Source organism: Myotis myotis, unplaced genomic scaffold (assembly GCF_014108235.1).
Source record: "Myotis myotis isolate mMyoMyo1 unplaced genomic scaffold, mMyoMyo1.p scaffold_m19_p_8, whole genome shotgun sequence".
In the NCBI taxonomy this organism is placed as follows: domain Eukaryota; kingdom Metazoa; phylum Chordata; class Mammalia; order Chiroptera; family Vespertilionidae; genus Myotis; species Myotis myotis.
The window spans coordinates 19575798-19719976 of NW_023416390.1; the positions used below are offsets into that span (position 1 = coordinate 19575798).

Below are 144179 nucleotides of genomic sequence, written 5' to 3' on the forward strand. Positions count from 1 at the left end.
GACCTTGTGCTCTCTTGAGAGTTAATAACTTAGAGGGGTATTATTTCTGGTGTTTCAAAGGTGTGTTAACCTAGATGCACAAAAACAATGGGCAGGATTTGTTTAAGGCAAAGATAAATCTTTTATTTGACTGGGCATGACTACCCACTAAGACCTGCCCAGTTAGGAATTTATGATCAGATCGCCCTGTGAGGTTATTTTCCATAGAGCTTTTTTCCTTCAAGGTAATGAGAAAATAGACTCCTTTTTGCAGCTGTGAGCCCCAGATGAAGAATAAAAGACAGGCAGTAGTGTTCTTTTTGTAATATAATTCTAATAAAGAGTAATTTAAAAGGTTTCTGTAGACAGTAGTATATACGTATATATGTATATATATGCAATTTGTTATTTTCAAAGAGAAATGAATATATTCAGTTTTCCTATTTTTTTAAATATATTTTTATTGATTTCAGAGAGGAAGGGAGAGGGGGAGAGGGAAAAACAATGATGAGAAAGAATCATTGATAGGCTGCCTTCTGCATGCCCTCTACTAGGGGTTGAGCCCACAAGCCCAGCATGTGCCCTGACCAGGAATCCAACAGTGATCTCTTGGCTCATAGGTCGATGCTCAACCATTGAGCCACAGCTGGACAGTTTTCCTATTTTTTAATGAATTAAAAATAAATCATTATTATTCCTCTCTGGTTTGACTCAAATACTATTTTCTGATTTGCAAGGAGATGCAGATTTCAAGCTATTTTATAACGTGGAATCAAAAGCTCAAATGGACGTCCACTTTGTTCTGCCTCTACTATGGGAACTGTGGAGTCAATCACTTAATCTTTAATCGTTAGGTCTACCGTTTCTTTTATTTTTTTGACTTACTGAAACGGGAGGATGGTAGGTGATTGCCGAGATGCTGTCTACCTTTGCCACCGCATGGACTTTCCCCAGGATTGCCCTTACGTTCTGCACCAGTGCTTTCGATGCTTTCATCGACCTTCCAGCCTCTGGGGACAGGATGCCAGGGGCAACGGGCGGTGGCTCCCGAGGGCGGGGACAAGCCAGGCCCGCGGGGTGAGGTTGGTTCCGGAATCTTTCAAGTGTAAATTTGGGGTCTAGGAAAGTCCGATGGAGCCCCAGCCCGCCTTCCCTCCCAGCCCGCAGGCTCCGATTTCAGGTCCTGCAATGAGCAGGGCGGGGCGCGGCGCGGGGCGGGGCGGGGCGGCGGGTCAGGTGACCCATCTGGTGCCCGCGGGTCCCGCCTCCCTCTCTTCCGGATCGAGAGCCTCCAGCCGCTCCACCTCCCTTTGCACGTGGTGTCTGCCCCGCCGCCCCGCTCGCCCCGGACCCCCGAGCGTGCACCATGGCGCCCGGCCAGCTCGGTGAGCCCCTCGCGCGTCCTCGGTGACGGGCGCAGCGCAGCCCGCGCCCCGATGCGCCCTCGCCCCGCGGTGGCGGGCGCTGGGGGGCCGGCTGCGCTGCAGGCCTGGAGGCCCCGGCCCGCTGCTGTGCGGCTGCCTGGGATCAGAATGGGGCCCCGAGTCCGGGCCGGGGGTGGCGTGGGCGGAGGTGATGGTGGCTTGAGATCCGTGACTGCCCTTCCCCAAACGCACCCCATCCCACGGCCCTGAAGAACATGCTGTCCTGTACAGCGACTGGGGAGGAAAACACGTCTTCTCTTTCAGCCTTATTCAGTGTCTCTGACAAAACCGGCCTCGTGGAATTTGCCAGGAACCTCACTTCTGTGGGTTTGAGCCTGGTCGCTTCTGGAGGGACCGCAAAAGCTCTCAGGGATGCGGGTCTGGCCGTCAGGTAAGGCACAACTTAGTGTGTAGGTTAAGTCCCATCAGAAAGTAATGCCTGCCGGGCACTGTGGGTACAGCCCGCTCTTCACCCGCGCCTCCAGTGCTGTGAGGCTGGTGCGCTGCTGGCCCCTTCATAGAAGAGGAAGGTGCTGCTCCAGGTTACAGAGTTAAGTAAGGGGCGGAGCTAGGGGTTAGAACCCCGGATGTCCTCATTTCAGGGCCCCCCTTCCAAACCACTTCTTATAAGAAATTAACTGGGGCGGGCTGTTTTGCACCACAGAGTTTATAATTTGCATAGTCTGTTTTGACTGGCTCTTTAGTAAACTGTTGACATCAAGATTCAAGCCTGCCTCCCTTCCCTGGCAGTGGTCCTCAACCTTCTGGCCCTTTATTATTATTTTTTTAAAAATATATTTCTTTATTGATTTCAGAGAGGAAGGGAGAAGGAGAGAGAGATAGAAACATCAATGATGAGAGAGAATCATTGATCGGCTGCCTCCTGCACAACCCCCTCTGGGGATTGAGCCTGTAACCCAGACATGTGCCCTTGACCCGAATGGAACCTGGGAACCTTCAGTCCGAAGGCTGATGCTCTATCCACTGAGCCAAGCTGGCTAGGGCCTTCTGGCCCTTTAAATACAGTTCCGCATGTTGTGACCCAACCATAAAAGTATTTTTGTTGCTACTTCATAACTGTAATGTTGCTACTGTTATGAGTCGTAATGTAAATATCTGATATGCAGGATGGTCTTAGGCGACCCCTGTGAAAGGGTCGTTCTGCCGCCAAAGGGGTCGCGACCCACAGGTTGCGAACCGCTGCTAGCATCTTTGGTAACCATATGAAGTCATAAAATCTACCATTCATTCATTCCTTCATCCACATCTATTCAGTAACCCACCCAAGTGATGGGGAGAAGGAATAATCAGCAAAAGAAAGATCAGGCTGCAGTTCTTGACATCAAGGAGCTGGCATTCTAGCGGGAGAGGGAGTAACCGCTGAAAATGTAGAAAATGAAAAAGGCTTTCATAAACTGATGTGAGAATTCGGAGGAAGGCCATCCCCATCCTGAAATATTTTAGCAAAGGAGTGAGAGGCCTGTCTGCTTTTGTTGTCATGTTGGAGATGTTGCTGCTTGACCTCTAGATCCATGGAGAGGTCAGGGATTACCTTTTTCATCTTGTAATCCTGCCCTGAGTGGCCAGTACACCGCTTCCCTAAATCCACTAAGTTCATGTGGCAAACATGCCTTACTGTACATGCTCCAAAGTCTTTTTGCAGCACCACTCTGATGTTTGCACCACAACCCCTAAGAATCATGGGAGGTGGGGCGGAGAGAATCCAAAGTCTGAACTGTTCTTTCCATTGTCCCCATGTTGGGTTGTTTGTAGTTGGACCCTTCAGGTTAAGCAAGGTCCTCTCTGTATCCCCTTTCCCTCTCCATCCAACTTCGTATTATGGAGACATTTCAGACATAAAAAGAGACAAGTATGAGCCCTCGTGTTGCATACCTATCCTCCAGTTTAAATATTTATCAACTCTTTAGTCTTGTTTTTTACCTCTACCTATTCCTGGTTTAGCCCCATTGTGATGATGTCTTTTTTTTAAATTTGGGAATGTCAATATGTTTCCTATTAAGGTGAGGCTGACTGTTAACACTTTTAAATATATATTAACTCACGTAATCCCTACACCAACTCAGTATAGAACTGCCTTTTCTTTTTTTAACTATTATCCTCAGTTGGAGAAGCTGGATTTTATTTTTTAAAGTCTTGGAAAGAGAATTTTTTGAAAGCATTTTTATTGATTTTTAGAGGGAAAGTGAAAAATCAATCAGCTGCCCCCTGCCTACAGGGGATCAAGCCTGCAACCCAGGCATGTGTCTTGACCAGGAATAGAATGGTCAGCCTTTCGGTTCACTGGATGACAACCAACAGAACAGGAAATAAAGGGAATTTTTAAAAAAATGATTTTCTATTTAATTTTTTAATTTATTGATTTGAAAGAGAGAGAGGAAAGGGGGGAGGGAGAGGGAGAGAAACATTGATTTGTTCTTCCACTTACTTATTCATTGGTTGCTTCTTGTATGTGCCCTGACCAGGGATTGAACCCACAACCTCGGCATATTTGGCGGATGCTCTCACCAACTGAGCTACTGGGCCAGGGCTCTGGGAAAGTGAATTTAAATTGGAAATCATAATGTCACCAACCCTCTTTATATTGGAACTGGGAGTCCTTGGGAAAATTCAGTCATTTGCAAATGGCCCTCCTTAATCTACTCAGAATTTTGAAAATTCAGGTGCTGAAAAATTTCTCATAATGAAAACAGTAGGCTTAATGTTAGAAGAAGCTGTGGAATAGTGTGAAATGTGAGTGACAGTTAAGTAGAAAGAGGAGAAATGTTCTGTTTATCTATTTTCAGAGATGTCTCTGAGCTGACGGGGTTTCCCGAAATGTTAGGGGGCCGTGTGAAAACCTTGCACCCTGCAGTCCATGCTGGTATGTAGTGGGTATTTTCAATTTAAAATAATTAGTGGCTTTCAGGATAGTTTAGTTGATTACTTTATAGAATAAACAAAGAAAAGGGAAAAAATCTGTAGGTTATAGTGATTGCGTCAACATTTGCTGCTAAAGTTCATAATACATTAGAACTTGTTTAAAATCTAGTTTGCTTTTTATGTGATGAATTCAGATTGTTTTCTTTTGCTTGCTGTTAGTGCTAACCTGAGAATTAACTTAGTGATAGTTCCTGCTGGAGTTAATGAAAATATTTTGATCTTATGAGTGAAAAGATTTTATCATTATTCAAACTTAGCATACAGCATGATCATATAACTGACTTTCAAAAGAATTCTTCAAAGTACTTGACTTTGTTCGTTCATTTGAGACAACAAATTGAATATCATTCAAAAATAGTGAAAAACAAGTATATTGTCAACTTACCAGTTACAGTAAAATATGGCAGAATAAAAGGCTGTAAGGCTAAGAATTAAGACAAGCCATTTACTTATTGGAGCACATAGATGAAACTGGCAACAGATATGGGAAAATTCCTTTTACATTTTGTTAAGAAAAGAGGAAAGAAGTGCGCATAAATGCTGATGGAAGGAGACTTGACTTGGGGTGACAAAACACAATACAATAAGTAATTGATGTACTGTAGAACTGTACACCTGAAACCTATATAATTTTATTAACCAATGTCACCCCAATAAATTCAATAAAAATTTTTAAAACAGAAAAGAGGGATCAGGAACTGATAAAAAATACTTTTTTAAAATATATTTTTATTGATTTCAGGGGGGAAGGGAGAGGAAGAAAGAGAAACAAATGATGAGAGAGAATCATTGATCGACTGCCTCCTGCCCCTTACTGGGAAATCAAGTTCAAAACCCTGGCACGTGCCCTGACGGAATCAAATCATGACCTTCTGGTTTATAGGTCGGTGCTTAGCAACACTGGCTGGGCAAAAAGAGATTTTTAAATATACCCACTAATCTTATTTTAACTATGTGTTTGGTATTCTTAACTAGGCTATATTAGAAATTTCAACTTGATTGAGGGACTATATTAGAAAGAAGTGCCTTATTCTGGCTTGTTTTTTGAACTAATATTTTAACTTTGTTAAATTAGGAATCTTGGCTCGTAATATCCCAGAAGATAATGCTGACATGGCCAGACTTGATTTCAATCTTATAAGGTAAATTCAAAGGTGAATTTTTAATACAGGAACAAAGACGAAGAGTATGCCAAACCTGATGCCCCTTTTTATCGAGGGGAACACTTAAAGCTTAAGATTGTCTAATAACTAAGCTGTACACCCAAAACCAATACAAAATAAAATAGAAAAGATACCATTAGGTTTAGTTTTATAATTGTTGACTATAAACATTTATTGAGTACCTTCTGTGTCATGTTGTACGTGCTAGCATTTTGGTTTTGCCAAGTATATATCACCAAAATGGGTACTTAAACTAAAAACAACCTTTGCTTTTTTTAGGAAGTTATGATGTAAATTTTCATACATATAAGCAACTTAATTATTTGTATAAAGTTATTCACTGTTTTTTTTTTAAAATATATAAACAGCTTTATTTGGATACAATTCACATACCATACAATTTCCCAATTTAAAATATGCAACTCAGTAGTTTTTTTATATTCAGAGTTGTGCAGCCATCACCACAGTTAATATTAGAACATACTTACCGCTTCCCTCAAAAACCCCCCAAAAATAGCCACTAGCATTCATTCTTCATTTCCCCAAACATCCTCTAGCCCTAAGCAACCACCAGTATATTTTTGTCTGTATGGATTTACCTGCACCGAACATGTCAGATCAGTGGAATCCTACAAGATGTGGTCCTATGGGATTACCTTCTTTGCATGTTATGACATCAGTACTTCGGAGTTTTTTTTGTTGTTTTTTAAGAGGCAACAAGCACTTATTAGAGATTTTTTTTTTTTTAAAGCTATTCCTGAAAGCACTGATTCAGGCAGAAACCTAAAATGTATTTTGATTAGGAGACAAAGGCAAAAGGCATTTATGAGAAAGGGAAGGAGAAATTATATCAGTAGAAGGAAGGCATTTCTGTTGGTGGAGATAAGCTGACTTAGTGACACTAAGTCTAAACAATGTTTTTAATTTTCAGCCGGAAGTCATCCGTTCAGTAGTCACAATATAGAGTGTCCCCCAAAAGGGCAGTTCCTATGGGATGGCAGCTCCAACTCAAATGTAAAGCTACATGGTTTATACTATTTTTTTTTATTTTCCTTCTTTTGATCAAGATATTTCCTTGAAAGCATCACTGATCAATTTTATTAGAAAGCACTATCAGTAATTAGTTTTTGCTGTAAAGTAATTCATTGTATGAATATGCCTCATTTATCAGTTCATTAGTTGATGGGCATTTGGATTGTTTCTATTTTTTGCATGTTAAGAATAATGCAGTTATGAACGTTCATGTACAAGCTTTTCTTTAATAGGCTATTTTCATTTCTCTTGGGTATATACCCACAAGTAGAATTCCTTGGTTTTATGGTAACTCTGTTTAAACTTTTAAGGAACTGCCATATTGTTTTCAAAGTGCTAGATCATCCTATATAATAAAAACCCTAATATGCAAATTGACCAAATGGCAGAATGACCGTTCGCTATGACGTGCACTGACCACCAGGGGGCAGACACTCAATGCAGGAGCTGCCCCTTGGTGGTCAGTGCATTTCCATAGGGGAAGTGCCGCTCAGCCAGAAGCCAGGCTCACAGCTCTCGGCTCACAGCTGGCGGTGGCAGGAGCCTCTGCTGCAGGTAGGCCATAAGGAGCGAGGGGTCCTAGACTGTGAGAGGGCACAGCCAGGCTGAGGGACCACCCCCCCCCCTCAGTGCACGAATGTTATGTACCAGGCCTCTAGTTGTACATAATATCCTACAGCATTGTACAAGGACCCTAATTCTCCACAGCCTCACGTAAAATATTTGTTATGTATTATTTTGATCTGTCCATCCTAGTGGATGTGATGTTGTATCTCATTGTCATTATGCTTTGCATTTCCTAATGATGTTGAGTATCTTTTCATGTGCTTATTGGCTATGTATATATCTTTGGAGAAATGTCTGTTCAGATCCTTTGCCCATTTTTTAATTGATTTATTTCTCTTTTTATTATTAAGTTATCCCATTCCATGGGCTGTTTTCACTTTGTGGTGTCCTTTGTAGAGTTTTTTTGGGGGTATTATACTTTTGTCTTTGATTCTCTGAAAGTTAGTTTTTATGTAGAGGTGTGAGGTAGGGGTGCAACTGTATTCTTTTGTATGTGGCTACCCAGTTGTCCCAGCATCACTTGTTGAAAAGACTATTCTTTTCTTATTGAATGATCTTGGCACACTTGGTCTATATCTCTGTTGTTATGCCAGCACTATACCATTACTGTAGCTCTGTGATAAATTTTGAAATTGAGAAGTGTGAATCCTCCAACTTTGTTCTTTGTTTTCCTTTTCAAGTTTGTTTTGGCTATTCATGGTCCCTTGCATTTCCATATGAATCTCAACTTGTCCATTTCTTCAAAAGAAGGAAGTTGAAGTGGGATTGTGTTGAATCTGTAGATTAATTTGGATAATATTGCCATCTTGGCAATATTAAATCTTTCAGTCCATAAACATGGGATGTCTTTTCATTTATTTAGATTTCCAGTAATGTTTTGTACGGCTTCATACACAAATCTTACTTTTGTTAAATGTATTCTTAATTTTTTTTGTTTTATAAGTAGATAATATTATAAGTAGAATTGTTTTCTTGATTTCACTTTCAGATTGTTCAAATATCCTGCAACTTTGCTGAACTCATTAATGCTAATGGGGGTTTTTTGTGTGTGGATTTCTTAGTATTTTCTATTTATAAGGTCATGTCACTTGCTAAGATAGCTTCACTTCTTCCCTTAGTCTTGATGCCTTTTATTCCGTTTTCTCTGCGATTTGACCTGGCTAGAATCTCCAGTACACTGTTAAATGGAAGTGGTAAGGGTGGACATTCTTGTCTTGTTCCTGAGCTTAGAGGAAAGCATTCAGTCATTCACCTTTAAGTATAAAGTTAGCAATGGGTGTTTCTTAAATACCATTTATCATGTTAAGCAAGTTCTCTTCTTAATTTGTTGAGTGTTATCATGAATGAGTGTTCAGTTTTGACAAATGCTATTAGTGCATCTGTTTAAATGATCAGGTGGTTTTTGTCCTTTATGTTATATTAGCTGATTTTTAGATGTTAAACAAACCATACTTGGCTATGGTATATACCTCTTTTAATATTTTGCTGGATTCAGTTTGCTGATATTTTGTTGAAGACTTTTGTGTAAGTATTTGTAAGAGATACTGGTCTTTTTCTTGTGACATTTTGTCTGGGAAATGTTCCCCTCCTCTTCTCTTTTTTTAACAGTTTTTCTAGTTGAACTTATTTCACTGGGGTACCTGCAACAGAACGCCTCACATTGCAGCCATAGGAGTGGAACTGCTTCACTAGTTGTTCATTTTAGATCAGTTCTGTATTTTAAATTGTTCTTTTGGCCTTCCATTGTTTTTCCTTTTTAATTTAAATTTAATACAAAATTACTCATTTCAGCTGTACACTCCAGTGAGTAGACATTATATAACTTAGTGATCATTCCAATAAATCTTATACCCATCTGACACCATACGGAGTTATTAAAATATTAATGATGTATTCCCTTTTATATCCCCATGACTATTTTGTGACGACCAATCTGTACTTAATCCTTTCACCTTTTGTATATGACCTCTCTGAAGACAAAACAAATATTTTACCCTTAGACTTTCCATCATTTCTCATCATTGTACATAATCCATTGGAAATAGAATCTAAACTTGAATGATTACATCCCAATATGAGGATAGTCTCTGTAGCCTTGTATTTTCCATTTCTGTTAAGATTTTTAAAGTTTTTTTATGGTTTGATAGTGTAATGGGCAGCTAGGTTTATCCAGGCAGCAACAATGTATATTGAGAGCATCTGCTCTTAAGCTACTTCTATTAACCTATGCTCAGCCACATGGGAGATTTGACTTTTCAACATAACTTTAGACTTCTAACCTGTCAGGCTCACAGTTTACGCTTTAGATCTTTTTGGGTTTTGGTTGTGTATTAATAGCGACTGACCTATTTTTCCTACATAGCTGCCATGTAAGTTGAATTTTAATGACAGGTATGTTCTTCTTTTAGAGTTGTGGTTTGTAATCTGTATCCCTTTGTGAAGACAGTGGCTTCTCCGGATGTAACAGTTGAAAAGGCTGTTGAGCAAATTGATATTGGTAAGTTGGGAAAACCATTATTTGAAGACTGACAGAGGAGAGGTTTATTTAAATTTTAACTAAAATTTAATTAAGCAAGATTTTGTTTTGAAATTCACTACTGAGGGAGTAGGAAATAGTTACTGCTCCCAGATTGTACTCTGGGAGGACTCTAATTTATCTATATTTTCACAGCTATTTCTTTTTTTAAATATACTTTTATTGATTTTAGAGAGGAAGGGAGTGGGAGAGAGAGCTAGAAACATTAATGTTAAGAGAAAATCATTGATCAGCTGCCTCCTGCACACTTCATACTGGGCATCAAGCCCACAACCTGGGCATGTGCCCTTGACTGCAAATCGAACCATGACCCGGTTCATAGGTTGACACTCAGCCACCGAGCCATGCTGGCTGGGGTGAAGCTATTTCTCTGTGTAGGGATTCACTTGGGTTGTCTTCTTCCCTATTGTTTAAGTCAAGAATTAAGTAGTGGTATGTGTACAGTAACCGTATTGCAAAGAGGTTAACCGATGTGAAAATACAAATCCTGTTTTGTTTTTGAAAGGTGGGGTAACCCTGTTGAGAGCAGCAGCCAAAAACCACGCTCGAGTGACCGTAGTGTGCGAGCCGCAGGACTACGCCGCCGTGTCCACAGAGATGCAGAACTCCGACAGCAAAGACACCTCCTTGGAGACCAGGCGCCAGTTGGCCTTGAAGGTGAGAGTGCACTTTTACATGGTGCCTTGTTTGCAAAACCAAACGGTACTCAGTTCTTACTAGTTTGTATTATCCACCAGGACCTGCTTGGAGGGAGCTGCTTCCTTTTTGTTATAAATACAGACACCAAATATTAGAGAGAGAGTCCCTTAAAAAGATCAACAGAGCATTGGAAAGGGAATAATTCACAGTGCTGTTTAGTATTATTTGGGGTGTAGTTGACTGTATGCTAAAATAAAACCATTTTGTTCCCACTGGGAAATGCTGCATGTGGATTCACCAAAGTTCCACTTTTTGTAGGCTTTCACTCACACGGCACAATATGATGCAGCAATTTCAGATTACTTCAGGAGACAGTATAGTAAAGGAATATCTCAGATGCCCTTGCGGTACGGAATGAACCCTCATCAAACGCCAGCCCAGTTGTACACATTGCAGCCCAAGCTTCCCATCACAGGTAAAGGCTGAATGTTCGGGTGCATGGTTTGCTGTGTCCATAATTTTCATTATTAGGGTTTACTCTTTGTTCTATATTCCGTGGATTTTGGTAAACGCATGTCATGTAGTCACCTCAATAATATCACCCAGAATAGTTTCACCACCTAAAAATTCCCTACATTCCACTCCTCTCATGCCTGCAACCACAGATGTTTTTACAGTCTCCATAGTTTTATTGTTTCCAGAATGTTACAATGTTGGAATCACACACTATCCTGCCTTTCCGCACTGGCTTCTTTCACTCGGCAGTATGCATTAAGGTTTCTCCATGTCCTTTGGTGACTAGAGAGCTCATTTCTTATCACTAAATATATTCCATTGTATATGGATGTACCATAGTTGGTTTTTCCATTCACTTACTGAAGGACATAAAAAATGAAAGGACAATTTTTGACAGTTATAAATATAAACTGCTAAAAACATTCAAGTATAGGTTTTTGTGTGCCCATGTTTTCAACTCATTTGTATAAATACCTAATATTTTTGCCCGACCAGCATGGCTTAGGGGTTGAGCATCGACTTAATGAACCTGCAGTCACAGTTCAATTCCTGGTCAGGGCACATGCTGGGGTTACAGTCTTGATATCCGCAGTGGGGGACATGCAGGAGGCAGCCGATCAATGATTCTCTCTCATGATTGATTTTTACATCTCTCCCTCCCTTCCTCTCTGAAATCGATAAAAATGTTTTTTAAGAAGTTTAAAAAGAAATAAAAAATAAATACCTAATATTTTCTCTTATTATTTACTATTTATTGCCTATTTTGTTTCTCCTATACCTCTCCTAGAAGCTCCATGAAGACAGTCAATTTGGGGAGAGATGGGGCCTATTTCATTCATAGCTAATATCTCAAGTACCTAGGACAATGCCTAATATTGCAGTAGGTACTCAGTAAATATATGTGTGGGGTGTGTGTGTGTGTATTTATTTATTTCAGAGAGAGAGGGATAGCAGCACCAGTGATGAGAATCATTGATTAGCTGCCTTCTACATGCCCCACACTGGGAATCAAACCCATAATGAGTATGTGCCCTGATTGGGAATCGAACCGTGACCTCCTAGTTCATAGGTCGATGCTCAACCACTGAGCCATGCTGGCCAGGCGTCAGTAAATATCTGGCAAAGTTTTACATTTAATAGTATTTAGTACCTAAGATAACACAAAGGAAATGCAATTATTAATAAAATCGATTTTAATTAATGGCCCACAATTTTTTAAAGTGTGTGAACTTAAAAATATTTATTCATAAGAGGTATTAACTTCTAAGAAATCCTGCCTTTGTTAAGAAAATGCAGAGCTCTGAATGGCAGTCTTCTTTTTAACTGTGTTTCCAGTTTAAGCAGAACCTACTGAGTTGGATGTAAATGAAGAAAAAAGTACACTTTTCCCTCCTTTCACAGCTCTTGGCACTTTGGTTTGTGATATTATGTCTTAAATCAACAAAGCTTGTAACTTAAATTTTATACTGTCTCTGCAATTGCCATACTTGATTAATCTTAGTTCTATACTGAAATGGATCCCTAGTTATCACTAGTGTTGTCATTCTATCTCCCTTCCTGGATTGCTGTTTTAAAAAAATTTATTTTTGATCTCAGAGGGGGAGGGGGAAGGGGGGAGGGGGGAGAGAGAGAGAGAGAGAGAGAGAGAGAGAGACATATCAATAATGAGAGAGAATCGTTGGCCGGCTGCCTCCTGCATGCCCCACCCTGGGGATCGAGCCTATAACCTAGGTGCCTACAACCCAGGTATGTTGACAGGGAATCGAACCATGACCTGGTTCATAGGTCGACACTCACCCACTGAGCCACGCCAGCTGGGCTCTGGATCGCTCTTGGTTTATTTCTACATTGGCTGGATTTGGTCATATGTGTGCACATGTGCATGTGTGTTTTAACTTTTCTCATCAAGTTCTTATATATGTTTGTGTAGATCTGTTTGCCTCTTCCCTTAAAACGAATCTGTGCAGTTTTGATACATGCTTTAAGAAATGTACACATGTCTGACCTATTGACCCAGGTGGTAATGTTGGTACATTTTTTATGTAGTTCTAAATGGAGCCCCTGGATTTATAAACTTGTGTGATGCTTTGAATGCCTGGCAGCTGGTGAAGGAACTCAAAGAAGCCTTAAGCATTCCAGCTGCTGCCTCTTTCAAGCATGTCAGCCCAGCAGGTAAAGCATTGCATGCGGGAGCTGTTCCAAATGCACTTCTTTCTCATTGTAATAAGAACTGGTGAGTTCCTATGGGAATGTAGACATTCTTTGAAGTCTGAAGCCATTTTTTTTCTCAAGCCCGTTAACACTTTCAATATAGTAACATCATAAAATCTGATAATAAAATAGCATACAAAAATATATACAAACATACATCATTGTGAGATGGGAAGGTTAGGAACTAGTTGTTTTGGTAGTGGAAACGTGAAGTTTTAAAAAAGAAAACCGTAAAATGACTTAATGCAGTGTGACTAAATAGTTTCCCACCTGTTGGAAGATGGAACTGAGTGGCCTAAAGAAGTTATTCTTAGGACACTTTATCTGTAACGTTATAGCCATTGTGTGAGATACTTTTCTGCTTTTTTACACTTAAGTCAACATCACCAGATCTCTTGACAGCCCGACACATAAATTCATCCTCCGATGGTGATTCAATGTTAGAGTGACATGAGCCGGAAAGAAGCGAACGTCATATGGTATGAAGCAGGATGGAGAGAGTCAGCACTGAAGTAAACCAGCTTCATACACATGCCTGGTGCTGGCCAACTTCAGACACGTGGCTCTGTTGTCAGAGGCTAGAGAGGGGAGATTCTCTCCTCACCTCCCCGACGACTCTATTCTTTATGTTTGATTATCTGGCCAAACAGATTTTTGTTTAATTTGGCACAGGTGCTAGAAATTACGCTGCGTAGACAATGTTAAGGAAAACTGTTGTCTTCATTTACATGTTGACAAGTAATAACTTGAAGGTTTGGGCTTATTTTCCGGTTTTCTCTCTCAGGCGCTGCTGTTGGAGTTCCCCTTAGTGAAGATGAGGCCAAAGTGTGCATGGTCTATGACATGTATAAAACCCTCACACCCATAGCCACTGCCTATGCACGAGCAAGAGGTCAGAAGAATAACGGGGGTTTTGTGGTGTTTTGGTTTGTTTTGTTGTTTTTTTAACAGAAAAAGCAATATTTTATCCGAAATAGAATAAAATAGTAATAACTCTTTTTCATTATAAGATTTTAAAGTATCTTTGTTTTTTATTTATACTTCTGAATGATTGTATGAGTGTCTCGGAATAAATTTGTTTATAAAAGTGTGTTAGCATTTTAATGTAATAAATGGAAACATAATTGGAATCTGATGCATGTAATTTCAGATTAGGCTGTTGAATGCATTTGAATTGCTTAATATATGACTAAAATCGCATGGTTATTTCAGCTATACTGAATTTGGTTAGAATTATGTTTCATACATATTTAATTTGTGAGTTTAATAACCTGTGAATGTTATTATAACATTTATGGGAGATTACCAAGAAACCTGATGTTATCGTTTACCTTCTATGACAGGGGTTAGCCAACTATGGCTCACGGACAGGATCTAGCCCGCCACCTGTTTTTTGTAAATGGTTTGATTGGAACAGGGTCACGTCCCTTTGTCGATGTTGTGTCAATGGCTGGTTAGAACTACATAGTTCAGTGGTCACATGAGAAACCATGTGGCCACAAAGCTTTAAAAAACACTATCATAATTTTTATTTTCAGGGGCCGATAGGATGTCTTCATTTGGTGACTTTGTTGCCTTATCTGATATATGTGATGTCCCTACTGCCAAAATTATCTCCAGAGAGGTTAGTGGGCATTCGTGTATCCTGATCCATGCATGACTGAGTCAAGCTTTTATTTGTTCAGGGTTTACTGAAACCTTAACCTTTAATAGTTATATTTATAACTATAAATTAATTTATCATTTAAAATGTTCATATTTTATGTAGAACACAAATCTTGACTGAATTATAATTTCTAAATTTAGTGAATTAATGTTTCAAATACATATTTGGCAGTTAAGTTTTAATTATTCAGTTTTTTAAAATTTTCTAATAATTGTTATCTTAATTCCAAAGTTATTTTTTCTGAAGAGCAGAGGATGCCATCTTGGGTGGTGATGCAATAATGAACTTTACTGTAAAGCTCCATGAGTCTATAACAAAAGAGATTGTATAATGGGAAAGATTATAAACTACTCTGAAAAGCTAATCTGAGTGCCAAACAAGTATTCCAGAAAAGTGAGGGTGGCACTGGGAATGAGGAGACAGACGGAAAAAAAAAAAAGATAGCTCAAATAGCTTAAAGAGGGGGGAAAAAAGGCAGAAGTGAAGGCTAAAGGGACATGTGGCTTGACAATATTCATGGGATTCTTTCCATGACCACTGTCATCTCCAACCAGAACATGCTCTTCTAATGCAAAACACCACCCCATAAGCAGAATAGTAAGAAATCGTTTATCTTCCTAAGGGTATTAGAACAAATCATTCACATATTAGTTAAAATGGAAATAACAACCAAAAACTTTGAAAGGACAGCAGATGAGATGAGTTCAGCGATAGAACATTACTTTCTAACATAGGCTTATCTTTCCCAATCTAGTACAGTAAGTGTGTCCTCACTTAAGGTTGTAGATAGGTTCTGTGACTTTAAGCAAAAAGAGGAAACCAATTAATGATTAAATGCAATTAAGTTCCTCTGGCAACTCATCCACAGAATGACATTATTTGAGGGCCTGCTGGATTAGCATTATCTGTTGGAGGTAGGAATGAGAATATGCGGCAGCATTATTTGATTAGGTGTTTAAAACAGAAAATATTTATTTATAGGTATCTGATGGTATTATTGCCCCAGGATATGAAGAAGAAGCTTTGACAATACTTTCTAAAAAGAAAAATGGGAACTACTGTGTTCTTCAGGTTAGTGAATTTCATGTCTAAAACAATAATTTGCTCTTTCATTTTGTGTCTCTTTCACCCCACATTTAATTGTCCTTTATGCTGACACTCCTGAATCCTGGCACTCCCCCCCCCTTTTTTTTTTAACTATTACTGGGTTTAAGATGAGGGTACCTTCCTTACTCCTAATAATAAATTTCTAAGCGGTTCAAATAGTGCATTTACATGGTTTTCTATTCAAAAGTTATTATAGGCCATTTGAAGAAAAGTCTCCCAACCTTCCTTTTGCCATGGTTACCTTTTTTAGGAGCATCTAACATTTAAAATTTCTTGCTGATTTTTCCTGAATTACATGTTTAGCAAAACACAATGCTTCGCCATCTTGGAATTTTGTCCTAGGTCTGTGTGTCTTATCTACACAGTTAGCATTCTTTAGCTGCTACACAATCCCTGCAATGAATAACAACCCAGGGAAAGAGAGAAATTACATAAGTGCTGTAAGTTTGATGCTTCTCCTCCTAGATATTGTAGGAGGAGAATTTTGCCTTAATGAGGATGTGTAAGGTTCCCTATTTCTCAATGCATTGCCACCACTGTGTTCTTAAACTTTTTCTTCTCAGCAGTAAGATGAAAACGGCATCTCACTGCAGTTTTAATTTCTCATTCTGCATGGGGTAAACATCTTTTCACATTTAAGAGTATTTTTATTTTCTTCTCATGAACTGTCTGCCATACTCTGCTTATTTTTCTAAGAGGTTGTTGAGATTTCTTTGCTTAACTGATTTTTGCAAGCTCTTAAGTATTAGGGAAACTAGCCCATAGTTTTATTTTACAATGGTAAGGCAAAGAGTTAGTTGAATTCAAAGTAAAAATTCATGCCAAAACCGGTTTGGCTCAGTGGATAGAGCATCTGCCTGCAGACTGAAAGGTCCCAGGTTCGATTCCGGTCAAGGGCATGTACCTGGGTTGTGGGCACATCCCCAGTAGGAGATGTGTAGGAGGCAGCTGATTGATGTTTCTCTCTCATCGATGTTTCTAACTCTCTATCTCTCTCCCTTCCTCTCTGTAAAAAAAATCAATAAAATATATATAGGAAAAAAAAATTCATGATGCTGTTTTTCAGGAAGTATTGATGTCAGAAAGTCTGTAGAATCTCAACTCCATATATGGAAATTGTTAAGTACTTATCCTTCATTGTAAAATGCCAATAATTGTGTCATTCACCATAGATTCCACATCAGCTTTTTAAGGAAAGATACCACTTTAAATATACATACTTTTTTGTCCAAGCACCTTGATAACAAATTCAACCATTCATTTAGCTGCCATTGTGTTCTCCAATTTCTGAATCGTGTCCTGCGTTGTTAGTTAAGAGTATTAAGTACACATGGCTATTAGCAGTTATGTGTAGTAACAGGGAGAATGTTCTCCAAGCCCCGAGCTCATCCGCATGACCTCTACAGCACCTGATAGTTTCATATTCAAAGGGGTGAAAAGGCTTCTGGAGCTTCCGCAGTACTTTGAGAATTTGCCTGTTTGCATATGGACACATAATGACAGCCATGGAACAATGTAATTCCTCTACCTGACTAATGACAGGTTTCTTTTGACATCTGCCAATAAGAGGGCACATCCCAATATTAGAAATTGTATAGTTCAAAGAAAAAAGGATCATTTTAGAATCCAGGAAAATGCAAATTAAGCATAATTAACAAGAGGATTTGCTTGTAAGTATACATATTAGTGCTTTTTTTTTATATATCCTCACCCGAGGATATTCTTTCATTGATTTTTAGAGAGAGGGAAAGACAGAGAGACATATCAATGTGAGATAAACACATGGATTGGCTGCCTCCTACAGGCACCCCAACCAGGCCCCGGGTCGGGGCGGAGCCTGCAACAGAGGTACCTGCCCTTGACTGGAATCAAACCTGCGACTCTTCAGTCCCCAGGCCGACGCTCTATCCACTGAGCCAAACCGACTAGGGCTACATATTAGTGCTTTTTAAGTAAAAGATCATCCAAAGGATAAGTGAAGAAATACTGTCAAGTTTAGAAAAATATCTATGGACAGACTGGTCTTACACAGATTATTCCTACATTTTATTATCTTTTGTTCAAGATTTAGGAAAGAGCAATAAATGACATAGCACCTTTCAATTAGCAAAGACAGCCGACTATCAGTCCTGTTTTTCCCCTTTCAACTTCTTTTTAACTTACAATTCAAGTGTTGGGTATTTTATAATAGATTTTCAGAAAATTAGAATTTTTTGTGCCATTGCCTGTTAGCAAATTTTGTTTTATCTGCTAATCTTTCCAAAGGGTTGTATAAATAGTGCTTTTAGCTAATGCAATAAAAAATGCACTCACTGGAATTATTGGTTCTGTTATATAAAAATGCAAACCCCCAATACCGTACAGAGTTGTAAAACCTATAAAATTTTTGGCACAAATGCTTAATGCCTGGCCTTTCTTTCATACCTGAAATGATGCTATGTATGCTAAAATAGGAAAAAAAAACACACACATAACCTTGTTTACAAAGAAATCCTTTAGATATAAATGAAATGAAGATTTTTGAGGGATGTAGGTATATTACTTTTAACTCTTCATATTTGTATTCAGATGGACCAATCTTACAATCCAGATGAAAATGAAGTTCGGACTCTCTTTGGTCTTTGTTTAAGCCAGAAGAGAAATAATGGGGTCATCGACAGGTCATTATTTAGCAATGTTGTTACCAAGAATAAAGATGTAAGTATGAAAATATCTGAACTGAATGTTAGTAATTCTGTAGCTCGTGTTTTAATATTTATAAGCTTATGCATTTATTAAGGCCCATATTTAAAATTGGTTGGTATGCAAATGCTAGTGTATCTTTGAGTCATCAGGTAATCTTGAGAGCTTAAAAAATGAATAAAAGACCATATTAGAAGCTTCCATGAATATGTACATAGAGATTTGACTTCATTTATACATAAATGGAGTCATGTCTTCTATAATTCTGTTCTGTAACTTGCCTTTTTAAATGCACTAAGCTACAAATGTGTTTCTGTGTCAGTAAACATATCCACATCTCCATCTGAAAGGCCACAGAGCAATTCATTTATAGACGTACTATGTGGATATTTAGGTGGTTTTCATTTTTAGTGCTGTGATCAGTGTTTTTGTGTAGACAAGTTTTTGTTCTTACGCTCTTAGTCATCTTTTAGGAGGACATATTCCTGGGATGATAATGATGTGTTTTGTTTTGTTTTGTAACTACGTATTATATCATTGAGTACAATAGCACTCCATGGAGGTGGGAAGAGAGCTACTATCATCTCTATTATAAAGGTCAAAAACTGTGACATAGAAGACAGTTAAGAAGTTTGCCCAAGGTTACACAATGAGCGAATAGATGAGCTTTAAATCTCTTAATTGGGCCTCCAGTTTTGAAGGATTTTTTTGCTGGGTCTAATGTTGGCTGTACTTTTTTTTCAGTACTTCAGATGTGTCACTCTTATTTTCTGGTCTTGTCTGCCTCTGTGCCTGGCATTTTTGATTGACTGCTGGTTATTGCTTATAATCAGACTATAGAGATATTTTGAGGTTTTGGATGGCATTATTTTTTCTTAAGAGGGTAGACTTATGCTTCTGGAAGGCAGATCAAATGGAAGTAGATCATCTTTATTCTGGCAGTAATGGAGCTAATTTGAATTTGGGCTTTAGTTTTTGTAAGGACTGGTCTGTTGATGGTTCACCCCTGTTCTGTGTCTGCTAGTACCACTTTTCTCTGATATACACTGAACTCCATTTTTGCCTTTTAGTCCTGTAAGACTCCAAAGCTTGCTCGACTTATTCACCTCTGAGTTTGTTGCCTGCATCTTGGAAAGTGCCTTGAGGGAAATAGCAAAGATGGTCACACTCCTTTCTCCCTCTGTCTCTGAGATTTTTGCCTGTCTTTGCTTGCTATTTTACTAGCTCTGTGTTTAGCTTTTCTGTTTGTTCTTTGAAGAGGATTAGTCTCCCACTCACTGTAATAGAAATATGGGGCTATAATCTATTCCCAGGTCTGATTCTTGAGACTAAGGAGAATTGCTGAAAATTAGCTTTAAACTCTATTGGGGAAGTTCTGTGAGTAACTATATGGTGATTAAGACATGATCTTTGTTGATTTATTGAGTATTCTTTTTTTTTTAATATATATTTATTGATTTCAGAGAGGAATGGAGAGGGGGGAGAAATAGAAACATAAAGGATGAGAAAGAATCATCCATCAGCTGCCTCATGCTCGCTTCCTACAGGGAATCAAGCCTGGAACCCAGGCACGTGCCCTTGACCAGAATATAACCCTAGACCCTTCAGTCCACAGGCCAACGCTCTATCCACTATACCAAACCAGCTATTCTTTCATTTTTAACTTTGAAAACTAATGGTGCTTTGAAGTAAAGTAACTTGTAGGCATTTTGCATACAAATATCTTTCAGCCCTTCCAATTTTTTTCTTGGCCAAGGCTGTGAGGAATTGGAATTTCCACATGGAAACAGTATTTTGCAGCAGTGTAACTTTAAACAGCTTACAATAAAGTGGCACCCTTTTATTACTTTATTAACCTGTTTGGCTAATGTATCTTTAGAAATACAGAAAGGGTATTGACCTAGATTCCATGGTATCCATGTTGACATTTGTGCCAATCTACTAAAACTCTGACTTTGTAAAGTTTTTCTTGTAGTTTTATTGGTTTAATTAATTTAGCAGTACTTGATAGGTTTTGTGCCTCTGGTTGTGCTAGCTTGGATGTGTGTGTTTATTTACAAAGATGGAGGGTATGATTTTAATTACTCATTTATCTAAATTCTTCTCTAATTATTTCATCTCCATTTTTAATAGAAATTTGGGAACTTAAGGGTGAGAATGGTGGTTTTATCCTCCTTTATGTTTCCCTCCCTCTCTTAAAGCAGGTTTTTGTAAACGAAATGGAGGCAAGCAATATGACAGAGAAAGAATTCAGAGTAATGTTTTTAAAGATGTTCAACCACCTGGATGAGAAACTCACTGTCCTATGTAAGAATGAAGAGGAAATAAAGAATGGTATCGCTGCAATAAAGAACACATTGAAAGGTTCCAACAGTAGACCAGTAAAAGCAAAGGACCGAATCAGCAAATTAGAAGACAGGGTAGAAAAAAACACCCAAGCTGAACAGCAATTGGAAAAAAACATTAAAAAGCAGGAGGAGAGTTTAAGGGAGCTTTGGGACAACATGAAACGAAACAACATACGCATAATCGGGGTGCCAGAAGAGCAAGGAATAGAAAACCTATTTGAAGAAATAATGACAGAAAACTTCCCTCACTTGGGGAAGAAAAAAGTCACACAAGCACAGAGAGTTCCAAACAACATGAAACCAAAAAGACCCACACCAAGACATATCATAATCACAATGACAAACATTAACGACAAAGAAAGAATCTTAAGAGCTGCAAGAGAGAGTCAGAAAGTTACCTACAAGGGATCTCCCATTAGACTATCAAATGATTTCTCAACAGAAACATATCTGGCCAGAAGGGAATGGAATGAAGTATACAAAGTGATGCAAAGCAATGGACTGAATCCAAGAATACTCTATCCAGCAAGGCTATCATTCATAATTGAAGGTGAAATCAGGAGCTTCGCAGACAAAAATAGGCTCAGGGAATTTATTGCCACTAAGCCAGCAATGCAAGAAATGCTAAAGGGACTGTTGTAAGAAGAAGAAATAGAAAGGGAAGAAGGGACACAGACACAAAGAATAAAGATGACAACAAAACTAGTACCTATCAATAATAACCTAAAACGTAAATGGAGTAAATGCTCCAATCAAAAGACAGGGTGGCTGAATGGATATGAAAACATGACCCATATGTATGCTGTCTATAAGAGACCCACCTCACAAACAAAGGATTCACACAGACTGAAAGTTGAACAATGGAAAAAAATTTTTTCAGGCAAATGGAAATGAAAAAAAAAGCTGGAGTAACAATACTAATAACTGACAAAATAGACTTCAAAGTGAAGTCTCTAACAAGAGATAAGGAAGGCCACTTCATAATACTAAAGGGATTGATACAACAAGAGGATATAACTCTGGTAAACATATATGTACCCAATATGTACCAGAATACATAAAACAACTCCTGGAAGATCTCAAGGGAGAGATTGACAACAATATAATCATAGTAGGGTACTTTAATTGTTGACATCACTGGATAAATCTAGAAGAAAAATCAAACAGCAATCCTAAATGACTCACTAAATCAGATGGAATTGACATATTCAGAACATTTCACCCCAAAGCATTGGAATATACATTCTTCTTAAGTGCACATGGGACATTTTCAAGGAGGTAGAAGACCTATATTTGGAAAATACAGGACATTGATAAAAGGGATAGAGGAAGATATAAACAAATGGAAGGATATACCGTGTTCGTGGATTTGTAGAATCAACATCATTAAAATGTCCACACTACACAAAGCAATCTATAGATTCATCACAATTCCCATTAAAATACCAATGGCATATTTCACAGACCTAGAACAAACTCCAAAAATTCATCTGGAAGAAAAAAAGACCCCCAAATAGCCACAGCAATCCTAAGAAAGAAGAACAAAGTTGGAGGGATCACAATACCAGATATCAAGCTACATTACAAAGCCACTGTTCTCAAAACTGCCTGGTACTGGCGCAAGAACAGACATAGACCAATGGAACAAAACAGAGAACCCAGAAATCAACCCAAACCATTATGCTCAATATTTGAGAAAGGATGTGAGCACATATAATGGAGTTAACTCAGTCTCTTTAATAAATGGTGTTGGAAAAATTGGACAGATACATGCAAATAACTGAAAATAAACCATCAACTTACACCATAAACAAAAATAAACTCAAAATGGATAAAGGACTTAAATGTAAGACAGGAAATCATAAAAATCTTAGAAGAATCCATAGGCAGCAAAATATCAGATATAGCTCATAACAATATGTTCACTGACACACCTAGGACAATGGAAACTAAAGAGAAAATAAAAGGGAATACATCAAAATAAAAAATTTCAGCGCAGCAAAAAAAACCAATTAAATAATGAGAGTCAGTGCATGGGAGAACATGTTTGCCAATGTGATGTCTGATAAGGGTTGAATCTCCGAAATTTATAGGGAACTCATACAACTTAAAGGAAGATAATCTAATCAAAAAATGAGCAAAGTACCTAAAGTAGACACCTCTAATGTGGACATACAGTAGGCCAAGAGGTGTATGAAAAAATGCTCAATGGCACTAATTATCCGAGAAATGCAAATAAAAACGACAATGAGGTATCACCTTACATGAGTCAGAATGGCTATCAACAAATCAACTAAGGACAAGTGCTGGCAAGGATGTGGAGAAAAGGGAACCCTTGTACACTGCTGGTGGGAATGCAGACTGGTGCAATCACTGTAAAACAGTATGGAGTTTCCTCAGAAAAATAAAAATGGAACTCCCATTTAACCCAGTAATCCCACTTCTGGGAATATATCCCAAGATTTCAGAAACACCAATCAGAAAGAATATATGCACTCCTATGTTCATAGCACAGTTAACCATAGCTAAGATTTGGAAACAACGTAAGTGCCCATCAGCAGATGAGTGTATCAAGAACTGGTACATCTACATAATGGAATACTATGCTGTTGTAAAAAAGAAAGAAGTTACCATTTACTGGTAAACATATATGTACCCAATACACATATGTACTGGATGGACCATCATGGATGGACCTCAAGAGCATTATGCTAAGCAAAATAACCGAGTGAGAGAAATAATGAACAACATAAACTGATCTAGAGACAGAATCTAACAGACCATCAAATCTCAGAGGGGAGGCCTGCGGGTGGGAGGGGAGTTGTGGGTAAGAGATCAACAAAAGAACTTGTATGTATATAAGCATAACCAATGGACACAGGGAGGTGGGCAATGAAGGCTGGGCCTGGGGGGGAGGGGGTAGGGGTAGGCTGAGAGAGGACAATGGGGGGAAAAGGGGTCATATGTAATACTTTCAACAATAAAGAATTTAAAAAAAAAAAACACCGTTAACCAATTAAACAGGTTTTTGTTAACATTCCAGCCTCTAAATCATCAGATTGCACGATTAGGTCTAGAGTGGTTTTGGTCCTGAGAGCCACAGAAGTAAAAGAAGTGGGAGATTATATATATATATATATATACTAGATGCCCAGTGCACAAAAATTTGTGCACTCGTGGGGGAGGGGGGTCCCTCAGCCCAGCCTGCACCCATTTGCAGTACAGGACCCCTTGGGGGAATGTCCACTGGTTGACTTAGGCCCACTGCCTGGGGGGATCAGGCCTAAGCTTGCAGTCAGACATCCTGGCAGCCAGGGAGCCCTCAGGGGATGTCCAACTAAATGCTGAGGCCCCCAAGGGATGGGGCCTAAACCATTAGTTGGACATTCTTAGTGCTGCCACAGAGGTGGGAGAGGCTCCTGCCACTACCTCTGTGCTGGCCAGCCATGAGCCAGCTTCTGGCTGAGTGGCACTCCCCTAGATGGCGGCTTGTGCTGTCCCGCCATGCCTGCAGTATGCAAATTAGCTGCCATCTTTGTTGGCAGTTAACTTGCATATCTCGCTGATTAGCCAATGGGAGGCATAGTGAAGGTATGGTCAATTACCATGTTTGTCTATTATTAGATAGGATTCTAAAGACCCGGTGCACGGATTTGTGCACATTGAAAGTAAACTAATTAGAAGGTGGTTGGTGGGGCAGGACTGGGCGAGGCAGGCCAGACACACCCTGGAGCCAACCTCCCACGGTCCATCCTCTGCCAGCTGCACCTGGGGCAGTGCTGGGGCTCGAAGGGTGTCTGCAGAATGAGCAGGGTCCCTCTGGCAGTTGGGGTCCCTTGGCCTGGCCTGCGGGGATTGGGCCGAAACCGGCAGTCCAACATCCCCTGAGGGGTCCCAGAGTATGAGAAGGCACTCTACAAAGCTGCTGTTGCTCGGCAGGTCCTGCATGAGTGTCTGCCCCCAGGTGGTCATTGCGCATCATAGCTACCAGCTCAGGCTTTTAGATTGATAGATGGATGGGAGAGGGAGAGAGAAATAGAAACATCAATGATGAGAAAATCATTGATTGGCTGCCTCCTGCACACTTGGGATTGAGCCCGCAACCCAGGCATATTCCCTTGACCAGAATCAAACCTGGGGCCCTTCTGTCCACAAGGCAACGCTCTATCCACTGCCAAACTAGCTAGCACAGGTGTTAAATATTAATGAACATCCCTGAATTACTTCCTCTTCCATGTTTTAAAATACTGCTTTAACTTTTTTGACATCTTTGGGGCCCCTCACCTGCATCCCTTCCTTGACATTTCCTATTCCTTCATCCTAACCCAGAACACCAGGTTATACTTGAAGGTGGACATCTAGGAGGCCAGCACTGACTATTTCTTAGAAACAGGAATGGATGTATAGCCAGTGACTCAGACAGCAGACACAGATAGGAGAGGATATATTACATTATTAGCACCTTAGAATTACACATTCTTAAAAAATGCTAAAAATGATTTTTAATTAAGTTTTTAATTTTGAGAGTAAAAAATTATAGATTCTCATGCAGTTTTACAGGTTCCCAAGTACCTTGTTCCCCATTTCCCTAATGGTAGAGTCTTGCAAAACTATAGGAGAGTATCCCAGCTGTGGTATTGACTTCGATGCAGTCAAGACAGTGCATTTCCATCACCAAGGATCCCTCTTGTTGCTCTTTGCAGCCACACTCCTCACTCCACCCCTTCTGAACCGTGGGCAACGGCTAATCTGTTCTCCCTTTTCTGTCACTTTTGTTCATTGTACATTCATGAACAGGTTTTTGTGTTAACATATGTTTTTATTTCTGTTATTGTAATTTCTGGGTGCTGGATAGTATCGTAGCTGCATGTTTAGTTTTTTCAATGTGTTTTTTATTGATTTTTAGAGAGAGACGAAGGAAGAGGGAGATAGAAACAAGAAACACCATTGATTGGCTGCCTCCAGCACGCCCCCTCCTAGAGATTGACCCCAGGTTTCTGGGTTGGCATTCAACCACTGAACCACACCAGCCAGGCTGCATGTTTAGTTTTTTAAGAAACTGCCAAACTTTTCCTGGGAGTTTTGGGAGTTTTACATTTTACACCTGCAGTGTATGAGTGGTCCCGTTTCTCTGCATTCTTACCAGCTTTTTTTTTCAGATAGGTGTGTGGCATTGTCTCATTTTAATTAGCATTTTCTAATAACGAATGTTGGACTTTTTTTTCATGGGTTTATTTCCCATCTATATATCCTTTGTGCTGAAATGTCTCTGTGTCTTTTGTCAACATTTTCTAATTAGATTCTTATTGTGGGTGAGTTTTGACAGGTGTTTATATATTTTAGACACTAGTTCTTTGTTAGTATGTGGTTTGCAATTATTTCCTAGTCTGTAGCTTGCCTTTTTATCCTCTCTAGGCTGCGTCTTTTGCAGAGCAGAAGTTCTGAATTTTGATGAAGTCTGATTCATCAGTTTTTCAGTTAGCTAATTTATCCGTTAGCCGCTGCTTAGGTCCTTTACCCACTTAGCATACCAACATAGATCATCATCCTTTTCAGTTTGTATTTCCCCGCTATGGTAAAGATAGTGACTTTGAGGCTATAATATTTGTTTTATATTGGAACTGGTAGTTCACAATGCATTTTTTAATATTTCTACTGAGGCTATGCTAGATAAAGCAGACCATGATCCTAATTTGACTTTCCCCAAACAGCCTTGGCTGTGTGTGGGCATCCCAGTTGTTTGTAATATCTGAAAATTATTCTCAGTGTTTTTTTCTGAATATAAATGTTGTGCCTCCAGGTATTTGCTGGTACTATGGTAGAGAATAGTATTTGTTAGTGTTGGAGTGGATATGGTATTTCTTAATCTTGTGTGTGACAATGTAAACAGGCTTAAGCCAAAGCTGTTGCAAAGCGGTGTCAGTTTGAATCTGTGATGCATGAGGCGTTGCGCTAAGTTCCATGACAAATATGTTCAATATTGATTTTTTCAGGCTAGTGCTTAGCCCGAATAGTTTAACCACATTGTAAGTCTATCACAATAAATGCCAAATAAGATGCTCAAAGTTAAATGAAGTTTAACGAAGCCTGGTGCCACTTACCATCCTGTGTCTGTTCAGTTGCCGGAATCTGCGCTCCGAGACCTCATCGTGGCCACCATTGCTGTGAAGTACACTCAGTCCAACTCCGTGTGCTACGCCAAGAACGGGCAGGTAACAGAGCTGTGACACCCACCCGAGGGGCTGTGGTTTTACAAAATGATACTCAAAAGTCCGCCTGCCTGTGGTGCTAGACCAACTTGAAGGGGAAAGTTTGCCAAATTTTTCTCTCCTGGGTTTGTCAGAATTTCTTGAGTAAGTTGGTGGATGGTTCAAGCCTAGCATGGGTTGGCACATTTCGGATTAGTGGGACTAGAACAGCTGCTTCAAAACTGGCTTACTCACCCTCCCCACCATTAGTAGAAGAGGAGTAAAAAATGATGCCACCCACCAGCCCTTATTTTTTCTTCTGTCTTCAGCTCTTCTCTTGGCATTCGTTTGGCCCATAAGGGGAGGGGGAGGGTGGATATTCATTAGCGTGTGCCCAGGAAGACCCTCTCAAAGTCAGACTTTTAAAAGATTGCTAGTCTCCGATGACAGAAACCTGGGAGTTGTGGCTACTGATCTCCTCTGGCTCTAATAAGTTCTAGTAAGACCATGCTTCACTACATATGTCCAGGAGTTGTAGGAACTTACAGAATATGAAGAGGTAAACTGTATAAATAGTAGTCATAAACCTCTTACCCTCACGTATTTGCATGTCTCTTATTTTGGTCTGCTTTTTTCTTCACGAAATTAATAGCTGGGTTTGGGGGAATCTGCACAGAAGATGCTTTGAGACAGATGTGTGGTTGGAAGAGGCATTCATGGCGATGTCCATGTTCTCCAGGTGATCGGCATTGGAGCAGGACAGCAGTCTCGGATCCACTGCACACGCCTGGCAGGAGATAAGGCGAACTTCTGGTGGCTCCGGCATCACCCACGAGTGCTCTCAATGAAGTTCAAAACCGGAGTGAAGAGAGCAGAAATCTCCAACGCCATCGATCAATATGTTACTGGGACCATCGGCGAGGTACAAGGCTTCTCGTTGGGCTATGAGTGGGGTGTGTTAGTATGTTCACTCTTTTCTGTGTGACTTTTATCTTCATTGCTACAAAGAGAAAATGCTATTATTTTGAAATTCTGTATTACTTAAAATTGTTACTCTAAACTGGTTACCAATTCCTCATTGTCCTCTTTCTCATTTAACTTTCTTCATCCCTTTCTGACACCACAAATATTCTCTGTCTTTTCAAATTATAACCATTGGTTTAGTTTTGTGTGTTTGTATTTCCCCTGTTGATGATAAGTTTTTGACAGGATGGACTGATTTTCATGCATCTTAAGGTGTCAGTCACAATGCCATGCATGACACTACATGTTAGGTGTATGTTCAACATTACATACAAATTGCCTGGTAGCAGATAACCAGTATGTTTCTTCTCCACCCATATTTCCTCCAAGCACCGTTAACAACTCATGCTTTTGTTATATTTCATGCTCTTTAATATTTTTTGTTCTGAAGAAGGTGTATGGGAACATTAAAAGTTGCAAGAATCAGGTAGCCTGCCAAAAGAATAGGGGTTAGTCCAGGTTCTGGATATTGGCAAGTGCTTAAGACATATTGGATGGAAAACAAGAGAAAGAGAGAAAGGTCCTGTAATCAAAATCTCAGTGGTTTTCTGAAGGGTGAGTGCTACACGGAGGTGTTCATTCAGGGTCAGGAATCCGGCATAGTGAGTGTCCTTGAAAAGCGAGGCTGCAGAGTGTGCCTTGTGACTGAAGTACTTGAAACAACTTTCCCTTTTTATTTTAATTGTGTACTTTTCTGTTTGATATTACCAAGCAAAACCCTTCTAATTTTCCTAGAAAGGTCTTTATATGTGAACAGGAATAAAAGTATGTACTTTAAGCCGCCGCCCCCCCCCCCCCCAAAAAAAGAAAACTCAAATTGGAAGCACCTTCTTAAAATATGAATATTATGAATTGTGTTTTGATTTGTCAAGACTATATACTGAGGCTAATTGTGTAAATGTAGTGTTAGTCTTGCTTTGATACAGGGATATAAAGTTGTAGATTTAACTTGAGCAGAGATTAAAGGACAAAATATATTTGGAATAAACTGATGTAGAATGTAGATGGGATAGTCTTTATTTGCTACACTTAGAATCAGTTTTCTTCCTTAATGAAATGTTAAAGCATTAAAAAAAAAGAGAGAGAGAGAGAGAGATTCTAGAAATATGAGCCTGGAGGTAAATGCCACTATTTATAATGAAGAAGTCCTGGGAGAAATGCCCAAGTGCTCCCCAGCATCGTGGCGTCAGATAGCCCGAAAGAGGATGTCAGAACTCTCCTCTCTCTTCCCCCCACGCACAGGACGAAGATCTGGTAAAGTGGAAGGCTCTGTTTGAGGAAGTCCCTGAATTACTGACCGAGGCCGAGAAGAAGGAATGGGTGGACAAGCTGAGTGAAGTGTCCATCAGCTCGGATGCCTTCTTTCCTTTCAGGGACAATGTGGACAGAGCTAAAAGGGTAAGTGTGGCGTGCGTGTGCGGTGCAGAGAATTGATCACTCTGTAGAAAGTCGCAGAAAGCCTGCTTCTGACTGTAAGTTCTGTGAGTTGTGTATTCTATGTGCTATGTCAGGATAGTTAGTTAGAGAACTGTTTGACTTCTCCATGTGATGTATGAATAACTCTGGTCCTGTTATTTCTGTCTTTTGTCTGAGTGAATCCGTCTGCAGTGTGAATCATTCTTAGCTTATGCTTTGGTCATTTGGATTTTGATTTTTGTGCATTTTAACATAAAATTGTGTTCAGAAAGTCAGTATCTATTCCTCCTCCTCCTCCTCCTCCTCCCCCCTAGAGTGGCGTGGCGTATATTGCTGCTCCGTCCGGTTCTGCTGCTGACAAGGTTGTGATTGACGCCTGCGATGAACTGGGAATAGTCCTCGCTCACACGAATCTTCGGCTCTTTCACCACTAATTTCATCACACGCGCTTTAAGTTTGTTTATGTGGGTGAAAAATCATGTGGGCAATTTTGAAAATACTTTGGAAAAAATAAGAATAAATCTGAATAATAACCTTGGATTCATGGTGTCCAGTAGTTGTATGTAATTTTTTCTAAAGATGTAGGTTCTTGCCCTGACCGGTTTGGCCCAGTGGATAGAGCGTCAGCCTGTGGACTGAAGGGTCCTGGGTTTGATTCCAGTCAAGGGCATGTACCTTGGTTGCGGGCACATCCCCAGTAGGGGGTGTGCGGGAGGTAGATGATCGATGTTTCTCATTGATGTTTCTAACTCTATCCCTCTCCCTTCTTCTCCGTAAAAAATCAATGAAATATATTTTTTTTAAAACGATACAGGTTCTTGAGGTGTGCTCTCCCTCTCAGGGACACAGCTGTGCCTTTCCCGTCTCCCTCCTCCTCCCCCAAGTGTGTTACCTTTTTCTTTCTCCTAAGCTCCAAGGGCCCTTCTGCCTCTGTAACTAGTTTTCTGAGCCTACGCAGCCCAGCTGGCTTGCTTCTATTATCTCTAAACAAACTTTCTCTGATAATTTGGGGGAGGAAAATGATCTAGGGTCTTGCACACAAACATTACACACAAACATTTGTGTGTAAGAAACACGGGAGTATCCCGACCTCCTGGAGCTCAGCACATCTCAACACATTATTTGTGAGGAACTTCTGAGAACCATCATGTGAGCCAGAGAAATCGAGCAGCGCCGGCTAGATGCCACCATCCCACTCCGTTTCTGTCCATCACAGTTATGAAAAGCATGGCTTTCTGCCTGCTAAGCACAGCAGATTGTCCCTGGGGACCAACACCTAGGAAGAGATTAATGTCTTCTGTTGACCCCATACGGATGGATAATGCTGGTACTTACCTTTCCCTCTGTGAGAAGTGAAATGTTTCCCGTCACTTCAGCAGTGTCCCCTCTGCAGCTGCATAAAAAATATAACGACTGCTTAGTGCCCAGACGCAGACCACACTCCACTTCGGGATTCCCACGGAGAAGTCCAGCGCCGGGGAGGGCAGCGCCTCCCTGCGTCATGATGTCATCGTGCATTTACGTCCTGCACGTGTGGTCCTGACTATAACCTCTTACACCTGAGACCAGCTAAAAGCTTTTGTCATCTTTCCCCTTAAACCAGTGGTTCTCAACCTTGGATGCACATTAGAATCACTTGGGAATCTTTTTAAAATCCTGATTTCTGGACTTCATCCTCCGGAAATTTTGTTTCTTTGTTACTAATGTTGTGGCCCCACCCCATAACAAAGAAACAGAATTTCCGGAGGATGAAGCCCAGAAATCAGGATTTTAAAAAGATTCCCAAGTGATTCTAATGTGCAGCCAACGTTGAGAACCACTGCCTTAAACGGATGAGTCCCACCTTCTGCCATGTCTTTAACCTAGCTCCTCCCCAATTAAAATTTCTGCAGCTCTTTTTTTTAAGGTCATTCTTCTAGTCATGAATATATTGACTAATGTAGTCTGTGTATAGAACCCTCCCACATTGAGCCAAGGCTGGCTTGTGTGATGTGACCAATAAAATAATGTATAAGAAAGTGTGACCTCTGAGGGTAGGTCATAAAGACATTCAGTTCATATTCTTGTCAATCAATTATTGATACATTTGGATTTGAAATTTGAATTGATAGCTCTATTTTTTCTCCTAATAAGTTAAGAACTTGTGCCCACTTTCACAACTTTGTCCCTCCCCACTCCTCCACCCCCCTCAAAACTCCCATAATGAATCCTAAGCTTTCAATTCTGGGTTAGGGAGATAAATTGTTCCTTAGCTATTTTTTTAAAGATAACGTTTCTGTTCACTATTACTTCACATATCTCTTGCAGTATCCCCTGAGTATCTCTCTTGTAGAAAGTATGCAGTGTGGTCTGTTAGGCACAGTAGATTGTAATAAATCATGCCTATGGAAAGAGCATAAAACAGCTACAGTTCAAGGAATATTTTTTTTAAAAATATGTTTTTATTGATTTTTAGAGAGAGAGGAAGGGAGATGGCTAGAGAGAAAAAGTGATGAGGGAAACATCATCGATTGGCTGCCTCCTGCACACCCCCTCCTGGAGCTCGAGCCTGCAACCCAGGCATGTGCCCTGATCGGGAATCAAACCAGTGACTTAGTTGATGGGTTGATGCTCAACCACTGAGCCACACCGTCCAGGCAAGGAATAATTTTTAAACACCTGTGTCACCAACAACCAGGTCAAGAAAAATACTTTCTCCAATAGCACCCCCCCCCCCCCAATGCCCGTTCTAGATTGTGGCCCCATCTAACCCACCACAAAACTGTCAAAGCTCTTTGAGATAATCACTACTTTGTTTTGCCACTCACTGCTGGGTGAGCTTGGGTTTATGGTTTAACCTAGGGGTGGGCAAACTTTTTGACTCGAGGGCCACAATGGGTTCTTAAACTGGACCGGAGGGCCGGAACAAAAGCATGGATGGAGTGTTTGTGTGAACTAATATAAATTCAAAGTAAACATCATTACATAAAAGGGTACAGTCTTTTTTTTTTTTTTAGTCTTATTCATTTCAAACGGGCCGTAGTTTGCCCACGGCTGGTTTAACCTCTTGAAATTTGTTTTTCATCTATAACCTGGGGGCAGATTTGTTCCTGGAAAAGAGAGTAGCTCCCTTTTCAAAATAAATGTCCTGGGTATTTGTCAGGGTCAAGTCCCAGCTCTGCTACTGACCTGGCTAATTCCTCAGCCTTTCCTTCATTATTGTGGAGTAATGGTGCTGACAGTACCCACCTCTTAACGGTTGCTCTGAGGGGTAAATAGATAATAAGAGCACTTGGAACACCACCTGGAACTTAAGAAATGCTGTCTAGCCCTAGCTGCTTTGGCTCAGTGGATAGAGCATCAGCCTGCAGACTGAAGGGTCTCAGGTTCCATTTCAGTCAAGGGCACATGCCTGGGTTGTGTGCTCAATTCCCAGTAGGGGGCGTGCAGGGAGCAGCAGATCAAAGATTCTCTTTCATCATTGATGTTTCTATCTTTCCCCTCTCCCTTCCTCTCTGAAATCAATAAAAAAATATATTTAAAAAAAGGAAATGCTGTTTATAAAAAATGCTGATTATTTTCATAATGCTTTTGTGTATATGATGGCATGGAAAGTACTGGAGGATATTAATGTATGGAAATTTCCATAAAAAGTAGTAAGTGTATATTTATGGAAGAGTTTATTTCAGTTTCCGAATAAGTAGCCAAAATGTTTCAGAATTCCTACACCCTAACACCTACTCTTTTTCCCACACTCCACTTTTTACAAATAAACAGACTTTTCTGGAACTAACATGGCATTTTTTTTTTTACTTTTTTTATTAAAATAAAATTTATGAAACATAACTTTTACCATTTTAACCATTTTACAGTGTACAAGCCAGTGATTGTAAGTATATTCACATTATCTAGTCCTGCCATCACACTATCTAGTTCAGCCGTGGGCCGGATGCGGCCCGTTTGAAATGAATAAAACTAAAAAAAAAAAAAAAAAAAAGACCGTACCCTTTTATGTAATGATGTTTACTTTGAATTTATATTAGTTCACACAAACACTCCATCCATGCTTTTGTTCCGGCCCTCCGGTCCAGTTTAAGAACCCATTGTGGCCCTCGAGTCAAAAAGTTTGCCCACCCCTGCCTTAGCCTTTGATGTATTGTTTGCAAGGGGAGCCTGCTGTGGTAGGTAGCCTGGAGGAAAGGCGATGCCAGCCCCAGCAGGAGCAGGATGCTGACCACCACCCCACACTAGGCACCTTCTCAGCCTCCAAATAATACTAATTGCAAGTCTTTGGAAGCTCCACTCAGTGCTATGTTAGAGATGAAGTTGCCTCCTGAGATTGTTAAAAAACCTATCTGTCTCTAAACACTACATAGGAATTCAAGGAAATGTAAAACATGTTTTAATATCTTACCTGAATTCTACTGAGGATTGTTATTAAAAAAGTTTCCCATTTTGGGCTTTCAACTGAAGCATTGATTCTCTGGCACTTTTATTACTTAAAATATTCTCTTTGTAATTTATATAGATTTTTGTTTGCAATCCCAATGGGATCTTTTAACGAGGACATGGAATGGGACCGTGCGGCAGTGATAATAGCATGAGCATCACATACGCTCTAAAAAGAACTTTTTCAAAAAAAGAACTTTTTCAGTCTGAAAACCCTATGGCAGTGCCAGGTGTCTTTGTGCTGCTTCTGCTTTATTAGCCTTTATGATAATGTTTAAATGTTCCCAAATTGAGACATCCCAAGAGTGGGTGTTTTCTTTTGTTTTGTTTTTTTTTAATGGTTGGAACGTATCCCCTGAAAATGATTTTTCAGTTGTAGCCTGCCACTTTCTCTACCACAGTAAGAGGAATTTACTAAATGGGAAGCGATTTTGGCACTTAAATGTGTGGATATGTTTCTTAATCACTTTAAGAGTTATGTACAACTAGAAATGGTATAGAATTTCCAATGGAAGTATCTACACTAATAAAAGAGAAACATGCAAATTAGCGTCACTCTACTACGTCCACCAGCCCATCAGAGCGACTATGCAAATTAACCCAACAAAGATGGTGGTTAATTTGCATATGTAGGTGAGGAGCGAAGAGTGAAGGCTGTGGCAGGAGTGAAGACTGAAGACTGAAGAGGCTTGGCTTCTCTGCTGCGGCTGTAGTGGAGAAGCCAAGCCTCTCTGCAGCCGGAGAGGAGAAGCCTAGCCTCGAGGCTTGGCTTCTCTGCTGCAGCCGGACCAAAGGCCTGGGTCCCAGGTGCCAGAGGAAAACCGGTGCCAGCAGCCAGGGGAAGGAAGGCCTATTGCACGAATCTTCGTGCAACGGGCTTCTAGTCTATATAATAAAAGCCCAGAGACCGCTATGGCAGAACAACCAGAACGACTGGTCGCCATGATGAGCACTGACCATCAGGGGAAAGACGTTCCACACAGGAGCTTCCCCTGGTGGTCAGTGTGCTCCCACATGAGGACTGCCATTCAGTCAGAAGCCGGGCTCATGGCTGGTGAGCACAGTGGGAGCCTCTCCCACCTCTGCAGCAGCGCTAAGCAGCAGCGAGCTGAATGGTAAGGAGCGTGCTTCTAAGGAGCAGTTAACTGAGTGGTAAGGAGTGAGCAGGCGGGCAGTAAGGAGCAAAGGGTCCCAGACTGCAAGGACTGCAAGGAGAAAATTAATACCTGGGTGCATTAGAGGGAAACCACAAAAAAAACAAAGGCAGAGAACATCTTAAAAATAGAAGAAAACCAGCAGACAGACATCCCCTTAGAGATCCCAGACGGCAAGAGTGTGCAAGCTGGGCTGAGGGACACCCCCTCCCCAGTGCACAAATTTCGTGCACCGGGCCTCTAGTCTATCTATATATATAAAAGGCTAAGTGTTCATCCATCTGACCAACTAGTAGCTATGACGCACACTGACCACTATGGGGCAGACGCTCAATGCAGGAGCTGCCATGATGCGCACTGGCCATTTAAAAATCAACGGCACCATGGACCTGGCGCCAACAAACCAGGCCCCACCACCACCCCAGAGTGATACCCCACCAAATCACAGCCGACGCTGCCAAGACCCCATGGCGCAAAATGCGGCCCACAGCCCAGCTCAGCCTGGAAACGGTTGCTGTGGCACTGGGTAATGACGTCACGTAGCAACACCTGGCTTCCTCTCCCTAGCGACTAGCCACCTTAGAGTTTCTTCAACCCAGGAACCCTATTAACCCTATTTGCTTTATAGCCAGGTGCAGACATTTTACATTTTAACCAAATGTTTGTGAAGTGTTTTCACATGCCTCATCTCATTTGATCCTCACAGAGGTCCATCCTGGAGTAGGTAAATAGGAGACTCCGTTCAGTAGAATCCTATTTTCTTTTCATTAACTGGAAAATGGAGATTTAGAAAGTTTGGAAACTTGACCTGACTGTAAAGAAGTAAGAAATGGTGGAACTTGAAAATGACTTCAGGTTTTCTCACTGTGCAGAATGTAGTCAAACACTGCTGCAGTTAAATATTTTACCCTTTGTTCTCCCTGTGTGATCTACAATAACAATCTGCTTCGTGTTGATATTTACTGCTGTGTTGTTGACAATTAACCTGAAAGAGAAGTTGGGTTGCTTCACTGGGCTGGAAAAAGTTAAATCAGAAAGCAGGTCTAATTAAGCAAGTTTATCTATATATATAAAAGGCTAAGTTGACTCAGACATGTGCGATACATATAAAGCTCTCGCTGGTACCAATCACATGTGTTTGTTTCAACCTGTCATTGTTGGTTGTGAATTTGGTTGATACCCTATTATAAAGGGTGAATAGCAATATGAAAATATTTCTTCTAATTAGTTTCCTTTCAATGTGCACAAATCTGTGCACCGGGACACTAGTAGTCTTTATAAAATAAGACCATAAAACCTACCCCCAATGAGATGCTAACCGTCAAAGCATTTATAAACAAAACTCAAATGTAAATTTGCTTTTTAAAACAAAGAAACCTGAGGAAATCTCTTTCTATAGAGTCGTAATATTCATTGCCAGGTTATTCATTAAAATATTTTCCTACATGCCGAAACCGGTTTGGCTCAGTGGATAGAGCGTCGGCCTGCGGACTGAAGGGTCCCAGGTTCGATTCCGGTCAAGGGCATGTACCTGGGTTGCGGGCACATCCCCAGTAGGAGATGTGCATGAGGCAGCTGATCGATGTTTCTCTCTCATCGATGTTTCCAACTCTCTATCTCTCTCCCTTCCTCTCTGTAAAAAATCAATAAAATATATTTTAAAAAAAAATATTTTCCTACATTACATAGTAGCATGTAAAATGTATTTTCATGTCTTTTATTTTATGTGTTAATATTTTACTAATTAATAATCAACTATTCCCAGTGCCACTATTAGTCTGAGTGCCAGGTTTAATCTCAGAGTTTTGTTGTTTCCACAAAGTTAAACTGAAAAGGAAATGGCTTTTGCAGACCACAACTAAGCAAACTTTGTTCAGCTGGGGGACCCTAAAACTGTGGCTGACACAAATGCAGACAAGTTGGATTGAGGTAATTACACCACGGGGTTTCCTTAGGACAAAACTCCTTCATGCTGTACTATTCAAGTAGCTTCTGTATCTGTCACCTTTGCACTCCCCTTGCAGGTAATCTCTGGGGAGGGAAGAATTATAATTAGAAAAGAGCAACTAGAGGTTGTTTCGACTTTACTTCTGAAGAACTAGCTAGCAAGTTGGATGAATATTTACATCCACTTAAATGTGGTAAAGTGGAAAATACAAAAGTTTCTCCACTGCTGCGGAGATGAAATGACAAGAATGAATCTGTGCTTTTGTAGCGATTTAGAAACTCTTGCACTGAAATCACCAAGAATCAGAGAACTGAACACAAAGGTTTTTAAATGTTGCTGAACTGAAAAGAAAAAGAACATCCATAAGAATTATGTTCCCCAAAACGTCTTTATATAAAAGAGAAGCCATGACGTTCAAGTTGTGGAATGTAAATCTTTTATTAAACAGTTGTCTTTCCACAGTAGTAAAGCTTTGGCATGTACAGTATAAAAAATAATCACCAACCATTATTAAACCAAATTCCTCTTATCGACTGCATACTAAGTGTCTTCAATGCAATTTTTTTTCCATATAAAAATACTGGGGAAAAATTGATAAATAACAGGTAAGAGAAAAATATTTCTAGGTAATTACTAGAATCATTTGGAAAAAGTGAGCACTGTGGATATTTTAAATGTCACAGTAACAGGGACATGCCGTTCCTACAATATTGCGGGCCAGACGGTTAAGTGGAAGCAGAAGTGTTTGGGTAACTTTCCCACTTAAAGTTTTGGTAATATCATTTCAGTACATTCTGCATCTGGGTTGGTGCATGCGCTTCCCTGCGGATCCCAAACCAAGTCACAAGTTAGAATCATCTCATTAAAAATACTGAGCGGTGTTGAACACTTTGGAGCAGTACAAGCAAGGAACTGCCCCCTTTTACTAGAAAAGTTTCAAAACACTCCCAGGGTGATGCTTGGAGAAGCTGTGGGCTGAGCTGAAGCTGGAGAAGTTACTCTCCAGAGCAAAGGGCTTAAGAAAGAAACGAACACTCTAGGATGGGGTCTGCTAATGTCGCTCCAGTTGGGATGGGCCGTGGCAGAGATCCACGCGTGGTTTTCTGGGCTGGAAATATTACTCCCGGGAATCTTCTCTGTCAGCCTGTACATCTAAAGGCATGAAGCACTCAATTGGGCAGTTGACATTCTGTTAAAATGGAAGACAAAGAAAAATTAGCAGCAAATACTGCAAAGTGTACAGAAAAAAGAGGGGGGCCTTCTATGGCAATTACTTCCAGATAGAATATTTCTAGCGTTAAGAACCTAGCAATAGCCCGACTGGTGTGGCACAGTGGTTGAGTGTCAACCTATGAACCAGGAGGTCATGGTTCGATTCCCCGTCAGGGCACATGCTCGGGTTGTGATCTTGATCCCCAGTGGGGTATGTGCAGGAGGAAGCTGATCAATGATTCTCTCTCATCATTGATATTTCTATCTCTCTCTCCCTCTCCCTTCCTCTCTGAAATCATTAAAAATATATTTTAAAAAAGAGAACCTAGCAACAAACTCAATAAACCGAGTAAAAGGTAATGTTCAAGAGGTTATCCATTAGAACCAAAATTATGTTATAGGATACAGTACTCAAGTTATTTAAAGGTTATTTTTTTAAAAATATATTTTATTGATTTTTTACAGAGAGGAAGGGAGAGGGATAGAGAGTTAGAAACATCGATGACAGCGAAACATCGATCAGCTGCCTCCTGCATGCCTCCTACTGGGGATGTGCCCGCAACCAAGGTAAATGCCCTTGACCTGGAACCTGGAACCTGGAACCTGGAACCCTTCAGTCCCCAGGCTGATGTTCTATCCACTGAGCCAAACTGGTCAGGGCTATTTTGTTTTGTTTTTAAAATAGGTTCATTCAAAAGAAAAGTACCCATGGAAAGAGAATCCCTACTATGTGACCAATTGCACTTAGGGGAGAAATGCTCGTGCAAGTGTACTCACAGTGTTTGAGTTCTGATGGTATCTCGGAGGATACTGGTTGTAGGAGTGACCAGTAGCGCCTTCGTGACCAGGTTCAGCGCCGGGTCTGCGGCAGTTGTCACAGCGCCAGCCCTGAGAGCAAAGGCGTGCAGTCAGATGGGGTTACAAGAAGAGCAGCACATCACAGGTTTAGTGCGTGGGTTTACAAAAGAATGTCAGTTCTTCATTGGCAAAATATAAACAGTTTAGTCACAAAGGACACTTTGATGATGATTTCATGAATTTATAACCTTTGTAGAATATACTTAGGCTGATTACTCAAGAGAAAAGGTGAAGGAAGGGGCACTGTCTTAGATCTGGGGTGTTATTCAACATACTTAGCAACAATGCCAAAGGGGCACCCGTACTTTAGATTGGAGCTGGAGGCTGAGTGCTACCCAACCTTAATAGGTTAGGTGCCAAAGAAGAGAGAACAGCCTGAGAACACTGGGTGTGGGAGGGGCTGAGGCTGCCACAAAAGGGGAGGACTGGAAAGTGTATCACTCAGGCAGCTATGTGCCAACAGGAAATGAGGTGCTTCAACATTTCATAGGGGGTACTGCCACACTCGTACGTACAGCATGCACGCAAGCAGCTCCATCCCGAATCATCTTCTCCTGATCTTATCTAAGTTGCAGAGAGCCTTACCCGCTGGCCCCCAAAGCATGTGCAGGAGCAAATAGCACCGAGATACTCCTTCTGCCACTGTTCTCCGACGTGGTACGTCTTCCCATCATCGTAGCACGTTGTCTCATCTACATGAAGACCCGAGTCAGAAGTGCGTGTAAGACTAAGAGCAATCAGACAGACGGGGCCCCGGTGTGGGGGTGGCTTCTGTTCCCACCTAAATTTGCATCATCACAACCAAAATACCACATTTATGGGAATTATTCGTAATAGAGAAACTGCTGTACGGACCATAGGGCAGCATTTCCAAAAACTTGATCTAATAAACTGAGAAGATGAGATTGTATTTTAAAAGTTGAGCCTAAAGATCCGTAAAGCTTTCTGCTAACTTTTCACTGCAGTTTATGGTCAAAATGCTCAGGATGGAAAAGTGCTAAAGTGCCTGTAGTAACATTAAATCATGGCTCATTTTTGAAGCTTGTCTCTGCTTTCCCAAATCACAAGATTAATAAACCCACTGTCCATTCCTCAGGGAGACTGAACAACTCCACTCGTGCCCATGAATGAGAGCGGCAGCTCAGTAATGAGTGTGGGAGTGCTTGACAAGACCCTAAAAATGATCTGTGGCAACGTACGAGGATCACACTTGAATTCTCCTTTTCCGTTTCCAAGACACGTGCAGCTCATCATCTGGCCGTTTTCTCCCTGCCGATCCCACTTCTCTCCAATCTTGTAGTTTACACCATTGTCGTGGCACCACTCTGTGGGGCGGGGGTCAGGCAAAGAGTTAGTGGTGGGTTCTGACTCACAAGACAGTGACTGCACTGGGACATGTCACACACGCATCTGGAAGGAATGGTAAGGAAGGTTAAAGGTCATCATGCCTAAGACAAACCATTTTTTTGGGGGGGGGACACGACTAGATTTTAAAATATTATCTTTACCATTTAATATTTTCTAGGCTCTTTTAAGATTCAATGTATTCCACCATAATCATATCACAAGAACAGTCAGTGACCTTCATTTGAATTCTCATTATTAAGGTAAAACTAAAGTAGGATTTGAGTATTTTAGGAGTAGAAAATCACTTTGGATTTGCAAAGATCCTGGATACAAAGTAGCTCCATTAACCAAAAAACCCCCACAAAGATCAGCAGGTTTCTCTATGCCACAATGTGTGTCTTGTAAATGAGAAGAGAAAAAGAATAAATCTGTGTATCAAAAAAAAACAAACAAACAAAATGATAAACATTGGTTACTATCCCTAATAATAAGACTGGTTTTAAGGAGAGCTAACAGTTATATAAAGACTACTACACATAAAAGCTAACTTTTTCATCCCCACAGTTCATACTGAAACAAAACACATTTCAGAAGTTTGTAAAACAGTATATTACTTCCATTCTATCAATGTCATTCCTTACACTTTAAGTTAATCAACAGTTAAGACATCTAAGCAAAGAATATGTCATTTGAGGCAAAAAATATGTCATTTGAGCCACATAAATCAAATTATAGCTCTGCTCCCAAAACTGTACCTAACGTTTATATAGGCAATAAATATATAAGCTTAAAAATAGTTCAGTTGCATAAATGAAAAACTGCCTAATTGATGCCAAATGTTAAAAATGCCAACTCTGCCCTGGCTGGTTTGGCTCAATGGATAGAGCATCAGCCTCTGGACTGAAGGGTCCCAGGTTTGGTTCTAGCCAAGGGCACATGCCTGGGTTGCGGGCTCGGTTCCCAGTGGAGGGCGTGCGGGAGGCAGCCAATCAATGATTCCCTCTCATCATTGATGTTTCTATCTCTCTCTTCCTCTCTAAAAATCAATGAAATATACTTTAAAAACTGTGCCAACTCCTAAACATGACACCTCTGTTGCTCTTTCCATTTTCAGATGGTCAAGCATAGTCGTCTGCAGTGAAAAAATTGGTCGTTTTATGCTTCAGTCTGAATTAAACCATTTCATGTACACAAATTAAGTAAAATACTTTGGGAAAAAATCTATTATGTTTTATTTCTCCAAATATGATTTCTGGATATATGTCTATACAAGGTTTGTTTATAAGGCATAATGATGAACACCAACAAAAATGAACCAGTTATCAATAATGCATCCCCTAAAATCAAAGCATAAATAAAAGGTTAATAAATTCTACTACTGAGTCTCAAAATATAATAATTCCTCAGATCATTTTAACTAAAACAATTCATATATATTACCATCTCTTTATAAGTTGAAAATTAAATAAATTTTAATTGAAGATTCTTAATTATCTACACGTTATCTGTACTCGTTGCATTACCTAGAAAGATTCAAACTACTTGGTATGCATCTGTGTTTGTGTGATATGAGAGAGTGTGTGTGTATATACTCTGACAGAAGTGTTTGGTTTGTGTTGAGATAGTGTTGCCCTAGTCAGTGGTAGGCAAACTGCGGCTCGCAAGCCACATGCGGCTCTTCGGCCCCTTGAGTGTGGCTCTTCCACAAAATACCACATGCGGGTGTGCATGTACAGTGCGATTGAAACTTCGTGGCCCATGCGCAGAAGTCAGTATTTTGTGGAAAAGCCACACTCAAGGGGCCAAAGAGCCGCATGTGGTTCGCGAGCCGCAGTTTGCCGACCACTGCCCTAGATGGTTTGGCTCAGTGGATAGAGCATTGGCCTGTGGACTGAAGGGTCCCAGGTTCGATTCTGGTCAAGGGCACATGCCCGGGTTGCCGGCTCCATCCCCAGAGGGGGCGTGGAGGAGTCAGCCAATCAATGATTCTCTCTCATCATTGATGTTTCCATCTCTCCCTCTCTGAAATAAATAAAAATATTTTTTTAAAAAAAAGAAAGAGTATTTGCGAACATAGGTATTTACCTCTGAGCTCACTCAACACTAAAGGTTAAAAGAACCTTGAGGTTGCCCTAACCGGTTTGGCTCAGTGGATAGAGCATCGGCCTGTGGACTGAAAGGTCCCAGGTTCGATTCTGGTCAGGGGCATGTACCTTGGTTGCAGGCACATCCCCAGTAGGAGGTGTGCAGGAGGCAGCTGATCGATGTGTCTCTGTCATTGATGTTTCTAACTCTCTACCCCTCTCCCTTCCTCTCTGTAAAAAACCAATTTTATATATATATATATATATATATATATATATATATATATATATATATATAAAACCTTGGGGTTTCTTTTATCTCTCATTTGACCTGGCTCCAAAGAATTTGACTTAGCTCATGTATCTTAACAGAGGAGTTTAATCATACTACCACCACAAATTTTATTTTAATTGTCGTATTGGCATACTACCCTTGAAATAAGCAATATTCCACAAGTAAAATTTCCCATCATTTTTCTATGATGCAAAATGTTACTTCGAGTCAAGCAGTCTCCCCCTGTTTGCTTCATGTTTGGAAGCGCCTGGGTCTGCCAAACATGATTCCCTGGCACACTGTGCGGATGCGTGGGGCTGGAAGAGACAGGGCGACAAGTGGATGGACAAGCAAGCTACTCACTAGACGAGTCACATCTGAAATGACCACTGCCAAAGCCTAAGCACTGGCAGGAGAGTTTAAAGCCAGATTCAGAAAACCGCTCCCACTCCTCTCCAACGGCATAATGGGAAACCGTGTACGGGTCGAAGCACGAGTCATCCGTAGGTGGGTCAACTACATGAAGAAAAGGAGGAAAAGCAATAAAAAAGACATCTTATTGGCAGTTTTGGAGGATAAGAAGAAAACTGATTATTCCACATAATGATTGAATCTGAAACAAAAGCCCCAGTAGCACTAAGAAGCATTCACCTGTCTATCAGGGCAACAGCTGCTCTAATAAACAACGCTCAAATGTTGCCAGTGGACACTTGAAAAGGCATCTTAAAGTAAACCCATCTTTCACTTTTGTCATCAGTTCTAAAAATTCATTTCTGGTAAATCTAGTCTATAGAACGTGAAACAGATCTGGACTCAATTTAAGCGAGTTAAGTTGCAAAGACTGGAAACACCTCTCCATCAGTACCTGATGCCCTTAAGCTAGTTATTATATTATAGTCATCTGTAATATGGGGATAATACTCAGAACATCTCTACCTGCTCTGGATCTTGTGATGGTCACGTGAGATCATGAAGTCAAAGTACTGGTCCATTACCAACACTTAGGACGTGCTCACCAAATAAATAATCTCTAGAGAGCATCTTTTGTTTTTACTGCAATACTCCATTATAATGTGACCTTCACCTTTATTTTTGCAAGTTTTGGAAAATAGTGCTAAACTTTGACATTTTGCACATTATCACAATTAACTGTAGGACTGCTTTACTTTATCAATAAACTCAATTGTTCCAGATAAGAGGAAGCAATGGGATATGAATGACTTAGGAATTGGTAATGGGGTGTCTTCATGTTGCCTAAGATCTAGATCTTTGTGTTTGGGGAAACCTTATTGTAAAGTAATTTATGCAAACAAAGCATGTTTCAAATTATTTTAAAAATTAGCTAAGTTAACTTCCATGTCTTTGCATCTCACTATGTATGCAATCTCACTGTTTACAATGCAAAAATCAAAAGCCATAGATATTTGAAGTGCCTAATAGTTTAAAAGGCAACACCTTGGAAAAAAATAGTTTGGCGAGGCTAAGAAGTCTGTTTCAAAGCCAGGAGAACCTGGCTAGAATGCAGAATACCACTGCTGGGAATACGGAGGCGGAAAGAAAAATAGAAGGAACTTATAACTATGAGGGGTTTCACTCAGCCTCCTAAAAATAACCAGGCGTTAAAATTCCACCCGACTAAAGTTAGGGAGATGGAATCTTAAAAAAAAAAATGTGGAAAAGCACAAAGGTCTTTCATGTGGCGTTCTACTAGTAAAACCACACGAGGCAAAGGGTATGTGTTACCATGGATATATACTACAACTAGCACAAAATAACACCCTGTCCCCCCTCCTCTGCCAGATATGCAACTGCTTCATTCACATGCGTTCATACATGTAAACAGCACCGTCAGATGAGGAAGGAGGCTGAAACTAGGTCAACTGACCCTAGAAATAAAGCCAGTCCTGAGCAGGGGAAGGATTTAGTCTCCCTGCTGGTAGGACACCCTCTGGCTGGAAGATTTAGGACTCAGGGTTTTGATGACTCCCTATCTTATGTTTCCTGGAGAATCTTCAGCTGCTGCAGGTTGAAGAGCCAAGGGACAGACACGCTACTGGTTTAAAAGGACTTCCTGGGTGCTGCAGAGAGTCAAGGACCACTTAACCTCGACAGAGGTTTTGGATCTATGTCATCAGAAAAAAAATGGAGATAACACTGGAATAAGGGAGGCCTTGGGACAGAAATGGGCTGTGTTGGTAGCATTTTACATGAGGAACAAACACCAGCTGCCCCTAATGTCCACGGATGGGGAATTTCCTTTCATGGGTTTCAGCAGGTACTTAAAAATCACTCCAGAGGACTCCAACATGGTGACATGGAGACGGTCTGGGCAGAGAGGTCAGGGGACCTGTGCCCTGTATCAACTCAGAAAGGCACTCTGGCAAGGACTCGAGAGTGTCAACGAAGGATCTGAGCTTGTGCCAGGCCTATCATTACGTCCCCGTTTGTGACTCTGTCCAATACGTACGCATTTTACAAAGATACTAGGAAAATACAGTGAAACCTAGTTTCTCGAATGTCTCCCATATCGAACAATTCACTTCTCAACCTGACCACCCTTTCATACTGATGCCTGTATGACCAGCCATGCATCTCCCAAGTGACAAAGGAGAGAATGTGCGAATCTGAGTCAGTTTACCACGGTTAAAATCTCAGGATATTGTGCTATGAATATTCTCGTGCTTTTTTTGCTTTTGTTGCTTCTAAGTATTGTTTAATTTTCATTTTCCTACTGTACATTTCTTTTCCTTTTGGTTAAATTTTCATTTACATTTCATGTCCTTTCTGTTTTTAAAGTGTTTATTTATAAACAGGACATGAGACGTGTACTGTATCTAAGAAGGGTTAAAACAGGGAATCATTTGGGGGTCCGGAACGCATTCATTCAATTTATATTATTTCCAATGGGGGAAACGAATTCAGTTCGAGAAACGAGGTTCCACTGTAATTCAATTTAAAGTTGCTCATTTACTTCATGATGTAACGTTATTTCCCAAAGCTCAAGGAAAACAGCAACAACGGAACAGTCAGTGGAGAAAGCATCCCCCAGAGGGGGGGGAGTCTGGCCTGAGTAGCACAGGCATTCACATACCCGAGTTGCCCACAGTGACAACCTCCTCCTGAACCTTGTGCCTCTTCTGGTCCTTCAGTGCTTCCACAATGATGTTGTAGGTGGTCCCTCTGGTGAGACCCGTCAGGGTAGCACTAGCAGAAGTTCCAGGAACTCGGAACTACCATTATTAGCACATCCAAAGTAGGGGAGAAAGCATTAGAGAGAGGAATCCATGACTTTCCCTATGCTCTTATCAATAACCCTCACTGTGTAAACAAAACAAAGGGACACCAATAAAGCAGAGGGGGTAAAAGGACCCAAACAGCCAAGGAGAGAAATGGAACGTGGGGTGAATAGCCAACACTTCTACCTGCCAGATTTTCCTGCCAAAAATCTACCCCACGTGCTCCGCAGTTACCTGGGCACCTCAATAATTCTAGAGACAGGCTCCGTTCCAGCTGCTGCAGCCGCAGGTCTGCACGAGCCCAGGAAACCCTGGCCTTGCCCCCTTTACATAGAAGGTGGGCACTGTAGGGAGAATTATTCATCCCACAAGAGGTGGCACCCGACCCCCACTAGAATCCTTAAGACACTTTGGAAAATCGTTCAACTCAAGTGTCTAAGCTCATAAATCTGCCACAGCTGTAGTCAGTTTTTAAAATTCTGCCACTTTCTAAAACTAAGAACACAATAAAGTTGATACCAGCAAGACAAATTAAAGAACAGAAGTTTTAGTTAGAGAATCAATCACTTACAACAGCTGATATGCACAGCTTCACCTAAGTTCTTTCTCCTCAGACCTATTGTAGATAATGAGATTCTTCAAGGACAAACCATAGGATGGTATTTCAACCCTTATGGGCACAAATTTAAATTCAGGCAGAATATTTCTCTCTTTTCTAGGATTATTTCTTTGTATTACCAAGGAGCCTCAAATCAGTGAGGAAAATAGAGAGGATTTCATTCTTTCTGCTAAATAATAACGAATGACACTCCCCCCAACCCCTACCCGAAGTAGTACCACATTGAGATTAAAAAGAAAAAAAAAAAATCAGGGCTAATTGAGTCACCTAAGAGGTCCTGAAAATGTTAGCCACTTGATATGGGAGTTTTGCTCACTTCTGTTGTCTAGCTTGCTCCTTTCCCAGCTTCCCAGTCAGGAGTAAAGATAAAAATTCATTAAATACCTGTAAGGGTTCTTCATCAATGCCAACTGGATGACATGAAATTATATACTCAGAGCTTTCCTGGAATGGGGTCCAAGAGATGGTTGTCTGAGAGAGAGCCTCTTGTCCTGTAGAAGCATTTGGTTTGAGTCCCAGAACGTGAGGGTAGAGGTGATGGTCTACGTCTCCCCTGGGGACATGACCAATTTGGATCTCCTCATTTACATTCGGCGGATATGGTCCTGGCCTATGCCTTACAGGGGTGGCCGTTGTGGGTGGTGTGGTCCGCCTAAAACCATGCTCCTCAAAGATCATTTGTTGCCCAACACTGGGCTGCTGACCCGAAGTGCCAGGAAGCTGAATACCGTTTTCAGACCCAGGATTGGTGATGAAAGGGGTCTTTTGAGCTGTGGAGGGAACATCCAAGATCTCTGGTCCATGAAGATTGGGGTGTGGAAGGGTTACCAGTTGGGGAAGCTCATCTAGCCAAGAGAGGTTAGAGCCAAAAAAGCAAAGCTTGTTAATAAGCTCCCCGAAGTACCAGCAGTAGTCATTATCAACTCAGGCAACAATGACTGTTTATTGATTTGATCAAAGCCCCTGGAAAATTAGCAGTTCTTAGATCACAAAACACTTTTTCCAGAAAGAAATCTTAATGATTTTCCCCCCCGAAGATTCCTTTAGAGCAGGGGTGGGGAACATCCAGCCCGTGGGCCGTGTAAGGCCTGTGGGCCGTGTAAGGCCCGTGGAATCATTTGGTCTGGCCCTGCCAAGGCAATAGGGGTGAGTTAAATGTTTGACCAAATATAACAGGCCAATTTTTTAAGTTGATAATTTTGTATGGCCCTCGAATGATGTTATATATGGCCCTTGGCAGAAAAAACGTTCCCCGCCCCTGCTTTAGAGTTTAAAATGGAAAAAAGTGTTAGTATGAATTTATCATACAAAGCTTCAGACCGCTGAGCCCCATAGAAGCTCCCTCTGCTCAAATGAAGCCTAATGGAATTTAAATGTGCAGCCTTTCCCCACTTTTGTTTTTTCACTTGAGAATTGAGTTTAAGGACTAGAACCCACACTAATTATATCAGCATTTGAAGTATGAGAATTCCAGAGGTTTGGGTCAATGGTTTGAAATGGTAGAAATAGGTTAAAATGCATATATATTCATTTTTAAATTTCCATAAGCATAAATATAGCACTTTCTTCAAATTAAACTGAAACTGGGTGAAAAAGTAAGACATTTTGTTGGCTGCAAGTTTCAGAAATCACGTAATAAAGACAAATAGGGAATTTTCTCCCAACGTTTTTTCTTAAACATTTTTAACTTCAACACAAGGTAGAGACAAATAGCAACTGTAGCCATTTCACTTGTACATTTCCAGATCTGTTTTGAAATTTTTAAAGGTGGATAAAAGGCTTTATTTTGACTGGCTAGGAAAAGAATAAAACTGAACTAACAGATTATGTTACGTTATCCCTGCTATCAAAGAGCACAACATATATGCTGCGCTGTTAGAAAAAAAAGGTTCCATGAGAAATGCAACCAAACCCGGAGAACCTTTTCACGGCAAAATTAAACATTTGTAATTAGTTTTCCCTTGACCGTCTCCAGGTTACCCAGAAGGCACTCTTTCTTTACCTGTCTTTTTTCTCCCGATCAGAGGCTCACTCTTCTGGTTGTTCTTAAGGGCAATGACTTGGATTGTGTACTCAGTTCCTGGTTCCAAACCTGACGGAGGACAGATCATCATGTTACACCTGTGGGCTCAGCTTGTCAAGTGGAAATGGATCTTGCCGGGAATCACCCCTGGGGAGCAAGCTTCCTCTGTCCTCCGCCCACTGTCCTCTTGGAAAGGTAAAATTGACTTCCTTCCCTTCTATAAACACCCAAACACTATGCATGCGATGGCCACTGAACAATGCTCTCACTATCCAACTTGACAGCCGAATAAGCACTTTCATGCTAAATTTTTCTGGGCATTCTTTTAGCACGTGATCTTATTTTGCTTTTTGAATTGCAAAAAATCTATCAGCATTGTGGAGTAAGCATTTGGGAGAGATCGTTGCAGATTGTATCCATGAATGTGCTTAGGCCTAATAACCAGATGGCCCTCAGCAACAGGATCGATGCAAAGTCAGAGGACAGGTAAGGGCTCTGCAGGAGAGAATGATCAATCTTTGGGGGGTCCCTAGAGGAAGTATCCAATTCAACTCCTCCCATATCAGATTCTGTTTTCCTGGCCCCAAAGTTTCTTAAAAATACAGTGTCTGTTTCTGGTACCTTTGTGTTCCATAGGATTTGAAAGTCCAGACAATACCTTATACACAGTTTGAAAATATAATCTCTTGGAGAAAAATAATACCAGAGGCTTCTGATCTTTCCTACTGAAACAGACAACTCCTAGTTCCCAGGCCAGGCATTCTCTCCAGTAAGGGTAGCTGGGAATCACTTTGCCTCGAGACCTATTCTGTGAAAGTGGATAATGAGGTGCGAGGGCAGGTGGTACCCTGGCAAGTCCTGCAAGATCATCTGATTTTGAGGGAGTTGAGAGAGAAGGAGCTTAAATGAGCTAGCTTGCCTTGAACAATGTATTTTTCTAGGACTGACAAGTATCTGGCAAACGCAGAGCATATAAAAAGATGGTAAGCCATTAGGTCAGTATTGAAATTACTTCCTTCACATGGACTCATGCCTTTTGGGATGTATTGAGCTCTACAGCTCCTACACAGAGAATGCTCTTTGGGCTTCTTGTTCTCATGGTGTAGCATCGAAGACACAGCTGGAGTCTGCTAGGCACTTTCTGTCCTAGGGAGTAAGGAGAGAATGACAGCGTGGAAGCAGCAATACCAGTAATAGTAGCCTCTGTGACACCAGGGCGGGGCCGAGGGACCACTTCTCTGGGAGGGGACCCAGGCTTCTCATACTTGATGATGTAACCAGTAATCTTGGCTCGGGGTGGCTGCCATGCTACCAGCAAGGAGTTGGGTGTGGAGGCCAGGAAATGCAGGTTGGATGGTGCATCGATGGCTAAAAGAAATCAAAATGCAGTCTCTAAGAAAATGAATAACCAAGAAAATTACTCCCACACTCTTTTCCAGCCCTTCATAACAGACTGGAGAGAATCTGGGAGTTCTGAAAACTGTATAAGGGATCCACTGTGATCTATAATACAAAAATAACAGCCTCATTTTTGTTTCTTAAGTTCACATGACTGATCACAGACAAGTCAGTGGCATTTCTTCAGTAGAAAGTATAGTTACCCGTGGAGGCGTCGATGACGACTGGGGAGCTCCGGGCGTTGTCATTCAGGGTGTACAAGTAGATCTTGTAGTCAGTGCCGGGTTGTAAACCTGGGATTTGTGAAGAGACAATTTTTATCTGATCTTGATTCACTAGGAAGTTTCAACTCATCTGCAATTTTCATGGTTCCTCTACCCTCGCATGTTTATATGAACGACAGAAGTGGTTCGTATTTGAACAATACCGTTAGAACATGGTATGGGTAATAACTGTTCTCTTTATCATAATTAGATGGTCTTTGATTGGTAACTGGAATCAGAATTTTAAATCTCAAAGAGAGCTGAATTAACCCAGATATTGAACATTCTCTGACAACTTTGATCTTTATAAAGTAGTGTTGTTTGATTTTTTAAATTTAATCATGCTATATCATCGATGTTAATATTGAACCATTTTAGTTTATTTTAGTTATAAGCATTATGTTACAATTTTTTAATATAAGAAAGGGTACAATGATTAAAAATCAAAATGATGAGTGGAACTTAGGCCATTTCTTTGGCAAACATTAGATAAAATCAGGCATTCACAGGACAAACCAATTCTGAATATTGTTTAAAAATAAGATTTTAAAGAACAGAGCTGGGTTATCATAACGCTTTGGAAATAATTTAATCAGTGTAAGTGCTGGAATAACTAATGAACTAATGGATGTTGTGAGCAGCAGTGAGCAAGTGTGGTCTGCACAGCGAGTGCCCTGACCTGTGATGGTGTAGCTTCTGACATCGGGGCTGATCATTCTCTGAACTGGAGTCTGGCCATTTCCTGGTACGGCATCCACCTGGAAGCCGGTGATCGTCTCAGTCTTGGTTCTCCAGCTAATGGTGATGGTGGTCTCAGTAGCATCTGTCACACGGGCCCTTCTTGGAGGGCTGACATCTGCATGGGATCATAGCCTGAGATTAGTGCTCATATGGGTAAGGTTTTGATATTTTAAATGTTTCCTTATTATACAACAAATACATCCATTTCTACACATGACAGTGTAGAGCATTTCTCCTATGGCATCCAGAAACAAAGGTTGACAATAATTAGAAATATAAAAATATTCACCTTTTCTTTTCGGAAGAACTGAAAAGCTTGTAAGAGATACTACCAGTGGTTCCCAAAGCTGGTTTATAGCATCTACAAATCCCTCAATAAAGGTGAAAGTTATTAATTTATTAAAATGTAAAATATGTGTAGCAGGAGTTAGAATAATTGCCAGCCAGCAATGATATATATATGCAATGCTAGTATTGTGTCATTTCCATAGGGCTTCATATTTTTTCTCTCTCAACAGATGCAATGCCATCCCTATTTTATAGATGAGAAAACATTGACACTTTATATGATTTCTGAAAGAGTATATCGGGAATTCATTGATATGGCAGAAAATGAGAATCTGGGCCCAACTTGGTCCAAGACTGTACTGTACTGTTAAGATACAGTACAAAGCAGCATGTCCTCCCCAAACTTAACTCTATGAAAACAAATTCCAGCAAGTAGAGCATAAACTAGTCTTCGTTCGTAACACCAAAGGCGCCAGTAGTTAAGTCAAAAAGATGAGCGAACTAATCAATTCCCAGATTGGGAATCACTCCATTGTTAACTTAGTGATCTAGAAAACCATTTAGCATTCTTTAATTTTTGTTTATACAGAATGTTTTTTGATACTTAAAAAGTTTGATCACTCACTTTCCAAGGTAGTGACAACTCCTTGAGCTGGCCTGCTTGTCAAAGTGTCCTTAAGAGCGTAGACACTCACTTCATATTTGGTGGCCACCTAGAAAGAAGGGCACGGTAAGCTTTAGCAATCGGAAGCCCGGGGACTTTCACTGCTGCATTAGAAAGATGCCATAGTTATAAAAGAAAAATAAATAAACTAGCAAAACCTACAGCACTATACATTCCTAGATTAATTTCCTTCCTACACTACAGGTGATCAACAACAAATTTAAATTATATGAATTTTAAAATGCTCTTAGGGGTAAAGCCCAAGTAAGCCATAACTGATATACTTATCCTAAGCTGATACAAAATGAGGAAAATGGGTATTAGCCTGTTTCTTTATGAACAGACAGGTATAAACTGTGAATTTTTCTGATCATAGAGAAGCAAAGAGACGACTCTATCTCTGAACCCTCTTTCTATAGTTTCTTCTGGAATTGGACTTATGTTAAATGTATATCAATTTCCTAGGTTACTGGTTAGTTTTTTGCACACGAGTCCAGAAGGCCTAAAAGTGTTTTTATGAAGGTAGGGTCAGGCTGGGTTGGTGCAAGCTGGAGAATATTCCCTGCCAAAGTAACAGAGGGCAGAAAATGTATAATAACTAAGAAGATACATGCGTTCAACCTGTATATAAATTTCCCCCTGCACCCACACATACCCTTTTAAAGTGAACAGAATACATTTAAAGAGCTGTGCACAATCCAAAGCTATTTATAAAATTGATATAAAATCACAATAAAAGTATTTGATGGCAGGTGCCAAGAATATCATTAGATTTACTATGATATTATATTTCTACCACCTTAAACTGTTAGAGATGGCCTACTTGTTTATTTCAATGAAAAAGAGCATTTCTTACCATGAGTCCTGATACAACCACAGATGAGCTATCGGGAGCAAGGTTGATTTCTTTCATTGGTCCCGTCTTCTCCTTGGGGGTCACCCGCACCCGATATCCAGTGAGCTGAACATTAGGGGCTGTCCACTGGGCAGTCAGGCTCGTTGGTGTAACCTGAATGAACCTCAGGTTGGTTGGTGCAGGAATGGCTGTCAGGAGGGTCATTGGTTAGAGGTTATCTTATAGGAAATGGGGAAAACGGACAATAAAGTGAATTCCAAGAAGTAGAATAGATTGTGCTTGGTTTGGGTTAGGTGATTTCCCTGATCAAAGATTCAGTATGAGAAAGTACAACGAGAAGGGATGCAAAATGAAGAAAATGTTTGCTGAAAGCATGTTTTATATCCACCAATGTTCAGCATCACTGGAAACACAGATAAATGTCAGAATTCTGAAAGACTTTAGGTTTTAGAAGATGTTTTTGCTTTCCCTTAAAATTTTTTTTGAAAAGTCAGAATGACTGATTTAGGCCATTGAGATTGATTTTCCATTTGTACGGAAAGATGAGCAATAGCCCTTTTCCGATATAAATTATCCTCGTATGGAAATCCATTTCCCAGAGAATTCCATGCCCCCAAAGTTAGAATTATGTTTTGATTCGCTTTATTTGGACCCTGTGGCAGATATCACTGCTAAATTTGAAGTATTCTCTGTGGTGCAGCATAAGAAAATTGGATCATAACAGAAGCAGCAAAGAGAAGCAAAGAGCAATAACACAGATTGTCACCTGCAGGGTTTCTGCTGTCACAAGGACATATCTTAGCATTCCCCTGTGCTTCAGAAACAAAGCACAAGAAGATAAAGTATTGTGGAAAGCATGTGCCCTATGTGTCTGATTCTCAATCCTTTAAGCAAATTACACACCGGGCACACGATTATCTAACCAGAGAAGGAAGGTCTTACCCACGTGTTCTCAGAGTTATGCTGCTATGAAATGGCTCATTTTGGGTTCCTTTTGTAGAGTAAGCTCTAGGATGCCAAACTCCTTTCCTTATACACAGTGAGTATAGCCACAGGGAGGCATAGTCCAGAAAATAATCCACAATTTTAGAATTATCTTCAAATGTCTCATTTTATGGCCTTGTTGATGAGCCAAGTTACTCCAAAATGTCCGCGTATTAGACTTGATTTAAAGATCACCTAAACTTCACTGTTTAGTACAATTCCTCGTAAAGAGGGCCTTTACTAACAGAGGCAACTTTTTTTTTAACCCCCTTACATGGAAATTAATAGCCTGATAAACTCATTAAGCAGGGCATAAAGCCTCTGCTCCCATGAGCACCCAGGGGTGCAATTAACGATATACCTGTGGACTGGGTTCCAATCAAGGGCTGGCTCTCCATATCACCGTGCAAGGCAATCACACTGACTGTGTACTCAGAACCAGGCCTGAGGCCTTTCAGCTCTGCAGTGTCTTCTTCACCATCAGGGAATAGCTCATGGATTCCATCCTCAGGGCTCGAGTAGGTCACCCTGTACCTGGAAACTTGCCCCTGTGGGCTTTCCCAAGCAATTTTGATGGAATCGACATCCACATCAGTGAATGCCAGTCCTTTAGGGCGATCAATGTCTGTTAGGCAAATTAATGGTAAGAGGTTATGTGAAAAGCAAGTTGTGAAATAAGCATTTTTTTATAACATGCAAAGCAGTTTTGCAGATACCATTCTCTTTGATGAATTAAATTCCAATCAACCCAACTATTACAGAGAAAATTACCTGATCCTGTTGAAGTATTTTTGATTTTGAAAATATTTAATGTCACATCATTTATTAAGACAGGTGTACACGAGATGTGTAGACACCTTGCAAAGTGTCCTCTCAAAGAGGACTTATTTGCACTGATTTTAAGATTTTGTACCATAATTTATTTTTGCAATGTGATGTCAGTCTCACAGACCTGGATTTTCTACACCTTTGGGAATGGTAAAATTGATTTTCAATGCTAGATTTAGATTTTTATAATCCTTCTTTAATAACTCTGGTGCAGCCACAGTCCTGCAAATGCTCCAAACATACAAGCTTCATGAGAAAGACTTCAATCAACTTTACCATCCAGTTGTAGAAAAGACGGTCCTGGCAAAATATTCTGTAGATGTGCAATAGGCAAATAAGCTTTTGCTGAGGCCATTTAAGCAAAAGAAACTTAAAGCACAGCAACCAACTATGGTGGTTCCACAACTTCTTTCCCTATATGTTCATTGCTTGGAACTGGGAGGAAAAAATATGCTTGTAAAGGGCTCAATTCAATATAGAAACTGACCAACCAGTTGGCTTTCCCTGTGTATAGTCGCAAATGACATGCAGAGGGCATTCAGGTGCCTAAGAACAAGATCTGACTTTGAAAATGGAAGATGAGCACGGGTTACGTACTGGTGACGGCCGTCTGGACCAGAGGCTGACTCTCTCCGTTTTGACTCTGAGCGTAGACACTGACCTCATACTCCACTGTGGGCTGCAAGCCTTCAATGGTCATTTCTGTTTGATCTGCAAAGGGAGTGAAAAGCAAATGCAGCATCTATGTCATTCCACTGTAATGTCATCCAACGGACATTCAGATTTCAGTAGGAAATGTGTGCTGGCCTAGATTTTCATTGGTAGACTTATCAGGAAAATATAGGAGTCAGACATGGATTTCCTCTTGGATAAATGTGTTCATTGCTAATACAAATCATCATATTGGAGTACAGTCACACTAAAGAATAAGCTCCAAAATGTAATATGATACCCCCCCCCCCAACAATGAATGATAACAATTTTGAAAAAAAGAAAAAAAAAGAAAATTAACTTGACTTTAAGATATTACCTTAAGGCTCGCTCTCTCTCTCTCTCTCTCTCTCTCTCTCTCTGTAGAATGTCTGCACTCCCCCGCCCCCCCCTCTTGCTTGATGGCGAATACCTTTGCTTCTCTCTCCCCGAAGCTCCAAAGGCCCTTTTTTTTGCATCTGTAACTTGTTTCCCGAGCCCACACAGCCCAGCTGGCTCACTTTTTCTACCTCTGTGACTTTCTAAATAAACTTTCACTCGTATTTAAAAGAAAACAATATTGCCTTAAGATCTTCATTTCACAAGTACTTTATATAAAAACAAAAACAAGGGCTAAAAGGATATTTAAAAAATCATTTAAGCCAATCTCTCTCTTGGTGTGCACAGTGAACAAAACCACAAAGGTGGGTCTCATCATTTAAGATGTCCACACCATTAAGCAGGACTATGCATGGAAAAACAGAAGTGCACTTATTCGAAAAATTCTATTGTCGAGGGAGTAACAATCGTGAGCCCTGAATTCACAAATGGGGAAACTTTAACATAAAGTGGTCCTCCTATTTTTTTCTGGTGCATGTGAGATGCTGCAATTCTTACCTGGACCTGCAGTTTTAGTTTTTGATGGTCCCAGGCCATTTTTGGGAACAGTGGTGACTCTGTAGCCAGTGACAGGGGAGCTTGATGGCAGCCACCGAACACTGATGCTATTGTCCTGAACATCAGTGACATGCATCTGTGATGGTTTGTCAATTTCTACAAAAAAAAAAAAAAAAAAAATAGGAGAAACCAATGAAGCCACAGCCCATGAAACAAGACAGGACAAGTCCTTGTCTCCAGTTCTGCTACATACAGGATAATCTCTTACTATGACTAACGACTCCCAAGTTTTTCTTTTGTAGAAACAGAGAAAACTTTTGGGAGGTGAGGTAAGCATCTTGATACCATTACCTATTTTCAAGATGGCTGCTTCATTCACACAAAAACTACATTCTTACTTAGGTGTTTACCTTCTTACCATATCAGCTCATTCATTCATTCATTAAACGCCTTCTATGTCTGTCTCTATTGTAGGCATGTGGAATACATCAATTAACAAAACAGACAAAAATCCCTGCCCTTGTGGGTATTTCCTTGTACATTTGGTTTAAAACTGTTGGCAGTAGGTGTTCTCTTCATCCCAGGGGCATCAATACCTGTCCGGTAATCAATGGAAACTGGCTTGCTGCTCGCCGGGCTGTCCCCCCGGCCTGTGACAGCATACACAGTGATGGTGTAATCTACTCCAGGTTTAAGGCCCTTGATTTCTGCTGTAGACTTGCTCCCAGGTACAGTGAACTCCTGGACAGGGCTGTGTCCTCCTGTTTGAAAAGAGGTTAGTAAAAGAGTGAGTGGCTGAGAGATACTTGGGGATTGCTGAGTTACTGCATTAACGTATTGAGAGCAGCCTGCAAGTGACCCTGTAAAAAGGTGCTCTTAATAGGGCTTGAACAAAAAAGTCAGAATTGTAGGTTAACATGAGAAGGGAGAAGAAGGTAAGTCCTCAACCCAGGATTACATAAGCTGTGTTCCTTTTTCAAAATTTTAATAGAATATATTCATGTAAAATAAAATTTTGAAAATACAAACAAGTAAAAAGAAAAATACAAATCGCTTATCATTTCACTGCTGATAATAGGTATGTGAACTTGCAATCCTTTCTTCCTCAACTCTACTATTCCCCTTTTAGGACTATACAAACAACTTCTTATCTTGATTTTGCTATCAATTATTTCATGCATATTTTCCACATATTCTTGGAAAAGACGAGGCTCCATTGAATGAACTTGCCAAGCTTTCTTTGATTATGTGTTCACCGTTGGGCTTTCAGATTACCCACAACAGGATCTGACTTGATTAGAGGGTGAAATAGCATTTGACTAACGCACCTGTTTCTCCATAGGTGATCCTGTAATATCTCACTGTGACAGCGGGAGCTTCCCAGCTGATCAGTAGGCTGGTGGGGTTTGTGGCAATAATTTCCAGGTCCCTTGGAACATCAGACACTAGAAAAAGCAAGGGAAAGTTCTCACGTCCGTAACTTTCACACGATGCCCAGATTCACTCTTTGCTCATTTCCCAGATAATTGTGAGTTTTTTATATAACAGTGTAAATAATATGCAAAATTAGCAAAATTAAAAATTATGAACAAGGTAAGGGGTTAAAAAGTCAATTCAAATTCTGATAAAAATGATTATTTCAAATTTATTGAATGGGGGTTTTTTTCCCCCTCAACTTTCTTTTCTTAAAAATTTTAAAACAAAAAAGCCACAAAAATAATATAATGAACACCCATATCCCCTTCCATTAGGTATTTGAGAATTGATAACATTTGCACCCCTCCCCCTGTCTTTTTGTTAATCCATTTGAGACTAGGGTACAAATATCATGATAATACTCCCTTAAGTACTTCAGCATCTATCAAGAACTTTGACACTATTACATTAAAATAATCATGATTTTAAGAGAACTTTGAAAGAGTGTTTTCTGTATTTTGAATAAGACTGCAGTTATTAAAAATACATAAATACTCAAATCAGGTGAGACATTTCTTAGAATAAAAAAAAGTATCTTCTCTCATATACTCTAAGATGGAGATTTTTCTCCATATATTCTGTCACTTCCCTATGTCTCATAACCATGATCTAATTTTTAAGAGATGATGACTCAGACAACACCAACCTATTTCACAGAAGATATCACTTGCATAGGAAAGTCCTTTGAATTTCTTTGAAGACCAGAAAACAAGTTACCTGTTGATTGCTGACCAACCAATGAGGGACTTTCCTCTCTGCCATTGAGTGCAACAATGCTGACCACATATTCTGTGCCCGGATTGAGGTTGGTGAGGGTGATGGAATTCCGAGTCGGGGGCACTCGATCTTCTCGAGGTCTTCCACCAGCATGTTCAGGATGATGGCGAATCCTGTAGCCAGTGATGGTGGCTCGAGGAGCAATCCAATGCACCGTGAAAGAGTTGGCAGTGATTTCAGAAAAGTCAATGCCAGTTGGGGAATCAAGGCCTGTTTTTCCCACCCAGGGGAAAAAGAGAGAGGGGACCGGGAACACCACCAGATTAGGAAGTGAGAAAATAGTGGAAAGTAACATACAGCTGATGTTTCTGTTTGTTTTTTTCATTAACACAAGGAATTGCCATAAACTCAGGTTATGATGGACTGATTCTAAACCACATATAAACTTCAAAATCATAAACTGACTCAGTTCAAAATGGCCAACTCAAGCATTCTTTTCTTTGTTCTTTTGCTAAGCATTCCAAGTATCATTACAGGAGGTTTCTACATGCTATTGAAGAAAAGGTGTTTAATATATTCTAGGAATTGATATTTTTAAGTGTTTCAGTGTTCAGTAGTCTGTTTCTGTCCTATAAGTGAATCTCTGAAAGTGAGAAGGTCTTCCCACTCTTGAGTTAAGTGTTTGGCTCTCAAAGAAGCTTTCTAGACTCAAGAGGGAACTGATATTTCAACAGATGATGATGATGCCTAATATGAAAGTTTCTGAAACTAAGACAATATTCTAGACAAGTTACAATGCAAGTAATTCCTCATGAATTGGAATTTAGTGCAGTGCAGAAAAACCAGAGAGAATTTGGAGTTTATCTCAAATTCAAATCATGTAACCTCTCTGGGTCTTCTAACAAATTCTGTTTCAGTTAAAACATTTACTTATTCTATTCGATAACATACTCAAACCAAATTGAGATATCACAACACCTTTTTGGAAGCAAGTGGACTGTAATGAATTAATTAGTGGATATATTGCATTGCACTTTTTTAAAGGGAAAAATTAAAAGAAATACCTTTAAGAAAGGACATCACGTTATGGGATTCAATTCAACTTCGTTTTTACAGTAAATGAAGATTTAATAAAGTAGAAAAAAAGAGATAAACTTGTTGACTTAGTAAAAGAGGGAAAATATGACAATGACAGTGTTGGGTCAACCATTAGACAGAGCTCGCTAAAGAGAAGGAATGTTTATCATCCCTAAATAATAGACATTATGAGATATTCTTCTTGGGAGAATTTTTAAAAAGATAGACAACAAAGTTTCTGGACTAATTTCAGTCTTCTCTGGAAACAGAGAGTAGAATCTTAGTGACAGGAAGTCAGGGTAATAGTTGAATAAGGCGTCTTTTAATTTTCAAGACCAGTGATCACAAAGTAATGACAAGGCTACGAGCACCACCATCACCACCACAACAGATGGAGACATATTTTTAGAAGGACGATTCCATTTTTGTTATTTAAAATTAGTAGGTGAATGCTACTTGATAAGCATATTGCCAACATGACTCACCTGTTCTCTGTCTTCCTCTGAGAGGTGTGCTCTCGTGTTGTTCATAAACACTGGAGACGCTGACCAAATATTCTGTGCCAGGCAGGAGATCTGAAGAGGTAAGTGGGACTTACTTTAAAACTGCTCTTGAAAGCATCAAAAACCTAAGCACCCCTGGGACTATTTCACCTTACAAAATATCCAAGAGTCTGGTCCTGCAGCCTACTTATTCCTAAGTGAATGTGGGTGGCTACCCGGAGATGGGCTGCAACTGGGTGATAAGGAAAGGTCACCTTGTCCTGTAGCATCTCTAAACCCTGGCCTCTGTTCCACCTCTATGCATGTGACTCAGCCCGATCTGCAATAAGATGGAGCTGCTGTAGCATAGTAATATTTCTATCACCCACTTAATAGTATGTCTGTTGGGGTCATGTGCTGACAATGACCTTGGCACTGTGAATTATCATTTACTCCTCAGAACAACCCAGTGAGGTAGTCTGCTAGTTTTTAAAAGCAGCTGTATGGCCATATAATAAACTGCATATATTTTAAATGTACAGTTTGACAGGCTTTGACATATGTATACACTTGTAAAACCATCACCACATTAAAGAACAAATCCATTACCTCCGAAAGATTGGTTTACAATTATTCCCACTTTACAAATAAGAAAACTGAGGCATAAAGTTATCTCCTTTGATATACTTGCCCAAGATCCTACAGGAGTTGACCCAGACCATGACCCGTGGTCTTAACAATTAACCTTTACTGGAAGAGTCATACCCCAAAGGGAAAGTGATTGGTTCTGCCATATTAAGGTAAGAGCAGACACTTAAATTTTTTTTTTTTTTTTTTTTTTTAGAGACAGGGTCTCGCTATGTTGCCCAGGCTGGAGTGCAGTGGCTATTCACAGGCGCGATCCCACTATTGATCAGCACGGGAGCTTTGACCTGCTCGTCTCCGACCTGACGACCTGGGCCAGTTCACTCCTCCTTAGGCAACCTGGTGAGCCCCTGCTCCCGGGAGGTCACCATATTGATGCCGAATGTAGTGCGGACACCCGATCGGCATAGCGCCTACAGCCCAGAACTCCTGGGCTCAAGCGATCCTCCAGCCTCAGCCTCCCGAGTAGCTGCGGCTACAGGCGTGCGCCACCGCACCCGGCTTAAAAAATTTAAATATACATTCCTGGATAGCTTCCTATTTTGAGGAATAAAGGTACAGAGTAAGGTTTCTAACCATTGACCTCCTACTCAAAAATCCCCATTCCCCTCATATCATCTTCCCTTCAGCCTTTCTGCAGAGGTCCCTGATGGAGCTTGGACTCCACTTTCCTCCTTTCTGCTTGGCCAGGGGCAATTTACTTAAACACTGGGCACCTCCATTGCTTCATCTGTAAAATAGGATATAATGGCTACTCGAGGGCAGTGGTAGCCAACCTTTCGGACCTCACAGACCACTGGTTGGCGACCGCTGCTCCAAAGGTTTCTTTAAACCAGCAGTTGCCAACCTTTTGGAATTCACGGACCACCAGGGGTCCACGGACCACCGGTTGGCAACTGCTGCTCTAGGAGGAAATGGCTACTTTGAGATCTAGAGTAGAATGAGGTCTTAGAACACAGGATGGACATGTGACAGATCTGTGGCTATGATGGGGGCAGATGGTGGTCCTGAAGCAGGGCTTCTGCATTGGGTGAAGTTATAGCTACTGATCACAGGGTGCTCCAGATGGAAACAACCTTCCTGCTGATAGGTAGATACAGGGATGCTCTTGCCCTCAGCCACAAAATGAGAAACCAAAACTATGGTCATACTATGTCTGAAACATAGAGAATGTTTTTAGACCACCGTTTGGTAATGGGCCTAAATATGAACTATTTCTGTCTTATGTCTTAACTTTGGCTGTTCTTATGTATGTCTTTTAACTAGTACAGTGAAAATGCTGAAAAACAACATTGACTTGAAACACAGCCCACTTATATTTTCTTTAATAAACGATATCTATTTCAAAAGAGTAGGAACTGGAAAGAGGCAATTTCCATAAATGGTGGTTGTTGTTTATTTTCATGTCAGTTGTTTTCTAAGTCCTCAGCCTTAAGAGAAATCCCGCCAACAGATTCTTTCTGAAGTACAAATCAAACTGGCTCTTTCTTCAAAGAGCATCCTGATCTACCCTGAGTAACCAGTCACTGTTTCCGTGTTTTCAGCTGCTAAACAGATTGCCTGCTGACACTTGGGGAAAAAAGAGATAATAAAATAGATACAGGGACATTATTCTCAATTTTCATTTTCTCTCCAAACATTCAAATTTAGTCATGTAATTTCTCCTGACATACATTATTTTAATGTGCTTATTTGGAAGCAGAGCATGTTTGAAGTCTTTGAACTTCATTGCTGGTGTTTTCCACTATGATTTTTTTAAAGTTGTAGATATGAAAGATGTATTAAAATAACAATAAACATGACATCTTTCAAAATTTACAAAGCCTCAGGTCAGATTTGGAGTTTAGTTTGTACTTCTATTGTAGCTGTTTTGATCTTATTTGCTCCCACCTGAGAGCTCAGAATTCTTTCCTTATGCTTGGTATTTACTGAACAGATACATTTGACCTCTTACTTGTCAAGACCACTGCGTTGTCTGATGGAGAAATGGACAACTCTGCAACATCCTCCTCATTTTTCACAGGTGAGTAACGCACCAGGAAGTTGGTCAATTCAATGGATGGAGGCGGGGCCCACGTGACACGAATAGTGTCTGGACCAACATTGGTGAATCGCAGGTCAGTGGGAGGAGGGACAGCTGGTTTCAAATAAGAAGGAAGACTAAATTAATATCATTTTAAAATGAAAGGTAACAGAAATAGCTGGAAAGGTAAAAACAATATTTCATGCATAAAGGAAACAAGTCATCATCATGCATAGTCTAATCTAAATCTAATCTAAACGAGAGTAAACTATAGTTGACCCTTGAACAAAACAGGTTTGAACTGTGTGGGTCTGTCTGGATTTTTAAAAATACTGTAAATGTATTTTTTGTTCTTTATAATTTTCTTAACATTTTCTTTTCTCTAGTGTACTTAACTGTAAGAATATAGTATATAATTTGTATAACATACAAAATATGTGCTAATTGACTGTTTATGTTATTAGTAAGGTTTCCAGTCAACAGTAGGCTATTAGTAATAAAGTTTTAGGGGTATCAAAAGTTATACATAGATTTTCAACTGCGTGGCAGTCAGTGATCCTAATCCCCATATTGTTTAAGGGTCAATTGTACTGTTAAAAATAAAACACTACACCTCGTACTGTTAGGCCCCTTTAACCTTTCTGCCATCAATATATCTTAAACAATAATTTTAATTGACATCCAAATATGTTGCTTTGAAGTACATTATTAACATCACTGAAGATTATTTTATCCCAGGCTGAAGAGGCTCAAGTTGCCACACAGCAAAGAGAAACACAGCGGTACTTTCCAAAGAAACACATGCACACAGACAAAAAGAAGACAGGGTCCTAGATGCCCCCGGACACGAGAGGACGAGAGCTACAATTCCATTCCGTGACTACTACCTACAAGTGAAGAGGGTTCATGCAAATTGGTTCTCAGCATGTTCCTTACCATGCAGGGCAGAGAACGTGTATAATGTTGCATGCTCGTCCCAGACTGAGGTTAAAGAGGAGTTTCTTTACCTCGCCACAGCAATAGAACTTAGAGTGTGCCAAAGTTTCGTTTTGTTTTTCTACCTCAAAACAACCCCTTTCCACTCTACCCTAAATTTCAATGGGTTTTTAGTCAGCTCCAAAGAAGGAACATGGTAGTGTTGATCAAAGAGTAGAAGGAAGCACATTTTGGAAGTACTTTCTTATTAATAACTGGTGCTCATGATACACTGTGGCATTCATGTTAGATCATTTGACAAATCACAGGTCTGCAAATTCAATTAATCTTTGCCATTTTGTATTTGTAGATCCGATATCTACATTTTGTTAGCTTTATACATATTTGTGCTTTGAATGAAAGTCTACTTAAGACTGCTTGATTATGTCTTCACCCAATCAGTTTAGCATCTGCATTGGATTCCTTACTCCCCAAACCACCTTCTCTTAATCTTTGGCAAATTGCTGGCTTTCCCATGAAAACATCCATATTTAACCAGTGACTGGTGGCAGCATGCAACACCATCCGTGTCTCAAACACAGAAGTTTTCAACATTCACCCGTTTGCTGTGTCAGTGTAGTAGGGGCACTCTCTCCGCCATTAATGAGAGTGATAACGCTGATGTCATAGTCAATGCCCGGCTCCAGCCCTGTAACTGTGTAGTATCCTACTGAGGAGTCCACAAAATCTTCAAATATGGGGATACCTTCTCCTGCCGCAACTACTGTGATGCGGTACCCAATAATGGTGGAAGAGTTTAACGGGGTCCACCGCAGGCCGATGCTTGAATCGGTTATATCAACAAAGCTTAGGTCAGTGAGTTGGGGCACCTCTATTGAGTTACAAAGCAAAAGGGGGAGGGAGGGGGGCAAAAGGAAAATAGAGGCAAAAAAGAGGAAAAAATAAAGCAGTGTACATCAGGTCACTAGTAGTAAAATTGACGGAATGTTAAAGCAATGATGGTAGTATGCAGTCTGTTCCAAATTATCTGAAATATTCCTGAGCATCCTGAATAGTTTGCTTCCCTGTGAGAATCAAACAAATTACACTAATCTTAGGGATTCTCTTGAATTTTGAAAATGTCTCTAAACAGTACAATTGGAACTTCTCAGGCTCCTAAAAATTATAGGCCTGTTTAGGATGTCAAAACGATCTGGACATAATACCTGTAGTATCAGCAATGTTGTCTTAAAAATTCAAATTTTTTTTAGTAGGAAAATAAAGCTTGCAGGAAGATTTGTTTAAAAATTTGATTGATGAATTTTTTCATTTTCTCCCCATACAAAAACTCATGACAAGATATGGCCATAATGTTAACACATTATGAATATATGGTGTGAAATGTGCCATCTAAAAGCAGAGTCAGGTGGAAGACAGACAGGCCTGAGTCCAAGGCCAGTGCCAATATTGTGTTGAATTCATAATCAAAGTTATTTAATTAGCACTACTAAAAGCATTCTACCAAAATGCGCGAAGGGGAACACAACCTGTCCGCTTTCATCTGTCACAGTCCCATTTTGGACAAACAACGAGCCTATCCCTGGATAGGTCTTTTCAGGTCTGTGTTTCAATCCACAAGAAAGAATGCCCTGAAGGTGTGGTCTTTCTTTTTCTTTTTTCTTTTTCCAATTTTTTAAAAAAGAAGGATTTGAAACAGAAAGAATTGGATGTGTCTATCAGGTGCTATTTCAGTGCTTACATATGGAGACAGGTACTATTTTACAGCCAGCAGCTGACAATTGGACTGTGAGACCAGGTACAAATGGACTGAGGGGATGCATTTACCATGTTACTTTTAGCCTGTCAGTACTGAGTATAGACACGTGACATCATTTTAGTAATATTTCCACGTGAGCAGACAGAGTTAATGCCACGGTTGCCACTGCATTACATACTCATCGCAACAGACAGCTTCCCAGTGAAGCAGGCAGTGAGCAGTGTTAACAGCAAGCATTTGTCCAAATTGTTGCTTTGACTTCTCGGTTTTGAAGAGTGCGGTTGGGAGGTCAGCATTCAATCCCACCTCTATCTGACACACTCAACCACTTGGGGATTAAGATGTTAATCCCCACTCTTACTGCAGCTGCCATTCTGAGGATAACAACTTATTTTTCCATTACCTGGAATGATGGTATCAGAGATAGGGACACTTTCCTTGTCATCTTTGACAGTGTAAACACTGACATTGTACTCCAGGCCAGGACTCAGGTTTTCAAAAGTGCAGGAACTCTGATCTGCATGGACCACTTCTTCCAAAGAATAACCCTGCTGGCCATTCGTTGGGGTGGTGGTGATTCTATAACCGCTGATGTCTGCAGAAAACAGAAAGGAGTAAGTTAGTGACTGCAGGAAGGATTTGCAACGCAGAGCATTTTAAACCAGAATCCAATGATGAACCCCCAAAGGGGAATGGGGAAAGGACTTGGCATTTATTAAGGATTTACTGTCCTTAGTGCTTACAACAACCCTTTGAGGCAGGCAATAATATCCTTGGTTTAAAGAAAACCTTGGATTGGGAAAGTGATTACCAAAGGCTTTCCTGCCTCAAAATTCCATGACCTTTCTACTACTGTACCCTGTACCCTGTACCCTGATTGTCCTTACTGGATCATCTGCATGATGCCTGAGGAATATTCCATTTTACCTGCTTAGTATGAAATGGCTCTCAAATCTAGGCACATTCCCCAAAGCAGGCTCTCCTAACGTACAAAGTCTAACTATGGAATTTACAGGAAGGGAAAAGGAAAGGAGAAAAAATGGGAGAAAGAAGTGGCTCTACTAATTCTAGTGAAAGAATATTAATTGATGAAGATTTCAGGAATCATAGAAGTTAGGCAATAAGAGGGTTTAGGGGGAAGAGATATTCAAATTAAAACAGTGATGACTAGCGATCTATAGGGATAGACTAAAGTAAATGAGAAAGTATATTTAGGTTAAACTTAATAAAGGGCAAGGAAATGATGGCATATTTTGCCATTAGAAACAGGATGAAAACAAAAGTAGAGACAAGGAAATCCAACCAGATGGGAAATACACGTGGCGGTCATTGCATTTGCTAGTGACCACCTAGACAGGCAGGCGAGGCCATCCATTAAGACTAAATATTAAGGACCTAGCTTTTGACATGCATGAAATTTGCCAACTTAGTTTCAAATTCAGTCACTTGGCTGGAAATAGCATAACTTTGGCTTAAAGAAAGTTTCCACAGATAATGAAAACTTCACCAGAATCACTCTATTTCAGAGGGAGATTAAAAAAGATAGGTTGAGCTACTTTTATTCTGTGTAATTGTACACATTGATCAGATAATTAGAGGTAATTCTCTTAGTTGTATGCCTAAGCAAATGTAAAAACTATTTCTAAAATCAGAATTAGTAAATCAGAAATAATAAACTAAATATGGCCCTTAAAGTAACAAGTATAATAGTTATGGGTGAAATCAATGTGAGTTGGAACTTCTGTTTTTGTTTAATTTAGAATTTTCTCATTTATGACTATCCTGATATCTCAATAGTGATTCTCTTAATATACCCAATATTAACTAATACAATTACATTTTGGGTAATATTTCTCATTTTTAAAGAGACTTTCACATGGGCTTGGCAAAGGTCAGGAATATCTAAAATCTCTCCTATCATAGTCACAGTACATACATCATGCTACTTGAACATTACTACAGCTAAAAATATTTCATGATAAGTTTCAATATGTGTGATCAAGGAGTTTAAACAAAAGCTACATTCAAAGTTTTAAAAATAGTCATGGAACTCCATGAAAGCAATTCCTTGGTACTGACTATACATAAAAACACACACAAACAATTAGGTTCCAAATATGTGATGCTGGGTGTGAGAAAGGGTCTGGAAAACTTTAGTTACAATCCCAACTTTGTAACATTTATAATTTGTGACCATGGGTAGGTCAGTTCTTTCTTAGTCTCAATTTTTCATTCTGCAAAGTGGATCGTTTCTACCTTCCATCACCCTTAGATTTTTGTGGTGCAACTCATGACAAAATATATGCGAAAGTTCACTGAATCATAAACTTGAACCTGTGATAACTCATAAAAGAAGAATTACGCAGTATGATTTCAACTATTTGCTTGGCGATTTTGAATGCCACTGGGCAAAAGCCACCTTCCAGAATGCTTTTCCACAGCCCTCATGACTCCCTACAGAGCTCAATAGGCACCTGCCTTGTTCTCTTTCCTGTGATTTAAGTAAACATGCAGTTAAACACCCTCCCTGTCACTCTATGATGCATACTCATGTCCTACCATGCTTTTAATGGAGGGATAGGTACTTATCATTTTCAACCTGCATTTCTCTGAAAGGACCAGCTTCCACAGCCCTTGTCTTGGAAAGGCATTGCTTACACGTGCCCTCTGATGCCTCGCAGGCTTACCAGGGGTGGTACTTCTCTCCCAGGAGACTGTCAGCACTCCAGTGTCAGGGTTGGCATCCAGGTGCAAGTTTGTTGGGGGAGATAAAGCTAGAAAAATAATTGAAAATTAAAAGTTAAAACTAACACAAAACACTTGACCGATGGAATGCTTCCCTCCCTCCTTATGTTTCCTTCCTTCCTTTGATTCTCTCTTTATGAAAGAATCAGTAAAAATATAGAAGCTGTAGTATGAAACCAAGGTGGAATGCAATTCTCTGACAGAATTTTTTTTTATGATCAACGATTTTGCAATACTATTGAAATCCTTTCCATCTTACCAGTTCATAAATACTCTTGACATGGAAAGAACACTTCTGATGCCATGGACTATATGGCATAAATTGAACTTGCTACTCGAAATTTAGCAACAGCTAATAATATAAGTAGGGGTAGATCTTTCCCCTATGCCATTATCATATGTAAAAAGTGATATTGGCCTGGCGGGTGTGGCTCAGTGGTTGAGTGTCACCTATGAACCAGGTCACCAGTTTGATTGCCAGTCAGGACACATGCCCAGGTTGCAGGTTCAATCCTCAGTAGGATACATGCAGGAGGCAGCCAATCAATGATGTTTCTCTCTCATTGATGTTTCTATCTCTATCCCTCTTCCTTCCTCTCTCTCTCTCTTAAAAAAAAGGGGGGGGGGCGGTATTGATTTCAGCTATTCTTTGAAAGTGGAACAGTTTTAAACACTTAAAAGAAAAAAGAGCAAAGAACTCCTCTTACGTGTCACCACTTTGTTGACAATGGGTGTGCCTCTCTCTTGCCCGTCTCTGATGACTGAGATGGTGTACACATACTCCACACCTGGAGTCAGGCCAGACACAACAATGCTTCCTGATTCTGAAGTCACTTCTCGCGGGGCTTCCCCTCCCTGGCTTGGTCGTACCCCCAGCTAGAAGAAGAAAAGCAAAATAAACACCAAGAACAAATCTTTCCAGAGCTGGGTGTCTTCCGAGAGGTTGTGGTTACGTTTCATAGACTGTGAACTCAGGAATGGCACAATGTGCTTTTACTGGGGAATGAGTTGGAGCCTTATCTTAGTTAAAATACTTTAGGTGGGAATTCTCTGTACTGGGGGGTTGGGGTGGGGGAGGTGTCCTCTAAAACTGCACAAAGGTGGTTGTAATAAAAGGCTCCAAGAAAAAGTTATTACCTACTATTTTTCTAGGTAAATCATCTCCCGGTACAAACCATAAGTACACACACAGGGGCTTTGGGCCACACAGCAGTTCATTACTATTTTCTTTCACTGGAAGGAATCCCCTAGCTCCTGCTTTAATGAGTTATTACCATTTAGTTGCCAGTTAGGGTACCAGCCCCTGTAACACTCCTTTTGTAGAAGTAGGTTCAGAGCTTCAACTGCAGGATCATATGTTACAAAAGCAGAGTTAAAACAAATGTGCCCATAATTTGAAATTCTTTTAAGAGTTTCTTTCAGCCAAACCGGTTTGGCTCAGTGGATAGAGCGTCGGCCTGCAGACTGAAGGGTCCCAGGTTTGATTCCGGTCAAGGGCATGTACCTCGGTTGCGGGCACATCCCCACTGGGGGGCGTGCAGGAGGCAGCTGATCTATCTCTCTCATCGATGTTTCTAACTCTCTATCCTTCTCCCTTCTTCTCTGTAAAAAATCAATAAAATATATTTTTAAAAAAAGAGTTTCTTTCAAAAACCTGAGTAATATTGTGTCATCGGTGTTCAACTCTAGAGACATCCTTTGTATGTTAAGGCTTCTGAAAGTCAGAATGACATTATTAAGGGAAATTTATAAGGTAAGCTGGCAATCTTCAAAAAGGGTTTCTCTAAATTTACGTAGCTTAATCATCAATATGACCATTTGTACAGCTCAAAGAAGAAATGAACGTTGGTGTATTTTCTTAAACAAATAATCACGGGGAGTTAGTCTTGATTTCCAATAAATATTTCTCTCTATAAAAATGCAAAAAAAATAATTATTTTGAACAACTCATTTGTATTCATCACTCCCCTAATATTATCACTTTAGAGAACATGAATCCATACTAGTATATCTATAGGGAAGACCTTAATCTTAACTTCTATTAAGTGATTCACCCACAGGGGCTTAGAACAAGTTGAGATGAAACCGATTGGATAATAATGTGATTTTTAAATGACTCTGAGTTTAATTGGTCTCTCTAAATGGGCTTTCATGAACTTGTTGACACCCATTTAGAGCAACATCAAATGGAGTTTCCTTTATATTTTTAAATGTAGTTCCCTGGGGGAAAGGATAGAGAAAATAAGATAAGAGCAGTGACAGTTACATGCTAATGTTTTATTTTTTGCAAAGCACTTTCTCTGCCTTCGTCCATCTTTCTAGCCAGTGAGACGCAAATATTGTTATGCCCTGACAATGTGGTCAGAGAGGTCTGAACAGAAGCAGGTAACAAAACCCCGCCAAAGTGGCTCAGTGGTTGAGCATCGACCTATGAACCAGGAAGTCAAGGTTCAATTTCCGTTCAGGGTACATGCCTAGGTTGCGGGCTTGATCTCCAGTGTAGGGTGTGCAAGAGGCAGCCAATCAGTGATTCTCTCTCATCATGATGTTTCTATCTCTCATTCCCTCTCCCTTCCTCTCTGAAATAAATAAATAAATAAATAAATATAATATAATATATATAATATATATACATATATGTATAATATATATACATATATATTATATATATCTCAAATACATATATATTATATATATCTCAAAAACAAACAAACATATATCAAAAACAAACAAACAAAACCAGATCTCCTGACTTTTGAACATCTTGACTTCTGCTGCATCCAGAAACATGGGGGCACCTCAGGGCTGTATCACAAGAGATGAGAACATCTATGATTTACCTTAAAACCAATCCTGGGAGCAGGCGTCCATGTAATCACAATGGTGGTCTCAGTCACCTCTGTGTTGTAAGGTGGGATGGAGCCCCTGGGCTGCACTGTGAAATGGGATCAATGCACATGTCAAAACCTTGGACTCGCAGGCAGTTGCACAGAATGCAGATAGTGAGTATTTTTATCAAGAACCTCAGTTTAGCCGAAACCGGTTTGGCTCAGTGGATAGAGCATCGGCCTGCGGACTGAAAGGTCCCAGGTTCGATTCCGGTCAAGGGCATGTACCTGGGTTGCGGGCATGTCCCCAGTAGGAGATGTGCAGGAGGCAGCTGATCGATGTTTCTCTCTCATCGATGTTTCTAACTCTCTATCTCTCTACCTTCCTCTCTGTAAAAAATCAATAAAATATATTTAAAAAAAAAAAAAGAACCTCAGTTTAATCAGCAGGTGGATCCAGAAAACAACACCTGTCCCTTCACTGGGCGAGGATCTGGATTAGGTCAGGGCTTCCCAGTCTTCCATGAATTACCCAAATCATCTGAGCTCTGGCTGAAAGGCAGGTTTATGTCTTTTCATCATAGTTAGGATTTGAGTTTGAGGACAATAAATTTCCCAATAGTGTTAGTATGTAAAACTGGTCACTACCAACTAATTATCCTTCTGGCTCTTAACTCTTTGTACACCATAAGCGTATATAGCCACAAACCTCACATATCAACTCTGCTCACCCAATTTTAAAATCAGGCTTATTAGTGACATCTCTGGGTTTGTAAAGAAAATTATGGTAACTTAAATTTGTAAACATCCCAGCACATATGGAAGAAATGGGGATGGTTTCCATTTTGGATGCATGGCAGTTAACTGGTTAATCACTAATTTGAGAACAATGTTAAATTTTAGACGGTGATCTAAAAACAGCTTTGTGCTGAATTACTCCATGAGGATGGCTAATTTTTTTTGGTTGCAGTAAGGATGCCATTAGAAAGTTAAACAAAACTGGCCACCATGGATACACTTATAAATTCTAAAGAGTCCTTAAATACCAGTATGTGAGCATTCAGAATAACAGTACTGCAGACATTTAATATTCTGCCACTGGAATCAGGGATTATCACAGAAGCTAACTCACACAGTCTAGCATTCTGAAACCACTGTTATTTCTCAGTGAAAGTATTACTTTAAAAAGAAAAGAAAAAAAAAGGGAAGAAGGAAAAGAGGAGTACAGAAAGTTAAGACAGACATTTGTAATAGTCCTAGAGATCTTCTTATAAATGTAGATTTCTAAAGTAGAATGGGCTGAACTGGTAACTGGCTGCTCTGGGAAAGGTGAGGCCTCAGAAACCAAGACATCTGAGTGAGCGAGTCAAATTCAAGGATTTTAAGTGTGTTAATGGTCCTGGTCACATGTTTGGGTCCTAGTTTACAGTTGCCTCTTTACCTCCCAGCCAAATCCTGTGCCTACTGGAGGAATAAAAGCTATTAAATGACTTTATACTAAATTATGAAGGGCTGGCGAGGCCAAGTGTTTCCCTCCAGAACTATACGTTTATACGGGGGCTGAGAAGTGCCCGTCTCCACTCAGCTTCAGTCAATTATTTTGCCTTTGTCATGTGGGAATTCAGACCCGCTATTACAATTTTTTCTTCTTTTTTATTTTTCCAGTTTGGGTTTTAATGTGCAATTTTTTAAAAGTATGTTTTTAAAATATTGTGTGTGGGGGAGGGGGGAAATAAATTGTGTGTGGGCCACTCTGCAGTGACCATTCTAATGGCTCACTACATATAGCGAGCTGTTTCTGAAGTATGCTATTATTTTGATGGCATCTGGGGAGAGGAGGGGGCGGGAAACTAGGGTGAGTGACCCGTGATCCCTTTCCAGTGTCTCTTAAATCTTACCCCACTTAAGCTGCTGCTGACTTGGCCAAAATGCCACAGCCAGCCCCGTGTGACTAGGTTCATGGCCACAAGAAACGATTCGGTCAGCAGTCAGCTTCTTTCACTGAACATCTGTGAAAGCCACAACTTTTTCAAATTACATTCTCCTCAACTGCCTTGGGCTTTACGATTGGGAATTTCCTATTGCCAGAGCCAGCCAGCAAGAAGCTCCTCGGGTTGGAGATGATGCTCTCAGCCTGGGAAGACCATTACAGGAAAATCTCCAAACCACAAACCCACAAACTGATGTCAAACAAAGGATGTGACTGTAGGTCGGAGCCATGGCTCTGGCAGGTCTTGTTAGGTGAAGAACAGCCTGGCTGTTAAAGGAATGAATTTACCGGATTTATAAAGGAGTAAACGGAATCCCCGCCCCCTCCCCCCCCAGAGTCACCTCCCCCACCCCCACAGTTGCTCTTAAAAAATTAGCAAAACCTAGCAAAGTTATTCCCAAGGTTCAGCTTAGTAAGACAGTAAAAAGTTACAGAAATTTAAAGCAATTTCAAAAATTTGCAAGCCATGCTGATGTTTATAGCCGCAGAGAGTACTGGAAGTTCAACAAAAGTTGTAAAACTCCCTGCTTACGTGGGTTTTTTTAAAAAACTAAGCTTGTTTGGGCTGTTTTCATCATTTTTTCCTCAGCCAATCATTTATTAAATACTTAAAAAATATATACTATGGCCGAAACCGGTTTGGCTCAGTGGATAGAGCGTCAGTCTGCGGACTGAAAGGTCCCAGGTTCGATTCTGGTCAAGGGCATGTACCTGGGTTGCAGGCATATCCCCAGTAGGAGATGTGCAGGAGGCAGCTGATCGATGTTTCTCTCTCATCGATGTTTCTAACTCTCTCTCCCTTCCTCTCTGTAAAAAATCAATAAAATATATTTAAAAAATCTATACTATGTACAAGGTACTATGGTAACCTCTAGCTAGTAAAATTAATCTTGATAATATGTAAATATATTGTACAGAGCAAAAAATAACACGTCCTATATATCAAAGTCTCCTAACAGGTTTAAAATAGCCCATCTTGGCCCATCCTACCCCACTCAATTATTGTTAGTATCATTAAAAATCCTTTTCTTTTATAGGCACCCTATCCAATGAAAGAAACCACATAAAATGCATCTTATGTGTAGGAGTAAAAATGATAACTATATAATTCTACATTTACTAATATATTTATATAATTGCGGAATCATATGTAGTCAGTAAAAGACTACATCATCTACTGAACCCTTTATGCCATTGCAGTGAAGGCATCTATATGAAACCTATAGTTATAAGAATATCAAGACACTGGTTTCATGTTCATAGATTTTAGGGTATCTCAGTAAAATGTAATATAAAATAGCAAAATTTTAAGGCAAACTTACAAATAAAAAGTGGATTTTACTTGCTGATGAACAGCAATTACTTAAGTAGAAGCCTTCACTAGCCAAACTCCATACACTAAATTTAAATGGAAGTAAATTTTTGGTAAATTATAAATTTCTATAGGGAAATATTTATAGACAATTTCTTTGGGAGATAAATTCCATAGTTGCTTTTAAACTAAACTTATATTCACTTTTGAATGTTTTTTAACATCTATATTTTTAGTCAGAGAAAATTTGTTGAGAGCTTTATGAAAATGGCAAACTAGTTCATAGTTGCACATATATATGCTAAAAAAAGTGTTATGTTAGGTGCTCTTATAATTCAAAATGTCAACTTAAAAATAAATAATGCTCAGCTAGAAATAAAGGCTCTCATAATTCTTTGTAGTTTGAATGAGAATGTGTTTAGTAGAAGTCAGTTTATGAAGACAGGCTTTCATTGTGAAATGAAAGAGATTTAAGGCCACTTTTCTGTAAAATTGACCTAAAGGACAGACCAAAAATTACTGTCAGAATTTTTCCTTCTGTGGAATTTCAAGAGAAATTTAAGAAAGATTAAATTCTTTTTTAAAAAAGCTCTTCTGTTCTGCAGGAGCACTTTGATCTGCTGCAGCAACACTTGCAAAGAAATCATTTCCTTGCTTTTGTTCTGTTGGTGACTGTTCACTCGGTAGATATTTTTATCCTACACTTACTGCTGTCATTCGATACCCAAAGTAGTAGCATATAGACATAGGTGCTGATCTTCTCTTGCCTTAACCAGTATTTGGTAAATTCACTTACTACAATAGGATTCAATTTTCAAATAAGTGGGTGCTTTAAACCATGTTACTCCATGTTAGTCCTGGAGCAAATAAAGAGCCTGGCAACATATGTAACTTAACACATTGTTTCTCTCGTCAAGAAAATTTTGCCTCAAAAAATTATCAACTGGACTCAACAGTGTGCTTCACGATTTACATTTCGGCACAAGCTCCTTACTGTCCAGTCACAAACAGTTCAAGGACCAGCAGCTGGTTCATGGACCACATGATGAATAGCACTACTGTAAATCTTTAAAAAAATTATTTTAAATTTATTCCTTGCCCTGGCCGGTGTGGCTCAGTTGGTTGAGCATCATCCTGTGCACTGAAAGGTCACCGGTTTGATTCCCAGATATGGCACATGCCCAGGTTGTAGGTTCAATATGCAGTCGGGGTGCATGTGGGAGGCAACCCATGTTTCTCTTTCACATTGATGTTTCTCTCTCCCTCTCCCTTCCTCTTTCTCTAAAATCTATAAAAAAATAAAAAAATATATTAAAATTTTATTTCTTATTTAAATCTTGTACTAAGTTTTTTGAGTTAGTTTTTTTAAAAAATGGATAAAGAACAGAGAATGTAACTGTAGGTGAGAACCAATGGCATCACTAAGAAAAGACACTGAATTTGGGCTTACGAGTGGTAAAGACTCCAGTGGCTTTGGGGCTCTGCTGGTTGCCTTTCACAGCCACGAGCGTGGCCGTGTACTCGGACCCAGGCTGCAGATTCCTCAGTGGGTACTGCGTGGCGGAGGGCCCCACATTGAACTGCTTGGGTTGGCCTCCCCGGGTCAGGCCCACGGTCAGTCGGTACCCAGCTATCCGGGCTCGAGGCGGAGTCCAGGTCACAATGACAGTCGAGTCAGTTTCATTCATAAACTGGAGGTTAGTGGGAGCATCCAATTCTAGAAAAAAAGGATAAAACACATCAAGACATATCTGAACCTCAGTAATTATCATACTGAAATTCTATAGTTTGAACTTTCTAAAGTTTTCTTAAGGTTGAAACAATATACGTCAAAACCTTGGAGATACTGAGCCATTAAGAGAGTGAGTGCTACATACTTTGTAAAATTCTGTGTCAGTCATGAGAAATTGCTGACCTTTTTTACGTGGCTGTGATTCTGTGGAAAGTCTAATTTTCCAGCATGACTTCCTCATTACCCTCCGGAATGATACTAACATTATAGAGATGGCATTTAAAAAAAAAAGACACACAACACTTGTAAACACAACAATTTGCTGAGCCAGACAAGTTACGATGAATAAGCCAAATAAAACGAGGGCAAGAAGAAAGCTCCGCATGGAACAAAAACAGTATGTTCTGCATTTATTAAACGAATAGTCCTTTGATGGGGAAATAAAATTAATTTTCACAGGATTCTAGTTAGACGATAATTATAACATAGACTCAGAACTTCAGAATCATGGCAGGATACTGGCGAGTTTGCACGAACAGGAAGAATCACATACTAGTAAGTTGTGAGTGATCTTCTTGAGTATGATAACTAGCCGTTAACCTGCAGTGATTTAAAATACTTTTTTTTTTAAATATATTTTATTGATTTTTTACAGAGAGGAAGGGAGAGAGATAGAGAGTTAGAAACATCGATGAGAGAGAAACGTCGATCAGCTGCCTCCTGCACACTCCCCACTGGGGATGTGCCCGCAACCCAGGTACATGCCCTTGACCGGAATCGAACCTGGGACCTCTCAGTCCACAGACCGATGCTCTATCCACTGAGCCAAACCGGTTTCGGCGATTTAAAATACTTTTAAGAGGCAGGAAATGTCTACAAAGTAGTTAGGTGTAATAATCGGAAGCATGAGCCTGTCCATCCAGCTCCATCCCTTCCTAGACCTGAGACCTCACAAGCTATAGAATTTTTTTCTAAGCCTCAGTTTCTTCATGTACCCAAAAAGGGTAACAAGAAGACCTTCCTCATTAAGTCAACACTAGGATTAAATAGGATAATAAAGCTCCCAAAGAACTGAGCAGAGGACCTGATGCCTAAAAAGCACTAACTGTTTTAGCAATTACTGGGTATTTATCTGAAGAAACCCAACACACTAAATCGAAAAGACATATGCACCATATGTTCATAGCTGCATTATGTACAATAGCCAACATATGGAAGCACCCTAAGTCTCCATCAAAAGATGAGTGGATAAAGAAGCGGTGCACATATAAAATGTAGTATGACTTAGCTATAATAAGAGAATGACACCTCGCCATCTGCAACAACATGGATGGATCTAGAGGTTATTGCACTGAATGAAATAAGTCAGACAAACACAAATGCCAGATGATTTCACTTACATGTGAAATCTAAAAAACAAAATGAACAAACAGAACAGAAGCAGACTCATAGATATTATTTGTAAACAACTCTACTACAAAAGTTTTAGGTTACATCTGGAGCTGGATCTAGATATATTTACTTACACAAAAATGCACTCAAATTTTCAATCCATACCTCCATTACGAAGAAAATTAGGTTCTCTTAAGTTCCCCTCTCTTAGTGCCATTTCACTGGTACATGTATTTAAGAAATGGATTACCATTTGGTGAGTTTTGTTTTCGAGTTTAATGTGCTTTCTGTCCACTCTGATGTTCCTTATTGGCTGAGCACTTTCCTCTTTCTAACTGTAGATGGAGGAGTAAATGGTATGTGCACACACATCCCAGGTTGGCAGTGAGAGTGGAGACTGAGGTGGAGATGAGGTCGGGAGCAGGACTTACTGGTTGTCTGTTCTCCTACTAGAGGCTTGCTCTCCCTGCCGTGGTTCACGGCAAAGACTTTGAAGTGATACGTGACCCCGGGGGTCAGCCCCATGATTTCTGCAAAGGTGTTCCTGCTGATGGGCAGCTGCTGTCCGTGCTCTCCGGGCAGGTGGACGGGGATCACGTCCACGCGGTAACCGGTCACTGCACTATCAGGGGGTGTCCACATGATGGTGACCTTCACGTCCGTCACTTCCACGAACTGCAGGTCCCGGGGAGGAGGAACTTTATCTAACAGACAAGAACCAAATGGTCATTCACAATTCCGGCTGAAGATTATTTTTAAAAAGCCAGTTTCCTGAGTTGCATGAGGCAACTCATAGGGCCTCTCATCCCAGAGCAACACTAAGCTTCATCTCTTAGCCAGAGGCTATGCTTTTTTTGCTTATATTTTTATGGTTCAGTCCTACTGCTTTCATCTGACATTTGAAGGTTTTATTTCAAATATGTCAGTAAGCAGGTGAGGTTCCAGCACGTGAAGTGTCTTACTAAGGGTTTTAAAATGAACATACAGAAAAAACAAAACACCTCACTGAGACAAGAGAAAAATATGTGGTAATTTTCATTTTACTGAATCACTCTATGATACTTAAGAGCAATAGATGAACTGACCCCCTAAGTTACTACGGAAAAATACAAAGGCTTCATGGTGTCAGTTTTTTTAATCAGGAAAGTCAATAGCCAGCTTTGATGTTGTTTTATAATAAGGACATTTCAGCCAAATTTCATAAATTTAGGGATACACTAATCTATGATTACTAACATATAGGAACTGCTGACAGAGATACACCCCCCCCACCCCTCCCCCTCCGCCCGAGACAATTATTCTTTCTTCTTACGCTCCTGGTCCTCCCAAGCAGGCTAACAGAATGAGCACAATTCAAGGATGGCTCTGTTCCTCTAACACAGCGATTTCCAATTGTATGCCACAAGAATTTTTAAAACGTGCAATACCTGACTATTTAGGCAGGGGCACTGACCTCTTTTTCCCTTAGACTCTCAAATAAAAATATGACACCAGCCAATACAATAATAGCTGTCTGGTGTGAATAAATCAAAATTATACCTTTTTTTTTTGGCCAGATTAACAAAAAAGATATTTTCTGGTGTGCAGAATTTTAGTAATTAGTTTATGTATGCCATGAGATAAAAATTGCTGCTCTACCAAAATGAAGATTAAAGCTGTTTCCTTGTTAAATCCTAGGAGATAAGATAGCATGGGAAGTGTCTCTAAGTTACCTGGGCGAGGGACGCCAGTGGTTTCCTGTTGGATGAAGACAGGAGTACTTTCTTGATTTTCCTCCACAGCATAGATGGTGATGTTATACTGAACGCCAGGCTGCAGGTCACTGAGGGTGACGGAGTTGGCAGTGTCAGGAAGGTTAAGTTCTGTGCTACTGCCTTCAACTGAGGGTGAATACACGATTCTGTATCCTACAGATCCATGAAGGAAAAGTAAGCTCGGTTAGCTAAGAAGCAGTGGTTCTCAGAAAGTTGACCCTTTCAACGCCACCACACTTTTAAGAACCATTTAGAACAGAGATAGGAACAGCCATGCAAACCGCTTTCATAATAAATATTCTTGAAGACCCGAGAGCTTTCATAAATGTCCTGTTAAACCGGGCCTTCTTTTTATGCTTTAGATGGAAGCAATTAGGGAGCCACCCCGAGCACAGCACCACCCAGCACGGTCTGTGCCGTTAGGAACTTCAGAGACAACAGAGTCACCAAATGAGCTAAGTACGAAAGCAATTCAGCTACCTCATTAAGGATAAGTCTTAGAGTGAGATTTTCAGAAAAATTTTCCCCCTTCTACTATGGGAATGTCTGATTTCAAGAATCAATAAAGTGGCTTTAGAGATTGTGTGTGTGTGTGTATGTGTGTGTGTGTGCATGTGTAGGGGTTGATAAAATGGATTTGAGGGGAAATGATCCAAAAGAAAGTAGAACTGGAAGACCTGAAAAGAATCACATTCTTAATTATTACACACACACACACACACACACACACACACACACACACACACACACACACGTCTACCCTAGGCTAGCAATTATGTAGGAGATTACAGTGATACTCCATCCTCAGACCAGAATCTGCTCCCTCACCCCTTTCTCATGCCATCACGATTAACATGGCAGCCACAAAGAGGAAGCTCAGCTGACCTGTGATGGGTGCCTGGGGTCTGCTCCAGCGAACAACAATTGAGGTGTCATCAACTTGGTCCACGGCAGGGTTAGGAGGGGCATCGGGTGCTGACAAAAGAAAAAGAAGGAAAACAGTCAGAAAAGACTGCTATCGGTCTGCTTTACAAAAAAGGACTATCTGACACCAGGCGGTACACATGTACCTGTGGTCTGTGAGGTAGACAGGATCAAACTCTGCTCTCCTTCCTCGGATATCTGATAGACATTCACAATGTATTTCCGGCCAGGCAGCAGGTCGGGGATGTTCACAGAGGTGGCCGTGCTTGGAAGGTCTTTGAAATAAACAGGAAAGGTTATTAATCAAGGATACCAGTCCCTCAAATGACTTCACAGTCCAGGAGAAGAATATTTAAAAAGTGATACATTCATGAGGGGCAGGGGAAGACTAGAAGGAAATGTACTCATGGATACCTAATAATTATCAATGCACAATGGGATAATTTTTCTTCCTACTTTTTCATTTTTTCAAATTTGTTCTCTAGAGATGCATAATTTTTGTAATCCACCCCTAAATGTGTGACCATAGTCCTCTTGTAAGCAAAGTAACTAGAAGTCAGAGCAGTGGTTATGAGTAGGGGTGATGGGGAGTGGGGTGGGTGTAGTCAGGTGGGTGTATTCACTTTATAAAAATTCACTGAGCTCTATATTTATGATCTGTGTGCTTTTCAGTATATAGATTATTCTACAATCAAGTTTTCAAAAGGCCCATAAACATGAGATTTTTGAAAAGCACAAATGAGGTTACCATGCACCCCCAAAGCTAACATTTTCTACCACCGTCTTCATCCTAGCAACTAGTGTCTGGGCAAACACGTAATGCAGCTCACATCAGGGACCAGGAAGCTGTGAAGCTGGCTCAGGAAAAGCCCAGGGTAGTCCTAGAAAGGGTCGGTCGTTTCCCTTTCTCATACTGGAAGGTATTGTTCAGACCGAGCTGTTAACTAGTTCCGAAGCTCACAGACTCCCTGCCTGGGCGCCATGTCCTAAGCAGGGCTCCCCACTCCCAGCCTGTCACCACAGCACTTCAGCTTACCGAGGTACTGTGGCTCGTCTCCCTCTTCGCTCAGCTCATACTCCACACGGAATCCTGACACAGTGTCTGAAGCTGAGACCCACGAGACCACAAAGCTGCTGGCTGTGATTTCAGTTACAGATTCAGAAGTGGCCACCACAGGAGAAAGGGGTGTTGTCTCTCCCGTCACGGTGTTGCCTAGAGTCACAGAAAGGGGAAAGAGAGCCTTAGCCATCGAGAAAATCTACTATCACCTGTAGAACAGAATTTTATTTTGTTAATCCTTATCCGAGAATATTTTCCCCATTGATTTTTAGAGAGAGTGGATGGGAGGGGGAGAGACAGAGAGAGAGAAGCATCGATGTGAAAGAGACATATCGATTGGTTGCCTCTTGTACACACCTCAACTGGGGCCGGGGATCGAGCCTACAACCAAGATATGTGCCCTTGACAAGGGACCCTTCAGTCCATGGTCAGACCCTCCAACCACTGAGCTAATCCCGGTAGGGCTAGAATATAATTTTTTAAAATGTGAGTGTGATCCTTGGAAGAGTATGAATCAAGAGGAAAAGCTTCCGGAGAAACAAGAGGCACAGACAGGGTGGCTGGGGTACGTACTGGTCATGGAGCTCGTGGTTGTGAAGTCAAAGCGTGTCACCTCTTTGTGGCCGTATTGCTGGACACTTATAAGCTGCCCCTCATATACCACATTAGGTCTCAGGCCTTTAATGGTGTATGAGTTTAAGTGACCCGGAATGGTGGCCTCCTTCCAACGGCCTGGAGAATTTTTCTAAAAATTTAAATAAAAATATAAAAATCACACAAATATTCACAAGGAAGAATATTCGGAGATGATGTGGCATAATCTATCTAAGGAACTTCAGAGGGTCAAAGTCAGATTTTAAGAAATGATCACTTAGAAAGTAAAATAAAAGAGAAAGATATTAACTTAGCTGTTGTGTTTTCTCCAAACGATGAAAATGACACCAATCGTTTTTATCCTTTGATACAGTTATAAAATGTATGAAAACTTTAAATTCTCTTCCCATGTTGGGGAAGGATAATTTTAAGCATGATCATTCCTAAGTCCTTGCTAAGATCTTTTTAACATAAAGAAATAAATTTTTCTAAATACCAGAAAAGCTAAGTCTGTATGTCAATTGATCACATATTGTTTTGTCACTAAATAAACATAAATGTTATATGGATAGTTAATCAGATCTATCAGCTCAAAATCTGAAGGAAAAGAATTTCAGCATTTGTCAATTTCAGGAGACTCAGTGTCCACGTTTCTGAGCGGCATACTCACAGGTTTCCATCGGAGAATGTACTTGGTAATGTGGGATGGTTCAGGTGCATTCCACTGGATGGGGTGAGAGTTGGGATGGCTGGGGGTCTCCGTGATGATTACTTGGACAGGACCAGACCCACCTGAAGATGAAAATGTGAGATTTGGTTATCTTAGCTATTCATTCAATTCAATTAAAATTCAGTGCACATGGATGGCATCACTAAAAATAGTTTGGCTTATTAGTAAATGTGAATATAAATAAGAATGATCTGGAATCAACCTTTCACATATTGACATTGACATTGGAAACAGAGCATCAAGTCCTTTTTTAGATAGTAAATTATTGCTTATCATGAGAACTGCAATTAGAACTTTTTATGACAAATAAAATTAATTACCCTCTACAAATTATACTATTGTTTGGTCAAATTATTAAGAGAAAAATTTTTTTCTAGAGCAGCTATCAACTGAAATGACATTTTGCAGGATTCACTAAATTCAGTATTTCCACATATTGATTTAAAGTATGGTTTTAGTTCTGTTTGTAAAGCAAAATAAGGGAAGTGTAATTAATGTCTTAATAGTGTAGACTCACTTCAGGGTAATAATAAATTAGCTGAATAACTTACACTAGCAGAACAGAACACTCTTTTTCCTAAATTCTGTCTTCTTATGACATGAATCAATGTTCAACTTATTAGAAATAAAAGTAAAGTTCCTTATGATAACCTTTCCAAGAATTTCTAACAGCCATTCTGTTAAACAGAGCAAAAATTTGGGCGTTTAATAAAACACTTCACCAGATCAACAGATGTAGGTTTCCTGAAAGTTCTTAGAAAATTATATGTTGATTTCAAAATTGTCTCTGTTTTTAGATTCTCTTTGAAAATAAAGTTTTCTTTAGCCCATATATATATATATATATATATATATATATATATATATATATAAACACTTGCAAATCTGTGTAGACACAAAAGTTCTAGAATAATACATTTACTTTCACACTGGGAATAATTCAACATTGGTTGAAGACTAACAAGTATTTTTTGAATCTTAAATTCATTTTACTGCAAGTATTTCCAAACCATGTGAATTCCACAATTCATGTACAAAATTCTCAGTTTTCCATTCTAAAATAGTATGTATTTCCCAGAACATGGCATGTTTGTTCTAATCAGTTGGCAGAAGCCAATAGCATGTCCCTCTTTGAGTCACTCTTTCTTTTCATGAAGATGCTCATAGCCCTAGCCGGTTTGGCTCAGTGGACAGAGCATCAGCCCTCGGAATGAAGGGTCTTGGGTTTGATTCTGGTCAAGGGCTTGTACCTCAGTTGCAGGCTGGATTCCTGGCCCTAGTAGGGGCGTATGTGGGAGGCAACTAATCGATGTGTCTCTTTCACATTGATGTTTCTCTCTCTGTCACTCCCTCTCCCTTCCACTCCCTCTAAAAGTCAATGGAAAAATATCTTTATGTGAAGATTATAAAAAAATAAAATACTTTGTCATAGCCAGTTTGGCTCAGTGGATAGAGCATCAGTCTGTGGACTGAAGGGTCCCAGGTTCAATTCCGGTCAAGGGCACATGCCTGGGTTGCAGGCTCAATCCCCAGTAGGGGGTGTGCCGGAGGTAGCCGATCAATGATTCTCTCTCATCATTGATGGTTCTTTTTTTTAAATATATTTTATTGATTTTTTACAGAGAGGAAGGGAGAGAGATAGAGAGTTAGAAATATCGATGAGAGAGAAACATCGATCAGCTGCCTCCTGCACATCTCCTACTGGGGATATGCCCGCAACCCAGGTACATGCCCTTGACTGGAATCGAACCTGGGACCTTTCAGTCCGCAGGCCGACGCTCTATCCACTGAGCCAAACCGGTTTCGGCAATCATTGATGTTTCTATCTCTCTCTCCCTCCCCTTTCCTTTCTGAAATCAATAAAAATATATTTTAAAAAAAGATGCTCACAAATGTAAATGAGTTTTGAACGATAAACAATGAAGCAAAGTTTTAGAGATGTGATGATTTAAAGTACTACTTCCATGCAAATCAGTAACTATAGGAATATTGTGTCCTTACATTATTTACAATAATTAGCATAAGATTTAAATATTGATCCTTCCCAGGAATCCTACTATAATTTCCTCATATAAAGAGACACCTGGTAGGTGTTTTACTTAGTTTGGCAATCGTGATTCTGAGGGGGGAAAGTTTGATGCTATGGAAATATATAATGATCCCTAGCCTAAACCGTGGACACAATGATGTGTCCACGTTAAGTCCACCGACGGTAGCAAATGCATGACTCTGGTGGGGATATTGACAATAAGCTATGCATGTGTGGAGGCAGGGAGCATAAGGGAAATCTCCCTTTCAATTTTGCTATGAACCTAACACGGCCCTAAAAAAGCTTTAATTTTAAAAAATTGATGATGGTTAAGTGTCTATTAAGATGAAGTTTTAGAAAGGCAACAGAGATAAACTTTCCTGCCCACCTTTAAGCCTAATCATGTGCCCATATCCACCAAGAGCAGAGGTTCTCAACCTGTGGGTGGCGACCCCTTTGGGGGTCGAATGACCCTTTCATAAGGGTCGCCTAAGACCATCGGAAAACACATATATAATGACATATTGTTTTTGTGATTAATCACTATGCTTTAATTATGTTCAATTTGTAACAATGAAATTGGGGGTCACCACAACATAAGGAACTGTATTAAAGGGTCGCGGCATTAGGAAGGTTGAGAACCATTGACCAAGAGGACAATAAAGGAGAAGGGAGGGAAGAGTAAAGGTGACTTAGTGATTTTCACCTCAGTAATGGAGCAAACCTAAAGAAGTTTCCTTTCTTTATATATATATATTATTGGTTTCGGAAAAGAAGGGAGAGGGAGAGAGAGAAACATCAATGATGAGAAAGACACTTCGATTGGTTTCCTCCTGCATGTGCCCCAACCAGGAACCAGGGATTGAGCCTGCAATCGAGCTACACGCCTTTGACCTGAATCAAACCTGGGACCCTTCAGTCCGCAGGCCAACACCTATCTACTGAGCCAAACCAGCTGGGGCAGAAGTTTCTTTTCTTTCTAAAACTACAAGCACTGATTTGAAATTCTGTTTTCAATGTCAGGCTGTGGCACAGCACCCTTGAAGGGAACTGCACTGAACACAAAGGGGAGGTCACGCATTTAGCACATTCTTGTCCAGGAAGTAGAGAACCTGTGTCCACTATTTGTAAGGTCAACTAAATTCCTATTATCACTATACTCTACCTTATTTTACATCTGATTGGAAAACAAAAAACCATTTCCACCATTTAAACTTAAAATTCTGATAACCCTTTCAAAACTAGTAGGTCAGTAAAACTTTTAAAATTATCCAAACTGGCCCTAACTGGTTTGGCTCAATGGAAAGAGCATCGGCCTGCGGACTTAAGGGTTCCAGGTTCGATTCCAGTCAAGGGCATGTACCTTGGTTGCGGGCACATCCCCAGTAGGGAGTGTGTAGGAGGCAGCTGATCGATGTTTCTCTCTCATCGATGTTTCTAACTCTCTATCCTTCTCCCTTCCTCTCTGTAAAAAAATCAATAAAATATATTTTAAATAAAATAAAATAAAATTATCCAAACTGAACAATTACTATGGAGAAAACTTTACTCCTTCTCTTACTCAATATGATTGGCCTAGCAATAAAACAGTTAAGTAAAGATATGATACAAATCATACTTTAAAAACTAGTTTAAAATAAGGTCAAAATGAATAATTTCCAGTAATGGTGACCCTGGAGAAGTTAAACATTTATGGGTCTGCGACTCAGTTCTTTTTTCCTGTTTAGTTTGCTAAGCTCTGTGCCTTCCTAGTTGTTTATTGACACACCAACTGCCTCTTATCTTCTATTAGTTTAAACGACTCAACAGGTCCTTGGTCGGAGGACCAGACAGGGCAAGGCTCAGAGACAATCTATTGGTAACCTGCTGTTCCTTTCTTCTTACATATTCCTGGAGTCACACATGCAAGTCACGAATCACTGAGCAAACTAGACATATGGATAAGCTGTTTACTGAGAGGAAATGCCAGTCTCCTCACCCCTAAATCTCCTCTATGGTCAATGAGCTGGACTGGACCACTACTCTTTTTTAAAGAGTAGTAACAGGATGGCCAGTGTTACTCAGTGGTTGAGCATCGCCCTATGGACCAGGAGGTCATGGTTTGATTCCAGGTCAGGCCATATGCCCAAGTTGTGGGCTGGTTCCCCAGTGTGGGGCATGCAGGAGGCAGCAGATCAATGATTCTCTTTCAACATTGATGTGTCTATCTCTTCCTCTCCCTTCCTCTCTGAAGTCAATAAAAATATATTTAAAGAATAATAAAGAGTAGGAACAGGTGGACATGTAAGACTCCAACACAGAAGGGCTCCTTCCCATCTAAGCTTCATCTCTGACATGTCCACCAAAATGCTCCCAGCCAGCAGCGAGGTGAAGTTCCCTCAAAACCATGGAAGAGGAAATGACTTTCAACAGATTATCACAGCACACCAACAACAGCCATAAACATAGAAAGTAGAAAGCATTACCATTTAGAATGTTCTACCCTTCGGCTGCATAATTAAAGAAAAGAAAACCCAGTTGTACTTTTTGAACCTATGGTAATTCTGCAGCCAAATTTTAAAAAATTACTAAAAAAAAATATTTAATGATTCCCATATTCAAATTAACCACAAAATACAATCTAGAGCCAGGTCAATCTGTGCTCTGAGCCTGCCCAAAGCAAAGTCACCTGGGCAGCCCTGACAGTGTATAAGGTGTGGGGAGAGCAGGATCACTTCAAAGATCATAGGAAGAGAGTGTCTGCGTGGGTGGTAGTCAGGATCCCAGAACGTTAAGTCTGTTAGTGCTGGAAGGAACGTTAAGGGCAATCAGCTACAATCGCCTCATTTTACAGATGATGGAATAATGAGTGAAGCGTGGTATATGTCTCTTCAGAAGCACAGAGAGAGCTGGAACCCATGCTTTGGTGAGCACTGCCTTTCGCTGGAGTGTTTCATATCTTGTGGTCAGGGACAGTGAATTTCTGATCAAATGATGGAGGGATTCAGTTAACTTAGTCCTAATTCCTGTTACAGGTATATTCTGAGACCCTGGAAATCTCTTTCTATTTCTGAGTGTAGGCTTTTATGTCTAAAGGTTTTATGTCTAAAGGTAACAGAGGTCTAGGAGGAGGAGGCTTTGCACTTCAGTAGTTGCTCAAATAACTGATGCCTAGCAATTAGACTTTCATAACTCAGTACATTTTATTATCATTAATCACTCAGTGGAAACTAAATTCAAATTTTCTTTTCCTAAAATGAACGAACAAAACCAGTATTCGTTCATTTTAATAATGCCCTGTGACCTGAAAAAACCCCAGCAATAAACACTTGAGGGTATTTGAACTGTGTGGGTAGAAAATGGACCTCGTTACTCAACTCTTGACCCAGGATACTTTGTTCCACATGCAAACTGATCAAACAAATTGAAAATTTTGACAAAAAGCCTAGATGGAAAGTAGGATGAAAACAAACCCTATACTGTATTTCACGTAATTTCTCTATACGACTTCTCTGTTAGGACTCATGACATAAAATGCTAATCCCCTTACTCTCAGCACAGCTCACTGGTTTCTATCCCTATTATGGATGTGAGATGAAATCAGTCAGAATGTTTTAACCTAATAGAATGTTCTACAGTTTTAAAAAACAAATTATAGCCTAGCCGGCGTGGCTCAGTGGTTGAGTGTTGGCCTGTGAACCAGGAGGTCACGGTTCGATTCCTAGTCAGCGCACATGCCCGAGTTGCAGACTTGATCCCCAGTAGGGGTGTGAAGGAAGCAGCCAATCAATGATTCTCATCATGGATGTTTCTATTTCTCTCTCCCTCTCCCTTCCTCTCTGAAATCAATAAAAATAATATTTTTTAAAAAGAAAAAAATTACATTCAGGCACATTTCCACACCTTCCACACCTTTTACTTGATTGGGGAGAAAGGAAATCATTTTTGTCAAAAATTCAGCTGATTATTAGACAGTGATATAAGAAAAGGATGGAAAAGGAAGGAGATTTTAACTTAAGCATCAGAATATTAATAAACACTGATGCTGCCCTGTTTTTATAACCCAGCCTACAGTTCTCACTTTACAGTAATTGAACTACTCACCTGCATAGGTCTGTAAAGGTTGGCAATGCCATTCCCCAATGCCGCGACCATAGCAATAGCACTGGTACCTGACCCCATTCCCATACTTCTCCCAGGAGTCTCCAATTTGATAAAATGTTCCAGTTTCTGAATCTTGGCATTGGTCTAAAATATATACAAGTAAAACTTAAGCAGTCTTGAAGACTTAAAGCTACAAATTTAATTTCAGTGTGCTAGAGCATTCATTCTTAGTTTCGCTAGAAACTGGCAACTGCTCTTACAAATACGTGTCGTTTAAAAAATACTTTGTTCCTATCTTTCACTGTACAGAACAATTAGTAGGAAAAACAAACAAACAAAAAGGTACCCAGGGGAGGGGGATATTTAGTCTTCTAAAAGAACAATATTTCTAAATAAAAATTTGAAGATTTAAATTTCAGTATATATTGATAGGCTGAAGATTTTGAGTAAAAATGACATATATTTTACCCTTATTAATACAACTGATTTCCCATTTGAATAGCAAGGACAGTATGTCAGTTTAAATACTTTCTCAAACTTCAGAGGATTTAATTTTACCTGTAAATTGATGAACCAGATTTTAACTGTGAATGCTTGCTGAGCAGTTTCTAAGAAAACCTCTCGGGCTTTTCCCCCAGCTTTGGCAATCTCGGGTCAAACAAACTTGAGTATCTGATCAGTTTGTTTTCTCAGTGAGCAACCTGTCTCTTTTAGTAAAGGAGTATTAACGGGTTACCTCAAAGCTGGTAACACAGCTCGTTTAAGGCTCAACCTTCACTGTTTGCTTAGCTCCATTGTAAAGGGCAGCCAAGAAAAATAAAGTACTTGAAGGGAGGTATTTACTGGCCTAATCATTTGCCCATGTTATTGCACCATCAGCAAAGGGCAGTTCTCTTTCATAACACAGACTATCTTTATGATTCAGAACTAAAGAACAAATTGCATTTAATTAAAATAAATCTGTATTTGTCACCAAATTCAGCAAAAATAGATGACTACCAAAATCAAAATTATATACGGTCCATGAGTAGAGGAAAGACTTTGCAAACCTCGTTGATAGCCACTGACCAAAGTCTGAATCCAACTTCAATCATGTAACATCAAATCGCTCTCTTAATTTGAAACCTGCTAACTATTCTCAGTGGTCAAATCCATCAGGAGAGACAAGGCTACTTACCAATGGGATCGCACTTCCATCTGCCCCGGCCCTGACCAAAGCAGGTACAATTCATCATGTGCCCCTCTTCATGACGCTTGTGAAATGTGTCATTCACATTGTAAGTGATGTCGTCCACAATGCATTGATCTATTTAGGAAACAGTGGGATGGGTGGAGAACGTTTTTTAGGCTTCAAATGATGGAATTTAAAAAAGCTATGCTTTTCAAAGCACACAGTTCCTCCACTAAATTATCAAGACCACCCATTAAAATAACTTTTTTAGTGGCAGAGAATAAACATTTTTTAAAGCTTGGTCAGTAATACAATTTCTGCACACAAAAGAAGTATCTCGTATAAACTAAAGAATGTGGTAAAAATACACTTTCTTGTGGAAAGCCCATTTTTTAACAAATACATGTCTTACTTTCAGAAAAATTCTTGCTTAGTTGATAATGCCCTTTAGATCTCTGTTTGTTATGATAAATGGGAGGAAGATTAAACAGTCTTATATACAGCACCCCGTATAGTGTGATGGTGGGGGTGGGAGATATTTGGGTTTGGAAAAGAAAATGACATCTATGGCATTCATAAAGTTAAAAAAAAAAATAATCATGTGAGCTCTGTTCCTAACTCCCTGAGAGATACTGAGAAAATTACTTTCTCTCTTCAGGTCTCAGCTCCTCCATCTGTAAAATGAGGAGCTGGTCTGTCTGCCTTTCTAGTAGGGTCCCTCTCAGCTCTGCAACATCATATGTCATTCTCATTACTCCTGGATTGTTATCCGCTGAACACACAAAAATGTTTTCTACAAAAAGAGAACAAGTTCAGGCCAATGTCAACACACGAGCTACATGGACTATTTATTAGCTCACAGTGCTCCCTGTATCTTACTTTTCAAGTGAAAGAAGTAGAAAAACTAAAATAGTTTTTAAAAATATATATATTTTATTGATTTTTTACAGAGAGGAAGGGAGAGTAATAGAGAGTTAGAAACATCAATGAAAGAGAAACATCAATCAGCTGCCTTCTGCACATCCCCTACTGGGGATGTGCCTGCAACCAAGGTACATGCCCTTGACCGGAATTGAACCTGGGACCCTTCAGTCCGCAGGCCGACGCTTTATCCACTGAGCCAAACCGGTTAGGGCTAAAATAGTTTTAATAAATCAATATCCCTATATTCTATACCTGGGTCTAAAGGGGAAAATCTTATCTGGGCAAAATAAATCGGCCTCTCTATGTATTTTTCTCCTTAAATCTGGATCTGATCTTAGAATAGCAAAGTATTTTTTCTTTACAGAAATTACTCAAACTTTTCTAGATATGAACCCAATTGCATAACTAAATACTAAAGGGTCAAATGATCGTGCTCTAGCCTTTGAAGTCATCTTTTTGGCTCAGCCTAAGAACCTAAGTCCTGGAAATGTTTCCAAATCGCTGGGCCAGCTTTTCTTAGCTGTCTAAAATGTGAAACTCATCCAGCACAGTAGACTAATGGGATGGTATTACACATCTCCACCTTTTAGTTAAATGCAACTTTTCACATCAAAGCCACACTCTCTGTACCCTTTATCGTCTCAAAAGTTTCACTCATAAGTAAGCATACCTCGGAGCTGGGAGTAGGCGACACAGGTCCATTCCCCACGGCCGTTCCCCACACATGTGCACCTCATCATGTGCCCCATGTCATGCTGTTTATCCCACTGATCTCCAACACGGTACATGACCCCTTCGTTGGTCGTACAGATTTCTTCATGGGCTGTTTGGAAACGGATGAGAAATGTACAAGTGATAAGTGGTCACAAGTTCTTAAAAGGTATGCAGTATTATCAGCTAAATTTGGTTATCCTACGAGCTCACTTAGAAAGAAGCCTTGTGTGCCTCGAAGAAATCTCAGTGCTGCTCTGTGCTCGAATAGAGCCTTGAGTGCCAGAGTGGAAAGCATAATGCAAAGGTGAGGCGTGTTGCAGGAAATACTTACAGGAAGGGTAAGTGGCTGTTAAACCACAATGATCCCTACACATTCATACAAAGGGTCTACATTACTCTAGAAGCCTGGATTTGACCACTGCTCTATAATTTTCTAGTTCCAGTTTATTCTAAGGGAAACTATGTGTATGAATATTGAACTGTAAGCTCCAGCATGTTTTCCTTCTAAATTCTCTTTGATTAAAATAATAGAAATAAAAGTAAGCTGTTTTTTTCTTCTTATGTTTTGCTGCCTCATTATCAAACTTGACAATGAAATGTACAGGTTTTTTGGTTCTACAACTGGAAAATCAAATGTAATCTGTGGGACCCTTGAAATTTGAAAACAAAAGGCACTGGTTCCTCTTTTTTTATTCATACAAACTAGAGCCCCACCCTACTTTTAAAAAAAGATCACTACTTGTCAGAAAACATGGAGGTTTTGTCAGTTGAATATTTAACGAATGATAGAGCTTACGCCAGTTAAGCCAAAATCATGCGTAAATATGGTCAGGTCTGTGACTCTCAGTCAGTTACATTTGATATATTTTAAGTTACTCAGTTGTGTGCTCTACACAAAAGACAAATTTGTGCAAAATTTAAATGCACAGAGATTTTAAAGAGTATTTTTTATTGTATTTATATATTTTTGGACATTAAATTGTATCAATGGAATATTAAAATTCTATAAATAATTACATAATTCATATAAATGTATTATACCACATAAAGTTGTTTGCGATCTCAAAAACTAAGTGTTAATGGGTAAAGTAGTGTAAAGTGGCCACTATTCTGTCTGACTCCAAAAATAGTGTCTACAAGGGCTTCCTCTTACCAGCCATGGGGCAGAATCCAAACTTCTGGTCAGCGTCATAGTTCGATGTGGTCCCACACCATTTCATGTTGTCTCTCCTGCCCTCGGAAGTACAGTCGGTGTAGTTGTGGTTGTTGTACAGGAAGGGGAAGTGGCACAAGGCACCATTGGAATTTCCACCTCGAGTTTGAACCAAAACTGCCCAGCACAATAGACAAATAGGAAGAAAACATTACCACGGAGCTTTCCAATGGGCAGCGGGGAGTGACTACAGAAAGGTTCAGAGAGAGCCAGGTCTCTGCAGCTAATTTACAAAGAGTCCATGTCAGAATAAAAGCTGCCTGATAATAGCGTTCTATGTTTCCTTCATTTTTTGAAGTGTGTTCACCTTTACGTTCAAAATAGATTTAAGTCCAATTTTCCCTCACATTTTTCCCAGCCAAAAAAATATTTAAATGATCACTTTGAATAAAACAGTGTTTCAACCAGAAGAGAAACAAAAACACTCAGTCAACCATCCTGTGTATTCTTCAGCCCCGTGGGATTACATCCTGGTTTTAATATATCAGTATTTTTAATCACATCATAAGCCCAATGTGTCAGAAATAAATGAACTGGTGGCCCTTTCTCTTGGTGTCATTTCCCAAGGGTACTAGGGACCATGGAAGGATCTTCAACTGCCAAGTTACTCCACGTCTCTTGGGTCCAGACTGTAGAAAAGTGATGCTTCTCATGCAGCCTCAAGATTAATGGCTACATTGCTGACTAATAAAAAGAGGGCATGAGAAATGGCTCTTTCTCATCGTGTGTTTTCCTCTGGGACACTTACCAGTCTGGTCTGTACAGAAAGAATATTTCTGGTCTTGTTCATAATTGGAAGTCGTGCTGCACCAGAGATGTCCATCCTGTCGCCCTTCGTTGGTGCAGGAGTAGAAAGTCCGGTCGTTGTAGGTGAATGGTAAGACACATGGCTCCCCGTTGGAATTGCCACCGTAAGTCTGAGTGACAGCTACAAGCATAACCAAAAGGGTCTTGGTAAATAGAGCTGCATGGATCTACCACTGGTAGCTGCTTATTACTAAAACTAGAGGCCTGGTGCACGAATTCATGCACCAGTGGGGCCCCTTGGCCTGGCCTGGAAGATTGGGCTGAAACTGGCTCTCCAACATCCCCCAAGGGGTCCTGGATTACGAGAGGGCCCAGGCCAGGCCGAGGGACCCCACCAGTGCATGATCATTGGCCAGCCGGGGAGGGACCAAGGGTCGGGCCTAACCTGTTAGTTGGACATTCTTAGTGCTGCCACGGAGGTGGGAGAAGCTCCTGCCACCATCACTGCACTGGCCAGCCATGAGCCAGCTTCTGGCTGAGTGGGGAAAGGCAGCACCCCCTCACCTCTAACCCCAGGGTGTTTCTTTAGAAGCAGAAGCCTCATCCTGTGCAGGGGCCTGTGCTGGCTGCCTCAGTTTCTCAGAGACAACGAATTTGATGAATGAACGTCTTTTCCCCACTGCAGTAGCTGCTTCATTTGTTCGTTCTCGCATTTTTCATTAGCTGCTAAATCGCCCCTGTGGCTGCAAACCTGTTGTGCCTGACTCAGCCAGTGGGGAGCTATGGGAGCTGTGCAGGGACAGGGGAAGGGGGAGGGGGGCCAGGCCTGCAGAGAGGGTCAGTGGTGCCTGCCCAGCTGTCTCAGAGGATGTGGCTTAGGTTAGGTCCTGTCCTTTGGCGACTTTAGGAGGGGAGGCCGTGTCCTCCGCTCCCCACTTTGACTCAGGGGTGGAAGTTCTCCTTGCTCTCTGGCCTCATAACTCAGTGGGTCATAGTGGGATGCGGCAGGCAGGCAGCTTCTGTGGCTGTACACAGGCGCGGGCAGGCGGCTTCTGGGGGGTCGGGGTTGCCGCCTGGCCTGCTCCCGGGCCCTCCCGCCCTCCGATAGCCATGGCCATCGCTGGGCGCAGGCCAGCCGGCAACCTTGGCCCCCAGGGCTTCCGGGGTTGTGGCCTGACCTGTGCCCCGGCTCTCCCGCCCTCCCATGGCAGGGCGCAGGCCCTCCCACCCTCGGATCACCATGGCGATCGCTGGGTGCAGGCCAGCCTGCAACCCTGGCGGGGGAGGGGGGGGGGGTCTGTGGCCTGACCTGTGCCCATGGCGATCTCAGGCCACAGGCCAGCCGCCAGCCCCGGGAGTTTGGGGTTGCCCCCTGGCCTACTCCCTGGCCCTCCTGCCCTCTGATAGCCAGGCGCAGGCCCTCCCGCCCTCCCATTGCCATGGCACCATGGCGATCTCTGGGGGCAGGCCAGCCGGCAACCCCAACCGCTTTCTGATGGCGATCACCGGCTGAAGGCAGCCTTTGCCCACCCCCCAGCTCTTGCCTTTCGCCTGGGTTTTGGATCACCATTCTTCAGTCCTTCCCCTTTCGCCTCCCAGCATTGCAGCTATATATGCAAATTAACCGCCATCTTTGTTGGTGGTTAACCACCATCTTGGCTGGCAGTTAATTTGCATATCGCTCTGATTAGCCAATGGGAAGGGTAGCGGTCGTAGGCCAATTGCCATGTTTCTCTTTTATTAGATAGGAGGATTATGCTTTGATTGGTTCAACAGACGGCTGGATGACTGGACGCTTGGCATATTTGGCTTTTATTATATAGGATTAGAGACTGAGCTTGTGCTATAAATATAGATGATCATCTGGTGAGTTTCAGTCAAAATACAACTCCTCAGAAAGCCATGCTTTTTGTGGATAGAGCAACCCCTGTTTCTCTGCTGATATCCTGTTACCACCTGTGCTGTCATGCCTTAGTTTCCCCACTTGTAAAGCTATATTAACACAGGTTAATTAAGGGTGCTGCTCAAAGGATACTGGAGGGATATGCATGCCTCTGTTGGTGGCATAAGTATTAATACATGAGGTTATTCTAGGGATAACGTCAAATGCATCAATTATAATTGCTATAGTTACTAACTACCACTTTTGTAGCCCAGAAGAGATGCATTAGATGTTGTTAAAAGAAGTTTACAGAGCTCCAGAAACCCGAGATTTATAGTATGAAGTATGAATGATTCGTTATTCAGAAAGCAACTCTCTTATGACAACAAAGATAGTACAGAGCACTTAATCCTCACTACAGAAAAGAAAATACATAGATTAAAAAGACTGGAAGAAAGTGTATCAAAGCCAATCCTGACTGTTATCACTAGTGGTAAGATTATAAGCTTGTCTTGTTTGCTTTATTTTTTAGGTAAATGAATGTACTACCTTTCAAAAACTAAATCATAAGAAAATGTTCAGTACTGTTAAAAGATAAGGCAGACCTGTCTCTTGGCAGCTGACTCCATTGCCCAGGCAAGTGCAAAGCATCTGCTTATTTCCTTGTGTCTTCAGCCACTGCATCCCTACTGAGTAAATCACACCACTGTCTGTGATACAGTGACCATATGGAGGAGGCTGGGGGTGAGGCTGAGGCTGGAAAACGGCCATTCGAACATCTGTGACGGTGCCAGATCCTAAGGACATGAGAAAGAAAAGTCACAACATTGGACAAGAGAAAAGAACTCTTTTCTGAAGTTGAGATTTTTAGGGTCCCATACAGATCATTCTTGAAATCCACGTTGTTTCTGACCTAAACCTAGAAAGAAATGGCTCTCCCATTTTGCATTAGTTTTTGCATTCAGCCTATGCCAGATGGTCTCCACCTTCCAGCTGGAGCTACTGGGATTATATTTCTAAATCACAGACATTATTTTGCCACTTAACAGAGCGGGTACCTTCAACAACTCTTTACACATCCAGGAAGCTCATAGTCCATGCCTTCACAACCCTTCACACCTGCCTTCATCCCAGCTCACTTCTGACCACGTCCTTCAAATAGCTCAAAATATCTGGGCATTTCTCTTCCTGACCTATTTTGAGAAATCCCTGCCACTCTGCAGGGACCCTTGCCATCTGGGTTGCTGTGGGCTCATCAGAACGTGCCCTGCACCGCCACACAGCTCTCTAGAAGTTGCCCCTCCTTCCGCATTTTGTGAATCTGTTGTGTGTTTTCCCCCTAAGATCTATTTTTATTTCATCTTCATGTACATTCACAACTTAACATTAAGTAAAGTTTTAACAGCTAACAATCGGTAAATGAACTCAGCTTACCAGCCCGAACACTGCAAATCATCCTTGAATGGCATGTCAAGGGAAAGATGGATTTGCAGGAACAATTTTGGTAACACTATCCCGTTTCCACCCAGCTCGCTCTGCTCCTCACCAGTGGACGTGGTCTGCAGGGACGCGTGCCTTTCACACTTCCACTCCCCTCTGCCATTGCCTGTGCAGATGCACTGGAGCAGGTTCCCCCGGTTGTCCTTCTTGCTCCAGGTGTCTCCGATTCTATAGGATGTCCTAGTGTCCTGATCGTTGCATCTGTCTGTGTTAGAAGAAAGCATTCAAAGATGTGAATCAGGTCAAGCTTCCACATGCTCCACTGAAACTTTAAAAATATATGCAGTAGTTTAAAACTTGATAAGTTGCCCTAGCCTGTTTAGCTCAGTGGATAGAGGACTGAAGGGGTCCCAGGTTCGATTCCGGTCAAGGGCACTTGCCCGGGTTTCGGGCTCAATCCCCAGTAGGGGGCGTGCAGGAGGCAGCTGATCATTGATTCCCTCTCATCATTGATGTTTCTATCTCCCTTTCCCTCTCTCTTCCTCTCTGAAATCAATAAAAATATATTTAAAAAAATAAAAAATAAAGAAAGCTTGGTAAGTTATTTTTTGATGATATGTTTCTATTTAGCTGTGGTGCCACAGGAGCAGAACTTCCAAACAATGGGATTACGTTTGTTCCAGCAGAAAGAGAGCTATGGGATTTAATCTAGTTCCATTTCTCTGTTTGCCAAAACACTTTTTCATCATCATTCATCCATTATTTTATTTTATTATTTTTAGAGTTTTCACATCGTTCTTTTGACCAAATTCATTCTCTGGCTTTTGATCTCCCTTGTCTTTTCAGGCTCTCCTAGTAATTGCTGTAGATGACCTGCCTTTCAATAGGGGGCTTTCTTTACAAAACTAGGAGCAGTAAGGAGGCAAGTAGGTTTCAAATGGTCTTGGAGAGAAGCCCCAAAGAAGCCAGAAAAAGACAGCAGCATCCCTTTCTTCATTTGTCATATAAAAAATTCAGGGGGTTACCAACTTCTCAGACTATGTTCTCCACCGCCCCCCACCCACCCACCCACACACATACCTATTTAAAATCACTAATAAAGTTACTTCTTTTGAATTGCTCAGTGTTAACTCTACAATGGAAAAGTGAGATTACGATTGCAAAGCGATGTTTTATAACGAAATTACCATCAGTCTATGTGTTCAATTATTTGTCAAATAGTTTGTTTCAATTATAATCTGGCTTTGCCCATATGCTGCAATGTGAGTATAGAGGATTTGATTTGTGTTTTTCTGCACTGGGTGAGAGAAAAATAATTGGACAGTTGATGTAAATTCACACAAATATACACCCACATTGATCTACCACCAGAACAGAGATCTGAATGAAGATATGGCTGGTTATAGCTTTTTTCCAAATCTCTAGCTGAAAGGATCACCTTCCTTTGAACCTCCATAGCACTATTTTCAGTATTCGTCTTGAAGTCTTAATATTGTGCTTTATAGAAGATGACTATCTAGGCCTCTCTCATCTGCTTGACCTACTTGCTAAGTGCTCTTTGAAAGCTGAATTAATATCCAATTCATTTTTTCATCCCTGCACCCTCTTGTACAAAGTAGGGGCTTAAATTATTTCATAAAACAAATGACTTTTCTTTGAGAAACTTTACCCAACTTGTATTAGAAGAGTTTTAAATAACAGACGAGAGTTTAAGTCAGACATCTAATTTGTCGTAAAGCCAAAAACATTACCACCAAGGTCTTGGAAGTCTGATGATCATAATAACATTTTAAATGCAAAAGATCTAATGAACCACCAAGTTTCTGGAAAAGATTTGGTCATAATCGTTATTACTTTCCATGAGAGATTTAGTTTTTGTTAGCAAAGAATTTAAATTTGGATGATGAACATTTTAAGACAGTTAAACATTTTAAGCTAGATAAATGAAATATGTCATAATATTTAGATTTGATTTTAAAATTATTAATAACACCCATAGTTAATGGCTGTTTTGCTTCTATAAACTCTATAGTTGCTATTAGTTTGAAGTTTCAAAACAAAACAAAACATAACACGTTTTGAACCGCTAAGGCAGAGGTGGAAAACCTTTTTTTTTTCTGCCACTTGGATATTTATAACATCATTCTCGGGCCATACAAAATCATCAACTTAAGCCCTACCCTGTTTTTCCCAGTGATTAGAGCATTGGCCTGTGGACTAAAGGTTCGTGGGTTCGATTCTGGTCAAGGACACATGCCTTGGTTGCAGGCTCCATCCCCAGCCCTCCCCTGGTTGGGGCCTATGCAGGAGGCAACTAATAGATATTTTCCTTTCTCTATATCTCTCTCTCTCGCCCTTCCACTCTCTCTAAAAATCAATGGAAAAATATATCCTCAGGTGAGGGTTAACAAAAAAAAATTATAAACTTGAAAATTAGCCTGCTATATTTGGTCAAACATTTAATTAACTCAACCCTAATCATTTGGGCCAGACCAAATGATTTCTCAGGCCTAGTACAGCCCTGGGTTGACATTCCCCATCCCTGCCTTAAGGCAACAAATAAGGTCAGGCAGCCCTAGAAGGAGCAGTAAAGCTGTCAGAAGTCAGCTTTTTTTAGCATTACTAAGCTTATGTAGGATTTTGAGCAAGAGACACTGTCCTTAACCCACAATAGACACATCATTTTAACCAATGGGATAAGCATTTTTATTTCCATCAGTTTTGCTTATGAATAGGCCTTATTTAAATGTGAAACCTAAAACTTTAGAGCTTTGCTCCCTTCTATGTCAATAGTACTCACATGCTCAAACATGCGTTGGCATGTTATTTCAATGACTTCTTTGCTCTTAATACTTTGAAAATATCTCAGCGATAATTTAGATTAAACATTTGCAACTAATCTTCATGCCCACAGCACATTTGACTTTTATATGAACATTAAGGTTCCTAGTAGCTGATAGTCTTTAATGAACAAAGATTTTTTTTTTTTAATTTAGTCTTCTTGGAAGAAGCAAAATAAGCTTAGTATAGAACTTTTCTTGACATTCAAAAGTTACAAAAAAAATTGATGTATTGGGTGTGTTCTAAGTGACATCACATTACATTTCTAAGAATCCAGAAAATCATCTTAACATGCAAATCTAGAACATACTTCTAGAGGTACAGGTGATGCGTCCACTGCCTTCTCCCAGACAAGTACAATCCACCATCATCCAGCCTTGGTAGGGCTTTTCCCAGGTTTCCCCAACAACATAGGAAGTCCCAGCAGCGTGGTCAAAACATTTCTCAGCTGTAGGAAAATGTGGAGGAAAAAGAGGGGGGAAAAGCTATTTCAAATTGTGCCATCTCCCCTGTAATTTAAAGTGTATTGTGTAAGCAAAAATCCAGCCACATGTTTTAAGTAGTACTCTGTTCAAAAAGAAAAGCATGCCCTGTAACTAAGCACATGGTAACCAAAGCAAAAGAAAGCTCAAGTTGGGCTGGCAGGCAGAAATTCCGTGCCTCTAATAAGAATACGGACGGTATATTTTCAGCTGGTATTATTCTGCTTCACACCAGTATTTTAAGTGAAAAGGATCTATGTATGTATCCAGTCTGTAGGACACTAAATGTGCAAAATTCCAATCGAATTATGAATGACCAATTATGAATGTCTAAAAAAAATGACAAGAAAGCCTTTGGAATTTGGATTTCTATAAAAAAAGAAAACACAACCCAAAGGAAAATAAAAGTATCTGAATTAGAGAACAATCGTGAGTAAAATTGATAGACAGAAACTTTCAAGTTTGGGATTGAGACCAAAAGAAACTCAACAATTTTTATTTTGAAAAATAAAATTTACTAAGGTGTGACAGAGCACACACAATTTTATGTTTCAGTCTAGTGTGTTCCAATAAAAATGTCAAAAGTATCATTTTTTTTTTCTTTTAAATAACATATCTTGACCAAGGAAAACCTGAGATTAGACATTAGACATAAGAAACTTCTTCCTAAACCTTTCAACTTTATCTTCTGCTTTTGAAACAAAATTAAGACAAGACTTATATGCAGTGGATATTTTTGATCTGATTCTTTAAGACTATGGATTACAAAACATTCCATTATTTACAATAAAGTTCCCATTTCATTATTTTTTTCATTGGAATTCAGATCTCTTGTTCATGTGGAGTTTGGTTCAACCCAACATCTTGACTGTGCATCCCCACCCCTCATTTGTCCCTAATAGTCACACACCTATGGGCTTGCAGGTCCATTCTCCTTTCCCGTTACCAAGACACACACACTCTAACATGTAACCACCAGTCTCATGTGGTCTCCTCCAGGTGTCACCAATCTTGTAGGACTGACCCCCTTCATGGCAGCGGTCTGTTCAAGATAAAAAAAGAAAATTAAAGAGAGTGGGGAAAAAAAAACATGAAGAAAAAAAAAGAAAAAGAAGTAGTCTCATGTTCTATCCAAAGTAGGTACTTAGGTTAGCCACTGTAAGTATTCAGAGAACAGCTTTCCCATCAGAGACAGGGGAAAAGTTAACAGGTCTGGTGACTTGGGGTCATTCAATCAAATGTTTTGTTTAAGCACAATGGGAAACCACAGAGAAAAATGAATGGCAAAGAAAGAGGTCATAAATCCTGGTTCCCAGAGGGATCGCAGGAAATTGGGTCCTAAAGCAGAAAAGCAAGGCTGGCAGACATGACCTCCATACAGACACAGCAGGTTGAGCCTGAGACTAATTCACTGAAAAGCCATATTGGGTATAGTATTTCAGCTTTCAGGAGTGTGGAGAGTCTGTGTTTTATCCTAGGTTACATTTATAATTTTGGCAGAAAGCAAATAGATGTGTGCATATCAAGTGTGAAAAACCAGGTACTTTTCTAGGCTGTTAAACAAGCTGGCACATCTACCCACTAGATTGTAAACACTATGGACTACTGACTCTTATCATTTGCCAATACATTTGGATAAACCCTAACATTAAGTATGGGGAAAGCAGATTGGGCCTATTCACAAGGGACTGTCTTGTTCATTTGGATATAACTTTTTAAAGTGACTTAAAGGATGGATTAAAAAAATAAAAAAAGCAAATGCTATGTTCATAGAATCCATTTATAACACAGTGAATCATGCTGGAAAGACCTCCTGAACTAAACTACAATTGATGAGAGTCAACCCAGTCCCCAAAGTATCTTGGAAACACTATTAAGCTAATCATTCCACATTGTCCCTGGGAATAGAGAGATCCAATTCCTGGGTATAAACTGTTGGTCACAAAGAAACCAGACTGTTTGTATGGGATGCAAGAGGTCTCTGCATTGCAAACAAGAAGAACAGTCCACACAATGGAAGGTTCACTCTTAATGACCATCTTCCAATCATTGCAGATAATCACATGGTCAGTCTGGCTTGAAGACACCCAGGAATATAAAATGGGTAACTTCTCTAAGTACGTCTTACTGGAGTGGAACCCAGGAGATCCACTTGGTTACACTGTACACACACACACACACACACACACACACACACACACACACTTAAAACCACACTAATTCTATCTGTGCTGAGAGACATCTCCCAGAAGCACAGAAATCAGTTGGGTGACAACATAACAGTACCTGGTCACCTAGAATAAATCCCAAAATTAGGACTATCCAGTCATCAATAACAGAAAGTGACAGTGACAGTAATGGAGAAATTCATATTTATGGTATTTTAGCATCATCTTACTTGCAATGGTACAGCTTATTCTTCTTCGTCCAGCCCCGATGCAGGTACAGTCCCAGATCATGGAGTCTTTGGGACGCTCATAAGTGTCCCCGACCCGGTATGTGTTCCCAGTGTACTTGTCAAAGCAAGTCTCTTCAGCTGAGGGGAGAAGGAAAGTGCACATGAACCTCACATATGTAAAAGCCTTTCTATTCCACTAACCTCATCCAAAGGAGAACTCGCTTTTCCACTCTGTGAGCAACACGGTACCACAAAAAGTTTTTAAAGATGGAAGTGGGAGACCTAGAATTTCCCTTAGGCTCTCATAAAGCCTTGACTTTGGATCTTTGGCAAGTCTCCCAATTTTCTGTAAATTAATTTCTATTGTAAAGGATTCTCAGGCCCTAGGAGAAAGCCATAGGCAGTACTACCTTAGGACAGGCTAGATGGTGAAGGAAGGACTGCAGATTCAGATCTCTGACTCAGAGAGTCCAACCAAGGTCCACATAAAAGCAAACAATTTGAAGAGCCCAACCCCCACAGGCACAGTCACTTGTTAATCCTATTTCCACTTTAGCGTCATCTGTGCTGCTCTGTGCAAGTTGCCATAATTTGCGAGCTACATATCAATGGTCATAAAGAATGAGAACTTTGAAGTGGTTAGTGGTTTTGTGTAAAAAAAAGTCACTTTACATTATAATGCCCAAAGTGTTTTCTGGCCCATAATCTTATTGCTTAAGATTTAAAATTACTTTCTAATAAATTAAAATTTTATAAGTGTTTTTGGAGGAAGAATACACAAATCTTTTATTTTCTCATCAAAACCTTTGGGAGAGTAAAACAGAAAGACTTGAGGAATTACTTGGGGAATTACTTGGGGATACATTTGTTCTTTTGTTTCAAAGGCAAAAATAACATGGAAAAAGCAAATATCAGCAGTTATTAAATGTTTTAAAAGAGGAAATGATAGATCAGGCTATTGAAAAACTGGTGTACGTTATTTTTACTACCAGTGCTGAATTTAATCAACAAACGCCACTTCTCCAAGAAGTTACAAGATACTCCTCACCACTTACCTTCAGGTTTGCTCTCGCAGTTAAAGCCTCGGCTCCCTCCATAACAGGTACAAACCAAGGTATTGCCCAGGTATGTGCGTTCCCATTGCTGGTTTATCTGATAGTGATTCCCATTATCAAAACAACCAGCTGTAAATGAACAAAGAAGTTGTTACATTTGCATCCCCCCTTTTTCCAGATTATGGAATTTTCTTGCATAATTAAATTGATGAGTCTAAGCAACAAACATAGAAAAATAAGTTATTCTTCAGAGTGCGAGGAGAATGAAAAGCAATATTGCACTAAAATGTAGAGGTAGAAACTAGCTATCTAAAGATTCAACCAGTTTGTACACGTAGATATTTAGGTATTCCTCACCCCCCGCCCCCCTCCCGCCCTTTCTTTTAATTTAGCTAAATGTTATACAATGATGTAATTTCCATCTGGCCAGGGGTCGACATCAAGGAAGAAGAAACATTTTAAAACGCGGATAACTACAAATGCATTTTAAAATATGCAAGGAACTTCCATGATCTTCTTGGGTAGTAAGTCAAGAGGACAATTTTAAGCAGTTTCCTCTAGCCGAGGCCAAAGGAGGGTGTGTCTTTGAAAAACTGGAGCAGGAATTCTGATCTCTGTTCTTGGGGAAGTGTCCTAGGGGCCCCTAGGCAATGCAAACTAAATTACCTCACATTCAGATGTAGTGAGGAACACAGCTATGTAGCTACCTTCTTCCCACCCATGTTGAACATATTTAACCAGTTATTTAGTAACGCAGAAAACAAGAAAGACCACACTAAGCCCAAAAGAACCTGTAAAGGCTTCCATTATTTTCCTCTTTAAAGGTAAGTTTTGCTGCATTCACAGGAAAACGACCTGAACGTGTAGAGCTGATAAGAGCACAGGAGCCCCTGTCCTCCAGTGTATTATCCTAGGCCCGCAGACCCAGCCTGCTCAAACCGATGCCTCCTGCGTCCACAGTGGTTTCCCATTAAGGCGAGCACACGCTCCATGCGCGCGCGCGCAAAACTTCATCCCCAACTTTAGTTGGTTTGATGGTCCCATCCCTGCGCCAGCCGGTTTCAGCCCGCAGTCCATACTCACGCTTGTTTTGGCTGACAGCCACCGGGGACGGGGGCAGCATCATTTGCTGAGCCTGCCTCTTGCCCCTCCAGGTTGCGGCGGAGGGCACCGCCATCCCCAGGGACACGGCGGCCAGAAGCAGCAGCCCGGGTCCCGGACCCCTGAGCATCTTGAGACGGTGCGGGGAGAGGCCCTCTCCACGAGGCAATTGCCACCGAGTTCAGTTCTCTTAGAAAAACCTACGGGAGGGTCCCTTCCAGGGCCCCCAGGGGGGTGATGCCTTAAGGCAGGTAAGGGTCAGAGGATGGGGAAGGGGACGGGTAGAGGGACAGAGGGGGAGGAAAGGATGGAGAGAAGTTGTGGCTGCGGGTCCCGACTCGCGCTTGGGGCTCCCTTTCCTGCCCTGGTACGGAGCTGCCGGCGCGAGCGGCCGAGCCTGGACGGCCCGGGGTTTATATGGGACCGTCCCCTCCCGCCCCCCGCGAGGCCCCGGGCGTCGGGGAGGAGGGGCCCGCCGGGCTCCCCCCCCGCCCTCCTGCGGCCGCTGCCGCCGCGACCGCGCGCCCATTGGCCGGGGCTCCGGGTGACGTCAGGGGGACTGTGGGTTCGCCGCGAACAAAAGAGATGCTGATCCTCCGCCAGGACTGGGGCTAGAGAACTTTTTTCGGTTTCCTTTGCGGTCGTCCAACTTTTTGGGGGCTGAGGGGGAGGGATGGGAAGCGACTGGGAGAGGGTAGACGGGAGGAAAGGGAGGGGCTGGAGTTCAGTGAAGCGGAGGGGTTGCAAGTCCTCCTCCCTCCCCCCTCCGCTTCCCTTTTCTTTCTTATTAGGGGGGGGGGGGGGGTGAGGACATTTCGTCCTCTCTTAAAAAAAAAAAAAAGTCTGTTCACTGGAGTATATTTGGGGGGGAGGACAAAACCACGAAGTGGCCACCACCTTGCAGCTGTAGGAAAGTAGCCTTCGCAGTCCCAGGGCGGGGCTGGCTTTTCTCCTGTTCCCTTTCTTCGGTTTAATTTAATGTGCACCGATTTGGGATTCCCTAGAGTTCGCCTTCAGAGCTTCCTGTGCAAGCCCTCTCCTTGCAAGCGCTGTACCAGCCCGGTTCTGAGGAGGTGCTGGCCGGGGACAGAGGGGAGCATCCATCCTTTCCTGAGCTTCCCTGAGGCTGGGCGGGTCTGGGGGGACTTCAGGGACCCAGGTTTCTTTGGAAAGGACAAAGCAGCAGTTTGCTTGAAAAAAAAAAAAATGCAGGAAGAAGTTTTGGGTTTTGGGTTTTGTTTTCAACCCCCTCCCCTCCGCCCCCCCTCCCCCATGGGGTCTGTTTCCTCTGAAAGTGCAAGCAGCCGTGGTCGACCTGAAACCTGGGAAATTGGACCGGCTCCGGAGCAAGACCGTGTCTTTGCTCATGTTCTCCGTGCCCGTGACACACAAAGCAGAGATCTTGTATGAATCACGGAAAGCTAAGAAAAGACCATTTACGGCCTTGCCTTCCTACAGTTTCTTCCTTGCTGTAATTTGGCATTTTCTTTTTTGTAGCCATCAGTTAAGTCACAGGATTCCCCTCCCCCAGCCAGCCCCGCCGCCAGATTTTTTAAATTTCAGTTATTATCTACTCCAAGAATGTGGAAGGTTCCCATTTAAGACCTCCCGGGGCTGGCTTTCCCTCTAAACTCGGAGGCTGGACACGGACTGGCATTGAGCAACCCCTCAAATCAGTCCTTTCTCAGACAGACACAAGTCACACTTGCTTTTTAAATTTTTCAAAAAGGCGGAGTCCACGACCTTCTTCAGTAAATCCTGAGAGACCCAAACTCAAATCGTTGCCTTCCAGTGTTGTTACTAGTGCAGACTTCCCGTTTGCTTTGAAAACCTATGAAAGCTACTAACAATATGTTTATTTCTATAAGGGCTTGTTTTTCCCAAAAGTTCCATCTTCGGTAACTGCCGTGGGGTAATTCCAACTCCATGGTCTAAAATACCTAACACATCAAAGACGCAAAACTAACATTTGTTTTATTAATGCAGGGAATTCAAAATAAAACAGCAAATAGCAGTTTCCTACAGGAGGTGTAAAATAACTTCCTGAGGAGTCCTGTCTAGGTTCGAGGTTTTTTTTAAAATTTCTCATCATCACTTAACAGAACAGTTTTCTCATTCAAATATAAAAGGGCCTCTTGTAAATTCTTAATAAATGTCTGGGAAGCCAGTGTTCCTCCCAGAGGTAAGAATACCTGGAAATCAGATGTCAGCAAGATAGACTTGGGGCTAACACACACAGGTTTCTTAATACACATAGATTCTGGAGGAAGGAAATAAGTGCTTAGAAAAGTATGTTGTCAACCAAAAACATGAGAGTTTGGTATATTTACTGTACTCAAAATACATTAGAATAATATACACATGCGAACTTGGAAGGAAAAAAAAGCCCACCTCACATTTCAGAAGAAATGTTTATATTTCAACCCCATTGAAATATAATTTGTTTAAGGAAACGGTATATATATCTAATGTCTCCTAAGCAAAAACTTAATGATATTTAACTCAATTTTATAGGAATGCTTGGGAGTTTACTCTTTTACTTGTAAGTTTTTGTTTTGTTTAAACTTAGGACATAGAAACATTTTCTTGGTTAAGTTAGCAAGGCTTGAGACCAATATTCTTTCATTATCAAAATCCCTTATAACTATGTAAGTCTATTCGCTCTAACTAGAGAGATAATTAAAACTTAAAGACCACACTTTGTTCTAACTCAGCAGACATGCCTAGTGTCCAAGATTCCCTTGTATTTCCTTTAAAATCTTAAAGACTATTTTGACAGAGTAGGTTCTTTAGTAAACAGTATGCTTCTGCTTGTATGAAATATCCTTACACTTCTTTTTCTTATCTCGAAGGGACAGGGGAATGTAACCAAACAAAGATTCATAGATGCCTGGGGCTAGGGCTGGGAACAGGAATTAATTGTAAATGGACACTAGGAATCTTACTGGGGTGATGGAAATAAATATTCTAAAACTAGATTGTGGTGGTGGCTGCACAACTTGGTAGTTATGAAAAGTCATTGAGTAGTACACTGAATGGTGTGTAAATTATACCTCAATAACGTTTTTAAATAATTGATTTAAAAGTAGTATTTCTTTATCCTTTTTTACTTATACCGTCTCCTGAATTTGTTCAAGATCACACTCCCAGGTGGCAGCAGCACATACAAGGTGTCCTAATTTCTTAACTTTTCTAAGAGGAAGTTTGCCTTTAATACAGTAGTGGATTGTTTCTTCCACACCAGTACCTCCTTACGAAACCTAGTATTGGAGTGATGGCATGTATGTGGTAAAGACAGGACAAATGTTCATTTAAGACTGTGTGTTGTGTCTTCTTGAAATTGCCATGGCGATAGAATTTTCCCAGAACCTAAGTCAACTTAAATTTTCAGTAGCAAAAAAGAGCGCATGTATCTGTGGGTGGTGGGGGAGTATTATTTGCATGTTTTGTTATTGGAGAAGGTTAGTGAGGAGCATGAGCAATTACAGAAATCTGAATTGAACATTTGAATTGAAGATTATGTTTAAGCATAAAAAGAAGTGATCAGATCTAGCCAATTTTAAAGGATTCGAATTAAAACAATGTAAGGGATAAGTTTTAAAAGGCAATTATTTCCATCTAAAAAAAGGGGTTTTCTTTTAGAATAATTAAACACATTATAGACAATACTCCTTCCAGCCAAATCCCTTGCCTATGGAAAAAAAAATTATTTCTGATAAAGAAATAATTTCTTGACACCATGGGTTACATTTTGAGGTAGGTGGGCTTTTTTTTTCTTTTCTGGAAACCTTTGGTTTTTATCTTGTTCTTAATCTCTTTTAGTCCTGTTACGGAGGCCAATGACTAGGTGACCTTTAGAACTTTCTGACTTAAGAACCTGGAGTATCTTTTTTCTAATTCATGGGCTCCTCTATGTAGATTGGATAGAGATACATTACAATAGTTGTATTTCTTATCTTGATTTTTTTTTTTTTTTTTTTTTGGCATGAACTCCTTCCCATCTTCTTCCCTTGAAAACAGCCAAGCTTGAAAAACTGATACTGATTAAGCACAGGTGCAAGAATGAAAAATAAAGGCCTCATGGGCAGCCCCATGGGTAGAATGTCTGAGCAGTTTGTCTAGACCTGCCGCCATGGAGAAAATACTTGATGAGGGCTTTAAATTATGCCTTGAATGCCAGCCAGTTTTTACTTAATAAGCATTTTGTTTATATTTTGTTACTTTATTATTTAAGCAGCACTTTAAAAAGTTTTAATCTATGCCCTTTGATTCTTAGCAGGAGGTCTCCTTTCTCATTAAAGGATAGTAACTCCCAAAAGGTTTTGCAAAGGAGTCTAATTCATCCAGTAAAATGGAACTAACTCCTGTGTAGCTGGAACACAACCACAGCTATGTTATAGAACACTTCAGCTTTCTAAGGTAGGTAGCGGTTTCTTAGATATATTTTATTTTTCAATGTTGTTGCTCCTTTTTCCAATTTTGCTTTATTTTATGTTGGTAGCTTTAAAGGTTTGTTTTGAAAGGTTACATTAAAAAATACTTAGCCCAGCCAGAATGGCTCAGTGCTAGAGCATCAACCTATGAACCAGGAGGTCACAGTTCGATTCCCCATCAAGGCTCATGTCCTGGTGGTGAGCTCAATCCCCAGGAGAGGACGTGCAGGAGGCAGCCGATCAGTGATTCTCGCTCATCATTGATGTTTCCATCTCTCTCCCTCTCCTGTCCTCTCTGAAATCAATAAAAATATATTTTAAAAGAAAACACTTAAACAATTCTCTACCAGTATTTAAATTGTTTTCTATCTTTTTTGCAGCTAATCATGAAGCTTGTGTCAAATGCTTTGAAATGGTAACCTTTTATGTTTTATCATAAATAAACTTTTACTCTGACAATAGACTACTGTGATATGGGTGGTCAACAGACACTTTTTCTATTGACTCTGTTGATCATTATAATAAATCAAAGATAAATTTACCTGAATTATAAAATTAAAGTATAAATATAACTATCATTAAATTAATGCTGAACCCTTTTCCAGATAAAATTCGTATGTTTTTTCATTAGGTATGAAAATTTGACTGAGATGAAATGGACATTTAAAATCATTTCATTTTAAACATGAAAATCTAAGGCAAGCTGAAGTGAGTGCACAAGGTCATAAAGATTTCAGTTACTGAAGAAAAATATATTTAAATAGCTAGATTATATTAAGTGCTTACTCTGAGCCAGACATGGTACTAAATGCTTTATATGCATTTTTTTTTTTTTTTTATTCAACTGTGGTAGGCAGTTAGACAGACATGAGCAGAGCAAGGATGATGGGCCAGGTACAGAAGATCACCAGGGAATAAAGCCCTGGTGCCTAGCAAAGGACAGTTGTAGGGTGGGACCTCGCCCCAGGGTGACCTTTCCTCTCCTAGCCTACTGCTGATCATGCAGTTTGGACCCCTGACCTTTCCTCCCTAGAGATAACTTCTAGGCCTCAGTTGTACCTCAGCTCTTGGCCCAGAAAAGCTGTAAATCCAGACAAACAACACCAGGATTAGCCTCATTGGATGATGACCCCCCCTTCCCTGGTGCTCACCAATCAATCAGTGGAGACCTAGACCCTGAAAGGACCTAGAGAGCTGCTGAATATTCTACTGAGATCTTCCCCTGGGAAGATTGATTGATAAGTGTTCTCTTATAGTTTGAGTCTTGGTTCTGAATTCTTTCCTAGCCAGATCTCAAGTACCGAGGTTGCTGAACCCAGGTCTGGTCTGACCTCACCTGTCTGAGACCCTTCCTGCTGCCCACAACATTATGGTGCCATGACTCAGATTGTGACTTGGATTGTGTGGCAGGATTCCAGAGACGCCCACCCAGGACTGCTTTGCAGACCCAGACCAGTGCTAGGTACCAGCAGGGACCCATTGTACCCCCATCATCTCCTCGTTTTGCATCGGGTGGGCTTGGGTGAGTTTCTTGGAATTCCAGACCTCTTTGTTTTAAGATAAGAGGCTGACTTTCTTTTAGCTTTTTTTTTTTTTTTTTTAATCCTTGAGTTTTTGTAATCATAGAGGTAGAAGTAATTCATAGAATAAATGAGCTGAAAACACAAGTTATAGAGGCAATGGAAGGGCCCTAGGAGCTTAGGAGTGAATAAGGTAGTGGTAATGTACCTGGGAAGAGGGGAAGGGGAAGGAGAAGGGAAAAGGAAAAGCTTGGGTGTGCTCCCCGGAGGGAGAACACACTGGGTCTTCTGTCCTACGGTGTTTTATTTATCTTTTTTTTTAATTTTTATTGATTTCAGAGAGGAAGGGAGAGGAAGAGAGAAATAGAAACATCAGTGATGAGAGAGAATCATTCATCAGTGCCTCCTGCATACCCCTTACTGGAATCAAACCTGGTTCCCTTCAGTCCACAGGCTGACACTCTATCCTCTAAGCCAAACCGGATAGGGCTGTCCTAAGGGTTTTAAGGGTGGAAATTTTAGGGTAGGTCCCAAGGGAAGATCTCAGTAGATATTCAGCAGCTTTCTAGGTGTGTCCTTTCAGGGTCTAGGTCTCCACTGATTGATTGGTGAGCACCAAGGCAGGGAATCATCATCCAATGCAGCTGATCCTCAGGTCAGCCTTGGTGTTGTCTGTCTGGATTTGCTGCTTTTCTGGGCCAAGAGCTGAGGTACAACTGAGGCCTAGAAGTTATCTCTAGGGAGGAAAGGTCAGGGTGTCCAAACTGCATGATCAGCAGTAGGCTGGGAGAGGAAAGGTCACCCTGGGGGCGAGGTCCCACCCTACAATTGTCCTTTGCTAGGCACCCAGGGCTTTCTGCTCCAGTGACCTTCTGTACCTGGCCCATTGTCCTTGCTCTGCTCATGTCTTTCTAACTGCCTATGACACAACCATCAACAGCCTCCTAAGGCAGCGGTTCTCAACCTGTGGGTCGCGACCCCTTTGGGGGTCGAACGACTTTCACAGGGGTCGCCTAAGATGATTGGAAAACACATATTGAATAAATAATTACATATTGTTTTTGTGATTAATCACTATGCTTTAATTATGTTCAATTTGTAACAATGAAAATACATCCTGCATATCAGATATTTACATTACGATTCATAACAGCAGCAAAATTCCAGTTATGAAGTAGCAACGAAAATAATGTTATGGTTGGGGTCACCACAACATGAGGAACTGTATTAAAGGGTCGCGGCATGAGGAAGGTTGAGGACCACTGCTCGAAGGGAAGTGCTATCATTTGTTCGCTCTTACAGATGAGGATACAAAGCTGACAAAACTAACTGGAATGGCGTTTTCTGAACCACCAGCTTTATAGAAATTGTGGTGTCACTTGATCTCCATCTGGAACAAAAGTATGGGCAAAGCAAGTGGCTAAATCAGGGGTCCTCAAACTTTTTAAACAGGGGGCCAGTTCACTGTCCCTCAGACCGTTGGAGGGCCGGACTATAGTTTAAAAAAAAAAACACTATAAACAAATTCCTATGCATACTGCACATATCTTATTTTGAAGTAAAAAAAACAAAACGGGAACAAATACAATATTTGTATTTGCATGTGGCCCGCGGGCCGTAGTTTGAGGACCCCTGGGCTAAAGGATTTTGTGGATGACTTCTTGGACATGCGGCTAATTTATTCAGAAGATGTCACAGAACCTTACTAACGGATATGCTATCAGTTTCACCTGTGATATGCAGGGCAATTCTTTTGTAGACCAATTTCTTTCAAACAGTCTGACTGTATTTTGGCATCTTGAGTCAGATGTGGAAGATTGTTACTTCTGACTCTGCTGGACCACAAGCTGGGTGGGCAGAGTCCAAGTCTTGTGTATTCTGTATGCTCAGCACTGGGCACAATGAATGAAAGGATGGAATGGCAGAAGAGAAATACTCTCACATTCACATTTAGTGATTATTTATCCAGCCACTCACATTACTGAGTACTCTGCAAATGTTATTTTAGTTTATTTTCAAAGTCACTGCCAGAAATAGATATTAATAGCCCCATATATTCTCTGAGGGTCAGAGTTTAAAAATGGTTCATAAGTTTATGCAGTGAGAGAGGGACAAAGCTGGTATTTAAATCAAGGTCTTCCTGACACAAAATGCATGTTTTTCACCATGACATGCAAGGCTTCCTCAAGAGATTTCCCCCCATGTAAGTTCTAAGAAATTGGGAAAAAATAGCTGGTAGTTATTTTCTTTGTTTTCCTGACCTTCATGCTCTGCCCTTCACTGCCTTGTTCTACCCTAGGGTTGAACCTTTGAACTGTCCAGCATGCTCCTCTGCATGCTGGAGGCAGAAGGACAAAGAGGTCAGGGTGATTCTTCTGAAGTCTTCTTCTGGCTTCAGGTCCACAGTTCTGGTGGCAGCTGTCTCCCTCTAGAACAAGCCTGTCAAACTCAAAGGCTCACATGGGCCAAATAAACCAGGCATGCGGCCCTTGGGCCGTGAGTTTGACATGCTTGCTCTAGCACATACATTCTCTAAGGGAGGCAATATTGACCCCTAAGGGGGTGAAAATTACTTCTTTCCCAGGAGATATGGTACTAAGAACAATAGACAAACAAGAAACTCAACCCTACAGTCTTACTCCTTAGTTGTTAATGATCTCATTAGGTAGAGTTTAAATTAGATTTGATTTTGGGGGTGTATAGGGTGGGAATAATGACTGAGAAGAAATGGGGAGAAGCCCTGCTCTGTGCCAGGCTACTGTCTGAGGCTCCAGCTCGCATTAGCTCCCTTCCTTCCAAGTGACAGTGACGATGACCTGCAGCCTAGTGGAGAGAAAACTTCCCCCCTACTGGTCTCTGGAGCTCAATAGTCCTTTATCCTGTGGCTGTGCCCACACCACTTTAACAGTGTCTTCACCAAAGTCTTTTCATAGAAATAATTTGAATTCTAGTTCTTGCTGTAACCCTGACAATCTAACCATGCCAATCTAACATATGAACAGTTCATGTAAAGCTATCCTTTGGGTTGTAAATTGCAGCAAAATTGATTTAGGACATATGAATTCTTTTCCAAACTTAGCAACTGATATTACTTGGTGATTTTTCCTTGCATTGCACATGTCTTGAGTGGTCACACTATTCGGAACACACTATTTCTGAAATGCTTTGAAACTCCTAGTGTTCTGTTGATTTTTCAATTTGCTTTACTCGTTATTTGAAAACTATAGAATCCACTTATTTGGGGATTAATCTAGAAATTCAAAGCAATTATTAGCTATGTGTGTGATCAGTAATTTTTTTACATCTTGAAGATGCTTGATACTTTATTTGTTTTAATCCTCACCCAAGGACATGCTTTTATTGATTTTAGGGAGAGAGGAAAAGAGAGAGGAAGAGAGAGAAAGAAAAGCATTGATTGGTTGCCTGTCCCACAGCCCTGAGCAGGTATCGAACCCACAACCTGGTATGTACCCTGACCAGGAATTGAACCCTTGACCTTTTGGTACACCACAGATGCTCCAACCAACTGAGCCACACCAGTCAGGCAAAGATGCTTGATACTTTATTCTCTCTCTCTCTCTTTTTTTTTTTTACAGCAAATTGGTCACATTTTTGTCAGTTTATACAAAATTCTTGAAAGATTCCTGATACTTTACCAACTTACACATTCAATTAATTTTTTCCACTTTCTTTGCCCAATTAAATTATGAAGGAAAATAATATGAATATTTATAACTTCAAATTATAAACCCATTTCATTTAAAAGAGCAATAATAAGCAAATATAAGATGGAATTATAATTAGGGCATCAAGTTTGTTCTGATATTTTTTTAACATCTCTGAAGAACTAAGTATAAGCCACAAGAATAAAGAGAACAAGGAAGAGCAAAGACAGCAGATAGGAGATATCAACAAAATTTTTGGAAGAAGAAAAGGAGACAGTGGTGATGATACTGTTGTAATAACCTAGTTATTTAACAGGAAAGGAGTGAAAGGGAAGACCAGATAGACGCCTGCCCAGTAAGATCTGAATGACATGGGACAGTACTTGCCCATCAATCAAATCTGGGAGTGATTCACTAGCCAGGATGAGCATGGCCACTGCAAGCATGAGAAACCTAAATACATAAACTTCCAAACAAAGAGAGTGTGCTCTCTCCCCCTCTTGGGACTCCTGCTGCAGGCGGCTGCTCTCCCCTCTGCCCTCATGGTGCAGGGCCCTGTTGGATTCCACACATGGACTGACGGACTTTAATCTGCCCTAAATGTTGAACTATGCCCCACTGCAACATGGAATGGAAATTCTGGATGCCGGCCCTGTTTCTGACTCTGCTGAACTCTTAGTTGCCCCTCCTCCGGGGCTGGCTAAGGGGCAGGGGACATTGGAACCTGAGAAATGTAACTTTACACAAGTAAAGCCTTATTCCACATTCCATCCTCCCCTGAGGGCTTCTAAAGATGTTTCTTTTAGCAGCGCCCCAAGAACCTCACTCCCCCAAAAGACAGGGGAGTTTCATTCACCGGCATCAGTGGGAAAGGTGAAGCAGTGCCAAAAACAGGAGGACAGAGTGATATTCTCCATATTTACTCTCCATGTGGCAGACTAGACAGTTTCTCACTGGACTTTGTCTCTTTGGAGATAATGATCTGTAGGTCAAATAAAACAGATGGATTCCAACCCAATCTCCTACAGTGATACCAGTCAGTCTATAAGCTCCTCCATGTGGACAGTTTCCAATCAGATCTTTAGTGCCTTGATTCTAACGCTGAATAGGCAGCCCAGGGTCAGCAAACATTTGAGGACAGTTTCTAATATGAAGAAGATCAAAATGGATTTACAGAAGACAAAACAAAAAGATCTGAATAAGAGATAATGCAGCCCAGCCAGTGTGGCTCAGTGGCTGAATGTGGACACATGAACCAGGAGGTTATGGTTCAATTCCCGGTGGTCAGGGTAAGTACCTGGCTGCAGGCCCCATTCCCAGTAGGGGGCACACAGGGGGCAGCCAATCAATGAGATCAATAATTCTCTCTCATCATTGACGTTTCTATCTCTCCTCCCTCTCTCTGAAATCAATAAAAACATATTTTAAAAAATAAAAAAGAAAATGAGAAACAAAACATTAAAACCCCAAATCAGTGACTGAAGAGAGAAAATATATCATATGAATAAAAAAAGTAGTAATCTATATGTGTATAAGCATTCAAAGGGTAAGAAATAACTATCAGAAGTGTAAAGAATAAGGTAGCATAAACTCTGATTATCGATTTTATTTAAAATTATAGTAGAATTGAAAAGAGAGAAAGGGAAGTTTTTAGGGTATAGGTAAGGTGATGGTGGAAAGAAAGATGTGGAGGAACAGAATGAGAGTAGTTGTTTATCATAAATCTTGTAGTACTATTTATCTTTTAATAAGATAAAATAAAAATTGTTTAAAAGAGAAAGTAAAAATAAAAACTAAAATAAAATTATAAAAAAGCAAAATAATAAGAAAAAATAACTACCAAGATATTTGATTTAAACAGAAGCTTCCTAATTATTTTAATACTGGAGACAGATTTTGTAATTTCTTGTATTTCAGTAATTTTCTGAGTTGGAAGGATAACAAGAGGCCAGGACAAGTGAGAGAATTCTACTATCCAAATCCCACTAGCAGTCTTTGCCGAACAAGAATTATTTCAACTCTTTGGGAAGGGAAGAAAAAAGCTCGTTCCTAGATCCCAGATATTGCAATGTGTTCTGACCAAGGGGACATTTGAGAATGAAGAATTGTAGACATTAAGTCAGAAATCAGAAGAGAGGACTTTTGAATATTTCCAGAACATGCTCCTGATCTAATGTATATCTATTAAAAATATTCAAAATTATACTATAGCTGTATTTAATTAAATAGAAATAAATGAACACTGAAAACAAAATGCACATGCTTTTTTAAAATGCAAAAATCCCAAATTTCTCTGTGTGTGTTTTGTTAAAGACACCTGACTTAACCCAGAGATTGGAAAACCTGGGGGTCAAATCTAGCCCACTTTTTGTTTTTATGAGGCTATGAGCTAAGAATGGTTTTTAGATTATAAAATGGTGAAGAAAATCAAAACAATCTTGCATCTTGCCTGGGACGCTCTGTACTTGTGTAACTTTTTTCTTCCCCATATCTGGGAAGTTTTCTGACATTATTTCTTCAAATAGATTTTCTAATCCTTGCTGCTCTTCTTGTCCTTCTTGCAGCCCTATTATGCGTATGTTACTTCGTTTCATGTTGTCCCGAAGCTCCCTTAGGCTCTCCTCCTGCTTTTTAATTTTTTTCTCCAGTTGCTGTTCAGCTTGAGCTTTTTTCTCTGCCTTATCTTCTAATTCACTAATTCGGTCCTCTGCTTCTTCTAGTCTGCTGTTGAAACTTTCCATGGTGTTTTTGATTGTAGCTATATCATTTTTCATTTCTTCCTGATTCTTGCATAGGTTGTTGATTTTCTCATCCATCCGGTGAATGAATTGTACAACCATTATTCTGAATTCTTTTTCTGTCATGTTGCATGCTTCAGTTTCATTAATGTCCTTTCTTGGTGACTCCTCATTGTCTTTCCTCTGGGTGTTGTTTCGTCTCTTCATTCTGATTATCTCCCGATGGTTCAAATGTCGAGTTGCGTGGGCCTGGGCCATGTGCAGTGGGAGCCTCCCACCACCCTAGTGTCACTGAAGAGCTCTGACACTAAGATGTGTGGTGGTTGTGGGTTGGTGGGAACCAGATTCTCTCAGAGTCAGTGTTGTCAGTGCTCAATGTGGCCTCGTATGCGCCCTTAGAATCAGGGACCCTGCCTGCACCGTGCTGAAACAGAGACCCCCCTGAAGCGTGTTGAAAACCAGAGCCCCCTAGCGTGCGCCAGGAGTCAGAGTTCCCCAGAATCCAGTATCAGAGTCTCTGTTGCTTCGCTCGACCTTGCCTTGAGAATCAGGGTCCCTGTGTGCCCTTGCACCAGGAATTGGAGTCACTGGCTCTTAGTATGAATGCACAGGGAATCAGGATCTCAGGCACAGGTGATAAGAAACACAGTCAAGTCACTGGTGCTTGGTGCTGCCTTCTGCCCAGAGAATCGGGGTCCCTGGGCCTGTGATACGCTGGACAAATTCCCAGTGTTCGCGATTGCTCCCAGCTCAGGGCTCAGAAGCCGGCCCTATGCGGGATCAGTTCCAAGGTGCTTGCACACTTCCAGGCTAAAGTTCCTGGAGCGCTGAGGGCTTGGCAAGGAGTGGGTCTATCAGTTAGTTACTCTGGCGCTGCCCGCAAGCCTGCGGGAAGGGGGGATGGGCTCTGTTACTCACGGATCTGCCGCGGGGATTTCTGAACTTTTGGTGTCCGCAGGTCTGTAGCTGTGGTCACAGGTCTCTGTCCCCAGTGGCTGCAGGGTCCTGGTATGCGTCTGAGATCAGACTGGGTGGTGCTGAGGCCAGGATCCTAGTCTCAAGCAGCTCTGTTTCCCAAGATGGCGTGGTCGCCGTGCCTGTGCTGGCCGCCCAGGAGTGTCCGCGCAGGGAGCAGGACTCTGCCGCCTAAGACTGCCCGGTTTAGCAGCCCCTTAGAAGACCTGCAGAATCTAACTGTCCCTAGCTCATACACACACACCACACATGTCCACACACTCCTCTATCACTTCCTAGCGCTCTCACACTCTCTCCCTCCCTACCTTCCTGCTGGTCGCCATTTTCCACTCAACCAAGAACAATCTTCCAAATATATAAAAAGCTAATATGCTAAGTGTCCGGCCATCTGACTGGTCACTATAACATGCACTGACCACCAGGGGGCAGATGCTCAATGCCGGAGCTGCCAAGCTGTAGTGACTTGGCAGAGGCAGTTCTTGGGTGATGCACTCTGAAACCAGAGCGGAGGGAGCCCAATTCCTCGCAGGGTGGCGCGATTCCACCTTCGGTCATGGGTTATGTTGTTTCTGAGGCACTTTTGGCCCTGAATCAGGTTTACTGCATACTTGCATTTATTTGCCTTCCACACTCTGTATGACAGCAACTTTGCAGAGTGGCCTCTCACACTCCGGGACCCCTTTGGGGATGTCGCAGAGCTGGTTTTGGTCCAATCCTCGCAGGCCAGGCCAAGGATTCCCACTTGCTGGAGGTACCCCACTCACTCCACAGATGCTGGGGAGGGACTGTGGGAGGTTGGCTCCAGGGTGTGTCTGGCCCATCTCTCCCAGTCCCGCCCTGCTGGCCACCTTCTAATTAATTGCCTTTCAATGTGCACGAATCTGTGCACCAGGTCACTAGTATTTTATAACATGAGAAAATCATATGAAATTCGAATTTCAGTGTTTATGACTGAAGGTTTATTGGAATACCACCATGCCCATTTTTTATTTTTTTTATTTTTATTTTTATTTTTTTTAGATATATTTTATTGATTTTTTACAGAGAGGAAGGGAGAGAGAGAGAGAGTCAGAAACATCGATGAGAGAGAAACATCGATCAGCCGCCTCCTGCACATCCCCCACCGGGGCTGTGCCCGCAACCCAGGTACATGCCCTTGACCGGAATCAAACCTGGGACCCCCCAGTCCGCAGGCCGACGCTCTATCCACTGAGCCAAACTGGTTTCGGCCACCACCATGCCCATTTTTTAAAGATTGTCTATGGCTGCTTCTGTGCCATAATGGCAGAGTTTTATAGTGACAGAGACCCAGTGGACCACAAAACTGAAAATATTTATCATTTGTCCCTGTAGGAAGAAGTTTGCTGACCCCTGGAGACCATCTGAGTGAAGTATCTTTTCAGATTATTATAATATCAGAGGCCCGGTGCACAGATTTATGCACCAGTGGGGTCCCTCAGCCTGGCCTGCAGGGATTGGGCCGAAACCGGCTCTCTGACATCCCCCAAGGGGTACCGGATTGCGAGAGGGTGCAGGCCAGGTCAAGGGACCCCACTGGTGCACGATCAGGGCAGGGAAGGGATCGCGGAAGGGCTCCAGGGCGTGTCCGGCCCATCTCAATAGGCCAGACCCCAGTAGCAAGCTAACATACTGGTCCAAGCGTCTGCCCCCTGGTGGTCAGTGCGCATCACAGCGACTGGTCGAATGAATGGTCGAACACTTAGCATATTAGGCTTTTATTATATAGGATTTCTCCTAATCATTTTAGTTGTCTTTCTCACACCCAATTAAAAAGCAATATTTTAAGTGTCTCAACTTTGTCTTTTCAAAGTAATTTAAATTAGTTTTCTTATAAAATGTTCTATTTCCAAAGCTCAAAAAATATATTTAGCTAAATTTCATGATTATAAAAACAAATACATCTGGAATAAACACCATAGTATCCAATAACTGGTAAACATAGAACTCAACTGATAGGAGCAGAAGAACACTGGCATGTTGGGAGGGACCATGGGCCGTGAGCACAGCATGGCCAACATGCTTTGGGTCTCACTAGCATGTTGTATGGAGAGAAAGCAGAGCATAGGTTAATGTGGTGAGTGGGTTGAGGGGAAGATGTTTACGAGACTTCACATTGAAATTATAGTCTGATTGTGTCAGCTGTTTGGTTTTCTCTTCCAAACTAAAGTATAAACCCCCTAAGGGCAGGGATCATCCTTACATTTCTTTTGAATCTTTCTTCCAAGCTTGGAACACTGAGTTAAGCACATGAAGGGATGTTCAATCAATACCTGTTGGAGGCTCTAGCCGGTTGCTCAATGGTTAAAGCATCAGCCCATGGACTCTATCTTCCCTCCTACCTTCCACTCTCTCTGAAAATCAATGGAGAAAATATCCTCAGGTGAGGATTAACAACAACAAAAAACAACAAACAACACCTTTTGGAGGTTAGATGAGGAAGCTTCCACCAGCTAGAGGTGACAGTTCCTGGGGTCTGTCAGTTTCTCATAGCCACATAGAAACATTTGCTCAAGCACTGATTTTTAGACCCACAATTTGTTTTGATTTGTGATGCTGTAATCTTTTTTTTGCCATTCTCCCAAGTGACACATCAGCTTTCATGATTTATTTCTCTGCTTTCTCATCTAACGTTTCAATATTGGACTTTTGCCTAAGCAGCAAAATTCAAAGAAAATGCTCCCAGAATTGCTGATGTGAAAGAAGACCATAAGGTTTAAATGACCTCACGGTGCATAAAACATTAGTGAAAATGGGCACACTAGTTATTGTTCACGACAATGATGAGGATGCTGTTACAAGCTTGCTCAGTTTTGGCAAAATGGAAGAGCTTGCTGCACACTGCCTAAAAGCCTAGTTATGTCATTAATATTGACAATAAAAAAGACCTGTCTGAAAAAGGCCCATTATTATATGTAATTCATGTAATTCTTGTTTTAGCTGTTTTTATTTTTAGCTACCCAGGAATATGATTACGATTCTGTTGTAGCAGTCTAGTCCAGTGATGGTGAACCTTTTGAGCTCAGCGTGTCAGCATTTTGAAAAACCCTAACTTAACTCTGGTGCCGTGTCACATATAGAAATTTTTTGATATTTGCAACCATAGTAAAACAAAGATTTATACTTTTGATATTTATTTTATATATTTAAATGCCATTTAACAAAGAAAAATCAACCAAAAAATTGAGTTCACGTGTCACCTCTGACACGTGTGTCATAGGTTCGCCATCACTGGTCTAGTCTAAGATTCCTTGTTGTTCTAAGAAGAAATGCTTTTGTGTTGAAAATTAACCCAGTCCTATATAATAAAAGCCTAATATGCAAATTGTCCCCTCCACCAGGAGTTCGAAGGGAAGTTCGACGAGGGGGCGGGGCTGAGTGGCCAACCGCTCTTGGCCCCTCCTCCTGGCCTGCCCGCCCCCATTCGGCCCCCTCCACCCATTCGGAAGCAGGCAGGCTGGTCAACCGCCCACGGCCCCTACCCCCACCTGGCCCAATCGGGGAAGGCCAGCCAGATCCCACCTGTGCACGAATTCATGCACCAGGCCTCTAGTATTTTATAACATCTCAGTGTATAATTCTATCAAGTGCCAAATATGTGTAATCTGTTATAGGAAGCACTGATAGAAAATAGGTTATTAATTTTATTCTTCATTTGCTTTATGACTGCAGGAAAAGTACTTCTTTTTATAACTTAATCACTCTCTTTTGTAAAAATTAAATAAAATTATATCTGCCTACATCATTAATATGTCAAAAGATGCACACAAGTGGTCTACAGTGGCATTATGACTTTCAGCTTTATGATATTTATCATTAGTATTTTTAATATAATTGGTGCTCAGGTTCCTACTTTGCCCCCGCCCCCCTTTTTAAATATATTTTTATTGATTTCAGAGAGGAAGGGAGAGGGAGAGAAAGATAGAAACATCAATGATGAGAGAGAATCATTAATCGGCTGCCTCCTGCATGCCCCCTACTGGGGATCAAGCCAAAACCCGGGCATGTGCCTTTGACTGGAATCGAACCCAGGACGCTTCAGTTTGCAGGCTGATGCTCTATCCACTGAGTCAAACCAGCTAGGTCTCTGTGTGTCCTTGACTATGCTTCAATCTCTCTGTGCCTCAGGTTCTGCACTTGTAAAACAAATGTGTTGATTTAAGTTATTTTTTACTCCGTGGGCTAAAAAATTAGTACACAATTATAAAACAACTCTTGTCAATTACAATTTTTAAAACTTTGCCTTTAAAAATGCCTAAATATAAAATAATGACACATTTACACTTGCTATGTATTTATGTGCATAATTCGCATATATCCAGAATATTGGAATATATATCCTCAACTTGTTTCTGTTCTTAAGAGAAAAGGTAAAGAACTAAAGCTTTACTTCTAGGAAGAATAAAACTTTTGTTTCTCCCCTCTGTTTAAGTAATCAAAATATATTTGTTATTCTACTTCATGATTTCCCCTTTTTGGGGTCCCTAGAGGTGGGAAGTATAGATGATAAAACAGACTTCTCTTCCCTGCTTGAGTGCTAAATAGATAACTGGTGGGGCTAAGGTAAAGGAAGTGATTCGGCAGAGAGCAAAGTAGGCCTGCTCACTGTACTTGGAGTTAGCGAGGCTTATCTGCCAGTTGCAGGCCCCGCTGGACAGAGTGACCCACACAGCCCATGTGATTGCCCCCACAAGGCCAACTGCATGGAGGAGCAATAAGGATCTCAATGAACAGACTTAACACCTACGGGAGAGGAAGGGGTGCAGAGTTGATCCAGCTTGTCTGGTTAGTCTTCCCAAATTTACAAATTCAGTAAGTCACTTCACTTCTCCAGGGGAGAGAGAAAATGAGAAAAAGATCCAAGAGAGTTAGAAGGACTGTACTTTGGGAAAATTATCAGGAACGGGGTAAAAATGTTCCCTTTCAAAATCTACTTGCTATCTCGCCTAGAAATATACCTTTGTGACTTTCTAAATATCTCAGGAAATGCCAACATATGACATGTAGAGCAATTTAGTATAACTTTTCAAGTCGCTTTTTGTTTGTAAGGAAACCATTCGTGGTTCTCCATTTGCAGATGCTTGTTTGCAGAGAAATGCATGCATGTGTTCAACATATATCTTCAAATTTAACTGTGTTAGTATTACTGCCGGGAGCCGGTCCATGCTTGCTGTTTCAAGGGACCTGGCATATATGGCATACTGTTCTTAATATGTTTGCTCACCTTCTTGGCACTATGTGTTTTAACCAAGGTCTCTGAGAAAGGTTGTTTCCCCAGGTAGGGATTTTCCCCTGAAGTTAGGGAGGGAATAAAGCCTCTTAACTAGTGCCAGGTGGGTAATTAATCACTTTAACTACGAGCAATCATGCTTAAGCTACATAATCTTTACTCCCTGGAATGGAGATAAGAAACGCCCTAACCTTTGTAATAGAGATTGATAGGATTGAATCAACTGGTATAAATACAGATGTAATAAGACAGTAAGACACAGAACTAAGAAGACAGAACCAGGAGGCACAGAACCTACACAGAACATTCTCTAGAGACAGAAGAACTTTGCTGGAGAGAACATGGCAAAAGATCCTGGACTGAACCTGACTATAGAACATGGCAAGAGAACCTGACTAGAACTTGGTGACTGAACCTGGCTGGAGAACCTGGACAGAACCTGGCTGGAGAACCTAGCGAGGGAACATGGCTACAGAACCTGGCTGGAGAACCTGGAGAACCTAGCAAGAGAGCATGGACACAAAACCTGGCTGGAGAACCTAGTGAGGGAACATGGCTACAGAACCTGGCTGGAGAACCTGGAGAACCTAGCAAGAGAACATGGACACAGACCCTGGCAGGAGATCCTAAGCAGAACCTCCCTGGAGATCCAGACCAGAACTTGGCTGGAGATCCTGGCTGGAGATCCTGGCTAGGCTGCTGATCAGCTGAACGCTGTCTCCGTGTCGTACCTTCTTCGCCGACTCCGTCCACACCTTTGGGGACCCCTGGACCCGCTGGGGTTGGACCCCGGCATATGGCGCCCGAACAGGGACCCCTATGTAAGCGCCCCACTCTCGGGATGGATAGGACTCCACCGTAGGAAGAGGGTGGATAGTCTTCGCTGACTCCGTCCACACCTTTGGGAACCCCTGGAACAGGATTCCCCTAGGTAAGCCCCCCCACCCCATTGAAAACCCCCACACTCGGGACGGATAGGACTCCACCAGGGTGCTACAGACCCCCCTATAGAGGATAAGTAGGGTAAGAAGGTGGATAGTACAGAACTTAGATTGAGAAGATGTGCCATACTGAGTCCAAAGAAAGAAGACTCTGTATTGATCTTTAGATTAAGAAGATGTGCCATACTGAGTCTAAAGAAATAAGACTCTGTATTGATCTTTTAACACATATGCTTGCTAGCAGAGGAATTAAGGTTACTCCCAGTCAGATGGAACATTTTATACAAGAAATACGTCCATGCTTTTCTGAGGAAGGAAAGGTGCCCGAAAGGTAAATGTAGAGGCATGGGAGAAGGTAGGCCCAAGGAGCCTTATCCTTAACCCCACTGCAGCCTTTCCACCCCGGGAAAGTGCAGGATTGGCAAGCTCTCCCTGGGCTGATAGATCAGGACTCAGGTAATAGCGGAAAGCGCCAATCCTACTCTTAAAATGGATATAAGAGAGCATTTGAGGTTTTTCTTTTTAATGCATGCCTTTAAAAAATAAAAAAGGGGGAATTTGCCGGGAGCCGGTCCATGCTTGCTGTTTCAAGGGACCTGGCATATATGGCATACTGTTCTTAATATGTTTGCTCACCTTCTTGGCACTATGTGTTTTAACCAAGGTCTCTGAGAAAGGTTGTTTCCCCAGGTAGGGATTTTCCCCTGAAGTTAGGGAGGGAATAAAGCCTCTTAACTAGTGCCAGGTGGGTAATTAATCACTTTAACTACGAGCAATCATGCTTAAGCTACATAATCTTTACTCCCTGGAATGGAGATAAGAAACGCCCTAACCTTTGTAATAGAGATTGATAGGATTGAATCAACTGGTATAAATACAGATGTAATAAGACAGTAAGACACAGAACTAAGAAGACAGAACCAGGAGGCACAGAACCTACACAGAACATTCTCTAGAGACAGAAGAACTTTGCTGGAGAGAACATGGCAAAAGATCCTGGACTGAACCTGACTATAGAACATGGCAAGAGAACCTGACTAGAACTTGGTGACTGAACTTGGCTGGAGAACCTGGACAGAACCTGGCTGGAGAACCTAGCGAGGGAACATGGCTACAGAACCTGGCTGGAGAACCTGGAGAACCTAGCAAGAGAGCATGGACACAAAACCTGGCTGGAGAACCTAGCGAGGGAACATGGCTACAGAACCTGGCTGGAGAACCTGGAGAACCTAGCAAGAGAACATGGACACAGACCCTGGCAGGAGATCCTAAGCAGAACCTCCCTGGAGATCCAGACCAGAACTTGGCTGGAGATCCTGGCTGGAGATCCTGGCTAGGCTGCTGATCAACTGAACACTGTCTCCGTGTCATTCCTTCTTCGCCGACTCCGTCTACGCCTTTGGGGACCCCTGGACCTGCTGGGGTTGGACCCCGGCAGTATTACTATTGCTTACTTTGACATTTTAGTTTTAACATTTTTTATTTGGAGAAATTTAAAAAACAACACACTTCAAAGGAGCTGTAACTAATTTTCAGCATGTGCCCTGACTGGGAATCAAAGGAGGTTGATGCTCAACCACTGAGCTACACCGACCGGGCTACAATCCAAGTTCATGTAAGTGTTTCGGAAGAAACTTCAGAAATGGCTTTGAATGGATTTGAAGAATGAAATGGTTTCTGAGCTAATATTTAAGACTGTGCCATTTGGAAATTAAAATCCTACTTGTGGGAATTGCTTCTATGGAAATCAATGTCAATGTACAATGTAGAATGTATTTTTTATAGAATAGGTATGTTAGCAGAATTTTCATAGTAACTAGATAAAGACCTGTAATTAAATAATAACAAGATAAGGACAAAATAGCTGCAATCTTAAGTACAGTTTGAATTTTATGACAATAGATAGAAATTATAGTGTGGTAGATTTTATTTCAACATAAAGATGAACTTTCTAATGGAAAGACTCAAATGGGCTGCCATAGTCAAAGGCTGTGCAATCACTTGGTGATAGTTGTTGAAGGAGACTCATTTGTGTTTATAATGCATTAGGTGACTTCCAAGTTCTCTTTCAATTCTAATATTCTATAAGGGCTACTGAAACATGTAATGATGTCAACTCTTTTAAAGTTTTTTTTCTTTATATTCATTAATAGAACATAATAAACTACCCAGCATTCCTTTGCTTACAATAATAGCAAAGAATCTGGAACATTTGAAACCAGTTAGGGAAGAACAGAACCATTTGAAATTAATTTTTACAAATTAAGATGTTAAGAACCATCTCAATTTCTAGAGATTAAAAAAGGATCCTTGTTTATGAGAAGTGCCTTATTCTATTAGCATTCTATTGCTAGTTTTGAAAATAGTTTCTGTGTGTTACTCCTTACTCAATAATGTAAATGACCAAAATTCTGTTGGTAAAATTACTTGGCATGCCTTGACCGGTTTGGCTCAGTGGATAGAGGGTCGGCCTGCGGACTGAAAGGTCCCAGGTTCGACTCCGGGCAAGGGCATGTACCTTGGTTGCGGGCACATCCCCAGTGGGTGATGTGCAGGAGGCAGCTGATCGATGTTTCTCTCATCGATGTTTCTAACTCTCTATCCTTCTCCCTTCCTCTCTGTAAAAAATCAATAAAATATATTTTTTAAAAAATTACTTGGCATATTCTTTTTTTAAAAAAATATATTTTATTGATTTTTTACAGAGAGGAAGGGAGAGAGATAGAGAGTCAGAAACATCGATGAGAGAGAAACATTGATCAGCTGCCTCCTGCACATCTCCCACTGGGGATATGCCCGCAACCAAGGTACATGCCCCTGACCGGAATCGAACCTGGGACCCTTCAGTCCGCAGGCCGACGCTCCATCCACTGAGCCAAACCGGTTTTGGCTACTTGGCATATTCTAAAACTTATAAGGGACACTCATGATCAAAGGCTGCCCAAAGAAGAGACAGTAATAATTTGGAAGCATGTTCCTGAGGATTTGCTAAGTAGATGGATTCCAGTGACATGCCCATAATTTATAAACTAACCACAGCTTCTTGTTGTCTGGATGGAGGGAGCAACATTGATTTACAGTCCTGGAGGCAACAATGGTCTGGACACATGACTAAGTTCTTTATTCCAGCGTACAGTTGGGCTTCACCAGGAACACACTTCCTGATTTGGTAATAAATACCACACCCTCAGTGACAACTAGGAGGAGCTGTTTGGTCTTTACTCTGTCTCAAAACCCTCTTCCTGAAGTCAAAACATTGCACCTACTTGAAATGAGTTCACCCTTTGTATCTTTTGGTTAGCATATGTAAAAGGTAAAGAAAAATGCTTACATTTTAAGGTATTTGAAGAAAACCTGATTGCTGGATTCTTTATGCCAATGAAGATTCATTCCTCTGCCCTTTTTTTGTTCTCAAATACTTTCATAAGCTGTTTTGAAAGGATGGCTTATTGAATTGTCAGCTCAATCATGAACTCTCAGTCTTGTTTCTGTATATGGGAACTTACTTTCCTCAACTGCTCTTTCACTTGGCAGATAAAAAGTTTAAAAGTCTCAATCTCTCCTCTAAACTGTAAAACATCTTTTTTTTCCCAGTGGCCATTGCTAAAGCAAAATCCCTTATACCACTCTTCATAACAGAATCATTAATTGTTTGCATTACAAAGCACCATCAGTGTAAGCCTGAAGATTGCAATGTTCATTTATTAAAAGAGTATTACCTTAAGTACTCTACTGGAAACAGAGATACAGTTTCTGAACTCAAACACTTGAAGATCACATTTGAGGACAGGCACAAACTATAATATAGCTCATAATTGGTAACAACAGCAGTTAAAAATAACATGACGAGAGGTGGGAGACATTTTCTCTGGTGTAGGACTGATGACAAGATCAGCATATATACTTTTTTTTTGCATATGCATTTTGGGGAATGAAGGACAAAATAGTAAAGTCTGTGGACATTTATTTTTGCTGTCTTTCAAAGATGTCAAGTCTATAAGAACCCATCAACTAAATTAATAGTATTAGATTGAACACATCCAAATAATATTAGGTTGAACCAAATGAAATCATTATTTCTGTAGATCAAAAAGTGAATGTTGACAGGTCAATCAATGAAAAATAGTTTTCTATTGCTGTGTAACAAATTACCACAGATTGGGCAGCTTAAATAAAACACTAATTCACAGTTGGGTAGATCAGAAATCTGGGATGGCTCCACTGGATTCTCTGATTAGGACCTCACAAGCCAAAAATCAGGGTGGGGCAGGATCTTATCTGGATGCTCTGTAGAAGAATCCGCTTCATAAGTTCACTAAGATTGTTGGCAGAATTCAGTTCCTTACAGTTGTTGCCAGGGGTTGGTCTCAGAGCCACATACAGTGACTCTTCAGTCCTTGCATGTGGATCCCTCCATCTTCAATGCAGCAATGGTGTATTGAATCTTTCCTCGTGCCTTAAATCTCTCTGACTTCTGCCACAAGCCTGAGAAAGCTCTTTCTTTTAAAGGATTCATCTGATTTATTAGGCCCATCCAGATAATTTCTTTATTAACTCAAGCCAATTGATTATTATTCTTAATTTCATCTGCAAAATCCCTTTTCAAATATTATAACTAATCAAGGCTTGAGCTGTTTATATGAGAATGGGAAATCATGGGGTGGGGGGACATTTTAGAATTTTGTCTACAACATATATTAAATGTCTTGGTTGTAAAATCCTTAATTACTATAATTATATTATTCCTGACCTAGAACCCTTTTCCAGCTACAAGATGTCCATGAGAGGATGCAGTGTATTTTCAAAACTGACAAACCTTGAAGGGTTTTTCTAATGTATTCAGTGTAGTCAGTGTTCTCCTAATACAGGGGTCCTCAAACTACGGCCTGAGGGCCACGTGCAGCCCGCTGGGTGTTTTTGCCGCTGCTGCCTGTTGCTTAGCAGCCAACTCGTCCAGGCCCACAGTGTGCATGTGTGGAATGTGTGCAGCACTCTCCGACTCCCCTCCTTCTCTCTGTCGACTCCTTCTCTCAGTCTCAGGTGCGATCAGACGAGTCACGAGCTTGCCTGTGCAGAGCCTGCTGCTGCCTGAGGACCGAGGTAAGAACTAGTTAGGATTTATTTTTTTTTGAAGTTAGGAGGTCTATTTTTTTTTTTATTTTTTTTTTGCAGTTATTAGGGCCTTTTTTTTGAAGTTAGGAGAGCCTTTTTTTTTTTTTAAGTTTTGTTTTTTTACTTCAAAATAAGATATGTGCAGTGTGCATAGGAATTTGTTCATAGTTGTTTTTTAAACTATAGTCCGGCCCTCCAACCGTCTGAGGGACAGTGTACTGGCCCCGTTTAAAAAGTTTGAGGACCCCTGTCCTAATACATTTCAATTTTAACCTTTGTTCCATTCTAAATTATAAAATAACATTTGTCATGTTATGAGTCAGTATTAAAAATAGCTGGAAGATGTTACGATAAAAAATAAAAGTAATCTCATTTTGCAATATATACATCATGTATCAAATCATTACATTGTACACTTTAAATTTACACCATGTTATATGTCAATTATAGTCTCAATAAAGCTGGAAATAAAATTAAAATAAATCTTATGAGAATCTGAGAAAGTGTCCCAGAGAGTCCATTCTGTATTTTTTACCTAGCATAAGATTTAAAATCATTGGTACATTTATGAAATTTAGAAAATACAAAAGACCTCTGCTTCTCAAATTTGGAAAAAAACACACACTTATTATTTCTGTTGATAGAGATAGTGATATGCAGCATGTTTCTACTTCTGGCTTAATTGATAGATTAATTCAACAACATGTTAAGAGTTATGCCAGTGTCACAAGTTGTGGGACGGTGCTATGAGGAGAATAAAACACAGGGCATTTTAATAAGACCCTAATATTGCAATGTAACGATGATAACAATAAAATCTATTTACTGAGCGTGCACTCTGTGCCAGGTACAGTGCTCTAGATAAGTGATACCGACTAACAGTGCTGTCAGAGGCTGAGAAATGAAGTGTGGGTCTGAGAGTCAAACTGTCAGGGTTCAGAGCCATGCTTGATCACTAATTATATGACGTTGAATAAAGTCTGTTAGCCTCTCTGTGCTTTTGCAAAATAAGCATCATCTTCAATAATCTGCCTTCTTGAGTAGATTAAATGAGATAATCTAGGAAAAACATTGTTCACAGTGCCTGACACTTAGTAAAAGAGAACTGTGCTAGTTATTACAAAACTACAACAATTAAAATGTGTGTGTGAGGTTTAGAATCGGAGAATAACATTTTTTTAAAATCTTGCTCTTTTGTTAAATTCAGTGGCTGCTAAAAGTTTTTATTTCTGAAATAACTTTAGTTAACATTTAATAACAGAAATACATGCATAAAAAATGTTTCCTCTAAGTCATTTGAAATAAGGGGAATCGTGCTCACATGGTACAATGGTGAGCCAAAGCCAGGTTAGTCATCCTTCCTTTCCATGCTTCATCGTCTCACACTCTAGCCAAATTCCTACAACCAGTCCGGTGCTCTATTCTGTTTCCAACAACCTCTTTCCCTAAGGCACACTCACTCCATGAAATCATCGAATATACTGCTAAGTAGACCTTAGAGATTAATTAGAACAGCTTTCTTTTGGGATGATATGTTTCCAGGAAGTCAATAATAGTAAAATATAAAAAATGGGGAAAATCTAATTTTATCATTATTCTTCAGACAACTTTTTAAAAAATATATTTTTATTGATTTCAGAGAGGAAGAGAGAGGGAGAGAGAAATAGAAACATTAATGATGAGAGAGAGTCATTGATTGGCTGCCTCCTGCACACAATCAAATCCAGGACCTTCAGTCTACAGGCGGACACTCTATCCACTGGGACAAACTAGCTAGGGTTCCAGACAACTTGATATTGTAGGCACTTCACAATACTAGCTCAAACTGTGGCTTAGTTGGGTCCTCTATTTATAGACTTATTCCTAAGTAGATCTTTTTTGTTTATCTTCTTCTTTTTTGTTTGTTTGTTTTTAGAAGTGAATGGTCAACCTAGCTCAGTAATTATAGGGTGGAAGAGATCTTGGAAGTTATCTAGTTCAAGCCCATCATTTTATAGAAGAGAGAATCCAACAAGTGAAACTAAGAGGGAAGAACATTCCTGGAAGGAAAAAGAACTTGAGCAAAGACAATGATTTCAGAAAAGATATGCTCAGGGCCAATATTTTGGCAATGATTTGGATATGGCTTTGGATGCTTGAAAAGTTGACTATAAAACTTGAAAAGTAAACTATTGGGTTCAAATTACAGGAGTTTTTGAATGTCAATGGAAAGAGATACTTAAAAAAAAAAACCACCAACACATATAAAATATACAAAGTAGAGAAAATCTGGTAATGAACCCCATCTAGTTATTCCCCGTCTTCCACAGTGGCCAATCTTCTACATGGCCAATCTTATTCCACCTATGCCTCCACTCCCTTTCTCCCATGCCCCAGGTTATTTTAAAGCAAACCTTGGTCATAATAATAATTTATCTATAAATATTTCAGTATATATCTAAACAAAGGTTCTTAACTCTTTTAAAATAAGAGGAAGCCTTTGAACATTTTTTAACTTGGGGAACAACATGTTCAGAGTTGTGCTTGTTTAGAAAGACTATTCTGGCAATTATGTGTGGGATGGACCAGGACAGTACAGGGCAACATAAGCACTTAATACTCCTCATTGTCACTATCACATATAGTAGATTAAAATTATTTCCTAGTTTCCAAATTTGAAATATGCTGTATGGTTTCCTCTGCTGGTATTTAGGGTAGGAATAATTTATACATTCCTGGCCAACAGAGCTATTTCTCTTTTGGAGGTTTTGTCATCTTGATATTTCATGCTTCGTAATTCTTTTATTTATTGAGGTATATGGCAATAATGTAAGTGTGAATTTTTCTACTTCCACTTACATATTAAATAGTCATCTTTTATTTTATTATATTGCTCATAAGGACATTTTGAGTACTAGCTTGATGTTTATGGGGGGAAACAGCTTTCTTAGCTCTAAAAAATTGCCTTTTGAGTTCCTCTTCTTCATAAGTAGCAAAATATGCCCCATAAATTATTCAGGCAACATGAAAATAAAATAAATACCTTTCAAGTAGGCATCTAGGAGATCATTACTCTGTGTACTGAGTCCTCTTTCATATAGACACTGAAAACCCATGAAAGTTTGAAATGTTTTCTGAATAAAAAAGCTTTCAACCTCATGCACCATACAGAGCATTGAATAGAAACTAAAATGAACCTTATCTGGCCTTAGGGTTTATGTTGAATATTTAGAGTGGGAAATATTCATTTCAGGGTACATTTTTCTTTAATCCCGTCATCCCAAAGTAGAACAACAACACTAGAGAAGAGATAAGAGTGTCTGTCTGGCCAGTTGAATAAGCTGGCCTTCACACTGCTGAAAGATTTATAGAGTATGGCAGAGGTTTTTAAATCCTGAATCCATACAATACATCTTCTGCTTTTAATTTATGCTTTCAAGATTTACACAAAATAGAAAGACCAAATAACTCACTTTCCAGTTAAAGTACTCATATTTCCATGTGGCATACTGTTATGAATAACATGTCTGCATTCCGTAATAGTAAATTTTTCATACTGATGTTTGTCTGCCATCAATTTATAATCAGAAATGTCACATGATGTATTAAAAGAAATCAGAATTACAGGTCATTGCTATATTTAACTCCTGGTATAATTTTTACTAGAAGCCCATCTCTTCTGCTAAATTGTGAGGAATCATTATAGTAAAACCCAGTTTCAGAAAATGGTAAAAGAAATTCTTTGTCTGACCATCACAATTGAATATATTTTAAAACTCTTCCTTATCTTTTTTGTGTTTTTATTTTTTTCTTTCCTCTCCTTTCCTTCCTTTTCCTTTTCTATTCTTCCTTTCTTTATTTCTTTCTTCAGGGGAATTTTGCCCATCACATTTATTATTTATCTATTTATTTATTTTAAATTTCAGCTTTATTGAGGTGAAATTAACAAAGTTGTAAGATATTTAAAGTGTACATTGTGGTGATTTGATTATGTATACATTGCAAAAGGATTTCCCTTATCTAGTTAATTATCATATTTTTGGATGTATTCTTCAAATCAAAACATGAATTGATAGATGACAGATAATCAAGAATTTTCATGACCAAATTTCTCCTAGTACTTGAAAATTTCAACATACCAGCAGGAAGTGATTATGAGTATGTGGTGATTGCTATAATTGGTCAGACCAATATATCATGTCACCAAAAAGTTTGGCTTTTACTGTGGCTGTCATGCATGTTTATTAAAAAAAGAAAAAAAAATTCTAGTTACCCTACAAAGAATCTCAGCCTTAAAGAATCCCAAAGTTTTCCTAAACTTCTAATAACACAGAGCCTGACTTCTGGCTACTAATCTCCCATTGGTGAGTTGTGCTGCCTTAGGCATGTTGTTAATTTCTTTGTTTTCAGTGATTCACTTTCTTTATTTTCAAATAAGAAAGGCTTGTAATTCAAAAACAATTTTAAAAGAGCACACACATATAAGATAGTAATTGCCATTATTTTTTTTTTTTACCTAAATCTGGGAAATCAAGACTGATAATCATTTATCTACAAAAATGTATTGAATATCAATTCAACAAATTGTTCTCTACTGCTGGGAATTTAGTAGTGAACCAGACTGAGTTCTTGCTCCACTGGGTATAGAGTGGGAGAGTCACACACCGATGAATGTAATTTCACGTGCCACAAATATTTCAAAAGGTGGAGTAAAGAGCTCTGAGGGACTGAATGCTAACCAAATGTGGGTTGTCAGGGAAGTCCTCCTAGGACAGTGATGGCGAAACTGTGACACGCGAACTCATTTTTTTGGTTGATTTTTCTTTGTTAAATGGCATTTAAATATATAAAATAAATATCAAAAATATAAGTCTTTGTTTTACTATGGTTGCAAATATCAAATAATTTCTATATGTGACACGGCACCAGAGTTAAGTTAGGGTTTTTCAAAATGCTGACACGCCGAGCTCAAAAGGTTCGCCATCACTGGACTAGCCTGTGCCTCTGGCAGTCCCAAATGCCCCCAAATTTTGGCCTATCTGCAATCCATTTGCAGAAGGGCTTTGAGCTTTGGCAAACCAGTTGGGAAGCTGTAGCTTGGCCTTCAAGAGAGGAGTTGGCATGAAAGAATGCAGACAAAGTAGATAGGGGCTGGACTGGAGAAGTTGGTTGTGATTGGGAGGTAGGAACTTAGTATAGGCAACACCTTCAAGATTGTGTAAGGAGACAGAGGCCTTGCTGAGGATACTTGACTATACTAAGGACAATGGAGAGTCATAGAAAGGCTTTAAGCAGGACAGATGTTTGTCTAGAAAGGGGAGGAAGACATCTGAGATGTCTTTAAGGAATCCACTTGTAGATATTGTAGGTCTAAGCTCAGAAAAGACTCTGACCCCCAAACCCAGTTCTCCAGTTTCATGCTGATTCTAGGAAACCCTGATATTCTTCCAATAAATTCCTTTTGTTTACAATAGCTAGAGTTCATTTCTGTTGTTGTAATGAAAGAACTCTGAGTAATGTGATGTGTAAAAGTAACAATGCCCTAACCGGTTTGGCTCAGTGGATAGAGCATCGGCCTGCGGACTCAGGGGTCCCAGGTTCGATTCCGGTCCAGGGCATGTACCTTGGTTGCGGGCACATCCCCAGTGGGGAGTGTGCAGGAGGCAGCTGATCAATGTTTCTCTCTCATCGATGTTTCTAACTCTCTATCACTCTCCCTTCCTTTCTGTAAAAAATCAATAAAATATATTTTTAAAAAAGTAACAATGAAGATGGCACTGATTTAGATGAGATAGATGTTCAGTTTAATTTAGTGACTAAAGAAACAGAACAGTATGGCATTTCCTCAAAAAACTAAATATGGAACTCCCATTTGACCCAGTGATCCCACTTCTAGGAATATATCCCAAGAAAACAGAAACACCAATCAGAAAGGATATATGCACCCCTATGTTCATAGCAGCACAATTCACCATAGCTAAGATCTGGAAACAGCCTAAGTGTCCATCAGTAGATGAATGGATTAGAAAACTGTGGTACATCTACACAATGGAATACTATGCTGCTGTAAAAAAGAAGGAATTCTTACCATTTGCAACAGCATGGATGGAACTGGAGAGCATTATGCTAAGTGAAATAAGCCAGTCAATGAAGGAAAAATACCACATGATCTCACTCATTTATGGATAATAAAGACCATTATAAACTTATGAACAAAAATAGATACAGAGGCAGAACAGCCTCGAACAGACTGTCAAACTACAGCGGGAAGGCTGGGAAGGGTTGGGGGGCAAGAAGGGGGAGGGTAAGAGACCAACTGAAGGACTTGTATGCGTGCATATAAGCATAAGCAATGGACATAAGACACTGGGGGGGCAGGGGTAGGGGAGGCCAGGAGATTGTCAAGGGCGGGGGGAAAAAAAAGGGAGACATATGTAATACTCTTTGTAACACTTTAAGCAACAAAATAAAAAAAGAAACAGAACAAAATGGTCATTCCTATTGCTCTGCCTGGCCTGCAAGCCCTTTGTGACCAGTAGAAAGATTATACATACATTTTCTTCAGGAGGAAAAGAAATGAAAAATATTCTCTTGGATCAAGTTCTTTGTACTTAAAAAATGAAAGTTGTAAAAATTACAGATTGTGTAGAAAAAAGCTCCAATGTTAACACCAGGTATGGACTTGAAGATATATCTTTCAGGACATGCTCTGGCCGGGTGGCACAGCTGATTAGAACATTGTCACATACAGCAAAGGGTTTCGGGTTAGATTCCCAGTCAGGCACATACCTGGGTTGCAGTTTGATTATCCCTCTCCCGACAGAGTGAGTGCTCGATGTTTCTCTCTCACATCAATGTTTCTCTCTCTTCTTCTCTCTAAAATCAATAAAAACATATTATTGGGTGGGGATTAAAAATACATATATATACACACATATCAAAGTTTGATATACATGACATCAAATCACATGTATTAGACATAAAGTTGAAAAGCTTCAAAGCTATCAAAATTTTTGTCTACTTTTTATAATAATTAAAAGGGTTTTTTCTGAATATGCTGGGAAGCTCATTTTTAAAGTTAATATTTAAGGTTTTACATCAGTTTAACATTTGATAGACATGGATAAAACACAATTCAACTCTATTTTCTCCCAAAGGTAAATGGTGTCATTTTATTTGGTTTCTTTTCTCTTTTCCCTGAGTTTTTTTCTAGTTCCTTTGATAAGGAATAAAAGACAAATTTCTCCTCAACTTGTTCTACTCCAGTAGATTACCTTTCCATTTTGTCTACTTTAGGACTGAGATGGCAGCATCCTTCTGAAAAAGCTCTTACTACACATATTCATGAACAGGTTTTGCTAAAAGTAATGAAGTGAATCTACTCGATTTTGACAGTGGCTTTTAGAGGTAGTTTCGACAATGTGTAACTACCGAAAGAATCCACTGTACTTGAAAGTAAGAAAAGCTGCAAAAGCACAGAAAAATTATGAACTCTAAGAGTTATCTAATTTACACATGGTTTCTTTTCATAAATTCAAGCATAAGGATAAACTATTTTTCATCCCCAACTTTTGGGTAAATTTTTCCTGTTTCTGTGCATGATTATATGTGGATTCAGTCTAGACACACCAACCATTAAGCAACCAATTTCACAGTTAAGTGAATTGTCTGTGTTTAGATTTCCTGTTGGTATCTTCAACCCTATTGTCTTCTTCCCTTGTGATCACCAATTATATACCACAGTGGGTATCTCATTTCACAGATGCGACCCAGCGGCTCTGATCCTAGTGGAGAAAATGTCTAGTAGGATTCCCACCCTCTGCTGTTCCACCAGATTTTCCTTTGCCTTGGAGCATTTGTCTCTGCTTTACAATGGAGTCTTGATAAGGCGTCTTTAGAAAATTCTTCTGTGATGACAGGCCTATTTGTATTCCTAAAATGTTAATGAGACAGACGTGAAATCAGTTTTAAACTGTTACTGCTGTTAATTTCTAATTAATATGCCTTTTCTTCTGACATCTTCTCTAAGGAAGCATATGTAATTTCGCTATCACATTTCTTTCCATTCCCATTAACATCTCCTGAATAAGAAGTGCCACTTTTCTAAAACTTCATATTATGAGCTACTAAAGTTATTGTCATGAGATTTTTAAAATCAAATATATATTCAAAAGTAAAGAAAATTAACTTGCTATAAAAGCCCAAAAACAAGAAAATTGCACACATGCACGCACACACGTACACACAAAACCAAGCGTTACATAATGTGTTTACCCACCAAGCAGCCCTTTTTTTATTTGGGAAAATACCATTCTATTCCTCAGCCACAACCATCCAACTGCCTCCTCCAGATATCTGACCAGAACATCTCTGAAGGGTGTAGCGTTGAAAGTAGCTATTTACTTTGTCTGCAAGCCAGGGTCTTGCCCTTAATGCTAATGGTTTGCAACTTCGAAATTTACATTTTTTCCATTTCAGAAATAAACTAAAGAGCAGATGTTTTTGTGACTGGGATTCAAGAAAAACAGCTCATCCCTAAACAATATTGGTCAGGTCTTTTTCAATGCAGGGATCCAAAATCTAACTAGCTGTCCTGAGCAAACAAGGGAATGTGTTGGCTTCTGTAACTGAAAAGCTCACGGGCATCAGACACAGCTAGATACAGATGCTTAATATCTGTCATCAGGACTCGGTCTCTTTCCACTACTCCTGGCTCTGCCTTCTTTTCATTGGCTTGTTTTCAAAAAGAACATTCCCCACCCAAATACAGTGATAAGATGTCTACCAGCAGCTCCAGGTTCCTATTCTACTAACCTAGTAACTCCAACAGAAAGACACCTCTTTGCCCATTGATAGGATCTTTCAAGGGTTCAGTAAATAACACCATTCATCCGTGCCTGGGTTCTGAACCAATCAAGAAATAAGACAAATCATAAGGGTTCCAAATATCACCTTTATTACTGATAAAGACTATCAATTGGCATTAGATGTCAGTTGGCATTAGATCCACTTGGATTTCCTAATATGAACCACAGTACCGAGCAGACTTTTCTATCCAGTCCCCAGTCCAGGCAGGGCTGCACTGGGGCCGACCTCCCAAAGGGGCCTCTGTGAGCAGGCTGGCCCCGTGAATGTAAACAATTTATTTTTACCGATAAGGTAAGTCACTCTGTCTCTGAGGACTTTGGGGTGGGAGAAGAAAGGCCAGAATTGTTACAGCTAGTGTAACTTCCATATGGAAGAAAATGTCATGGATGTGGGGAAAGTTCCTACTAGTATTTCCTGGCTCTTAGTTTTCTTAACCCACTGAATTAACTATTAAACCTATGGGCAGCCGGGAGAGTGGCTACCTCCCTCTAGGGACAGTCCTACTCCCTCCTTTTTGGGGCCTCTCGCAATATCAAGCACTCCTCTGCTGATGCTCCCCCTGGGACCTCCAGTGGATCGGGTAGATTTGGTACCCAGAGAATTCTGAAGTGGGTCAGAGCAATGTATTAATTCAACTAACTCCAAAGCCAGTCTAGATCCAAGGCTGAATGTTCACATCCTCTTCTGTTCCGCAGCCCACAAGATGTCCAGAACACTCCTTTCTAGTCTTTCAGAGATCAAATGATATCATAAAGACACTCCAATAGTGAAATGCAGAGAAATTCCACTGGCGCTACTGATATTTGGGCCAGATAAGTCTTAGTACAATTCCAAAAATTTAGAGATTTCTCAAATGTAAGTATAACATTCTTTCAATGATCACAGTCCTAGGAAGAAATTATAAAATCCATAAACTGCCGAAACCGGTTTGGCTCAGTGGCTAGAGCGTCAGCCTGCGGACTGAAAGGTCCCAGGTTCGATTCCGGTCAAGGGCATGTACCTGGGTTGCGGGCACATCCCCAGTAGGAGATGTGCAGGAGGCAGCTGATCGATGTTTCTCTCTCATCGATGTTTCTAACTCTCTATCTCTCTCCCTTCCTCTCTGTAAAAAATCAATAAAATATATATAAAAAAAAAATAAATAAAAAAATAAAATCCATAAACAAAGTTTCCTTTTAAATGAAAATCAGTAGATATTAAAATCCAAAGAAATTAAGTTATATAAATAAATGTCATTATCCTTGTGAGCTAAAAGGCCAAAGTTCAAAATTCTTACTTTAGAATTAAGCTTAGAAGCTATTCTCCCTAATTTACAACTCAGCATTTTAGTCTTGGTGTATGGGGCTCTGGGTAGCTCGGGAGAGGTGAGGTTCTTAGAGCATGTGCAACCTGGGCTGTTTTTTCATTAAAGGATGTGCGATGCCTGGTTGATGTGGCTCAGTGGTTGAGCATTGACCCATGAACCAAGAGATCACCGATTCAATTCCCGGTCGGGGCACAGGCCAGGGTTTCGGGCTCAATCCACAGTAGGGGGCATGCAGGAGGAAGCTGATCGATGTTCCTCTCTCATCAATGTTTCTATCTCTCTATCCCTCTCCCTTCCTCTCTAAAATCAATTAAAGAAACACATATTTTAAAAGAAAAAAAAAAAAAGAAAAGGATGTGAGTTTTTAGGACCTCAGCAGTTAAATTAATTTAATGTCTACCTTCTCACTTTCTAAAAAACCCAAAGAGTTAATAGGACACACAGTATATCCATAGCACTGGCCTCATATCCATCATTTTTAGGAAACAAGATAATTCCCAAACCCTAACACAGTTGCTCCCAGCAAAATTATGTACCCAGAACTGAGTATTTAGTGTTTCCAAAGGGCATTACAGAAACATGGAAGTAGACACAGAAGAAAGAGAAGTAGATTAAAATATTGGCGTTAGTCTCGCCAAGTGCAGGTCGGTCAATGCTGGTTACCTGGAATCCATGTGTGCAATAATCTTCTAATGGGAAGATTATCCTGATGTTAGGTGGGTTCGAGACTTATTGAGGTGATATCAATGTCTACTTACTAGGTTGTACACCTGAAACTAATGCCAACTGTAATTAGGAAATATTTTTACATTAATTTAAAAAAATCTTATAATGAGGAGATTACCCTAGATTGTCAGAGTAGGCCCAATGTAATCACAGGTTGTTTTTAAAGAGGGGGGCAGGAGGGTGAGAATCAGAGAAGGGTGAATGATAGAAGCAACAGTAGGAGTGATGTGATGACTAGAAGGAGGCCATGAGCCAAGGAATGTGGGTGATTTCTAGATGCTAGAAAAGCAAGGAAACAGATTCTCTTTTAGAAGAAACAGAATTCTGCCAACACCTTGATTTAAGCCTGTGAAGTCCATTTGGATTTCTGACCTCCTGAATTATAATATAATACATTTGTGTTGTTTTAAGCCACTTGATAATTTATAACAGCAATAGGAAATTAATACAACCCCCCACCTCTATATACTCCATTCTCCTCACCTGTTTAGTTTTCTCTGTGGTACTTATCACCACACATATTTTACTCATTTATTGTGTTTGCTTTCATATCTACCCACTAGGATTTCCTCCATGAAGGTAGGGAATTTTTTGTTTGTTATTGATCCCTGGCATCTAGAACAGTACTTATCATATACTAGACCCTTGATAGTTATTTGCCAAATGGAAGGATTGTCTTTAAAAATTGTATCACACCCTATCATTCTTATTTTTTTCTAAACAGCTTTTTAAAACAACTTTTTAGTAAGAATGACATTTTATTCCTTATAAAAAATTTCTTTCTATATTTTCAGCTCTTTTGAATGTAAGACAATAGGCAGGACTCTATTATTGATTTTCTTGCCCTTGGTTTAGATCAGGGGTGGGCAACTCCTGGCACATGTGCCAAACATGGCATGCCAGTAACTTTTGCTGGCATGCGAAACTCTCTCTTATAATCTTCCATTTACAATTTTTTTTCTTAATATCGACTTTTTTATTTTTCATATAAATTCAGTGTAGGTGCATCTTAGATAAATAAATAATTTTACATAACATCTATACATTAAAAAATAAATGTATTTTTCATCATCATATACTGTGTTTTTGTCGCGCAAATGAATTTTATTATTTCTTTAAGGTTCTTCACATACGTACACCTTAAGAGATATCAAGTAGGCATAACATGTTCTCAAAAAATTAGGGTTGGCATGCAGAAGAATTTTGAGTCAGAGATTTTGCTGGTTTTGGCACGCACTCACAAAAAGGTTGCTCACCCCTGGTTTAGATGAATATTAGCAGTTTCATTTACAAAGTACCCCCACATTTTAAATATTTTGAAATAAAAAAATGTTTTTCACATTTTAGATTTGTTTAAAAAGACTCATGTTCCAAAAGCATTAGTAAATTCAGAAATTATGTTCTTACTTAATAAAGAAAACAATCTTTAAATTCCTGGCCAAATACCAATTTCCTGAACTCATGAAGCTTCAAATCTAAGGACGTCAAATGTTCTAGTGAGAATTCCAAAATATGTTTCTCATAGATTTAGGGAAAGTAAATCATCCCAGAATAGCTCCTTTCCCCCTCCTAAGAAATGTTACATAGCCTTTCCTACATTTCAAGTAGAGGGATGTGACAAAATGTGCTACATCCTGGTTCTTATGAAATCTGCCATGATGTATTTTACCATTATGACCCCGAATCCCATGTCGAGTTTATGGAATTCTACTTCCTGCCCAGGCAATTGAAGAATATTGCTTTCCTCTCACCTTAGGTAAGGATATATGTTGCCCTGTGTGTGGTCATTCGGCTCCAAGATTCCTTGGCATTGTCATCAAGTCTTCATGTTGCCCTGTGATAAAGAAGCAGTTGTCTGCACAGCCACTCCTTCCATTAATTTAAGAATATTTATTAAACACCTATTTTATGAGAGGCACTAGAGGTACAAAGATGCGGTCTCTGATCACCCTGAGCTTTCAGTCTGGTGAATATCTTCCACCCAGTTTTCAGAGAACCAAGTGTCAGATCTTGTCAATATATAACTTTTCAAAGATAAGGAGGAAAATGTAGAAGGAAACTAAACAAAAGCAAAAACAAAAACGTGTCTTTGGTAAGAAATCTTTATTTTTCAGAAAATAAATTTTTAGTGCACAAAGCATATTATTTAAGCCCTTTTCACAGAAAAGAATACAATGCTTCTGCTTCAAGGTGGTATTTTGGATCCTTCTTTTCCCAAATTCTCATAAAAATTCAAAGGAAACTCTGAATCATTTCTGAGGCCACAAAAGGGTACCATTCATATGTTCAAATGGCATGAAATTCATCAGTGATATTATGCAAATAGATGGGCATGAGCGATGGGCCACACAACCAATGGTTGGTTTACTGCATAAGAAGAAGCTGGAAGTACAAGTAGGTGGAAGAACGCTTAGCTCAGCAGAATAGGAGCTGGAGGGAAGAGGGGGCTTTTGAGGTCTTTGAGGCACAAATGTCTGTGTTAATGGCCATAGCTCACACAGAGCACGGCTCCTGCCATCACTCTTAAATTATTGGAGCTCACACTTGATGGAGATGTCCATTCCTGCTGGGATCCAGCCCCAACAGGTCCAGGGGTCCCCAAAGGTGTGGACGGAGTCGGCGAAGAAGGAATGACACGGAGGCAGCGTTCAGTTGATCAGCAACCTAGCCAGGATCTCTAGCCAAGTTATGGTTAGGATCTCCAGCAAAGTTCTGGTTAGGATCTCCAGCCAGGTTCTGTGTCCATGTTCTCTTGCTAGGTTCTACAGCCAGGTTCTCCAGCCAGGTTCTGTAGCCATGTTCCCTCGCTAGGTTCTCCAGCCAGGTTCTGTCCAGGTTCTCCTGCCATGTTCAGTCACCAGGTTCTAGTCAGGTTCTCTTGCCATGTTCTATCCAGGTTCTGAGGCCAGGTTCTGTCTCTAGGTTCTTCAGCCAGGTTCTCTAGCTAGGTTCTGTCTCTAGGTTCTGTGTCCTGTTGTCTTGTTACATCTGTATTTATACCAGTTGATTCCAATCCTATCAATCTCTATTCCAAAGGTTAGGGCATTTCTTATCTCCATTCCAGGGAGTAAAGATTTGTAGCTTAAGCGTGATTGTTTGTAGTTAAAGTGATTAACTACCCGCCTGGTACTTAGTTAAGGGGTTTTATTCCCTCCCTAACTTCAGGGGAAAATCCCTACCTGGGGAAACAACCTTTCTCGGAGAGGTGACCTTGGTTAAAACACATAGCGCCAAGAAGGTGAACAAACATATTAAGAACAGTATGCCATATACGCCAGGTCCCTTGAAACATATGCTGTGCAGATGTTTCTTCCCTGCAGCGACTGTGTCAAGCAGCAAGGATGGACCGACTCCCGGCACATTCCTAGGCAAAAATCTAAGGCTCCCTTACTTGGTTCCTCATGAGGACAGATGTGCCAGTGAGAAAAGGGGAACCCTGCTCCAGCCAGCTGCCTGCCACAGCAAAGGAGAAAACGAATTCTCCCAAACTGAAGGGAGCTCTCGGGTATAACAGCTTTTGGCTTGTAGTTCCCCACACAAGCTGATGGGCCACCAATCTGAGAAAGCCTGTAAAATATATATATTTTGACAATCTGTTTGAGGCAGCTCTGCCTCTGTATCTATTATTGTACAAAAGTTTATAATGGTCTCTATGAGATCAACTAAAGGACTTGTATGCATGCATAGAAGCATAACCAGTGGACATAAGACATTGGGGGATAGGGGAGGCTAGGGGACTGTCTAGGGCGGGGGGATAAAATGGACACATATGTAATACCCTTTGTAATACTTTAAGCAATAAAAAAAAATAAATTAAAAAAAAATATATATATATATATTTTTTAAAAATCAGTGATTTGAATAGGTACCCTTGCAATTTCTGATGAAAGCATTTCAACCCACATAAATGGATGAAATGTCTACTTACTTTTGTAAGAATGGGTAAACCGAGATAAATATCAGGAGAGATGTCTGAGAATGGTCTGTTGTCAAAAGGAAGGAATTTTTCTGAGAAAAGATCGTCTTGTGAAACAGTGATGAGATTAAGGTCAAAGTTCTAAAACTGCTGAAGGGCTGATCTCAATGTACAGTCACTTTTCTCTACCCCAGGAATGAAAGCAAAGACTTAAAAAAAAAAAAAAAATCCCATCATCTCTCATGGCCTTGACTTTGTTCTTTCCATTTC

The 144179-nt window shown here is 40.4% G+C and overlaps 2 protein-coding genes across 14 annotated transcripts; one reads left to right on the forward strand and one right to left on the reverse strand.

The window, feature by feature from the left end:
* Positions 1-1238: 1238 nt before the first annotated feature.
* Positions 1239-29977, forward strand: ATIC (5-aminoimidazole-4-carboxamide ribonucleotide formyltransferase/IMP cyclohydrolase). Of its 2 annotated transcripts, XM_036320027.1 has the most exons (16): positions 1239-1364; positions 1668-1794; positions 4208-4284; positions 5419-5485; positions 9514-9602; positions 10147-10298; positions 10599-10755; positions 12843-12968; positions 13792-13899; positions 14546-14631; positions 15655-15744; positions 18349-18477; positions 26930-27022; positions 27738-27920; positions 29264-29419; positions 29752-29977. In XM_036320027.1, exons 1-16 carry the CDS (start codon positions 1346-1348, stop codon positions 29869-29871), a joined length of 1779 nt encoding a protein of 592 aa, XP_036175920.1. In that variant the 5' UTR covers positions 1239-1345; the 3' UTR covers positions 29872-29977. The 2 variants fall into 2 exon arrangements, with proteins under 2 accessions (XP_036175920.1, XP_036175919.1); XM_036320026.1 differs by lacking the exon at positions 1239-1364 and having other exon boundaries at positions 1604-1794.
* Positions 29978-37386: 7409 nt separating this feature from the next.
* Positions 37387-104883, reverse strand: FN1 (fibronectin 1). 12 transcript variants are annotated; one of them, XM_036319090.1, is made up of 46 exons: positions 104465-104883; positions 103382-103510; positions 102327-102464; positions 100839-100970; positions 99757-99894; positions 96712-96870; positions 95771-95962; positions 93285-93464; positions 92477-92653; positions 91280-91432; positions 89692-89820; positions 88515-88658; positions 82343-82464; positions 81652-81823; positions 81055-81231; positions 80165-80293; positions 79980-80069; positions 79053-79247; positions 77772-78044; positions 75667-75933; positions 70927-71021; positions 68794-68962; positions 68029-68115; positions 65745-65936; positions 64184-64456; positions 62581-62763; positions 59985-60074; positions 58423-58692; positions 57558-57674; positions 56826-56990; positions 56230-56385; positions 55240-55353; positions 54176-54439; positions 52831-53018; positions 51936-52023; positions 50961-51137; positions 50222-50311; positions 49809-49988; positions 48600-48689; positions 46982-47088; positions 45834-45972; positions 43106-43258; positions 40237-40362; positions 39623-39729; positions 38957-39067; positions 37387-38156 (listed from the first exon to the last, which is right to left on the reverse strand). In XM_036319090.1, exons 1-46 carry the CDS (start codon positions 104610-104612, stop codon positions 38085-38087), a joined length of 7047 nt encoding a protein of 2348 aa, XP_036174983.1. In that variant the 5' UTR covers positions 104613-104883; the 3' UTR covers positions 37387-38084. The 12 variants fall into 12 exon arrangements, with proteins under 12 accessions (XP_036174983.1, XP_036174978.1, XP_036174977.1 ...); XM_036319085.1 differs by having other exon boundaries at positions 46982-47367; XM_036319084.1 differs by having other exon boundaries at positions 46982-47442.
* Between the last annotated feature and the right edge of the window lie 39296 nt (positions 104884-144179).

What these genes read in the sequence shown, in the direction of transcription:
- FN1 (XM_036319084.1), bottom strand. Translation starts at nt 104,612, where the DNA reads ATGCTCAGGGGTCCGGGACCCGGGCTGCTGCTTCTGGCCGCCGTGTCC. An exon ending in CGCCTACTCCCAGCTCCGAG is followed by an intron (nt 89,821 to 91,279) that starts GTATGCTTACTT and finishes TTTCCTAAATAG; the next exon opens with ATCAATGCATTGTGGACGAC. An exon ending in GGTTGGTCAGCAATCAACAG is followed by an intron (nt 57,675 to 58,422) that starts GTAACTTGTTTT and finishes TGCTTTTTCTAG; the next exon opens with TGTCTGATGTTCCAAGGGAC.
- ATIC (XM_036320026.1), top strand. Translation starts at nt 1,619, where the DNA reads ATGCTGTCCTGTACAGCGACTGGGGAGGAAAACACGTCTTCTCTTTCA. An exon ending in GCTACGCCAAGAACGGGCAG is followed by an intron (nt 27,023 to 27,737) that starts GTAACAGAGCTG and finishes CATGTTCTCCAG; the next exon opens with GTGATCGGCATTGGAGCAGG. An exon ending in ATGTGGACAGAGCTAAAAGG is followed by an intron (nt 29,420 to 29,751) that starts GTAAGTGTGGCG and finishes CCTCCCCCCTAG; the next exon opens with AGTGGCGTGGCGTATATTGC.